Genomic DNA, 143,502 nt, shown 5'->3' with positions numbered 1-143,502 from the left:
AGGAAGGGTAGCAGGGCTGTCTCTCACATGGTCTCTGTTGCCTGCTTTTTTATTACTCCCCCTGGTGGGGCTGCCTTGCTAGGCCACAGAGGAAGAAGGTGCAGGCAGCCCTGATGCAATATGATGAGCAGGCACTACGCAATTGCTTACCATGTGTGAAATTGCTAAAAAATTAATATGTGAAAGATTTTAAGGGTAAATAGCAATAGAGGAAGACACCTCATGTGAGTTGTAGGCATTAAGTACATACACACACACACACACACACACACACACACTAACATGCACGCACATATATATACACATATAAACACATCTGCCATTAAAAATTATTTACTCCTTTGAGGCATGAATGCCCATGGATATGTTTTACTCATTTCCCAGGTGCCTTCCTATTTTTCATAAACTCCAACTCTGGCTCAAAAACAATAAAAAAATAACCTTGTAGAGAGGTCTGAGGAAATGTCTCAGGGAGCTAAGTGCTTGCTGCATAAACATGAAGATCTGAGTTGGGATCCAGTGCTTTCCTGTAAGGAGCTACCTTGGCACTGCGCAAATGCCTGCAATAGCAGAACTTGAAGGTGAATGTGAGGACCAAGGGGTGTTGTGGCCCAACCAGCCTAAGCATTGGGTACATTTCAGATTCAGTAAGCAACCTGCCTCAAGCAATAGGGTGGAGACTGACTAAGGAAGAGACCATAATGTGATCTCTGCTCCACACCCACATGTCTGTAATATATGCATGCATACAATAAACAACCATACCCTGCCCAGTCAAGCCTCCTGTGGGAAAATGCTCCAGAATCAACATCAACCTGCTCTTCTTTGATACATGACTACAGAAGACCTTGGGTGTAGATTAGCACTTAATTCTTCGGGAGAGATATTCTTTAAAATTAGCTTTGATCATCTCTGAGCATGGGTTATTTTTCAAATCAGATGAAAGCAAACATTTGAGAGTAAGCTACATATATATGCCCAGAAAATATACAATTACATTGGAAAGAGGAAAACCAAAAGAAAAACTTAAATGAGACTCATGAACTTAAATTTTGATGTTGCATTTAATATAAAATGCCAAAATAGTCTGATGTTAACAAGGAAGCAATATAAACCGTTGGCTAGTTACATTGACATTTTAGTAAGTTGTTAAAATTCTGTGCAATAACATGGCACAATATAAGCACCACGGAAAAATAGGAATGCCATTAATTCTCCATTCTTGCTTCCAAGTCTTTGAAATGCTATGTTGACAAATATATCAAAATTGTGCATCTTGTTTTTACTTGTACTTCTTCTTGACTTTGATCATCTTTTATCTCAAGAATGTAATCAACACAAACTTTAATTTTCTAGGAAAATTTTCAGGTTTGATATCTCAAAAATGTAGTTCAATTATCATCTTGACATATGACAACTATGAACAGAATTCTGGCTTGAGTCAGGAGCCTGTCTTGCTTGTCTTTATGTTCTTGCTGTCAAATGGATCCTTGGTAAATGAGTATGAAATAAAAATGAAGCCGCTCAATTGATAGTGGTTGTAGATTTTTTCCTCAATGTTAAATCCAGATAGTTTTCTATAAACAGCTAAAGAGAGTCATAAGTAGACAAGTTTAATACAACTTTAGGGAAAAAATGTTTGGCTTCAATAACCACCTGGCCTCCTAAGCCACGTGTAGGACAGGTTAGATTGTCGCGACTGGTGTTAAGTATCCTCACATAAAGCTCATTGAAGATGGAGCTGTGACATTTCATTCTGTAGTCTTTCCGAATTCTCTATGTAAAAGTTCATTGAGTAAGATGAAATACTATCAGGAACAATAGTCAAGAGACACACGGCTACTCTCAAAGTCCTCCATTTTCTTCTAAGTTATTAGCTATTTATATCGGTTACACACCTATACTTTTTAACTCTATTTTCCTACAACATAAGGATCGTTTATGTTAACTCTATGGGATCAACAAAAAAACTGTTCAGCACTTAGGAGAACATATCAAGTTGAAACTGTGTTGGACTATGCAATTTAACCAGTGTAAGTGATCCAACTCATGTCGTCCCTTTCAGCCTCATGCAGCATGATCTTCAATTGCTCATGCACATCAGCAAGTTTCTGTCGATCCAAACTGCCCTGAAAGTGCCATCTCCCATAGCAGTGCACAGGGATAGGATAAATCACGTATTTCAGCTGTGTCATGGGCGTTAAGTACTCAAGAATTCTCCTGAGCATAGGCATAGAAATGGGATTAGAAGAAAAGCTGAACAAACGGAGTTGGTAACAGCGGCTCAGGGCTGGGGCCAGAGCAGTGAGTGTAGCATCTGTTAAAAGGCAATGGTTAATTGCCAGATGCTGCAAGGTACAAGAGAGATTCTCCAGGAGACAATAAAAGGGTTCACAATCTTCCCAATACATTGAATTGTTGCTGATATCCAGCAGCTTTAAATGATTGACTTGAGGGCACTGAGACAGAAACTTGAAGTCGCTGTAAGAAAGTCCACAGAATGGCAGGTGTAAAAAATCCAAATGTGCTGGTAGTACTCTGCAGAGAGGAAACAAACAAATATTTCTGGAAAATGAGGACTAGATGAGTGGAATTATACTCAGGAATCTAGAGTAAACTATTTTGCACATATTTTTGCATTAGCAGCTAATGCTGTGGGCTTTCACATACTTAGTAAACTTGTGCATCTATGAAAGATACTTTATCACTTTAACAAAAGCTATTTTAATCATGATAATGCATACAAGATATTGCTATACAGGTGTGTGGAGAGCACAAATGCTATTTTAAGCTTATAATGTATACAATACATGGCTATAGAGGTCTGTGAAAAGCTCAGTGAAATATATTATGTACTTAGTAACCAGAATATAATTAAAGGTGGGACTAGTTCAGCTGCTTGGAAGAGATAGGGCAGAGTGTGCAAGCAAACGGAAACTCCCTGTGTCCTGCCCATGAATGACAGCCTCCACATTCCTGGCCTGAACCTTGGAGATAGCACATTAGGGAAATGGTCAGGCCCATAGTCTATGGGTATACATGGCTATAAGTATGTGCGCCTGTGCCACAACATAAACTTTCTCTCAATTCCTCCTCCTCATCTCCTGATGGCTAGAGAAGTACTGCACTGCTCTGTTCACCTTCACTGAGCGCACTGCCTGCATGCGCTTAGATCACCTGTTTTCTGCAACTCTGTTTTTCTCTTCAATCAGAAAAAGGTGCCCTTTCTAGGTTGTTTTTAAACCCACAGCATTGCCCATGCTGACATGGAAGGTGAAAGATAAATTCTTTTTCTCATCGTAAAAACAGGCTATTAACGGAAACCCAGTACCTATCCCAAGCTCTTACCTCAGGACATGTTCAAGATGATCAGTGAGGCAGAATGAGGAACAGCTGAGCTCCTTGAGGTGGTCCATACATCTCAGTTGGGAAAGGAAATTTCTAAAGGGTCTTCCATTGAAAGATCTACAGGTGATTTTAGAGAGGCTAAGTCTATCTAAGTTTACAGCCTGCTCCAGAAGGGACACGACACTGAAGAGAGAAGCCTCATCAACTGCCAGGTAAGAAACACATTTCAGATCAAGGTGGCTTAAGGCGCTTCTGCACTCACTCAACTTCTTAATGTGCAAGTCTCTGCAGCAAAGGTGCAAAGATCCCAAGCTCTGCTCAACTTTACTCAGAAGCAGAGCAAAAAATTCATTTTCCCTAAAGGCACTATCAAGAGAAAGGCTCACTAGTAATTCCATAGTCGTCTTGGGGGGCTGACCCTCAGAATCTGAGCTTGAACTACTACATTGGCTTTCGACTTTCATGAGAGAGCGCTCAGAGTTAGTGCAAGAATGCAAACAGGGTTTGCATGTAGTAGTGATCACAGGGCATTTGTTCTTGCAGCCAGGATGCTGAGTTAAATCTAGGATCCTCAGTTTGGGGCTCCTGTAGGTTAAAAAAAGATACAGCATCTAAGAACGAGAAAATGTTAATATAACCAAGCGGGATCAATAATAACATGTAGTGATAAAGTGATCTCTCTCTCTCTCTCTCTCTCTCTCTATCTATCTATCTATCTCTCTCTCTCTCTCTCTTTTTCGTTCCATATACCAGCAATCAGCAAGACTTTCCTATGCAAATACTATATCCTTTACTATCCTTCACAATTTTCTATATCAATTAATTCTCACAAGTCTTGCTGTTCCTGCCTCCGTTTTATGTTTATCTATCAATAGCAGACTCACTTACCTCTATTACCAAAGTAAAATCCTCTGTAAGACTTTAGGGTTTTTAAGATAACCTCACCTGACAGACCAAACACCTTACATCCATTTTTCAACATCTACCATAACAAACTGTGGAAGATAGAATACTATAGCTAGCTGGTGTTCTCTTGCCATAGGCTCCAGTATAAAGTTAGTGATCTTACCATGTATGTATTAAACACATTCTTACAGAAGAGCTGAATTCTTGGTTGTAACATCTGAAGACCATCAGCCATGGCTTTCAATTTACTATGTTTCTTGTGTGCCTAGTGCACTAACGCAGCATGAGAAAAAGGGTCAAACTTTACCACTGATGTCAGTGCATCTTACGCCCATCCACTGAGGCAGCATTGAACAACAGAACAAAGTTATCTTGGGATCTCCTCAAGTTCATGGATTACTGTGCACTCAGAAAAACCACTTTATTCTTGGTTGAAATTTCTTATTCTGACTTACTACCAATAAGTGTTTCCTATGAAAAGTAAACAGCACTGATGACTGTTTCCTTTAATTCTCCACCAATCCTCAACAGTCTTAACACTCAAGTCTTCCTTCAATGCAAACAGAAAAATCACAATACAAGTCCGTCAATAGTGTCCTCGATCCTTTACATTCCGTATCCAACATTGTGAGACACTTGTTTCAAAGTCACCTCAAGGTTTAGACTAACAGTCTCATCTTCTCTTTCACTACTAGCCTACACTACCTCTGAGAGAATAGCAGACAATGGCATAACCTCCTGTATATTACTACACCTCCGTTATACAGAGTCTTACCTAAAAGCTGGGGTCTCAGCAGAAAAAAGCTGAAGACTCTCAACCATGACCTTCCAGAGTTTGCCCTGGGCTTCCTGAATGCTTAATGGCTCAACATGGAGGCAGAAAAATGGCCAACTCTTCACCATTGCTGAAAGTATCTTCTTATGTCTACCCTTGAAGGCAGCAGTGAACAATGGAACAAAAAGCTCCCTTGGGATCTCCTGGAGAGCTTGAATTGCTAAAGGCTCATGGTGCAAAAGACATTGTATAGCAATATCCAACAGTGTGGGTGGTTCCTTGAAGTCCATCTTAATGAATCTGCATCAGAGTGAGAATCATTTAGAAAATTTGACAACATCCACAGTATCTTCTTTGCAAACAGTATTAACAACATGATAATTTTTTGTCGTCAAACAGCCACTTCTAGAGACCTCTACTTGTAGCCAATAGACATATGCCTGTGAGTATATTATGGCTATTTGTATATGAATATACATATAACAACTGCTTTACATATATACATATATATACCATATATACATATATATACACATAAACCTGTGAAAGTGATGAAATGCCAATAGAAATGAACACTGTTAGTAGAACACAACTTGGATCACATAGAGAAATGATATTTCATCTCAATAGTATACAAGCCATCAAAAAATTAAAGGGTAAATATATACAAAAGGGATAGCATCATCACTATCTTTAGAGAATTCTAAGACATCAAATTAACTGCAATTATAAAGAGAAAAAAAAGATTGTCATTCTAGTCCATAACTTGTCATCCTGGCATCCCCCTCATGGCATATAGAGGTACGCCAAGATTGCAAGAGATATAAATAAAAGAAAATGGTTAGGGGCTTCAAACTGACCTGAGCCTATACCCAGAAATACTAGTCACAATATAATCCTAAAATAAAAATAATGTATTCTAAAGGTAAAGGGAGAAATACAGTTTAATGAAACAACCCTCCCAAAGACGTCTAATTAAAATCCTTACGGTCTCTCCTATATGTGGTAACAGTCTTCCTGAAAATAGAACTTCTAAGCATCTAGTGAGGGTGCCACATACAGTGTCAAGGTGGGAAAAGAATTACAGGACATGTTAGTGTAGGGTAGAGGAAGGTATGGAAATACACAGTGACTTCCATTAAGATAAGTAAGTAATGTTTGTTAAAAAATGAAGGGATCCATGTGAAAGGGAGAAGAAAAATCCCTTGGCTGTCAATGGATAGGAGGGTTGGAAAGTGTGGAGAAGATTGAGTTGAAGGTGGGAATATGTTTGGACTACACTGTGTGCTATTTTCAATGAATAGATAAATTATTTTTAAAAATCAACAAATGAAACTTCCTTATTTGAAACGCAGTTTCTAAGAAAGTGTAAGGTCAAACAGGCCATGAAGATCATTCAAGGAAATATGGTATTTATGGGCAAAAAATAAAGGAGGAAATTAAGAGTCTGATAAAGCAAAAAGAAAAACAGATCCAAATATTCATAACTATTACCTTTAATATTAAATTAAAAAACTTACCATTAAAAATTGTACTCAGACATCCATAGAGATCTTTGACATGTACCCAACTGCACATAAACACCTAACATAAACACAAATGCAACAACTTGAAATGAATCAAAATTATAGAACCAAGCAAAACAGTAGTGTAGGTTAAGAAAAGATAAGCCTTAAATGTTTCAATAGCCTGCTCTCCTTTCAGATAGGATAACAATGCACTGAGATAAAATCCCTAACACATAACCATTGAGATGTAACAAGAATAAATTAATAAAGGAGGAAAAAAATCCTTAACACAAATCTCAAGGTGATTTCCAAGTCAAATCTTAAATCACACATGAGATACTCATCCCCTTGCATGGACAGCAGCAACCTCATAATTTACAAATGAGCGAGTCTCTGAAGAGAGGGAGAACCTCTCTCCCCTACAGTAAAAGACTTTAAATACATAGTGGGGCCTAGTAGAAAACACACATATACAGAGAGAGAGAGAGAGAGAGAGAGAGAGAGAGAGAGAGAGACAGAGACAGAGACAGAGACAGAGACACAGAGAGAGAGAGAGAAGAGAGACAGAGAGAGACAATGAGAGAGAGAGAGAGACAAACAGACAGACAGACAGACAGACACAGACACACACAGAGAGAGACAGAGAGCAGAAAGAGAGAGGAGAGAGAGACACACACAGACAGACAGACAGACAGACACAGACACACACAGAGAGAGACAGACAGCAGAGAGAGAGAGAGGAGAGAGAGAGACAGACAGACAGACAGACAGACAGACAGACACAGACACACACAGAGAGAGACAGACAGCAGAGAGAGAGAGAGAGAGAGAGAGAGAGAGAGAGAGAGAGAGAGAGAGAGAGAGAGAGAGAGAATCTGTCAGACTACTAACCTTTGACTCATCAGGGATCAGCACCAACCTATAAGTTAATAAAGATGAGAAAACCCAAAGTCAATTCTCAGTTCTCACACTCCAACACTGGGTCTACAAACAAGCACCTCCAAGATGTAGACATTAAATATAAATTGTATATCCCAATGTGTTTCTTCTTTTTTTCCCTGCTGGGCTTTTGTATCATTTAACCCTTACAGCACTTTAAAACTTCCAGCATTTATTCCTTTGGTTACATTTACCTAGTTTATTCGTGTAACCACAACTAACTAATGTGTTTCTATCCCTGTCCTTTCCCCTCCACTTCCTAACATGCTTCTATTTTTCCCTTCTCCACTTTCCTTTCTTTTATTAGGCATTGCATGTCCCTGGGTTCCTCCCACCCACCCAATTCATTTGCTCAGTTTACTGTTTCCACTTTGGTCCACATTCAGTTTTAACTCTATGGTTCACTGCACAGTATATTCCTGATTCCTGTTCTTTTCCCATTTGTGCTGTGGTAGTTGGATGCAAGCAACTTTGTGTTTCTTTACAGACATGGTCTATGATGGTGATCTAGTGCTTACTTTTGGTCCTCTCTAAACAGTACTGAAGATTTACCCCACTGGAGGAGGCTGCTCACTAACATCTCCAAATAAACCGTGAGGAGATACCAAGAGCAGGTGATGGAGACATCACAGCACAGATGCATAGGTCATATGAAAAGCATGGGAAAAGGTCATAACCTCTCAAATGTGTAAACTAAAAGACAATGAAGTGGTTGGAGGGCTCCACTGAGAATTCAAATGCCACACAAAATAGGACTCTCGGGGGGTTTCAAAGAAGATTCAAAGTAGCAGGTGAAGGAATTCAACTCAGGACCTGGAGATGCAAACCAGAAACATGCATGAGTCCATCAGCAAGAAATTGTGAGTTTGAAAACAAAACAAAAAAATAGAAATATTAGAACTAAACATCAAACAAACAAAAAGCAGTGGAGAAAGTTTCACCTGCAAACTGTATCAGTTAACCTAAAGAATATTAAGGCTGGAAGAAAGATTCAAGGAAAATCTCTACTTAAACATCAAGATCATAAAAGAAATAAATAACCAAGGTGAAACTCTTGCAAGACTTAACTCAGGTCCTGCAGCTTGCTCACCACCCGCAGCAAAGCATCATCTAGGTGGATTCTTATCAGGGACACCGGGTGGTTTCAGCGACACAAATCACTAAAGGTAATAGAGCTCAGAACATAGGATTAGAGCAGAGAGGATGGGACGATCCGAAAGAGAGACAGCAAAACGTGCTGGCTTAAAAAGGACACATCCTACCAACAGAAGGACACACAGAAAAGGCCTTGTGAAAAGATACAGATATGCTCACGACAAAAGCTCTGAAGGTTCTAAGAGCACACTGCTCAACATGAAACGCTTCTACACGGCCAACTTGTAGCTGACATTAATCTAAACAGTGAAAACCAGAGACTTCTTCATCTAAAGTCAGGGAATAAGACAATGGGGCCTGCTCTCTGAAACTATGTTCAATATGCTGCTGGAAGGTTTTGCCTACAACAATGATACAAAAGGAGGAAGTAAATGGGATACAAACAAGAAAGGATGGGGTTAAATAATCTCTCTCTCTGGGCAAGGGAAAAGCTCAAAGGGTTAAAAGAGTACAAACACTCAAACACAAGCACTAAGGTGTACCTAATACTTTCACTAATGAGGCCGGATTCACAGCAACATAAAAATCCAGTTCACACTCACCGAAAACACATGATGCTATGAAAGGAACCAGAAAAGCAATTGCATGTAAAGTTGTTTCCAATTTTAAAACACCTAGGAGTAAACCCGAGGGAGTGAAATACGTGAGCAAATGAAACTTTGAAACACTGAAGAAATGGAAAGAGACACTAGAAGAGAGAAAGGCTTCCCATTCACACAGATGAGGCAAGTGACCATGTTACTGAAAGTTACACACAGGTACAATGAAATGCCTTGCAAAACACCAATTATATTTAGCACGAACTAAAAGCATGGTCCAAAATACAGAGACAAGAACAAAAGACCACAGTTAGCCAAAGCAAAAGCTGCAGCACAGCAATGCTGGAGGAAGCACACACAATACATGTTCTCAGATGACACCCTGGAGCCACAGAAACAAAAATGAATGGCATTACAGGAAAAAGAGACATACGGAGACCACCAGATTGGAATAGATGGCTCAGACATTTAGCCAGGGACACTCATACTTTTTAAAATCATCTTTTTGTTTTTGGGGACACAGCCCTCCCTGTCTGACCTGGATGCCCTTTGTAGAGCAGGCTGGCCTCGAACTCTCAGCGATCTGCCTGCCTCTGCTTCCCTGAGTGCTGAGATGTCAGGCCCCTGTCCCTTACTCTTCACCAAATCTAAATCAACATAGATCAAAGTTCCTAATGTGTGATGGTACATACTGAAACCTCTCTCACAAAAACAGGCTGAAAATGCTTAAGATATAGGGACCCTGGAAACAGCTTAGGAAACAATAAGAACTGAGTGAAAGGATTGTATGAAGTAAACAAGCTTCTGCCAAGCAAAGAAAATAAGTAAGAGTGAAGAGACAAACATCAGCATGCCCACAATGCTTTCCCACTATCTGACATGATTAATATCTACAATCTATAAAGAAGTTAACATTTAATCACCAAATAAAGGAACCACCAAATCAACACATGCCAAATGCACTGAACAGTTCTCAAAGGAATACACATGGCCAATAAATGGATTTTATGATGTTAAACATCACAGTCATTACATAAATGTTCATCAAAAGCATTCTGAAAGTATATGGTTCCCAGTCTGACATCCTTTTCTGACCTCTAAGGGCATTGTGTTCATGTGCATATACCCACTCATAAGCATACACAAACACATGCAGTTTTAAAATATTAATATAATTTTTAAAAAGAAAACAGAGTTGGGCACAGTGGCACATGCCTGTATTCCCAGCACTCTGGTACATCTCTGTGAGGTCAAGGCCAGCCTGGTCTACAAAGAGATCTCAGGACAGCCAAGGCTATACAGAGAGACCCTGTCTCGAAAAAAAAAAGAAATTAAGAAAGAAAGAAAGAAAATAGCTGGGTTTGGCAGTGAATGCCTTTAATCTCAGCACTCCTGAGGCAGAGGCAAGCAGATCTCTTTTGAAATCTATGCCAGCGAGGTCTACAAAGCCAAGTCCAGGACAGCCATGACTACAAGAGAAAACCAGTCTTGATAAACAAAACAAAACAAAACAAAACAAAAAACAATTTTTTTTAAATAAAGAAGAAAACAAATAACAAATGCTGAGAAGGATGTAGGGAAAAGGAACACTTACACATTGATGTTGGCAATTTCAGGAAGACAAATGTAATATAGGTTCTCTCATATGCAGTATTTAGACTGAAAGATATATTTACACACATATATGTAATACATATGTACACATACATGATATTGTTCCCTACTTACATTGACCTGATAACATTTTTTTCTCCTTCTATCCTTTTCCTTTTCCTACTGTCCTTCTATTTCACACAATCAGTCCTTATTTTACTTTTATTAAATGTATATATACATTTTATAAGCAGTGTGTGGTGGCAAACGCTTTTAATCCCAGCACTAGGCAGGCAGAGACAGGAGAATTGTTCTGAGTTCAACACCAGCCTGGTCTACAAAGTGAGTCCAGGACAGCCAAGGCTACACAGAGAAACCCTATCTCAAATATATATATATTTGTGTATATATATATATATATATATTTGTGTGTATATGTATATTGCAATAAAATATGCATCTATGTTTGTAAATGTCACAACAAAACCCAGTATTGTTCTTATAATGGAATATTTTTAAGTGAGACAAATGCAAATTGACAGAAATTGAAAAAAAATTTTAAGTGTGCCTGACTAGGAATCTTCAGATATGTTGAGCTTATAAAGTTCAGTGATGATAGTGGAATTGTCCTTGTAGATGTGACTATGAAGAAACGATGACTAAATTCACTGAAGTATCCTAAATGAAATCCTGGACCACAATGACAACATTACGTGAATGAATCATCAAATACAAATGAAATATGTGGTTTACTTATTAGGGCTTGAACAATATTCATCTCCTTGTTTCTGGTAACTCTTTTAGTGCTGTAAGTTATGTATACTAGGGAAATACGAGGGCGGGAATACTATGTTATGTGCCTAAGTTTAATTTATAATCTAAAGGGGTTCTGAGATACACATCTGTAATGACATCACTAGAGACAGAAGCCGGGGAATCATAAAGGCCAGTGAGTAGTTGCATAGCAACAGTGTCTGGTCAAATTCCAAAGCATTTGAGAGCCTATTACACTAAACAAAATCACGTTCCTCTATGGCAAGTATGAAACAAGGTCCATGAGCATGTACTTGCTCTTAAGGTGTGAAAACCAAGCTAAAATAATTAATACTATAGAAAGAGAAATACATATCTACACAGTTCGGTCCTTGCTGTTTTAAAGAGCTGGCCCATAAAAGATGTTACGGCAGGTTGACGCAGCTGTAGAAATACCAAGTCTTTCTCAGGAATATAAATCTTTGAGAAGATAGTGATAGGCTGTATGTCGAAGCTTAAAGAGGAGGTAGGAAATGATTGGTCACATAACTGAAGTTAGTGCTCCCTCAGGAGAAACGCCTACCTCCAGAGACAGCACCACCTCAAAAGAAACGCACCAAAGGCAAGCCGATTCAGAACCACTGGGGAATCCGTCCCGGTCACAGATTAATCCCTCTCCCCTTGTCATTTAGCCCCAAACAAGTTTAACTTACTCGTAGTTTACCTAAGTAAGAAGGCTCATGTGTTCAGCAGCGGCAGCCACTCATTTTCTGAGAGGCTTTCCCCATCATAGCGGGGACGCCACGATTATGACGGCAGCTGCCCCCGCAACAGTCGGGCCTTCCACAGTTTAAACCAGTCACTGGAGAAATCTGATTGGCTCCTCAGCGTCACCAGTCTTGTCGTCGTCTGATACTTCCGCCATCCGTGTGCACCAAGCATGGACCCCACTGCAAGTTGGCTCGAGGTATGCGCACGTCCACTTCCCTAAATACTCTTAGCCTAAGAAAAAAGAAAGTTACCCATAAAAATTAAACCCATCTCTGAGTGAGACATAAACACTGCCTGGCCTCAGATTTTACTAGGCCAGGTCTCAAGCTCGGACACAGAGCCATCGCAATTAGTGGAACCAATACAGGAAGTGTTTCATTCAAACTCGAGGATCTCCTGGAACTCGCTCTGTAGATCAGGCTGGTCTCACTTCGAACTCAGAGAGATCTCTGCCTGCCTCTGCTTCTGGCTCCAGAGAGGATTTTTGTCTCAAAAAAAAAAGGCAAGAAAAAAAAAAGTAAATATAAAGCAGGGCATAGTGGCACACGCCTTTAATCCCAGCATAAGGGAGGCAGAGGCAGGCACATCTCTGTGGGTTCGAGGACAGCATGGTCTACAAAGAGAGTCCGTGACAGAAAGTCTACACAGAGAAACTCTGTCTGGAAAAAAAGTAAACAAAAACCAAAAAAATTTGAGGATCACTTATAGAAAAACATGGGTATACTTTAGCACTCTGCTTTCTCTTGAGAAGGATACTTGCGAGGTCCCAGCAGTCTCAAAATGTGGGGTGCTGCAGAAGATATTTTTGTTTAAGACAAAACTGAGGAGAAAAGAGACACAATTCTTTTTTTTTTGAAAGCCACCACCACCAACAACAACAAATTGCAGAAATAACCAATGATTTTTCAAAGGTGTTCTGAATACTCTGCAGAGAAACCACCATAATATTTTGTTGATATTTCAATGAGAAAAGGATACCTGCTCATCTTAGAATATTAACTGTCAATAAAGAGGGTAGCCCCTAATTATTTAATATCTCTTTTTTATCCTACAATACTGATCTTATTCCTCCTTACTTTTCTTTTCCACATTCTCATGCAATTGTATACAATACCGTTGCTCATGGCCTATTCTATCCTTTCCTGCCTACCATATCCTTTATTGCCTATGTCCCATGAAAGAAAGAAAAGGGTGGTGAGAGCATTATTATAGACTATGGAGGTTCAGCCCAAGAGGTTTCAGAGGGCAGTCAAATTAGCAACTGTGTAAAAGGCCATTCCTGTGAAATTTTGGCTGAGCACATGTGTTGCATTGTTGCTTATCTGTTTGCTTTCCCTGCCCCCTTTCTTGGAATCTGCCTGAGGCTAAATTGAGGAGTTTCCAAACTAATTGTATTGGCCAAGGAGATTTCAAGATAGCCTCATATTGACTGGTTATTAGTCATCACTCTTATGCAGATTTGCAATGTTTGAGACTCAAAGATGTTGCTGATTCCAAAGCAGTGAGATTTCTGCCAGGGGAAGGTACCCACAGGAAGGAGATGCATCCCAAGAGAGAACAAAGTGTGTAGCAGGTAGAAAAGCTGACAGGATGGAACCATCTGAGCACTTTCACCTCAAGCATAGAGCTACAGGCCTTGGAGCTTGTCTTGCTCGGTTTTGGTCTGGCTTTGGTCCAAAATGTTCTCAGAGTGGCCCTAGCCCTCCCCTTTGGAGTGATAATATATATGCTGTGCCCTCCTTGTATGTTGGATTTATGTAATTTGGTTTTTTGATTTTTTAATTTTTGAAGGTTCTTGTGAAGAAATTGCCTTATGTCAGAAGAAACTTTGGACTTTAGGCTTTCAAGCACTCTGAAGGTCATATTTTTGTTTAGGTTTGAGAACTTAACTTCTATGATTTTGCTGAAAATATTTTCTGTGCTTCATTTTTTTTCTCCTTTCTTTTTAACTATTATTCAGAGGTAGGGTCTTTTCATTGCATCCCAGATTTCCTTCTTGTTTTGTTCCTGTTTTTGTTACAGTTTGCTTTTTTTTTTGTAAAGATTTCTCTTTGATTTCATAATCCTTTTCTTTCTACCCTGCTATTGTCACCTTTACACTTCATTCAGTTTGATGATTAGACTTTCTGGTTTCCTTTTTCTTTTTCCTTTAATGCTTCTTTTTAGTTTACTTCAAGGTGGGTATTCTTCTATGTTTGTATCTCTTTATGAAAGTTTTCATGCCTTTAATTTTTCCTTATCTTTTTTAAGTGTTTGTTTCTTCATGGTCTTCATTCAGTAATTTTTCCGTTTCTTCTTTTAGCTCCTTGCATTTGTTAGCAAGTGCTAATTTGCAGTTCTCATAGATCAGCTATGTGGTTTTCATCTGATCAAATTAAAGTGGCTATTGCTAATTTCTTGAAAACAGGAATTGTCTTGGCTGCTCTTGCAGTTTGTGTTTTGCAATGGGATCTGGACATCTAGAGTTATGATGTTTGTGGCGTTTCTTGGTCTGTACAGCTATTCTCATCTTCCTTGAGTATATTAGGATGTTTGTTGTAACTCCACTTGTCAGGTTCAAACTCTGTGTTCAGACTCCAAGAAGTCCCAGACTGGCATAGTGGGTGGGGTGGTAGATAGTGAACATGGGACAAATTTCCATATCTTTCAACTTTCAAGAGGTAGACTCCAAGTGTGTGCAAAATGTTTAATGCAATTTCAAGTTATTATATCTAATTAGGAATCCGTAGCTCAGCGGGAGCCACAGTGAGTGGATCAGGGCCTAGCTCATAACAGAACCGTCTAGAATATTCTTATTACAACTGAGATTTCTGTATCCACTGACTCTGCAGTATTTGAGGTTAAATTTACCACATTATACTGACAAGGAATAGAATGGGAAATATCCCAGTGACCAACACTTATGATGTCCTGACGTATCTATGTGTGGCTTTCTGCTGGATTTTCTATCCTCACAAATCCCACAAGTCCGTTATGAATTCAGACCTCAATCCATACCCAAGACCCCAAGGAACATTAGACCAGGAATATCAATGTCTGTATCTCATTATTTGCAGGCTGATTCTACTGTGCATTGCCCTAAAATAAAATTCTTGTCTGCAGTCAGACAGGTTAAAAAGTACACAAAAAAGCAGGGAAGTTTATGCTTGTTGAAGAAAGTAGTTCATTGACTCCAGGTATCCAGGTAAGCTAACTGGCTATCGTTTCCTTCCCCAATGAAGATAATCTACATGGGGTTCCACTCATCTTTTTAAGACTCAGGAGAGTACGGCAGGCAGGAAAACTACTAAATCAGGAAAGCAAACGACCACTCAGATACGTAGTAGTACAAAACATTATTTGCTTGAGAACGGTTCACAGGAACATTGTTCAGAGTTTAGGACTCTGGCCTTAATTGCTTGCCATATAGGTCTCTCTAAGAGATATTTGGACATTCATAAGACATTATCAGCTAGGTCGGGAAGAGAAGATTGAAAGAAGCCATAATGCCTTCCTTGAGTCAACCATGCCTAGCAGTCCATGGCCAACTTTCAATAATCATTTTAGCTGGTTTCTTTGCCAATGCTCTATTGCTATGAATAGACACCATGATCATAGCAAGTCCAATAAAAGAGAGCATTTTACATGGGCCTCTCATATAGTTTCAGAGGCTTAGTCTATTAGTCTTTTGTCAATAAGGGGAGCATTGGTACATATAGGCAGACATGTTGCTGGAGGATATTCTGAGAGTTCTATGCCCACACCTGAAGTCAGTGGGAAGAAAGAGACACTGAGAGGAGCTTGGCCTTTGAAAGCTCAGAGTGCACCCCCAGGGACATTCTTCCTCCAACAAAGTCACACCTCCTAATCCTTCTCAAGTACTTCCACTCACTGATGACTAAGCATTCAAATATATCAGCCTATGGGGGCCATTCTTATTTAAACCACCACAATTATTGCAAGAGGGCCCCCCTCCACCTTACAAAGCCACCTGGTCTGTCACCCCTAGAGGGAAGTCTGGTTAAAGCACCTCTGTTTGGACACATAAGAAAGATATGATAAGGCTACTGACTCACTTACTAGGATCCATGTGAGAAGTCACCAGATTCCTCCTGTCTGTCTTAGGTATATGAATGTGTGGTGGCCACCCTGGTTTGTCTTTACTCTTGTATTTCTGTATGTGTCTCTCAGTCTGTTTTTCTGTGTATTTCTGTCAGTTCTGTTTCCTGTATTGACAAACAGTTTTCTCTGGTATGAGACAAAGCCATTTCTCCAGGCTTTACACTTATACTGCCCTTCATACTTGGACCTAATTACTTTGCCTCTGTCAGGTCCCTCAGAGAAAACAAAACCCAAACTGGAACCCATTTCTGCCTAACTCCAGGGCTCTAGCTTATTTCGTTGCCTGAGTCCCAATCATGGTCTAGGCCCCTGTGTGGAGTAAGAGAAGGGCTGGGCCTCTCCTTCAGGACTTTGCCATGTCTAAGCAAAATGCACACAGGGAGGGGAAGTAGTCCCTTAGGGTGCCAAGTTCTCTGGCTAATTCTAAGCAGCCACAGAGAAGGGGAAAAGTTCCCCTGGGTTGTCCCTGAGAAGAAAAGAAGTTTCACCCCTTCTTCTTTCATGATTTTATTCCAACTTTTCAACTGATGATCCATACAATTGAGAAACTCAAAACCCGACATTCTCTGAGTAAAAGTAGAAAAAACTGCCCCTGGGCTGCATGGGGTAATTAATGATAGACAACGCAGCCAGGATAAAAGTAATTTTGCCTCCTGTCCAACACTGACCAATGATACTGTAAACGTAATTTTCATTGCCCATTTTTAGACAATTTAAAGACATCTGCTAAATGACTTCCTTTCTTACCCATTTGCCATCCCACCGCGCACCCTGGTATTAGTGTTGGCATAAGGTTACTGTATAATTCAAATGCTGATTTCTGTATCTCCCATGTCTGCTTGCAACCCTATCCTGAAAGTCTTCTGTTTCAAATGTTGTGTAAACTCTGCTCCATTATTGTCCCCTGGTATGCCAACAAAGCAGACTGCAGCCAATCACTGAGCAGCGGAGACCATAAGGATGGAATTCCTGCCAATAGGATAGCTTGACTTAGAAGAGGAAGGAGGGATTTGGCCTGGGGATTGAGCCATGAGAGAGAGGTCCAAGAGACATCTGGAGGAAGCAGAAAAAAAAAGATGTAAAACACAAGTATCACTGGGATGTAAGCTTATAGGAAACCAAAGTACTTGAGAGAGTAAAGAATAGAGTTGTGAAGCTCATGATTAAACAAATATAAGAGAGTCTCAATTTTTTTGTGAAAGCCGGGATAAGAGAGATACTAAGAAACAAACACAGTTTCATAAAAGTAACCACAACACATACAGAAAAAATTAAAAAGTTTAAATGATATAGTATGAGTAGGTCTCAGTTGCTGGAGGTAGCTTAAAGGGGACTTAACAACAGAGAACTGATTGGGACAGACCTTTTATATGAGCAAAAGCCACTGTCACTTCTCAGGTGAGGAGACAATGTTAGACTTCCATCTACCCAGCAGAAGTGGGGAGTCTTACCCTCTGTGGGAAGAAGATCTCCTAGCTCAAAGTCCTCTCCTCAATCAAAAGATACAGTTGGACTATCTCTCAGATTGACAACGATGATTCTCAGGTGTATGAGCAGAAACCAACCCCCCAAGACTGGCCCAACACCAGGTTCCTACAATTCTTCAACTAACCGGCTCAGCTACCCCTCTGCAGATTAAACAATACCCACAGGCCCTGGAAACAAAAAGGGAAATTGCAGTCCATAGTGCCTGGCTTGGAGAGCCAGGGACGCTGCCTCCCTGCCGGTCACCCTGCCTGTGAAGAAACCTGGGACCTCACGTTCTCAAGAAGCTGATTCCTCCAGAGAAACAGGTGTCCACGGTCTTGAACCAGAAAGATGCATTCCTCAGCCTCCCAGTGACAGAGGTGAGTCAAGTCATCTAAGTTTTAAAACGGAGAGACCCATGGGGAGATTACAGTGGGCAACTGGACCAGATTGCCCTAAGGATTTAAAATCACTACCTGCTGATCCCCTGCCCTTCTGCCAAAGGTTTCCTGGGGCCATATTCTTCCAACACATACATTACCTACTCCTAGCCTCTACAATTCAATAGATTCTAAAAGGGCCCCTGAGGGACTGCAGCAAGAGTTACAGAGCCAGGACTACAGAAGGCCCACTAAGAAAGCTCAGCTTGGTACATCAGAGGCTCCCTATCTTGGCTGCCACCTGAGGGGAGGCAAAGGGAAGCTGCTTCAGAGTAGGGTTGCTGAAGTCCTTCAGATCCCAACTCCAAAGGCTAAGAGACAGGTTTGACAGCTCCTAGGTGCAGCTCAGAATTGCTGCCCCTGGACAGCAGAGTTTGTGGAAATAGTAAGGCCTCTATACAGGAGCACAACGAGGGAAGAGTTGAAAGAGTCAGAGCAGTCAAGGACACCACAAGAAACTCTGCAAAACTGTCAAAGACCAGCTTTGACACCACAGGGTAAACTGAGACGGGGCATAGATAGGCGGCTAGCTGATCACACAGCAGACTTCTCTGAGGGTAGAAAGCTTGATTCTCCAGGCTGTGACCAAAGGGAGCTGTCACTGACTGTAGCCACCATAGGGTGCTATTGATAGTAGCCAGCATCCAGTTTCCAGGCCAGAAGTCACTGTAACTAGTGGGGACTGCTGCTGATTGTAATCAGTGACTAGAGAAAAGGAAGGAGAAAGCATCACACACACACACACACACACACACACACACACACACACACACACACACACACTGGATGAAGCAAGAGAAGCTTCAAGGAGCAAGTTCCAAGAAATTCACCAGATTACTGAATGGATGGAGCAAACTTCAAAGAATTAGCTCCAAGAGTTTTATTATTTTCTCCCAGACCTTATATATCCCAGCAAAATCTTTCAAGTAGGACAAAATTCACAATGTGGTTTCATTCTATATTTTTTAAGTGAGTGATCATAAATACAATATTTTTTTTCAATACCTTTATATGAAATGCCTTCTACACATTACAGGTGAAGAAAGCAAATTATTCCCAAGGACCCACATACGTTTGTAACGAAGTCACTTGATATAGATTAACAAAGCGTGAGCAAGCAAGTTAATTTCTTAGCTAGTTCTGCTTTACTAGCAGGCTGCAGTATGTTGTTACAAAGAATGTATTAATATTCTTAAAAAGGAGTCTTATATAAATCTTAAAATAATCACAAATCCAAACTGTTACATAAAACAATCCATTTCTACTTTAAACCCTCAGGCTTCACATCTACTCATTAACAATTCTTATTAAAGCATAGCAGGAATCTGAGGGCAAAACTGGTTACAAGAAATTAAGCATCACCCTATGATCACCAGCCCAAGTTGAGAGAGAGGCATGTCAGCCAGTACTATCTTGGGCTAGCTCAACTATTAAGAGTGGATTTTTCTGAACTTCAAACTGCTCCCTGAGATTTTTTACATTGTAGCCATTGAGAAAAACATCTTAACCTACGAAACAATCTATTTTTCCAAATCCTTTCTAGGCTTAGGGGTCATTGCTAACTATCTACATCTCTAAGGACTTTCTAAGGGTGGTGCTTGAATCATTAATCTGCCCCAGCAGCAATTCCTGAAACAGAGCAAGCATTATTATTGTAAGTGCCAATGAGAGTGCCCAGTAAGGGGCTAGAAGCCCCCTTAGAGTTTCCATACAAGTCATGTAGTCTGTGGTGACCACAGGGGCAACAAGCAGATTGATGCTCTCTAACAGGATGAGTTGCTCAGAATACATCATCCTTGTGGCTCTGCCTCCCAAGGTACACCCATGGTGGTTGTGCTAACTGGTGGGTTGCATTCCATGAGTTCTAAAGCTGTTTTGCTGTTCCTCCTGAGTGGCCCCTGACACAAGATCGACTAACCTGGACCCACAAGGGCTCAAAGAGCCTGAACCACCAACCGAAGAGCATCCATGGGGTGAACCTAGGCTCCCCCGACGACACATATGTAACAGACCTACAGCTTGGTCCTCATGTGGGACCTCTAACTGCAGGAGCAGGGCCTGTCTCTGACTCAGTTGCCTGCCTTTGGATCCCTTTCCCCTAACAGGCAGCCCTGTCTAGCCTCAGTAGAAGATGTGCCCAGTCGTACTTGATATGCCAAGGGGTTGGTATATCCATAGGAGGCCTCCCCTTCTGTGGGAAGGAAGGGAAGCAGCTCAGGCACAGGAGGAGGGAAGGGGAGGTGAGAGGGAGGGACTGGGAGGAGACAAGGGAAGGGAAGTTCAGGTAAGGATGTAAAGGAAATAAATAAATGAATCAGGGGGGAAAGACAGCTTTGACTTTGCCTCCTTCCCAGCACTTCCAAATGTTGCAAAATCTTTTCGTCTGTTTGTCCACAAAACAACAAATCATTAAAAGCCAGGTGGGGATGGCACATGCCTTTAATCCTAGCACTCCTGTGAGGCAGAGACAGGTGGATTTTTGTGAGGTCCAGGCCAGCCTGGTCTACAAAGCAAGTGCAGGAAAGCCAGAGCTACACAGAGAATCCCTGTCTCAAAAAAAAAAAAAAAAGAAAAGAAAAAACCCAACAACAACAACAAAGCAAAACGACACAAGAAAAAAATATTGCGAAAGGGGTTTAACATAAACTGTAGGGCCATGGAGCATGGAAACACTCTGTGGCATACTGGTCCAAAAGGTTGGTCCCTCTTGCCACAGGATAGCCCCACCTGTCTAAGGGCTGTGCCAGCTACTGCCAGTTTAATGAAAAAAAGGAGCCAGGTTGACTCTGGATCAGAACCTTATACTCAAAGCACCCCCACAATGTGCTTGAGGCCTTCCTCCAAATCAAACCAGAATGCTGGCTGTCTAATAAGTGTGTGGCCTAGAATAAAGCCCGACTCCTGACCTGCCCTGCAGGCCAGGTTGAGAAACCCACTGCCTTCAATCATGCTGCCTCCAGCCCAATAATGACCTGCAGATGCTCATCTATGACTGTGACAAGATGAAAGATGAAACCAGGTATGTGGGAGCTGCAGTAGATACTTGTAAAAATACCTGCTGAGTAATGAAATAGCTGATTAATTTAATATTAAATTATTATTTTAGTAAGATCCGTGATTACCCCTTCATCAGCCTAATAACCAAATAAGCACACAGAAAGACCTGAATCTATTTAATTAGCCTATAACACAATGCTGCCCGATAATTATTCTATCCTAAACCTCCTTGCTAGCATAGTTTCTTCCCATTCAGATTTCCCACCTCGTACTTGCCTTTGAATCATCTTCTAGGCCTGGTTCATTTTTCCTGGTGCTTCCTGCTCTTCTCCTCACGTCTTCCTTTTTTTTCAATAACAAACTAATATACAACAATAATTCTGGAACATTTATGAAAGTTTTGAGGCAAGATCTACATTTGTAATGTCCAGTACATATGCATTTGGCAACTTAGGGGAAGTATTATCTATCCTATCTATGAGAGTCCAAAATCTTGTACCTAAAACAATCTCTATCATATCTCATCGCTATCACCAAATAACCATCTGTCTAGACCTAAAAATGGTTTATTTATTCTCTTTACATCCTGGTCCTAGCCCCATCTCTTCTCACCTCCCAGTACCACCCTCCCTCCCTCTCCCCATCCCTCTCACTATTTCTCAGAAAAAGGGAGCCCCACTTCTAATCCACCCCAGTGCATTAGGTCCCTGCAGGACTGAGCGCCTTCTCTTCCCCTGTGGCCTGGCAAGGCAGTGACATCAGGGGGAAGTGATCAAAGAATCCCTCTTAGACTCAGCCCCCATTCCCTTCACTACAGGACCCACATGAAGCCTGAGCAGCCCATCAGCTCCCTCTCTGTAGGGAGCCTAGGTGTAGTCCAGGCATGGTCCTTGGTTGGTGCTTCAGTCTCAGCAAGCCATTCTGGGCCCTGGTTAGTTGGCTCTGTTGGTCCTCTGATGGAGCTCCTGTCTCTTCCAGGTCCTTTTTTTCCTTCTCCCAGCTCCCCACTTTCTCATACCACTCCATTCGCAATGCCAATGTTTGGCTGCAAGTCTCTACATCTGTTAACCAGCACTGTTGCATGGAGCATCTCAGAGGACACCTCTGCTAGGCTCCTGTCTGCAAACATAACAGAGTACCATTAATAGTGTCAGGGGCTGGCTCTCTCCCAAGTGGCGGGTCTTGGCTTAGGCCAGGCATTGGTTAGACTATCTCTGCTCTATCTTTTCTATCTTTATCCCTGCACAGCTTGTAGTCAGGGTGAGGTTGTAGTTCTTATGGGTGAGTTAATGTTCCCCTCCCTCTACTAGGAGATTTGTCTAGTTCTAGGGTGTCCTCTTCAGTCTCTATGGCCCCTGATACCAGGAGTCTCTCCTAGAGTCCGTCTCATATCCTGCTAGGAGCCTACCCTGACTTAGGTGTGAAGCCTGCCACAGAGAAGCTCCTGCCCACCGTTTCTTTTACTTTTCTCCTTCTGCAAGCCTTCCAGCCTCCTCCTTCCCCCTGCTCCCTCCAGGTCTAATCTCCGCCATTATGTCTATTTGCACTCCCTAACCTATGCTGTTCCTTCTCTTCAACAACTACCTCTGTCTGTTCTGTGTCCTCCTCTGGGTGAAGTTTAAGCATCCTCCCCTGGATCCTCCTTGTTACTCATCTTCTTTGGGTCTGTGCATTGTAGTATGATTATCCTGACTATATGGCTCAAATCCACTTATAAGTGAGTACATAACACGTGTGTCTTTCTGGCTCCAGCTTACCTCGCTCAGGATGATCTTTTGCAGTCCTTACTTTCACGGAAAAGATTGGGGCCCAAGTCACCTACCTCAGAGCAGAGAACAGAACTGACCAATCTCACTCAGGCTTTCAGAGAGGGAAAAGGAAACTCCAGCACCTTATAGGAAGACAGTCGCTATGCTTTTTACTACTGTGTCCACTGCTGGCAGGGCTCTGGTAACTGACCTTCACCAGGCTACTCCTCTGCGGTACATAAAACTTTCTGATTGGCTCAGAGGAAGGTATGTTATACCTAGGCTAGACAGCATAGTGTGGGATGTCTCAGCGAGATGCCAGGTTTGCACTTAAGTAAATCCAAAACACTGACACTTTATGCAGAAAAGAGTTTGAATGACAGGCCTGCCAAGGGAGGATAAAAGTACTTCCAAGTGCTTATAGATGTCTTTCCAGATGGGTGAAAGCATTCTCCTTCTAGGATTGAAACTGCTTAAAAGCTTCTCAAGGAACTGGTCCCCTGATTTGGGCTCCTCCTAGCAATGGAGTCTTACACAGGCCTGGCTTACATATTGAAATTATCTCAACAGTTAATGTTTAGATATAGATTAAAGAGTTCACTGTGCACATATAGCACAGACCTCAGAGTTCTGAGCAGCTGGAAAGAATAAACAGGATCTTAAAACAAACAAACATAAAACCCAAACCAAACCTTGAACTAAACTCTCCTTACAGTCCTGAGAAGGATGGATAGACTTCCTACCTTTGCTTTGGGCTCGCTGTACCCTATAGAGGGAGGAATCCCTCCTTATGATATTATGTTTCAAAGACACCCCCCACTGCCCCCATGTCACAGACCTAGAAGGTGGAACTCTCTAAGCACTCCTTTCCCAAGTCACTACATGCTTTTTCGTTCTCCACACAGGCTACTAATTGGACTACCAGAGAGACCCCGCCAGCCTCTGACTCCACCACTACCTTCCCCTGGTTTGAATTCAGTGATTCCATCTAGGTCAAGCAGGTACCCAAAGGGGCTCTGGCACCAAACTGGAAAATACCCTACATAGTCATTCTCTCCACTGCTATGACTGTGAAGGTAGCTGGCATAGCATGGATCCAGCTTACCCATCTTAAGAAATTGGAAGCCACAAGCGATCATGGCAAACAGACTATCTCTAGACTATGGACCCATTAAGGTTTCATCAGGCCCCGAGGCCATCCTCTCCTGCCCCTCTACCTCTGCCTAAGTCTTAAGTTTGATATAAATAGAGGGTTATGGTCCAACCCCTCAGGCCTGGACCTGAGAACTGTTGAATACAGATTAAAAGGAAGGTATTAACTAGTGTGACTACATACCAGCAATCCATATTCTTCTTGACCTTTGCACACTGATGCTTGCTTAAAAGGTTGTGTTGGAAAAAGGGAAATAATAGGAGTTTATCTTTTAAGATACAGAGTTAACAAGTCTATGCATGCCCTGCAGCTGGGTCCCCAAGTTGCCAGGAACAACTGAAAACACACTGATGCATATTTAGAAAGAAAGCCCTCTCCCAAAGAAATGTACAATAGGAAAATATAATCCAATGACAATAATATTAATAATCTCTAAATTTCACAAGAAAGATTCTGGCCTTTGGAAATCTTGGGGATTCAGACTCTATCCCACAGTAAAGGATGCTGGGTACAGAGTTAGTTGTTGTCAGGGAGAAATCGGCCAGGATTGCTGGCTAGGCTTAGACCCCTGGCCCCTGTACTGCATAGGGAGAGGAACTATCCAGGCTGTCAGCCCATTGACTGACAAACTCACTGTGACTGGGAACAGCCCAAACTAACATTAGGGGACTTACAAGTGGCTGGCAAGTTTGTCCAATGTCCAGAACCTTTAACCTAGGCACTTCTGCCTAGTCTGATGCCTGCTATTCTGCCTTGTGAGTTGCCTCATCTGGGCAACAGCAGTATTGCTGGGCCCCTGAGACTACTTGGTGGCATGTACTAAGGGTTTGACTAAATCTGCCTCTTCTGATGTCTTCCAAACTAAGTAGACAGATAGATTAGGATGCAGATATATTCAGTTTCCTTTTCAGAATTAAAACAACAGTTAGAATTCCTTACAGAAATAGCCCTACAAAATTGGAGAGGCTTAGAATTACTTCTCATGTAATAAGGGACTAGGCATGGCTTGGAGGGGGGGAAAATCCCTGTTTTTTTCAAGATAATTAGTGAAAACCTTCCCAGTTGGGGAAAACTTCAAAAAGACAAAGAGACAAAGACATAAATCAGGTAATTGTTACCAGCCACTGTTTTCTTGGTTCCCTGTGGCTAGCAGCTCTTCTATCAGCACTGACTGGACCTTGCATTCTCAATCTGAATGGAGAAGTGGCTGGGCCCTGCATTTTAAACTATGTGGCCAATTATGTGTCAGCTCAGTCAAATTAACTGTCCTGAGTACCCACCACACCTCTTTAGAGCAGGATGAGTCCATGATTTGACTCAATCACTAAGACCTGTGGGGAATGTAACAGGGCCCCAGCCCTCAGCAGGCCTCCAGACCTTAGCACAAGTGACTCCATGATGGAAGTGTCACCCAGCCTGTAAAACTCAGCACACACAGACCGCACCACCTGCCAAAACTAAAACAAAGGCCCAATCCGTTAGTCCACAGTGCTGGGAAAAGTCTGTACATGTACTAACGTTGCCTTTTGGCTTCTGTGGTTCCACTTCTGGCTAACTGTTCTTAACTAAACTATGTGCACCCAGGGCATGGCTTCTGTGTTTAAAAGCTCACCCTGAGAAAGGACAGGGGCTACACCGGGATCCCAAACACCTAGTGTACTTGCCAGCCAGCTGGCTAATAAAGACTTCCTATAGTATACTTGCCAGCCAGCTGGCTAATAAAGACTTCCTATTGGCTTAACCCTGTGTCAGAGTGGTCTTCTCTCAGGGACACCCCACAACAAGCCTGGTTGGCACAGCTAGTTTCAGGACAGCCAGAGCTATTCACATGTATGAGACAATTGAGGCCGTTCTCATTCAAAGCACTGCAAGCATGAGTGTGCCTACTGCATCAGGAGGCCACAAGGGGGCATCAGAAACCCTGGAACTGGATGGAATTAGAGATAGTTATGAGCCACCACGTGGGTGCTGGGAAATGAGTGAGTGGTCAGTAAAAGTAGCAAGTGCTCTTAACCACTGAGATATCTCTCCCGCCCCTCTTAAACGGTCACATTTCCTATTTAAGTCCAGTAAAAAATCATTGCCCTGAAGAGTTTATTCGACACCCTGATGCTTGTAATCCCAATAGCTGAGAGGCTGGAGTAGAGAAAATTTGAGTTCTGGGATACCAGGGATACATAGTGAAGAGCTGCTTCAGTTAATTAATCAATTTGAAGTATGCATAATATTTTGTAGGCAAATATGTTCTTCATTCTGTCATTATAATATGAGTAAACATAAAAGAGCTGAATTGCAAGAACTGAGGAATATTATGTTGAGCTTTATTAATTGTGTATATTACTAACATATTACAATTATATAGATTGACATCAGAGCATGGTGGCACATGCCTTTAGTCCCAACACTTGGGAGGCAGAACCAGGTGACTCTTGGTAACTTGGAGGCCAGCTTGGTCTACAAAGTGAGTTATAGGACATCCAGAGCTGTGTAGAGAGACCCTATCCCAAAATATATATTATATTATATATTATATAATGTATTATAACATATAATAGTAAATATTATACATATGAAATATATTACATATATATACATGGGGCTGGAGAGACGCTACCTCCTGGCCTTCTGTGGACACCAATCAAGCATGTGGTAGAGACATACATTCAAACAAAAATGATTATACACATAAAATAAATAAATTTTAATTATGTTATTATTGTAACACAACAATAATAGCATAAGTTGAGCCAAGTATGGTGGCACACATCTATAATCCTAGCACTCAGGGAAGCAGAGGCAGGTGGATCTCTGTGAGTTCAAGGCCAGCCTGATCTACAAAGTGAGTTCAGGACAGCCAAGGCTACACAGATAAACCCTGTCTCGGAAAAACCTAAATAAATAAGTAAATGCATACATTTCTATTAATCAACTTGCTTGTGGGTTTATTTAATTATTTTTTTAACAAGCTGGCCTAGAATTTACTATCAGGCTGGTCTAGGACTGGAAATCCATCCACATGTGCTTCCTAAGTATTGGAAAAACTCATGTGTGTGATCATGCCCAGTAATAACTTAGAATTTAGGGACGGATCTGAAATCAAGACCATTGCTGTGGCCAAACAATCTTTCTAAGACCCTTATTTTTCATCTGTTAAGTTAGAGCAAGAACAGTTTGTTCTTAAGGTCCTACGAGAATTAAATGAGATTATATGTGTATCTAGCACAGTGCAAAAGAGATACTTTTGTAAATAGTGACTCACAATAGCTCTAGGATGGAGCTATTTACTATTGAGAAAATGGCATCAGAGCAAGAGTAAGCCACTTGCCCAATTCCATACATCTAGGAAGTGGTGATCTGGGTTTCAAACCAAATTTAATAGGAAATTGCAAACTCATAATCACACTAAACTGTACTCTGTTGTTTACACTTTTACTGCTGCTCCTGCTGAATATCATGAGGGGGAAAAAGCTTCTAATTAACATGAGGAGATAAGATAAAAGGAGGGAGTGGCACGGTGGTGCATGAGGCAGAAACAGGCAGATTGAGTTCGAGGCCAGCCTGGTCTACAAAGTGAGTCCAGGACAGCCAAGGCTACACAGAGAAACCCTGTCTCGAAAAATCAACAAAAGGAAGACATGGGACTATATATACAAAATTATTCTGCTTTTGCTTTGAAATTTTTGTACCATACACAAAATTAATAAGTAAATATACTTTTTAAAAAATGTATTGTCTTCTGGGCCACCGAGTTTGAATCCTAGAATCCAGAGTAGAAGGGAAGATCTGATTCCCAAACATCAATCTGTGACCTCCACACACAGACCATGGCATATACAACATGGCACACACAAATTACAACAACAACGATAATAACTATTTTTGAGTAATGACACATAGAAAATGCTAATTATTGTCATAATAATAATTTGGTTTGATGTTTTGAAGACTCATCAGATTGCCAAATATGAATTGGTTATATTTTCCATGCTCAGAATTCATACTTGGATTTGAACATTTTCATTGTGAATTCAATACTTCTGGGACACTCTCAGCCATCACTTCTTTATACATCCCTATTTTCTCTCATACTGTCCTCTCTCATTTGTGTCTTTATCTTTCCTTCATGTTTTTTCATTTCCCTGTCAATGCTGCATTCTGTATCTGATTAGCCATACTTGTTATGTGGCTTATTAAATCCATTTGGTTTGTAACAGATTTTTGTTTGTTGTTATGTTTCTTGTTTTTTTAAAAGTTCTCACAATGTAACCCTAGTTAGTCTGGAACTTGTTATATATAACTCAAGATGGCCTTGGATTTGCAGTCCTGCTGCCTCAACCTCAAGTTTGGTAGAGTTAAGGCATTGGCCACTATACCTCATTTTAATTTTGAAACTATTGTTTATTTTCTATAATTAGTTTTCAAAAACACATGGTCTTTCTCCTCCCCTCCAAGCCCCCTTTTTGAGACAGGATTTCATCTAACCCAGGCTGATAACAAACTCATCGTGTACCTAAAGATAGCTTTGAATGTTGGATCCTCCTGCCTCTACCTCCCCAAAATATAGTATGACAACTATATGTGCATCATGGATTTTAGTATCCACAGAGGATAAGAACTGATACTTCATGACATGAAGGATAACTGTGTATTGTATTTGAGATTGTTTTGCTAATTACATTAAAAGCATACTACATTTTTAGTAATATAACCATCATTTTGAATAATAATTGTTCCCCTCTGTTCATTTTAGTCTTTTGTGAAATTTTGCTGTCTTAAATTGATAATGGAGACTGAATAATGACTGTAACTTATTTCCTTTCTAGGAAATTAATAAACAGTGTAAAATAGAAAAGACCAATTTGTATGTGATGAATTTTCAGTGATTGGTCATCCTCATTTGTTTCTTCTTACTACTTACATTTAGCCTTGAGAACCTACTTTATGTATCTGGAAATTATATCTCTACCTTAAAATCACCTTAAAAATAAAATCTAGGGCCTAGGGTTTAGCTCAGTGGTAGAGTAACTACCAAGTATGAAGCCACAAGCTTCAACTGCTAGCATTGCAAAAAGAAGATGTCCAAACTCCTTAACATGCCATGGTTGAATGGTATATGTCTACATGCCTCTATTTGCTCTCTATGTTGTGTTATTGTTCAGACAGGGACTCTCACTAAACCCATTTCTGTTAGGTTGTCTAGCTGGATAGTGGTTAGTGAGCTCCTGGAACCTGCCTATCTCTGCCTACTCCACCCCCAAACTCATGATTCTCTAGATTTTGCTTGAGTTTTAGCTTGCACTAAAAATGTTCTAGGTGGGGGCTGGAGAGATGGCTCAGAGGTTAAGAGCACTGACTGCTCTTCCAGAGGTCCTGAGTTCAATTCCCAGCAACCACATGGTGGTACACAACCATCTATACTGGGATCTGATGCCCTCTTCTGACCTGCAAGTATATGTATGGGCAGAGCACTGTATACATAATAATAAATCTTTTTTAAAAATGTTCTAGGCTAATTGTGGTTGTACACACCTTTAACTCAACACCCCAGAGGCAGAGGACCACAGTGTCTTAGACTAGACTAGTCAGCATCATTTCTAAATCCTTTTGTCATTGGTGGGTTCAAATCGTAGCCTATTTGACTGAAGACCATGAGTGAGAAGGTAACATGTGTGACTGAAGATGAGGTGCGGGAAACCCCAGAAGCAAACACCTTCACAGCAGCAGAAAACAGGCAGGCATGGCAGGTCTTTTACAAGCAGCTGCAGATTTGAAATAAAGCTCTGTGCCTTTACTTCCAGACTCTAGTCCTTTTTCAGTGTTCAAGAGTTATTTATATTCCCATATGTTTAAACTGTTTCATCTGTTGTGGTTGATTGTATGTTGACTCAAGGTGGTTAAGGAGTACCCTGAGCATTTAGAAACATTATTTCTGGAAGTGCATGTTGAGGGTGTTTCCAGAAGAGATAACGGAAGAGCCAGTAGGTGGTGCCAAAAAGACTCCTATTTATCAGTGTGAGCAGAAGTCCTCTCAGTTTCTGACATCAGAATTTACTGGGAAAGTCTAATGAAAACCCATGCATAGAAAAAAATGAGAAATATCTGGGTTCCTGGTATTGATTTGCTTTGGTTTTTAAATTATTATTACTATTGTAAGGGGCCTCATGCCTCTGCGTGTACTTAGTGGTCAGAGGACAGATTTGTGGTGTCAGTTCTTTCTTTTCACCTTTAAGTAGGACCCAGGGATTGAACTCTGGTTGCCTTGCCTGGTATGGCAAGTGCCTTTGCCCATCAAGCCATCTAGCCTACCCTGCTTTTCATTTAGAGATAGGGTCTTGCTCTGTAGCCCAGGTTGACATCTGACCTGGCAGAGCAAGACAAAGTGTGGGAAATAGTACAATGGGAATAAGAACCTGAAAGTCTTGGCAGCTTTGAAGAAAAGCAAATGCCCTTAAAACCTGCTCGAGGGAAGGAAAAATCAGAAAGCACATGGAAATAGAAAGTAGTCTTTAAAGACATGGTGTGTCCTTCTGTTAGGATTCTACTTCAGTCAGCCTACCTGTGATGTCACTGTGTACCTGCCACGGGAGAGTGGCCCTGCCCAGGGCCATATAAAAGAACAGACACTCCACGTGGTCACGTGATTTCTCTCTCTAACTTTTCCCTCTACTCTCTCTCTCTCTCTGTCTCTCCCTCCCTCCCGCCCTCCACCCTGCCCCCCCCCGTCATCTCTCTCTCTCCCTCTCTCTCTCTCTCTCTCTCTCTCTCTCTCTCTCTCTCTCTCTCTCTCTCTCTCTCTCTCTTCCCCCCTCTCTCTGGGGTACCCCTTCTCCCATTTCTTCACCCATGCTCATTTAATAAACTCCTCTACAACATAATATCTGGCATCTCGTACCTTCTTATATCTTATTACCTTCTATCTATCATTACCTTAATAATTAAATATAAAACCTTCTACACAGGGATGGCAGAAGATAATTAGGGGAGTGTTGATAATATTTGCTTTGTAGTAACATTGTGTATCTAGCAATGCCAGACCATGTTAGATTAAACTAGAACAATACTGAATTAGCAAATCAGGCCAAGCACATTATGAAGCAAGTAATCTAAGCCTAAAATAAAATCACCACAGGGAAAAATTACAGCCTAACAAATAACTGCTGAGTCCCTAAGGCAAGACGCCTTGAATTCAGCCTTCTAATAACAGTGTGATACAGGTTGAAAGTATCTAATTTGAAATTTGAGAATCTAAGACACTCTGAAATTTTCTGTGTGTTGTAATGAGACCCAAACCCAGGGTTCCATGCATATTAAGAACTGTCTATTTTTCTTTTTATTCTTTCCTCCTTTCTTTAACAAAACAAAATGCTAAAAGACAAATGACCTGGGTGTAGTGATGCTGGCCTGTAATCTAAACACTTGAGCAGTCAAGGCAGGAGGATTAGAAAGTCAAGATTTCCTTGGCCAACCTGGGTCATAGGAGATCCCATCTCAAAACAAAACAAAAATCACCTTTTTTCTGTTCTTGGCTCATTTAGTAATTTTTCCTGTGAAAAGTTTATAGACTATTGTGAGTTACCCTTTAAGTATTTCCCAATTTAGGGGGCTGGAGAGATGGCTCAGTGGTTAAGAGAACTGTCTATTCTTCCAGAGGTCATGAGTTCAATTCCGGTCAACCACATGGTGGCTCACAACCATCTGTAATGTTATCTGACATGCAAATAGAGGGCTCAAATACATATAATAAATAAATATTTTAAAAGTATTTCTGAATTAAAGTGTTTTCATGTGTGTCTTAATTTGGAAGAGGCACTAAATAACTTTAGGGGTTATCCACTCTGTGGAACTGAGGAAAGCTGACTGAGAAACTCCGTGTGGCCCATTCAACTTGATTAGCTCTATTCTCTCCCTTTCCAGACATGTTTATTTCCACTCTGATTGGCACATTGTTCTCCAAATTATTCTCCACTTTATTTATTTATTTTTTTTTACAGTAGTAGGTATTGAACCCAGGGCTGTGTTCATGTAAGACATTTGGTTTGTTGTTGTTGTTTTGTTTCTTTTGTCTTGTTTTGTTTTTTACCACTGAGCTACATCCACAACCCCTTTTAAATTTGTTTTGAGACAGGCTTTTGGTGCATTGCTCATGCTGACCTTTAACATGAAACCTTCCTGCTTGAGCTTCCTGAGTGCCTGGGGTTACTTTCCAGCTCCTACTTCTTTTCTATGCGTCTCCCTTCATTCTACCTCACCCAGATTTCTCTCTCAGAACTTCTTTCTATTCCTAGTATTGTCCCTCTTCTTTATCCCCCCACTTCTACCTTAATCCTTTCCTGTAGTCTCTTCTCTCAACCACTGAAATGCCCATATTGCTATTTTCTTTTTCTTTTTTCCTCCACTCCACTCTCTGTATTGCTGCTAAAGTGATCTGTCTCAATGGCCTGTTAGGGTAGGTAGAGCTCTTTCATTTACTTCAAGTAATTTTACATAGCTCTTGAAAGCTTAAAGCTTTCATGGAACTAGGTACCTGTTGAGTGCTGGGATTGGAGACACTTGATACCACACCAGGTTTTGAAGTGATTTATCTTTCTCTTCTTCTCCCAAGCAATTATTTCACAAGCCTTATTTTTTATGTATTGAAATCATTTCTTTTATTTTTTTTATATTTTTAACGTGTTCACTTTGCATCCCAATTGTAGCCCCCCTCCCTCATCGCCTCCTGGTCCCACCTGCCTCTCTCATCCCCCCTCCCCACTCCCCTAGTCCTCAAAAAGAGGAAACCCTCCTCCCTATCATCTGACCATAGCCTATCAATTATTATTAAAGATGCTCAGTTCTGTGAAAATGCAACAATGGGCTTTCAATCAGATTTTTTCTTGAGCGAATGAGATGGCTGAACTTACTGCCAAACCTGACAATGTAAATTCAATCCCTGGGACCCACATGGTGGAAGAAGAGAAATGACTCTTGCATCCTCTGATCTATACAGGCACACACACACACACACACACACACACACACACACACACACACACACACACACACACACACCCTCCATGCATGTTTTTGTGAAATAGATTGAATGACTTGCCTAAGGTTTCACAAGTGTTGTATTGACTTGAATCCGGTTTTATGTTACACTAACATTTGTGTTTTTTCTGCCAGGTGGTGGTACAACATGCCTTTAATCCCAGCAAGCTGAAGGCAGAGACAGGCAGATCTCTGAGTTCTCTGTGTTCTAGGCCAGCCTGGTCTGTGGAGTGAGTTTCTGGACAGCCAAGGCTACACAGAGAAATCCTGTCTTGACAAATAAATAAATCTCAAATATGAAAATTTCTGAGTGCTAATATAAAACTCAAAATGTTTCAGATTATATATGCCTTTAATCCCAGCAGTTGGGAGGCAAAGGCAGGAGGATCTTTGTGAGTTCAAGGTGAGGCTGGATTATACAATGAGTTCCAAGACAGTCAAGTCCACATAGAGAGTCTCTGTCTCAAAAACACCAAAGGGAAATTTTTCCTATTAAGAGCTGAGCATAAAAGTGTAGGTTTGTAATCTGAGCACTTGGGGATTGAGGCAAGACGTCTGCCTTGAGTTCAAAGCTACACTGGGCTTTAGGGTGAACACAAGGCCAGATAGTATAAAAAAGTTTTTCAAATTAGGGATAGTAGAGTCTGGAGAGGTGGCTCAGAGGTTAAGAGCACTGGCTGCTCTTCCAGCAGTCCTGAGTTCAATTCCCAGCAACCAACTGTCTATAATGAGATTTGGTGCCCTCTTCTGGCTTCCAGGCACTCATGCAGGCAGAAACCTGTGTATATAATAAATAAATCTTCATTTTTTAAAATTAGGGATAGTAAATATTCATGAGGTCCTGGGTCTGATACAGCAACACACACACACACACACACACACACACACACACACACACACACACACAGACACACACACACACACACGATGATGTAGGCTGGTTGTTAGAATGCTTGCCTTGCACCCGGAAAGTTCTGGGCTCCATCACCAGGACTGCATGAGCAGCTTTCATTTGTGAGTTTTAAATTTTCATTATTAATAGTAGTAGTGATAGAAATAGGAGGATTTTTATTGTTATTGTGTGAGTATGTGAGAGAGGGGAGGGAGGGAGGGAGGGAGGGAGGGAGAGGAGAGAGAGAGAGAGAGAGAGAGAGAGAGAGAGAGAGAGAGAGAGAGAGAGAGAGAGAGAGAATATGTGTGCAGGTGCACATGTGCCATTGGTGTCTTAGTCAATGTTCTACCATTGTGAAGAGACACCATGAACATGGCAACTCTTGTTTTATTTTTTGTTTTGTTTTGTTTTGTTTTTGTTTTTTCAAGACAGGGTCTCTCTGTGTAGCCTTGGACTTGCTTTTTAGACCAGGCTGGCCTCAAACTCACATCAATCCACCTGCCTCTGCCTCCCGAGTGCTGGGATTAAAGGCATGCACCACCACGCCCGGTTGGCAACTCTTATAAAAATTGGGTCTATCTTACATTTCCAGAGGTTTAGTCCATTATCACCATGTTTGGAAGCATGGTGTCACACAAGCAGACATGGTGCTGGAGGATGATCTGCAGATAGCAGGAAGAAAAAGACCCTAGGCTTGGAATAGGCTTTTTGAAACCTCAAAGCTGACCCCCAGTGACACACTTCCTTCAACAATGCCACACCTCCTAATCTTTTCAAATAGTGCCACACCCTGGTGACTATTCAAAACTATAGCCTATGGGGGCCATTCACCTTTAAACCACCACACTGGTATGTGTGTTCAAGTCAGAGGACAGCTTTTAGGAATCTGTTCTGTCCTTCCACGGTGTAGGTCCTGGGGATCAAATTCAGGTCCCTAGGATTGGTGCCTGAGTCATGTTGCTAGCTCTTATTTGGGGTTCTTGATCAGTATTTCAGAACCTTGATCGGCTATATCCTACTGTGTCTTGTATAAATTTATGTACAGCCGAGACTGTCAGATTGTGCTGCATAAGCTTTACATTTGTGAGACTGATCTTTGTAAAACGTAGGTTTAGAAACACAAGAGGTTTTTGTTTTGTTTTTAAATCAGCTTATATATGCCAGGCACGGTGGTTCACACCTGTAACCCCAGCACTCACGAAGGCAGAGGCAGATCGCTGTAAGTTTGAGGCCAGCCTGATCTACAATGCAAGTCCAAGACATCCAGGACTACACAGAGAAAGCCTGTCTCGAAAAACAAACAAAAAAATCAGTTCGTAGTGAATTGTCTAGGTGTTCAAGGATGCTCTTAGGTTAAGGTGCTAAGAATGTACAAAATTGGTTTAGCTTTCTTATTTAAGAAGTAAAAGAGGAGCTGGAAAGATGGCTCAGTGGTTAAGAGCACTGTCTGCTCTTCCAGAGGTCCTCAGTTCAATTCCCAGCAACTACATGGTGGCTCACAAACATCTATAATGTGATCTGACGCCCTCTTCTGGTGTGCTGGTGTACATGCATATCAAACACTCATATACATAAAATAAATAAATAAAATCTTTTTTAAAAAAGAAGTAAAAGAGTAATTGGATTCCTTTATCACAGGAGTCATCTTTTGGGTCCTAAGTGTAGTAGTCAGTTCTGCTTTACATGTCCTTAGGGGAACCTTCCTATGGCTAGAGTAACTAACCTAACCCCTTTGAATATCTTTTTTTTTTTTAACTTTTTATTGGATCTTTGTGAATTTCACATCATGGACCCTACTCATCTCTCCCTCCCCCTAACCTTCCTTCGTCCTTACAACCATCCCCCAAAAAGAAGAAAAGAACTCTTTGTGGAAACTGTTGTGTGTCAGAGCATGTCCCACAGTATACCTTATTGTCCACACATTTTTGCTTGCGAATGCTCATTGCAATGACTCATTGGTCTGGTACTTTATCAGTCCTGGCACCTCACTGGAACATCTCCCAGATGCCCTGTCATGGAAATCCTGTAGATTTGTATCCAAAAGACCAGCCATTTCATGTACTCCAGTGGGGTAGATGTTGGGATAGGGCAATTCAACACTCTGGATCTCTGGGCTTGAGAGGTATCTGAGCTGGTCAACCTGTTGGTTCCTCCATTCTCAAATCCCCAGAGCCAGCTCATCAACACCCCCAGAAATAGGGCCAGATCTACTGTGCTGGCCAGGCAAGGTGCAGGGTCCTCTGACCTGAGTGTTACAGCTGGTGAGGAACAGGGCCAGTTATCCCATTTGTGTGACCCCAGGACCAGCTCGCCATCCTGCCATAAGTGGTGAGGGATGAGGGAGGGGAAGAGGGCATCTCTCACTTTTCTGCACCACTGCCCAGCAGACAAGTGGCCAGGCCATCTCTTCTGTGTTCATGCCCTTGGGCCAGCTCATCAGCACGCCCACACACACACACACACACACATGCAACGTGAGCTCTACTGTGCTGCCTAGGTGAGGTGCAGGGCCTGTTCTCCTGAGTACTGCAGCAGGTGAGGGGCAGGGACAGCTTTCGTGCTCTCATGACGCCGGGACCAAGTCTCTCACTTGCTGTAGATGGCAAGAGGCGAGGGTAGGGGAGGGCATCGCTTCCTTGCCCACACCACTGCAAGGCAGAAAATTTACGAGTTCAGCTCTCCCACATCCACACCCTCCGGCCAGCTCACCCGAGTCCCCCACATGCAGAGCCAGCTCTTACTGGGCTGTCCAGATGACGTCCAAGGCCTGCTGTCCTGCTTTCATGACCCCACCAAGGCCAACTTTCCTGCCCACTGCCTGTGCCAAGGACAAGCCACCACACAGCAAACAAAAGGCAGGGACTGCTCTCCCACACTCACATCCTTGGGGCCCGCTTACCCACAGCCCCCACATCCAGGGCCACCTCTACTGTGCTGCCCAGGTGAGGGACAGTGCCAGCTCTCCTACTCTCATAACCCCGTTGGGCCAGCTCTCCTACCCACCACTGGTGGCAAAGACAAAAGGGAGGGGCAGGGAATCTCTCTCTTGTTGACACCACCTCACCCCAGAGAGGCAGCAAGCGCTGTCTCTCCTACACTCATACTCTCGGGCTGGCTCACCTGCAACCCTCACATCCAGGACCAGCTCTACTTTGCTGCCCAGGTGAGGTGCAGGGCCTGCTCTCCTGCTCTGTGAACCTCAGGGCCAGCTCTCCTGCCTGCTGTAGGTGGCAAGGGGTGAATGTAGGGGGCATCTCTCCCTTGGCCATGTCACCTCAGGGCAGACAAGTGGCAGAGCCAGCTCTCCCATGCTCATGCCCTCGGGTCAGTTGGCCCACCACACCCCTGCCACAAGGGTCAGCTCTACTGTGCTGCCAACCCGAGGTGCAGGGCAGGGCCTGCTCTCCCGAGTGCTGTAGCTGGTAAAAGACAGGGCCAGCTCTCCTGCTTTCATGACCCCATGGGCCAGATCCCCCACCTGCCACAGGTGGTGAGGTGAAAGGAGGAGGAGGGTATCTCTCCCTTGTCTGTGCCATAACACAGGTAGGGCCAGCTCTCCCAAACCCCTGGAGGCTGATTCACCCACAACTCCAGCAATGTGTGGGGCTGGCTCTCCCAAGCACTACAGCTGGCTAAGGGCAAGGTCAGTTCTCTTGCTCTCATGGCCTCCAGGGTCAGCTCTCCCATGAAGCATCAGGCAGAAGGTGGGGCCAGTTTTGCACAGCCTTCAGACATCAACCTGACTCAGGGAGGGAGCACAGACCAGGGAAGTCTGCCTGGCCTTTGGTGGTAACAGACCCCTGCTGCTGCAGAGCCATAGCAGCACAGGCCAAGACCCCACCCTTCACACCAGGCTGTTCTGCAGTCTCCAGCTCTGCCTCTCTTCGTTGTGTGCACATCCTTCTGTTTCTTTCTCTTCCATTTCTCTACCACTTGCTTGCTCTCTTCTTTATGGCACCATAGTTTCTGAGTGTTTGGGGCCATCTCAGGAGTGCTATGCCCTGCTTGTGCATTATGACACCGGACAGGGGTCGTCTTGGGCATGGTCTTCTCCCCAGGCCTGCAAGGCACCAGACTGGTGGTCATCTCAGGTAGCTCTGTCTAGCTTCCATGGCACTTGTCTGGTGCTCATCTTGGCCTTGCTCCTCTCCCAAGCCACCTGAGCGGCCCCTTGTGAGGGTTGTCTATCTTGGGCTAACTCTCAGGGTCTCAGGGCCCAGTTGGGGTACATCTAACCTCCAGCTTGCTCCTCCTCCTCCTGGGAGCCTAGTTGGCACCAGAATGGTAACTCTGCCACCTACTGATCCACAGGAGACACAGCGACTTCACCTGCAAGCCTCTAGGGGCAGGCCTATGAACATTATTTGCTCTTTAGAGGGCCCACTTTGTTAGCTGTCAAAAAGCACCTTGAGTGCACCTGCTATGTAGGAAAGCTAATTATGAGTGTTCGTATGCTGTTCTTTTCCTACCTCAAGCAATAGCAACCTATGATCTTAGGCATTTTATTGGCACTATCTATGGTTTCCTTTTCTTATTTTTAGCTTCCCTTTTTTTCCCCCTATGCCTTTGGAGACATTCCTTTTAGTTCCTATCTGCTACCTTTTGATAATATAGCAATGTTTATTACTCTAATAAAATACCTGAAACACACTAACTTTGTAAAGAATTGAGATGTATCTGGAGATTTGAAATCTGAGTGTTCAAAAAATACAACACTGGCTATGGCAAGGGCACCCCTTTAAAACTGTCACTTCATGGCAGGTGGCAAAAGTGGGAGCATGGGTCCGGTGAAGATAATTGCTTTACCAAACAAGAAGGCAAAGACTCTACTCAGTGGCCTGGCGAAAGTACCTTAACTTCACCAATGACTAATGACCTGCCCTCAGGTCCCATCTCTTTTTTTGTATGAGTGTCTTGTCTCCATGTATGTCTATGCACATGTGTGCCTAGTGCCCGGAGGGAGTGGGATCCCCTGGAACTGGAGTTATAAACAATTGTAAACCACCATGTGGATTCTGGGAACTGAGCCTCTGCCAGAGCAGCAAACGCTCTTAACCACTAAACCATCTCTCCAGCCTTATTTATTTATGTATTTTGGGGTTTATTTTTCAACACAGGGTTTCTGTGTAGCCCTGGCTGTCCTAGAATCACTCTGTGATTCTCGAACTCAGACATCTACCTGCCTCTGCCTTCCAGAATGCTGGGATTAAAAGCATGTGCCACCTTTTTTTTAAAAAAAATGAGAGGATGTTACCAGAAAGAAGTCCCTGTCTCTTAAAATGGCTTCCCTTTAACGCTTCGCTGGGGCAAGTTTTCAGTACATCAACCCACAGGGAACACATTCAACCATATCCAAACCATCCATTAAAGACAGGTGAATCTTATTAAAACCCATATGCCTACATAGACTGAAGCTGTACAACATAAGCCATTCCACCATTAGCCTTTGGTTCTATTATGTAACGACAAATATAAACTTGAAGTTTTAAGAGAACTGTGCCGGTGGATAACCCTTGGAATAACACCTCCTTCATCCAAGATTTGTCTGTGTGTGTGTGTGCTTGTGTGTGTGTTTCCATGGTGGTAAATGCCTTTAATTCCAGCACTTGGGAGGTAGAGGCCGCATCTCTTCATCTATGTAGCAAGTTCCAGGACAGCCAGGACAGAAACTGACTCACAATACAAAACTAGAAAAAAGGACTAAAACTAAAGAACGCCCTGTGCCGCTTAACGTTTTACCTTGACACATCAAAGGTATATGCCAGTTACTTACCTACCCTAAGTACTATTACACCAGGCAGCAAGCTATATGACATCACACATCTGCAAAAATCAAATGGCTTCCTATTAAGTCAGGTAAAAGCTGATAAGCTTTATATGGTCCTACACTCTTTAGTCATTTCTGTTCATCCTACAAGATCTTACTTTTCTAATCCCATGGAACCACCGTAGCTTCTACCACGAGGCATTCGGACCATTTCCTCTGCCAAACAATTCTTGACTCTCTTAAGTCTTGGCCACGAGGGTGCTTTCAAGTCTCAGCTATTTTTAGAAAGTAACAAAGCTCCACAAACATTTCCTAACACCGTTACTGAATTTTTTTCCAGATTCTTTTTCGATTTACTTTCATGTCCATGAAGACTTGCCTACACACACATATGTGTGTGACATGTGTGCCTATGGAAGACAGATGGTATTGGATCCCCTAGAACTAGAGCTAACCAAGATGGTTGTGAGCCGCCATACAAATGCTGGGAAATTAACCTGGGTTCTCTACAATAGCCAACTGAGCAATCTCTTTTGTCCCCTGTGCTGTTTCTTAATGGAATTTACTACATGGATATCTTTATGGCCTTCTTCCTGCCTCTCTTGGCTAGAACTAACCTCTTAGCCTTAGGGCTGGTTCTATTGAATCCCTGAGTCTAGGTTGGAAAAGGCACTTGTTTGCTGACATATATACTCATCACAATTTGCAAAACTATCCTTGTAGTGCCTATATAAAGAAACAGCAGAAGTGTGGATTTGTCCACTTTTATTTTTTTTAAAAGACTTACTTATTTATAATGTATATAGTGCTCTGCCTGCATGTGCACCTGCAGGCCAGAAAAGGGGATCAGATCACATTATAGATGGTTGTGAGCCACCATGTGATTGCTGGGAATTGAACTCAGGACCTCTGGAAGAACAGTCAGCACTCTTAACCACTGAGCCATCTTCAGCCTGCACTGTTCTTTTAAATCTACACTGTAGTGGGAGAATTTACAAATGAGAGGAATTCAACAAAAGCTCTTCTATCAGGGACCTAAAGTGTTAGCACAGAACAGTTTTTCCCTTCTCACCTCAAAGTATTTTCTTCCCACAAAAACTTCAGGGCTGTCTAGGACAGAAAGCACAGTTGCCTTGGAATGAGCCTACATAAAACCTGAGAAGCAGATAAAATTCCAAATAGAAAGCCTCACAGAGCTGAACTTGCGAGCTTTTATTTCAGAGACCAAAAGAATGCAGTTGCTGGAATTTATGAGTAACAGCAGGCATGCACCTCCACCTGAAACTGCTGTTAGTTTTTGACTGGCTTAAATCGTTAGCATTTCAGCACATCTGTGAATGTTTTCTATCCTGATATACAAAGTGAGTTAGCTTCTTCCTGTGGTTGTCTGGGAGTGTGACTAAAGCTCGTGATCTAGATTCCTGTATAAGGAAAGCCCTCTGGATTCTCAGGCTGCCTGCTCTACCTTGAGTCCATATTTTCTACTTGATATTTAAGTAAATCACAGTATAAGGGAGAGAGACAGCCTAACATGCTAGATTGCATGAACACACCGTAGAATTCAGCTCCGAAAGGCGAACTTGAACAAAAGCTCACAATAAAACAGTGCCAGGATAGTTCTCCACTGTTGCTTTTTCGGACACAAAGAACTCCCTAAAAAGTCAGAAATGAATCTATAATACAAATAGAGATTTACCGTATGTGGTCCCACTATCAAGTTATAGAAAGCATTTCCACTATCCAAATTATAGAAAGCAGTTAAGGGACCTTGAGAAAGCATAGTCCCGTGTACAGTAATACGCATCTCATAATCTGTTAATTATTTTCACAGGCTTAGCTTTACGAACACAACCAAATATGCATGACTCTCAACTTCCATACATTAAAAATTGGTCTTTGTTCATTCTCAGGTGACAAGATGTCCCAAGATGATAAAACAAACTGGGAGTCAATCCCACCCACAGCCATTTCTTCAACCATCCCATCAGCAGCTCTTCATTTCTTGAACTACTTTTCCAGAGAGGTAATGCTGAGATCAGTCAGAAAGGCTTTCTGAGAAGACAGGTTTGGACTTCTGGGTCTGCTCCAGTCGGTTCAAGATGAATTGGCTCGTATCAATGAAGCGCTCAACGCAGTTCACAAAACAGGCCTCAGCCCGACTGTCCAACTTTGGCCCAGGCTTATCCATGCACTTCTCCTGTTCAGAACAAGAACCAGAATCACAAAGGGAACTTTCAAATAAAGGTCTTTTGCTTATAGAAATAGTCCCACCTAAACTGTGTGATTTGTTAATACATTTAGACCAGTTTTCTCTTACCTCTGGCACCTAGTTTAAGATTGTGTTTCTATGTGTATGATGTAACTAGAAGACCACGAGGAAAGAAAGGAATTGAAGGAAGGCAAGAAATAAACGTGTTAAAAGAACACATTTTGGGCTGGAGAGGTGGCTCAGAGGATAAGAGCACTGGCTGCTCTTCCAGAGGTCCTGAGTTCAATTCCCAGCAACCACATGGTGGCTCACAACTATAATGAGATGTGGTGCCCCCTTCCGGCCTGCAGGCATTACATGCAAGCATAATAAATACATCTTTAGAAAAAAAGAGAGCAAAGCATAATAATTTAAAAAAGACCTTGTACATGATAAAGCCCATGACTTTTATGCTGATCTAAAAAAATTAATATAAAAATGTTCACATTTGGCATCTTACCAATCGTTAAGCAATAGGACACAGGCTTCCATTTTGCAACAAGGCAATGACACAGACACCATTATCAGTCCTCACTTTACAAGTGGAAAACCTGGCAGAGTTTGCTCAAAGTCAGGGAACCAGAAAATGGCACACACTGATATAACACAGTGAGAAAAGTAGCAAAAATTCAAGTGAAATAACCTTTTGGTGAGAGGTAGCACACACCTTTAATCCCAGCAGAGGCAGGTGGATCTGAGTTCAAGGCCAATCAGAGCTACACGGGGAAACCCTGTCTCAACTCCCACCACCAAAGGAAAACAAAAAACAAAACACCCAAAAACTTTTTTCTAGATTGGATTGTATCACTACATACAATGGTGCTGACATTAAACGCCTTTAAATGAACTGTGAAAGAAAATTATTAAAGGACAAAATCAGTTAGGTATCCTAAATAAAACCAATAAAATAAATCTATAAACCAACATTCTATAATCCTGTTTATTTATGATAGTTATCTGTCTGTCTTTTGAGACAAGACTTGGGCTGGATGACCTGAAAATTGCGATCCTTTTGTCTCTGTTTCCAAGTTCTGGGACTGTACCATCCTTACCAACACACGAAAGGCTCATGCGTCCCCTCAGGAGCGCTGAAAATTTGATGTTTTCTTTTAAAAGGTCCTGTAGTTCAGATTTTTACAAATTGCTTTGACAATTTCACACCTGTATATAATATAATTCGATCATATTTGCCATTACTGTCTCACCCCCTCTACTTCCCAACAATTCCTCACCCTACTGTATATCCTTTATTATCCACTGAATTCTAATCTGAGTTGCTTGCATGAGCATAGGTATAGGGGTCTTTTACTGGAGCATGCACAACTTACTAGTGGCTATAGCATTGAGAAAACTAAATCCCTCTCTTAGCTCATTCTTTTCTTGTTTGTAGCCCTGGCTGTCCTGGAACCCACTCTGCAAACCAGGCTGGCCTCGAACTGCCTCCCTTTCTCTGCTAGGACAAAAAGTGTATGGCACCACTCAATAAGTCTTTAACAGTCCCTAACCACACCCACTTCCCAAGTGCATAAAATGAATCAAAGACTTTTTTAAGTAGCAGGATCTATCTTATCTTGGTGGTAAAACAAGATCCCACGAGTCAGGAGGCAGAGGCAGGAGGAGCTCGAAGTTCCAGGCCAGCCAGAACGTACAGAGAGTACTTGAAAGGTGGAGGAGGCCGGAAAACCAGGAGTTCAAGGTCACTTTTTGCTATTGTCAGTTGTCCATTCAGAGTAAGGCCAGCCTGGAATACAGGAAACCTTGCTTTAAAAAAAAAAAAAACTCTGATCCAAGGCAAACCAGAATTAATGGAACATTTTTAAAGAGCACAGCTCAGTAACATAAGTTTACAGGAAAAGGACCAGGTAAATCAATGCCTGCACACAGTCTGAAGCTTTTAGAATGCATTTCTTTCAAACCTCTCTGCTTTATACACGAGTTTTAAAGTCTCTGCTATTCCAAAGACTATTATCCTTGGCCTCTGAAGTTTTTGTCACAGGAGGGCACTGTGCTGCCCTTGGCAACCACAACACCTTGATCTCAGCTACAAACGCCTTCTGCCCCTCTGCCAAAGTCCCCTCATTGAGCAGACTCAATTTCTCAACCTTCAAACCTTAATGGCTTGGTATTACACAACTCACCGTGACAGCAAATACATGTGCATGTTAGGAGAGATTATGCCACTTTTATACTTAATGAAAAAGCCGCTTGTCAGGAGGGTTCTAACTGAGCAAAGTAAGTCCCGAGGAGTCCAGAAATTAACAGTCATGGACTCCCTAGGATTCCAGTTCTCTAAAATCCCAGGACTGCGGATTCCAGGCAGTCTTACTGTTGAACACTAAGCAGTGTCCAGCACTAAGCAGCTTCAACCTCAGGTACCTCTGGGTGCTGGGTGGGACAGCGGTGTAAGCCTGTGGCTCCAAATCCTTTGCACCTCCGGTCTCCCTGAGAAGTCACCGTGGTCCCTCCCGGCTCGGCCTAAGGAATCCAAGAACCCAGAGTGCGGGCAAGACCACTCACTCTGGAATCCCTGACATCCTAGCAAGTCCCGTGGGGGCAAGGACACGGGCAAAGTAGCCACTGTGTCCTGTTCCGAGCTCCTCACCCAGCAAAGTTCCGTCATCTGATGCACCAGCTGCTGAAAGCGCTGTTTCTGCGTCTCCACCTCGATGAAATGCTGCAGCTGAGGGTCCACGGCGCCCAAACCCGTGCCCGAAGAGGCGGCGGAGGAATCCATCCCGGCGCGACCACGCGGGCCGAAGGGTGCACACAACCTACTCGCCGACCTTCACGTGTCTGGGTGACGGAACCGGAACTACAACCTCCCCCCCCCCGCCCGCCTCCCCGCCCCCGCCTCGGGGAACGCCCCCTGTGAGCTCACTGCGACTGCGCGAGGTAAGCGTCCGGCCGGCACCGCGAGCCCCTCCCTTCAAGCGACAGCGTTCCACTGTCCGTACTGGCAGGAGCAGTCACAACCCCGCGGTAGCGCCCTGCCAGTTGTTTGAAATGCCCTCACGCTGCCGGAGCGAAAATACAAAAAGAAAAGAGTAGCGGAAAGGAAAAGAGGAAGTTACTTCACATCACATGATCCAGTGAAAGGCGGGCCCTTCCACTCCGCCCCGCCCACTTCCAAATTGGCCCGCGCTTTTTTAGCTGGGGCTTTACACCAAGGCAGAATTCTTCTGAGAGGTAGCCAGCTTTCCTGGGCCCTGGGATCCACTCAGTTCTTTGAATTTTCCTTGAGATGTAGTTTAATGAGGCTCTGGCTGAGTTTATTTCTAATTTTTAGATTTATTCAAATGATAGTATATGTCTACTGTGTGCCAAGCACTGTGGAAGATTTGTTGAATTCGTGTAGAATTCGAAGACACACTTTATGTTTTAAAATGTATTTACTTATTTATTGGTTTTTCGAGACAGGCTTTCTCTGTGTAGCCTTAGCTGTCCTGGACTCACTTGGTAGACCAGGGTGGCCTCGAACTCCCAGAGATCCACCTGCCTGTGCCTCCCGAGTGCTGGGATTAAAGGCGGAAGGCACACTTTACACAAGAGAAAGATTAGTGAAATGTGAGTTCTGTAGAGTTTCAGATTAGCAATACGCCAAACAATGACACAAGCTTTTCTGCAATTCTCAGACAGAATATAAAAAAATCTTGAGTTGCTAAGGTGAAAAACACAGAAGGACTTTACAGAGCTTCAGGCGGCTGCATGATTTTAAATTAAAACAGGAGATACCTTTACTCTTTCCAGTAATTTTATTGTATTAAAACAACCCCTCCCATTTTATTGGCACCATTCCAGGCTGTCCTGCCTCCCCTCCCGCCCAAAAAAACCTCTTAACACTTAACCAATAACTTGAAATATGAAAAATATGGGGCAGTATGCTTAACACAACTAGTGGGGCTATTTACATCTTTCCCTTCCCCCAAATGTTTCCATCCCAAATTCAGTCTGTTACCAGTCTTGAAGTTATGGGTAATACAGGGCACAGAAAGCCCTTGGCCTTTTTTTTTTCCGGAAGCATTATGCCGGGGAATGAAAGAAGAAAGGCATGCCTAGATGTGCAGAAGCATTCCTAGATGCACCAGGGGCCTTTATGTATTCTGTAGGAGCCTGGAAGGCTGCAGAGCCTGGGAGCCTGGGAGCTCCTCAGGAAAAGTGGAATTAGGGCTTGTAGGAGAGAGGAAGGAGTAAATCCACGAAGCTTCTCAGCCAGCTCAGGATTCTTCATCCATGACATCTAGAATGTTACTCAAGAGAATTTTGAAACTAGGGCGTTCATCTGCCTTCTAAAACCAAAGAAAATGGACAGTGTTACAATGTAGAATCCAGAAGCCACAGGGAACCCAGTAGTAGATCACAAAGTATTAATGCTTATTAAGTGTATACTAAGTGCCTAGCAGTCTATCTTCATCATAACACACACACACACACACACACACACACACACACACACACACACACAGAAGAGAAATGAAATAGCAGGTCTCCGTAAAGTCCTTCTGTGTTTTTCACCTTAGCAACTCAAGATTTTTTTTTTTATTCTGCCTGCACATTGGTCTGTGTGAAGGTGTCACATCCCCTGGAACTGGAGTTACGGACAGTTGTGAACTGCCATGAGGGTGAACCCAGGACTTCTGGAAGCACAGCCAGTTCTCTTAACCACTGAGCCATTGCCCCAGTCCATAACGCTAACAACTTTTGCCTTTACTTCTCCCTTGCATCTCTTTCCAGAAACCGAGCAAGGACTTTTTAATCTCCATTTTCACCTGGCTATTCTACAAATGATTCTAGGCTTACTCTTTTGTAGACCAGACTGCCCTTGAACTCTGAGAGATCCTCTTGCCTCTTCTGGGAGTAAAAGCATGGGCCCCCAACTGCCCAGCACAGCTCAAATTATTTGTGTGATAAGAACAAATTTCAAATTAAGCTGATGGGCTGATTAAAGCTGAAGATAAGTTCATTGCAAATGTATACACATGCCGGGCGGTAGTGACGCAGGCCTTTAATCCCAGCACTTGAGAGGCAGAGGCAGGCGGATCATTGTGGGTTCGAGGCCAGCCTGGTCTACAAAGTGAGTCTAGGATAGTCAAGGCTACACAGAGAAACCCTGTCTCAAAAAACAAAACAAACAAGCAAATGTATACACACTATCTCATTATTTCAGACCTTGAAATGAGGATGACTATCAAGTGTGATTAACTGGTTGGCAGAACAGACCTGTAAGCAGGGATAATGTTTAGCTAGGTTCCAAATGCACTTTCTGCCTTTACAAAGCTAAATGAACTAAGGACTTTGCAAAGCCACAGACTGTTAGCCTAGACTGGACCCCTCAGCAGCCAGGGCTTTTGTTAGTCTAACTTTAAGATTATGACTCTTTTGGAGATCCAGTCAGATTAAGGCTCTTTTGGCGAGCTCTTGAACTAAGTCATTTTTGGTTTGTTCTTTTTGTTTTGAGACAGGGTCTCTCTATATAGCCCTGGCTGTCCTGGCTGTCCTAGACTCGCTTTGTAGACCAGGCTGGCCTCGAGCCCACAGAGAAATGCATGCTTCTGCCTTGCAAGTAGTGAGATTAAAGGCATGTGTTACCATGCCTGGCTGAGATTTGGTATTTTTTATAAAGAAAATTTGTTTCAGTTTTTTTGTTGTTTGTTTTGAGATAGGATGTCACTCTATATCCCAGGTTACCCTGGAATACAATATGTAGCCCAGGCTAGCCTAAAACTCATGACAAACCCTCTGGCCCCAGATTCCGGAGTGTTGGGACTACATAGGCCAAGTTATCTCTGATGCATTTGATAGTTCAGGAACTATTCATGACAGAATGACCTCAATCTGTCAGAACTGAGGGGTCATCAATTTCACAGTATTCAATTGGTTTTCAAAACTAGACACATATCAGGAGCTCTTGGGAACTTGAAAGGATTTCTGTGTTCCATAGATGTACGTATCCAGACTCTCTGGGAAAGAAGCCCAGTAATTTATATTTTTTGTAATTCCTTCCCGGCACTTGGGAGGCAGAGGCAGGTGGATCACTGTGAGTTCAAAGCCTGGTCTACAAACAGTCTAGGACAGCCAGGGCTATGTTGAGAGATTCTGTTTCAATGCAAAACCTAAAAATTATCCTTAGGAGGACATGTAATGCATGCCTGTGACTCCAGCCAGAAAAACCCTGTCTCAAAAAAAAATTTAATTTAAAAATTAAAATTCCTTAGGAGGCTGAGCATGGTGGCACAAGCCTTTAATCCTCACACTTGGGAGGCAGAGACTGGTAGTTCAATGTTGACCTGGTCTATAAAGTATGTTCCAGGACTGCCGGGGCTATGCTGAAAGGCTCTGTTTTGTTTTGTTTTGTTTTTAAAGCTAAAATATGTTCTTAGGAATAGGACATGTAATGCATGCCTGTGACTCCAGCCAGCACTTGGGAGATAAGATCCAGAAGTTGAAAGTCAACGTTAGCTACATAATGAGTTTGAGGCCAGCCTGACAATTGGAGACCAAGCCTCAAACATCTGTAACCACACATCTGGCTTATGTAGTCCTGGGGACCAAAGCATGGCTTCATTTGTACTTAGGTAAGTACTCTACCAATTGAGCCACATTCCGCAGCCCCAGCAAAGCAGTTTTAGAATAGTGAAACATGATCATTATCTTCAAAATAGTACAACTGCACCTCCTCAAAATCTATAATAAAAATAAAAAATTTTAAAACCCGCAACAAGCTAGAGAGATGACACAGGTATTTAGAGCACTGATTGCTCTTCCAGCAGACCCAGGTTTGATTCCCAGCACCCACATGGTGTCTCACAACTGTCTGTAACTCCAGTTCCAGGGGATCTGATGCCTTCTTCTGGCCTCCATGGGCATCAGGCATGAGTGCCCTGCACAGATATACATACAAGCAAAACACTCATACACAAAATAATAAAATAATTTTAAAATATTTGAGAAGAAAATCCAAAAACCAAAGCAGACAAACAAAGACTATTTTAGGTCCCTTTTAGGTTACATGTTTTTTGTTTTTTGTTTTTTACATCTCGTTTAGCAACCTCAACGAGAAAAGGTTGGCAGCTAGTGAAATAAAAGAAGGGTCAAACACTCCTAGGTGAGTCCCAGACTTTTTTGTTTGTTGGTTTGCATTGGGTTTTGTTTGTTTGCTTGCTTGCTTGCTTGTTTGCTCGCTTGGTTGTTTTGGGATCAAAGGTGTGTGTCACCACCTCTTAACTTTGTAACATCCGTTCCCTTAAATGAGTAACTTTGGTCCCATAAACTCCCCTACTATTAAAGCTGAAACCAGTATTAGGATCTGCTAATGATACTCTATTGAGGATTAGGGTGGGCATAGAAAGGCCATCAGAGGACTGGGGTGCAAGCTAGAGTGAGAAAGCATGTGCAGCTCTAAGTCTATGCCCAGCTGACATGTGACCGTGGAGCCTGGGGACTGGCCAGCTAAGTGTGAAATTAAGTTCAAGGGAATAATTTAAGAGGGTCCACTACAGCACTTACCTCATGCCAGCAGCTGTACATGATGGTATATACCCTCTCTGATGCCAGATGAGGCCTGTATAGACGTAAGCCTTGAGCAATGTGTTCTGCTGTCTCACTGTTAGTAAATCTCTCATATGGCATTTTCCCCAGGGAGTAAATTTCCCACATTAAAACCCCTAGAAGGTAAAAAAAAAAAAAGAAAGAAAGAAAAAAGAGAAGTGTATTCAGTCTTTTTCCAAAACTTGGAGCCATATCCTTTTGGATGAACCTCCAAGATTAGAATAAGCTGAGTTCTCCCTCTGTGAATTTTGCATTTTGTCCAGAATTCGGCCATAGCCCTGGCTGCGCTGCTGACTATCAGGGTTGCCCTATGCTAGACCATTAGTCACTCTAGAAGAGAAACTGTGTCTTGTTCGCTTTGGTAGCTTCAGGGTCTGGCAGAATGCCTAGTACATAATCAGTATGCAGAAGCTGTTGAATAATGAGCAGTTTGTTTCCCAGGATATATTGGAATTCTAGGAAGACAGAGCTACTGTCCAGCTAGCTGCGTTTGTCCTTGGATACGCTTGTGGTTCTGGGCACAGAAACACGCAAGGATCAAATGGATGATAACAGGAATGCAAGTTTAAACTCTCCCACTATGTTCTTCTTTCAGCTCTTTAATCTATATTCTCTCTTCACCTTTACCTCCATCCATCCCCACACTGTGTGTGTGTGTGTGTGTGTGTGTGTGTGTGTGTGTGTGTGTGTACACACACTCGAGCACTTGCAGCATACCATACCGTGAAGGTCAGACACCAACCCCGGGGATTGATCCTTATCTTCTAACCTCATTTGAGACGAGGTCCCCCTTGCTGTTTCTTCTTGTACATTCTACATGCTAGCTGGCCCATGAGCTACTTGGGCTTCTCCAGTCTCTGCCTCCTATCTGCATAGGGTAGGGGCATAGTGGGATTACAAGTGCCTGTATTCTCTACTGCTTCCTGCGTTTAGGTGGGTGCTGAGGATTGAACTCAGGTTGTCAAGCTTGCATGAGAAGCAGTTTACCCACAGAGCCATCTCTCTACCCTAATCTGTATGTTCTTATCTACTTACCAAAAGCCCAAATGTCAGATTTGCTGCTGAACTTGCTATACATTAGCACTTCTGGTGGAGACCACCGGACTGGAAATTTGGAGCCTACAGAACTGGTATATTCATCATCCAGGACATACCTGCAAGGGATTCAAGACTTGTTGCCATTAAGATTTAGACAGCTTGATATGTGCCTGGGACTTCTCAACACACCCGTGGAGGCCGCACAGATTCATAGTTACATTCTTTCTCAAAAGTCTCTGCTGGCCAGCCAATGCCTTTTGCAAATGTTACTTTTAACAAAAACTCTGTTGTCCTTTCTTTCTCTTTATAAAAGTATTTATTTGCCTTCTGTGTTGCTGAGCCAAGATCTTTGCACATGCTAGACTAGCACACTACTAGTGATATACACCTTCTAGTCCTTTTTTTGTACTTTAATAAACACTGTAGACAGTGTCTCAGTAAACTGCATAAATTGGCCTTGAGTTGTCAATCATGAGACTTCTTGAGCCTCCCGAGTAGCTGGGATTACAAGCCTGTGCCAACAGGCTCAGTTCCCATCTGGACTTCTAATTTAGCTTTCCTGATTGATAATATGATTACAACGATAATAAACAGGGGGGAAGCCTAATAAGGACTCCTTTTCTCTTCTCTACTCTACGTTTTCCTTTCCCTGAATTTTTTTCTTCCCCTTTTCTTTCATTCTGAAGTAGCCAGTAAGGGTTAGAGCAAGAAAAGAGCAATGAAGGAAAGTCAGCAGCTTAAGAAAGCTAAGGTATTGGGGAAATAGGATAAAGATGAGAAAGGGAAGGAAGGGTGCAGAGGGAAAAAAAAGGAAAGGAGAACAGGGATACAACAATAAAGGAAAGGATGAAGCTGGGGTGGTGGCTCATGCCTGGAGTCCCAGGACTCCAGCGCTTGAGTCAAGAACCTAAGGCAAGATAATGGTGGAGGATTGCTGTGAGTTTCAGACCGGCCTGGGCTACACAGTGAATTCCGGACCAGCCTAGGCTACCAAGTGAGTTCCAGACTGGGCTAAAGGGAGGCTTTGTCTAAAAAAATAAAAAGATAAGAAATATAAGGAAAAATGAAAGGAGTGACCTAAATAATTCAGAATAAGAGACAAAGCATTCAGATGTTAGAAGACACTATACTGAGAACAGAAAGGCCAGGCACTGTTCTACATAGTGAACTCCAGGATAGCCAGGGCTACATAAAGAGACCCTGTCTGAAAAAACAAAAAACAAAAACAAAAACAAAAACAAAACAAAACAAAACACAAAGAACAGAAAAAAAAAGAAAACAAAGAGATTAACAATTATAGTGTGCCCTTGTTTAATCTGTGCTGTTTTCACATTTAAATTGGATGATAAAAATCAGATGCAGTGACCATGCCTGTAATCCCAACAGTGGAGAGGCTTAAGCAAGGCAGAAGACTCATGAGTTTAGCACCAACATGGCCCACATACCATAACCCCTTTGCCAAAATAAATAACAAATAGAAAGATGAAAAAGGTACACTCACCTAGACAAGCCAAAGTCAGATACTTTCACAACTCCTTGATCATTTACCAAACAGTTTCGAGCTGCCTACAACACAACAGATACCTTGAGACTGTATCCTTGGCCTTAGATTAGAAATGTAAAGCTTCTGCTACTGGGAAGATGCATGGTCTTCAGCTAAAAGCATCTTCCACCTAATAACTATTATTTGATGCTACTGAAGACCGTGTGTGTGTGTGTGTGTGTGTGTGTGTGTGTGTGTGTGTAAGCCAGAAGTTGATGTCAAGTGTCTTCCTTAATTATTCTCTACTTTATTCCTTGAGACAGAGTCACTGAGCCTAGAGCTAGGCTGGGCAATGAGCTCTAGGGATCTGCCTGTCTCTCTCCCCAGTGCCCTAGTGCTGGGATTACAGATGCATGCTGCTATTCCTGGCTTTTGTATGGGTGCTGGGCATTTGAACTTGGGTTTGTTTGGCTTTTTCTCTTCTGTAGGCATGTTACCAGCAAAGCCATCTCCCTTGCTCTTAGTTATTTTGTAAGGGGCAGGGGCTTATTCTGTACTCCAGGCTGACGGAGAACTCTCTATGTAGCTCAGGCTGTCCTCAAACTCGTGGGAATCTTCCTGTTTCAGTCTCAAAAGGGCTGAGATTATGAGGCATACTTATGATTCTGAGAAACTTTGCCACATTCCCTTCACATGGAGAGCAATCTGCTAAGCGGTCCTAAGATAAAGCACGCAGAGCAATTTCATTCCTGTGGAGAACTCCAGTCCACTGAACTGCTAAGAGAATTCAGAAGAAACGCTGGGCAAGTGTGTGTTGTTTTCTGCCTGTTGGGCAGGGAGAATAGGGCAATTTGAGTCTTCCTCTGGCTGAAAGAAACAGAAGCGCAAACTGAGGCCTCCAGGAGCTGAGCAGGCAAGGAAACAGTGAAGTGGGGGTGGGTGGAGACTGCAGAAAGTGGGCCACACAAACCCAGCATGAAGCGGAGAGCTGCGCCCCAGCTCCAGGAGACTATTAGCATGGGCAGTGGGATTTGGGGTCTTGTCTTCTCAGCTAGTTTAGACTTTTCAGAGAATCTGGAAAGTAAAGTTGTTTTTTTTTTAAATATAAAATATTCCTCTTTATGGATTTGTTAACTAGGGAGAGGTACTGGTAGTGCACGCCTTTAATCCCAGCCCTTAGAAGGCAAAGGCAGGAATATCTCTGTAGGTTCAAGGCCAGCCTTGCATACAAAGCAAGTTCCAGGACAGCCAGGACTTTACACAAGGATTTGTTAACCATACTAAAACACTTTTTAAGTCACAAGAGGACTGGAGATGTGGTCAGTCGGTAGAACGCTTGACTAGCATGTACAAAGCTCTAGGTTCAGTTCCCAGCACTGCTTAAACAAGAGGTGGGGGTGTACTCCTATAATCCTAGCACTTGGGAGTGGAGAGAGAGGGATCAGAAGTCCAAAGCCAACCTAGGCTACATGAAACCCTGTCTCAAAATGAAATAAAATAGAGAAAAAAAAAAGAACGAAAAAGTAGATCAAAATGTATCCATGAGTCGTGTTTGTGAATCTGATGTAACCAAATAGTGGCCTTGTACCAGGAACAGTCCCACTGGGAAACAAAGGAGTTTTCTTCTGCTCAAGATATAGAATGGGCCTTTAATTCTAGCATTTGAGAGGTAGAGCCAGGTATATCTCTGTGAGTTCCAGGCCAGCCTGGTCTACAGAGTGAGCTACAGACAGCCAGGGCCATTACACAGAGAAACCCTGTTTCAGGGAAAAAATGATTTAGAATGGGTACTGTTCCCTTATAGGTGGGAAGGACTCGGGGCAAGTGGCAAGCTTGCTGGAATTGAGTCTGGAGACAACTACTGGCCTCAACACTGGGGCAGATACATACTTTGTTTTGCTTTTTGAGACAGGGTTTCTCTGTGTAGTCTTGGCTGTTCTGGACTTGCTTTATAGACCAGGGTGACCTCGAACTCACAAAGATCTGCCTGCCCCTGCCTCCTGAGTGCTGGGATTACAGGTGTGTACCACCACACCAGGCCAGCGGACACATGCTTAATCTGTACTGTTTTCTAGAGAAAAGCTCAATGCTGGCACTTGCAAGCCTCCTCAACAGCATATGCTGTATCTTCCAATGCTCATCCCACCCCTTGGATCCTTCTGAGAGCTCACCAGGTCTCGGTGAAGGAACTGCTTCGACTCCAAGTACTCCATCGCTTCACAGACATCTTTGCACATCTCCAGCAGCTGCTGAGTCTGGAAGCGGTGCCGCATCTCCCTCAAGTAGTTCAAGAGGCAGCCATTAGCCATGTATTCAGTGATGATGAAGATGGGGCGCTGTTTGGTGCAGACTCCATACAACTGCACAAGCTTCTCGTGGGAAAGATTCCTACAAGAGAGAGAAGGAGGTAGTCCTCCTATCTTGCCCCTGCAGACTAGTCATAAAGGGGCAGGGGAGGGAAGGGACTGGCCTAGCATGGACTATCCAATAAGATACCATAATAGCAAGGTCATTTTTTCCTTCCCATCAGAAACCCCAAAAGCACCTCAGATGTGGGGGCAGGCAGGGATTTGGAGCCTACTCAAATGACCAAGGAACAAGCCCAAGCTTAGGGGAACGAAAAGTAGAACTAGAATCATCTTTTCTTTTACGAGTCTAATATTGTACATATACCCCTCAACGCTGCTAAGAGGGGCCATATACATGCCAAACACTATTCTCTACCAGTATTGAAGTCAGAGAAATGATTACCTTAGCAGTTCTGTAAGGTGACCCACCAAAGGCTAACCCTCAGACCCCATCCCATGTTCCTCTCACTGTAAGTCACCTTAGACCACAGTGTGCTGTCCTTGAAGCTCCTAGACTCCTTCTACAACTGGAGTGAGAGTTGAATTGAGGCTGTAACTCACATCATGACTTTGGCTTCTTCAATGAATTCATCCTCCGACATGGAGCCTTCTCTGATCATCTTGATGGCCACGTCATATTGGCCCCTCCATTTCCCATATTTCACTACCCCGAATTGTCCAGTTCCCAGCTCCTTCAAGAAGGTCAGGTCCTTTGGATCAATTTCCCATGATCCTACCAACAAAGTCTTGTTGTGATTCTTTGATGGGGCATACACATAGAATGACTACAATAAATAAGAGTCCCCGCTAGGGAGTAAGTAGGAAGCACAGGAAAGGGGATAGTCTCAGGAGTACTGATCCACCTTTCTTTGCTCAGGTAAATCTCAGGAGGAAAGGATGACTGGTAGGAGAAATCTGAAAATTTTAGGTACAAAGCTGGCCAAAAGGCAAGGAGACAGACCAAACAAGCTTCCGAAATCCAGTTATGATTTGGTTAATAATGGCAGTTAATAAACTCATAAATGATGTTAAAATTTTTTTTTCATTTTTCAAGACAGGATTTCTCTGTGTAGCCTTGGCTGTCCTGGATTCGCTTTGTAGACCAGGCCAGCCTTAGCCTCCCGAGTGCTGGGATTACAGGCATGCGCCACCACACTGATAATGTTGAAACACTTTAACATGATATACAGGGCTTGTGAGATGGCTCTGTAGGTAAAGGTGCTTGCCACTAAGTTTGAAGACCAGCATTAGAACCCCTGAACCCACACATTGGAAGGAGATGGAAGGAGAGAATCAACTGGCTATCATTTGGCCTACACGTGTGTGCTAATGCATGTGTGTGCACAGGCACAAATAAATAAATGTAAACATTTAAACCATCAACGATAACTCCTTTTAAGAATCTGTTTTTGCAGTCCCAGAAAGAACCACTAGAGGGAGACAGTTGTTAAATATCTTGGTTCCCTCTACCCCTTCCTAAAGACAGCTGGCACAGAACAGTATAATTTAAGACCATCCTATAAGGTAAGGTCTACTGAGGCAATTCTTATAACTGCTAGTCCACCCAATTCCAAGGAAATAAGCAGTTACCATAGCCCAGGCCTGCAGTAGAAGGTGCGTTTTTGTTTTGTTTAGACACAGGATATTTCAGCCTGGATATGAGTCCTGAAACAGAGAAGTCACCGTGTCAGCATCAGCGATGGGATTCCATGCAGATCCGTATCATCAGAAAGTCTCACAGTTGTAGTATGAGTTTGTCTTTCTGGCTTTTCGAGACAGGGTCCCTCTGTGTAGCCTTGGCTGTCCTGGAACTCTCTCTGTAGGCCAAGCTGGCCTCGAACTCGCAGAGATCCACCTGCCTCTGCCTCCAGAGTGTTGGGATTAAAGGCATGCGCCACCACGCCCAGTTTTGTATGAATCTTTCTAATTCATCTTGAATGCCAAAAAAACAACAACAACAACAAAAAAAAAAAAAAACTCCACCAACCCACAGAGTTTTCCGTAGGTTTCTCCCCTCACCAAAATTTTTGAGGAAAAAAGAAGGTAAGTGTAGACCTTTGTCTGTAGGTGGAGGACACGCCCTCTCCCAGTAAACTTAGAGCTCAGAAACAGACTTCAGGCCAAAAGGTGTCCAAAACTGGCTCTTTAAAGAAACACATATTAAGGTTGCCCTGGATCGATCTCAGAGGCAAGCTCTAGGAGATGGTCTGACTCCTGCATACCCTTGGCTTAAAACCCAGGGGTCCCAGGATAGGGCACTCTGTGTCTCTCTTTTGTTCTAGCTCTCTGTCTTTGTCTCTCTTTTATCTTTAAGTTGGTTAGAACTTTAGTGAATTAAAAACCTAGCTCTTCAAAACTCTCTTGGCTGTTTTTATTTTGCCCAAGCGAGCTTGGTTCTCTGGTCTTTTCTTAAGTCTGAGGCTCCCTTTCCCCATCCCCCATTCCCATCCCCCACCTCACCCCACCCCCTGCTGTAAGGGACAAGGACTCCCTGCTAAGTGTGCCTCCATTCTGTGCTCCCTCAAGCTAGGAGATCTGACTGGAAAGCTCCCTCCCTCCTTCCATGTGACAGGTTCTGGAGACGGAGCCTTCCTCAGCTAGCCTCCTGAAGGCTGAGGGAAACTCTGTCTAGGCTGAAGAAAACTCTGCAACCAGATTCTCAGCCCAGCCTCCTCAAGAAAGAACCCACAGGAAGGAAGGAAGGAAGGAAGGAAGGAAGGAAGGAAGGAAGGGAGGGAGGGAGGGAGGGAGGGAGGAAGATTATAATTGAAATATATTCCCTATTGTTGGATACGATGGTGGTTCACACCCATAATTTCCTCAGTCTGGAGACTGAGGCAGGAGCATTGCTGTGATTTTGAGGCCAGCCTGGGCTACAAAGAAAAATAGCAAGATCTTATTCCAAAAGAAAATAAAATCAGAAACAAAATGTGAAAATGAAGAAAAATAGAAAGTAGTATCCCCTTAGTGAGTATATCCACATGTCCCAGCCTGGGCTTCCGTCACATCCTCCTTTCTCAGCGAAGCATTCCCAAGTGTTCATGCCTCACTAATCTCCTGGCTTTCACGTCTTAGTCTGTGGACACTTACAACTCTGTTCTGCTGTTGTCTAAAGTGTTCTTTCAGGCCAAGGATCGTGACTCAGATATTTGTTCTCTTTGAGAACTGAACGAATTGCAAGAATACATGGTGGGAACATGAATAGTTGCTAGGGAACACTATCTGATTCATTAGTCACTCATCCCTTCATTATCTTCCCTTAGCACCAAGTAAGTAATCCGTCCTGGAGCTGGAGGACTGGCTCAGTGATTAAGAGCACATGTTGTTCCTGTAGAGGACCTGAGTTCAGTTCCCAGCCACACACATAACTACAGTTCCAGGGACTCCAATGTCTCTGGCCTCCACAGGCTCCTCCCCCCAAATACACCCAATTTAAAATAATAAAAACATATGTGAAGAAGAAGGAGAAAGAGTCTTGCCAGTCCTGTAATCCTAACTCAGGAAGCTGAAGCAGGAGAGTCATGAGTTCAAGGGTAGCCTGGGCTACAGAGTAAGTTCAGTGCCAGCCTGAATAACGTAGTGAGAGCCTATGCACTTACAAAAAGTAAACTGAGCCCTACCTCACCTGGACAGCACAGTAGAGCTGGCCATGGTGGTGGGGGTGGGGGAGATCCAGCCCCTAGGGAATGAAAGCAGGAGAGCTGGCCCTTCCCTTGTCTGCCTGCATGAAGTGGGAGAGCTGGCCCTAGTGGTGCAGGCCCAGGAGAGCGGGTGGGCTGACAAACTCAGCTTCCACATAGGCCCATATCCAGGGCTCTGAATTGGCCCACTCCAACAACCACCCCATCTATGAACTGCTGGAGCTTGTGAAGAGGCCGGTCCTGTAGTTCCAAAACTGCAGGATCTCCATTACACAGGGTAACAACAGGATATGTGAGAGGAGTCCTGGTGAGAATCCAGTGTTGATAGTGTAGCAGAAGCCAGAGGCCTCGAACCAGACCAATGACTCACTGCAATGAACATATGCAAGTAAAGATGTGGGGACAAAAGGGTGTGCTGGGGGACACACTGCGTGCAGCTTCCATGGTGACATTTTTTTGTTTGTTTATTTTTTATTTTGTTTTATTTTTATTTCTATTTTTGTTTTTGTTTTCTTTTGGGAACAAGGTTGCAAGGGTGGAAGGTGGATGTGAAGGCATCGGGAGATGAGTGGGATTGTAGTACATGAGGTGAAATTCACAAATAATCAATTAAAAAGTTTTTTGTTTTTTTGAGACAGGGTTTCTCTGTGTAGCCTTGGATGTCCTCCACTCACTCTGTAGACCAAGCTGGTGTCAAACAAACAGTGATCCTCCTGCCTCTGCCTCCCGAGTGCTGGGATCAAAGGCCTGAACCACCATACCTGGCAATAATTTTTTTTTATTAAGAAAGAAAAAGTAAAGCCAGATGTCAGAGTTCAAGACCAACCAGCCTGATCTACAAAGCAAATTTCAGGATAGCCAGGGCTCCACAGAGAAGCTATTTTTTTGCTTGCTTCGTTTTGATTTTTCGAGACAGGGTTTCTCTATATAACCTTGGCTGTCCTGGAACTCACTCTGTAGACAAGGCTCTGTCACTGCCTCCCAAGGGCTGGGTTTAAAGGCGTATGCCACCACTGCCCTGGCTGGAGAACCTTTGTTTAAAAAAAAAAAACACACACACACACACACAAAACAAAACAAAACCCCAAAACAAACAAACAAAAAACCCAAAAGTAAAACCAAACAGGGTTGAGAAAATTGCTTTGGGGTAGGACAGTTGCCTACAAATGCTGGGTTTGAATCCCTAGCATTACATATTTTTTAAGTCAATTCCTATTGGATGTGAGGTGTGATTACATCGTGACTTGAATCCTATCCCAGCATCACTAGTTAGTTATTCACTTCACGAGTAACCTCCACTGCCCTGTGTAGTCACACACTAACTATACTTGCTCTCAGCACTTTGCCTTGAATTGCTTCTCTGCACCTTTGTAGGCCTTCCTTCTCCCCCGGCTTGGGTACTCACCTGCAGAGTTATGTTGGTGGTAGTTGATGAGCTCAGGGATGGTGCTGAAAAGGTGTTTCTCAGCCAGGTAGTACTGGCTCTGTGGTGTGGAACACACAACATAATGGCGGATCACCCCTTGAGGGTCCCTGAGGAAATGGTATTCAGTCAGTAACTTGAGAACAAGAAACCGGAGGACCCGGAGAGTGAGGTAGGATGAGGTTTAAGTTGAAGGCTGAGGAAGTGAGAGAGACAAACCACAAGGGAGTGTTGGGAGGCCACCCTTGGCCTTTGTCCCCATGGCATTGGAACAGCAACACTTACCCTGAAGATTTGGCAAACACAGACACAGTGTATTTTCCAGCTTTGCTGGAGTCTCTGACAATGAAACCTCCTTCTTTTCCCTGAGACAACAACAACAACAACAACAACAAAAATAGTTTGCTGTAAGAGAAAATGGTATTTGTATTTGCATCCTACCTGGACAGACACGGGAGAGAGGAAATAGAATACCCCTGATTTTCCTCTAGAGGTCTATGTTGAAGATGCCACCATTTTACTTTTAGTGCATCTAAAGGTTGAACTGGGAGCCAGTTTGGGCTTTTGCTTACTATACACAAAAAATGCCTTTTGCTTGTGGCCTCTACTCACCTCTTGCTTTAGCAGTTGTTCAGCTTGACTTCGAGTCATGTGCTTGGAGTACCACCTATGAAGAGAGTGCACTTGATTGGCTTCTAGGCTACGCCCAAGGATATTAGAAGTTAGAGCCTCCTCCAGGGCTCACTGGTACTATGATCCCATCATTTCATTCAAACTGCTATCAAGGATCTATCAATCATCCATGCAGCGCACTCTAGTCCTTTCAAAGCCCAAGTTGGCATGGATACAGAAAGTAGAGGACCGACAAGGAGGAGGATTTATTTAGGGACTGGCTCACTCAAGGACAATCTACTTCAATGATGAGTGAAGAAAGGACACTGGTTCAATTTTGGTGGGTTTTTGCTTTTAAATGTCTCCTGTGAGAGTTTCAGTTCTTTGAGCATGATGCTTTTGAATTTGGGAATCAGAAAACCTCTCCAGCACTCATAAGTATAGGGATTTGGAAGTGGGCATGCTAACAAGACACTAACTTGGCATGGTGGCATCATTTGACTGAATTGCTACTAATTTTGATATCTATCTTGAAATAAACAAAGCTTATTTTTAATTAATTATTTATTTATTATTTATTATTATTATTTTATTATTTTTTGGTTTTTCGAGACAGGGTTTCTCTGTGTAACAGCCCTGGCTGTCCTAGACTCCCTTTGTAGACCAGGCTGGCCTTGAACTCACAGCAATCCATTTGCCTCTGCCTCATAAGCATTGGGATTAAAGGCATGCACTACCATGCCCGGCTAACAAAGCTTGTTAAAAAAAAAATATATATATATATATATATATATATATATATATATTTTTTTAAAGGCAGGCTATTGTGGCATATGCCTTTAATCCCAACACTCAGAAAGCACAAGCAGTCAGATTGCTGTGAGTTCTTCACCATTCTGGCCTACAGAGCAAGTTCCAGGCCAGCCAAGACTACACAGAGAAACCCTGTCTCAAAACACAAACCAAAAAAGGGGGGGGGATTTTTAAAAAAGTATATACTGTACTTTGTTTCCCCTGGAAGTTTGTGTACTTAGAACATAAACATACTCACTCATACATCTCTATGGAGTCCTCTGCTTCAGTGACATAGTTACTAGGGATGTAGCCCTCCTGCCTGTAGAGGAGACAATATGATTATGCAGTGCGTCCTTGCCCTCAGGTTGACAGACTCCTGTACCCACTTCCCTGAGCTCAAATAGACATATAAATACATCCCTTAAAGAAGACTGTTTCTGATGCATAATTAAGCCCGAAAAGTGGAGTTTCTCAACTTTGGCGTTGCATGCGTGTGCATCACCACAGATGTTCTTAGAGGTGACAGATGGATAGAGACCTGTACACTGGGAAATACTTAAAGGGAGAGTGTTCTCATTGTGTCCTGAGGAGAACAATCCCCGATCCAGACACAGAGCAGGAGACTCGTGTGGCAGCAGGTTGTGGGCAGGTGGAGTGGGCAGGCAATGGCTCAGAAGGGGCTCTACGCACTCACCCATTTTTATCTCGTGCTCGCCACCATGGTAGGTTGCTCTCCTCCAGGATAAAATACTCCTCGCCCTTTCGCAATTGTAAGTCGTTTGCATTCATTGGCATATAGTCATAAAGGGCCACAACCTTTTTCAGCTCACTTGTAGAGACCGGCGCTGCTGTGGGCTCAGGGGGGAGTGGTTTTTTCAAGATCTGTGTAGTTAGGAGAAAAAAGCAGAAAGGGGCCAGTCATCAAGCATTCTCCTCTCTTCTTTCTTTCTTTCTTCCAGCTCTGTGGTTTGCCGAAGAAAGAAACCATTCTAACTCACATCAGGCATATTAAACATTTTAGTCAATGTTCATTCCACAACCACTTAAGCTTCATGAAGGTGCGCCCAACTTGGTACACATGAAGACCACCTGGGGAGTGTTTCGACACTCTTATCTTCAGAAAGATAAGTTATTTTATCTTATAAATATGGTTAAATGTCCTGCTCTCAGGTTGACATATTCCCGTATCCACTTCCCTGAGCTCAAATAGAGATATAACTATATCTCTTAAAGAAGACTGTGTCTCTGGTGCATAATTAAGCCAAAGAGTTTCTCAACTTTGGCGTTTCATGCATGCACATCAGCACAGATGTTCTGAGAGGTGACAGATGCTGCATGGAGGGCTGGACACTGGGAAATGCTTGAAGGGACCCTGTCTCAAAAGTAAGTGATTACATTAAATAGTTGCCAAGAGCTACCTGATAGGAAGTCTAAGTAGATTTTTGCTGTTGTTGTTTGACTCAGGGTTTTTCAAGGTTTTTCTGTGTAGCTATGGTTATCCTGAAACTTGCTTTATAGATTAAACCAGGCTGGCCTCAAACTCAGAGATGGCTTGTCTCTGCCTCCCAAAGGTGTGCACCACCACCCATTTACTTGTTTGAGACAAGGTCTCTGGCTGTCCTGGAATTCACTCTGTAGACCAGGCTGGCCTCAAACTCACAGAGATCCACCTGCCTCTGCCTCTGCCTCATAAGTGCTGTGATTAAAGGCATGTGCCACCATGCCCAGTGACAACAAATTTTTATTTAATCCACAGCTGTATGTAATTTTCCTTTATACCTGATCTTCCTCCGGGGTAGGAGGAAGGGGCTTTTTCGTTTTTCGATGAGAACTCCCAGGTTTTAAGCCTGTAAAACAAGAAGCCAGTGATACTATGAGATGCATTTTAGGAGAAGGCCCAAGGACAGGGTCCTGTGCTGTGTTGTTGTATACGCTGCCTTTAGGCAAGTCACAAGGAGATTCAGGGTGCCTAGTCACACCAGCTGGATTTCAGCCCCATTAACTAGTCCCTCCCCCTAGCAGTAGAAAATGTGAAAATTTGTGCTGTGTCCTTACATTTGACAGACCCTTGAGATTGTGATGGAAATAATGTCTTGTTTTGTTTTTTGTTTTTTGAGACAGGATTTCTCTGTGTAGCCTTGGCTGTCCTGGACTCGCTTTGTAGACCAGGCTGGCCATGAACTCACAGAGATCCGCCTGCCTCTGCCTCCCAAGTGCTGGGATTACAGGTGTGCACTATCACTGCCCGGTGTGATGGAAATAATGTCAAAAGAAGAAGAAATAAGGGTAGGGACTGAGTTGTATGGCACACACACACACACACACACACACACACACACACACACACACACACACACACACGGTGAAAGGGTTTGTTTTGATTAGATATCTTACTTCCATTCCTGTTCTCCAAAATTTGGCAGCCCATAGCATTCTTAGCAGTCTGAGAACAGCAGAGGTACTGTCCATCGATCCAGAAGCAAGGGTGGTATTTCTGAACCAGGTCACTATTGTACCGGATTACTGTTGCAAGAGAGAAGAGATATCATCACAGGACATGCCATATGCCTGCTTTTCTCTTTGCCAGAAGGAAGTTGGGGAGGGGGGCAGGGACAATGCCTACTCTCTCCCCTTAAGCACCAGAAGGGCACAGTCAGCAAGCAGCCCGGCTGGTTCACAGGAGTAGCCTTGCCTGCCTGTCTGCACTGCCCCAAAGCATTTCCTTCATAGTTGTCATAATGTATATACTCCAATCAAGATAAGACTAGCTGATGGCCGCAGAACCCAATGGCAAAGATCTTATTATCTATGTTTTACCAGTAGTCATTACCCTGCAAGGCAGTTGTGAATTACAGTGTTTGATTTTCAGATGAGGGAAATAAATGTGCCCAAGTTTAACTCGTTCCATATTTTAGCATACCAATTTCCTGGTTCCCACTTCCTGAGTCATCTTTTTTATTTGTTTGTTGAGATCGAGTCTCACTCACTTTGTAGCCCAGGATGGCCTAGAATTCACAATGTAGCCTGGGGTGGCCTTATATTCAAAATTAGTGACCCCTGCCTCCTCAGGTTCCTGTCTTGAGATTCCAGGTATGAGCTACTCTGCTTGGATTCTGAGTAATATTTTAGTGACACCTGCCTTAGGGGTAACTTGCAGCATTAGGCTTCCTGTGTATATAGGATAGTCAGCAGAGCTGAGAGAAATTGTAAGCGAGTCTGCATTTAGTAAAAAAGCAAACACACGTGGGCTGGAGAGATGGCTCAGAGGTTAAGAACATTGTTCTTCCAAAGGTCCTGAGTTCAATTCCCAGAAATCATATGGTGCCTCACGACCACCTATAGTGAGATTTGGTGCCCTCTTCTGGCCTGCGGGCACAAATGCAGGCAGAATACTTACTGTACAGATAATAAATAAATAATAATAATTAAAAAAAGGCAAACACACATGCAAACCAAAAAACACCTAGTTCCAATCTTCCTTGCCCACGGACTAAGATAGGCACATATATCTATCTATATGCAGCCGAGATACTATCCATCAATCCAGAAGCAAGAGTGGTATTTCTGTATCAAGTCACTAGTGTGTGTGTGTGTGTGTGTGTGTGTGTGTGTGTGTGTGTGTGTATGAAATGAAGGAGAAATAAGATGAGATATATATACATCGTCTTATTGCCAAAATACAAATGCAGTTCATTTCCCTCACAGGGCTAGTAGGCAGGCTCAAAAAAATCTTCTGGAAATCAAAGTAATTGACAAAAAGTGGTTTGCATATAGGTGTAATTACTGTTCATAAATTCAGTGGCATTTTGAGAACCTTGCAATGTAGTCAATTTCAAAAGGATGTTTCGCCTTATTGGTTTTGGTTGTTTTGTTCTGACTTTTTTTTTAGAGAGGGAGAGAGTATGTAAAGTTGGGTGGGTAGGGAGATGAGGATTATACTAGATTCTAGGAGGAGTTGGGGAAAGGGGCAAACATAATCAAAATATATTGTATAAAAACCAATTTAGGGGCTGGAGAGATGGCTCAGAGGTTAAGAGCACTGGCTACTCTTCCAAAGATCCTGAGTTCAATTCCCAGCAACCACATGGTGTCTCACAGCCATCTGGTGCCCTCTTCTTGTAGGCAGGCACATATGCAGGCAGGACATTGTATACATAATAAATAAATAAATAAATAAATCTTTTAAAAAGCCAATTTAGTTTAAAAAATATATCTAGAGCAGGGCAGATGGACAGATGGTAGAAGTAAAGACAGAAGTCTGGTGGCCTGAATTGGATTCCCAGACCCCTTACTAAAAAAGCTAAATGTGGTAATGCAAACCTGTAACTCCAGCATTCCTACTGAGACGGATGTTAAAGAGAAGAGAATCAAGGTGGGAGGTAGAGCCAAGAGAATTGCCTAGAAGCTTAAATAGGTAATACAGTGGCCGAAAGGAAAGATTCTGCCTCAAAAATAAGATGTAAGATGAGAAACAACTCATCAGATCACAGATGACTGTGGCACGCAGATGCCCACACTCACATACATAAACACACAGAATAAATAAATACTTTAAAAGGAATCTAGGCATCGTGGTATCTGATAATGGAGAGAAATAAAATCAGTGGAAACAACTGACAACAGTAAACACTGAGGCAAAGACCCAGGTTGCCCCAAGCACATAGAAATTACTGCTAAGAAGAATCTTTTATAAGACCAGAACAAAACCAATGTTTTGTTTCAAAACCAACTTAAAGATTGTTTTTGAAAAAGATTTATTTATTATTATGTATAGTGTTCTGCCTGCATGTATGCCTGCAGGCCAGAAGAGGGCAGCAGATCACATTATAGATGGTTGTGAGCCACCATGTGGTTGCTGAGAATTGAATTCAGACCTCTGGAAGTGCAGCCAGTGCTCTTAACCTCTGAGCCATCTATCTGGCCCTAAAAGTTCTTTCTGTTGCTGTTGTTATTTGCTTGGTTTGGTTTGATTTTGGTTTTTTGAGAGATAATTTCCCTGTGCAGACTAAAGTGGTACTTGGGAGGCTGAGGCAGGAAGATCAAATGTTCAAGGTTTATCCTGAAGCTGAGGATGGAGCTCAGTTGATAGAGTACTTGCTTAGCATGCACAAACACCTTGGGTTCGATCTTTGGTGTCTCATAAAAGAGGTGTAGTGGTGGGCTGGAGAGATGGCTCAGCAGTTAAAGGCACTGACTGCTCTTCCAGAGGTCCAGAGTTCAATTCCCAGCAACCACATGGTGACTCACAGCCACCTATAATGTGATCTGATGGCCTCTTCTGGCCTGCAGGTGTATATGCAGGCAGAGCACTGTATACATAATAATAATAAATAAATAAAACTTATTTTAAAAATGAGGTTTAGTGGCATGCACTGGTAATCCCAGGACTCAGGAAGTAGACACAGAAATTCAAGACTATCCATCCATAACTACAGAGCAAGTTTGAGGCCAGGCAGGATTACATAAAACCCTCTCAAAAAAACAAAAACAAAAACAAAAAACAAAACAACAACAACAAAAAAAAAACCAGTTGGGCTTCGAGGCACACACCTTTAATCCCAGCACTCAGGAGGCAGAAGCAGGCGGATCACTGTGAGTTCGAGGCCAGCCTGGCCTACAAAGCAAGTTTAGGACAGTCAAGGCTACACAGAGAAACCTTGTCTCGAAAAACAAAAACAAAACAAAACAAAAAAAAACAAACCAAAGGAAAAAAAAAGCAGAAAAACAACAAAAAGGTGGCCTTTTGATGCTTTTCAAAACATAGGTATTGGGACATCTGGGTGTGGTGGCGCACGCCTTTATTATCCATTCTCCCTCCATTATGAAGTGCAGGGTGGTGGTAGTTGCATCACCTACTGATACTTTAAAAACAGTAATGTAATACAAGTGGCCAAATTATTAGCAGGCAGTAGTCTTTCTAAAAAGGCCACTGAAACTCCACCCTGCCAAGGCTAATTGCTTTGACCACAACCACCCTCTACTTATCCCCACCATGCTATTCCCTTCAAGGAATTTCATGGCCTCCAGTTCCTCTGTGTCTTCTGAAGGACAGGGCACCCCTAGGCACTGCTAGAATACTCAACAACTGCCCACTCTGACAAATAAATTGATGTTTATTTGTTAACGAGGGGAAAGAATGCTTCCTGCTTTCTCCATTAGCAGTATACTTATTAAAGAATTCTCTCAGCACTGGGTTGTAGTGTGCCACACCTTTAATCCCAGCACTCAGAAGGCTGAGGTAGGCGGATCTCTGTGAGTTCCAGGTCATCCATATATATATATATATTTTAAAGAATTATAGGTCCATTTCTGTAATCCCAGTACTTGGGAGTCTTGGGCAGGAGGATCAGTAATAATTCAAGGCCGGCCAACCTGAGTTTCAAAACAAGTTCCAGGCCAGCCTGGGATCTGTAGTGAGATTCTAACCCCAAAATAACACCAACAAACAAGAACTATTTGCATTCCTAAACAGTGTCTGTTTCTTATAAAGTCTCTCAGGGAAGGAATGCTGGAGAGCTGGCTCAGCTGCTAAGAGCACTTGTTGCTCTTGCAAAGGACTTGCTTTTGATCGCCAGCCCCGACATGGTAGTCACAGCCATATGCAATTCCAGTTCCAAATGCACTGATGCTCCCTTATGACCTCTGCAGCTACCAAGCATGCATGAGGTGCACATACATATATGTAGGCAAAACCTGCCACATTATATAAAATAAAATAATAACAAAGGAAGTCTCTTGAGGGTTGGTAGCTCAATGGGAGAATGATTGCCTAATCTGTGGCCAGGCACGCTGCAGTATGCCTTGCAATTTCAGCACTTGGAAGTCTAAGTAGGGGGCTCACCATGAGTTTGAGACTTGCTTAGGGTGCACAATGAGTTTTAAGCCAGCCTGGTCTATGTAGAAGGACCCTGACTCAAAACAAGACAAAGCAAAACAGCACAACAACAACATTTCCTGAAGACGGCATCCCTATTTTGGATATCTAGAGCTCGTATTTCCAGCTACTTAGAAGAGAATTGTAAAAGCAGGGTGCTCCATCAGGAGAGCTTAGGGGAGACTGCTTGCTTCAGCTATGCACAGGTGGCCCATCAGGGATGCACAATGGTTGGTGCTCACTCTGAGTACTTGAAAGCCTGGTCTATGGCATTCACGTTACAAGGAAACTGTCTGAAATTCTGTTTCAGACACACATGATTCACTGCCCATATTCGTTGTTGAAGCTTTGTCTGTGCCATTGTTCCATTCATTTTGGTGAGGTCAAATTGAAGGTCAATTAGGATAGGCTTTATTGAGCTTGACCAAATAGACTCAGGAACAAATATGAGGCTGAGGTATATAGTTCAGCAACAGAGCATGTGCTTAGCATAAACAAAGCCCTGGTTTTACACATTAGCACTAAAGAGGAAAAGGAGGAGAAGGGACAGGAGAGACGTAAGTATTGTGGGTTCTGTTTGTTTGCTTGGTTGGTTTTCAGATAGGGTTTCTTTGTGTAGCCCTGGCTGTTCTGGAACTCACTCTATAGACTAGGTTGGTCTCAAACTCAGGAATTCATCTAACTCTGTCTCTTGAGTGCTGAGTTTAAAGGCCTGTGCCACCACCACCTGGATTGTTATATTTTACTGTAGAAGTATCCGTTATCGTGCTCAAGAAACTGGAATGAAAGAGATCATGGCTAAATTCTAGGGATATAGCCATTTTATGGAAGGCGTCATTGAGAAAATTGCTACAAAGCAGGTGTTATGATGACTCACACTTATAATCTGAGCACTGGTAAGATTGAAGCAGAAGGATGACCCTAAGTTCAATACCAGCCTAGGTTGCAATGTGAGATATTGCCACAAAACAAATAAAACAAACATAGAAGGGGGGGACTAGTGATATGGCTGCAGGTAAAGGTGCCTGCCACCAAATCCGATGACCTGACTCAATGCCCAGGATCCATATGGCAGAGAGAGAGCCGAATCCCTCAAGGCAAGTTGCCCTCCGACGTCCAGACTTGTACCATGGCACACATGCCTGCACATACATGCACTCAAACTAAATCCATAAAGAAGAAAGGTGAGGGTAAGGAGGAGGAGGAAAGGAAGGGGAACAAGGAGGAGAGGAAGGAGAAGGAGGTGGAGAAGAAGCAGGAGGAGGAACAGGAAACAGAAAATATAGCAGCTGTATAGTATTAGGTCCTACTTTAAAAATTAAGGTGTTATTTACTTAGGATAAATTACACAGACCTATGGGGTATAGCAAGCCACTTTCGTCACTCATTGCTTAACCTCACTTGGACCTAGTATTTTGGAAGGCTGCTCTGTGCCTCTTTATGATTAATACTCCCCCAGCCGTAATCTACACTCAGATAAAGTCTGCTCTTCTGCATGTGGGTGGCTTCCACTTGATGCTTTTTAACCCCTGAGAGGGGGTAGTATCACTACAATAAGAACTGACGATTCCTTCTACAGATTTTTTGGTGGCTTTGTTTGTCTGTTTGTTTGTTTGTTTGTTTGTTTATTGAGTCAGGGTCTTGCTTTCTAGCCATGGCTGGCCTATAACTCTCTAGGCTAGCCTGGAATTCACAGAGATCCTCCTGCCTCTGCCTCCTGAGTGCTGGGATTAAAGGTGTGCACCACTACAACAAGCAAGGTAGCTCTTTTTTTTTTTTTTAAGCACCTAGGACTAACCTGAGATTACTAAGACTTTTCATCTAAAGTGCTCAGCAACAATACTGCTTGTTAGAATAGAAAGTTCCTGCTTTGTTTTCTGTAGTATGCGCAAACAGGCTTGACAAGGTATACCAGAGGTGTCTTCAGCAACAGAGAAGAGAATGCAAAACTGTACCTAGCTACACTGTCTACTAACCATGAAGAAACTAGCTAAAGTGATGCTGTTTCTGCTGTCTTAGCTTTGTTTAGCCTATTGGAACTTTGGTTAATGATCTTGGTTTGGAAATTAGTGCTTGAAGTGTAAAAGAATTGCTAACTCATACATTTCTCCCTTGCTTCTCCTCAGATAGTCTGCCCATGGTTTCCTGTTTCCTAACTAACTTGCTTCCAGCCATTGATGCAGAGCCTGAGTTGGTGGTATGTACTTACTCTCCTAGAAAATTCAATTTGTGCATCTGTTTTTATCGATTGTTTTCTGTGTACAGGACATTGAATGCAACACTGTCAATGGAACCAAAGAGGTACAAATATAGATAGATGCCCTCTGTAGTTCTTATGTCAGTCTTTAGGAACAGTTCTCCAGCTTGGAAAGAGTATATTTATTTTGAGAATAGAGTCTTAAGCCTGTATCCAGGCTTTGCCATCGATTAGCTGTATGCTCATGAGTGATTATGTCACTTCTTTGAGCCTCAATTCTTTCAGCTGGAAATAGGAGAATTGTAAATCCTAAAATGTGAGGATTAAACGAGCCAATACATGTAAAGCACTCATCACAGATCCTGGTGCATAGAAAGTACCTGTAAGGTGCCAGCTATTAGTCCTAGATTATTGTGAGAACAAAACACAATAATGCACAAAAGGTGCTTAGCTCAGTGTCTGGCACTCAGTAAGAATTCAATCAATAAATGGTCCCTTTTTTCCTTTCCTCTTTCATTGTGAAAGAGTTGATGATTATAATTTGTACTAATTATATTTCGATGGGAGTGAACAAGGCCAACCACTGAGTATTGGGATCTAAATGTTTGTGAAGACAAAGAGCTGTCATGCAATAACCCAACTGTGCCCTTATCAGGCCGCCCTCCTTCCTGTTTCTCTAGGCAGCCTTTCCTGATGTCAACTCAACCAGTTAATCTCTCAGTCACTTGACACGGAGCTATATATACACACACGAGAATATGTGCATGCATCCTGTGCTGCAAGCATTTACAGTGAAGCTTATCTTTATCGCTGTGTGGTGAAACACAGAGGAAATGTTCAAGTTTAGGTCTTCACAAAGCAACGACTATGAAGTAGCTCCTTGGGAGATAGTTACCTACATTGAGAAGATGGCCACCCCTGTCTTATCTAGTGCCTTATGGCTTTTCTCATACTTTCACATATGTTCTTATTTATTTATTTGATTCTTAGGCAACTCTGGAAGTGGGTATGGTATGCATCATCATCATCATTGCCATTTGGGAGAAAAACCTAGACCGTAAACAAGCCCATGGCTTACTTGGCAAAAGTCAATGGTAGAAAGTGGGTTGTAACTAAGCTTTTTGACCCCTGACTTCAAGCACTCTCACACATCTAATTAATTTTTACAGTTAGGCATCTCATACCCAGGACTTTAAATATTGTATAATCATTGAACATTATACTACATTTGAAAATGGTGCAGAATTTACATCATGTTGTTATATAAATGTATATATAAACAAGCAAACGAAGGTGTCCACAATTACAAAACTGAATTGGAGAGGGCTGGTGAGATGGCTTCCTGGGTAAAGGAACTTTCCATGCAAGCCTAATGACACAGTTCCATTCTTTGAACCCACAATGGAAGGAAACAACCAACTACTGAAAGCTGTCCATTATTGCCACACACATGCTGTGATATGAGGACACTCTCGAGCGCAGGCGTGTACACGTACGTACACACACACACACACACACACACACACACACACACACACACTAATATGTTCTCTTTTATTTATATGATGGGTTATTAATCAGTTGAGGCAAAATGCTCTTTCACTCTTTTTCTTCTCCCTCTCTTTGCCTTTCATAAATTCATTTTTTCTCTCTCTATACCTCATTTCACCTTTTCTCTTTTCCTCTCTCTTTCCTCTCCTCTCTTTCTTATGATTTCTTTCTTTCCATTTTAAATCTAGTTCACTTTCAAAGTAATTCTCACCATTTTTGAGCTGGTGAATCCAACGTTTTCTCAGCTCTTCAGTTGGGGAGAAAACATAGAGAGGTCCTTCATCATATACAACCTGTAGTGATGAACACACCACATTCCAAGGTTAGGGTTCAGGAAAAAAATGAAGAAATATATTAGAGAAAAGAGTGAGTCTTAAGGTACAGTATTGTATATCTGTTGTGCAAAAGAAAGGAAGAAAAAAAAAACCAAACATGGTCTTTAGTCAGCAGTGCGGTTTAGAGGTTAGGTAAATCCATTGAAGAATTCCTGAACTGTTCATGTCCAGGGATGGAAGACCTCAGAGGTATTAGCTTTTGAATACTCTTAAAACATACTCTTGGTGTTTTAAACACCATGTTCATTGTGTAAGGTATTACAGGAATGGATAAAACACAAAAGATTTGGTTCAGAACGCAAGCATGGCGACACATACCTGTAATTCTATCCCTTAAGAGGCCGAGGCAGGAGAATAGTGAACTCTAGGCTAGCCTTGGGTGCATAGTGAAACAAAGTCTCAAAAAAAAAAGTTTTGTATCTAACCCTCATGGAATTAGTTAATAGACACCACACAATGAATTCTAATGTCAAATGCAGTTTTTCAATTATGAACTATTTTTAATTATATAATGCTCTTCTTCATTATCTGCTCGTGCAGCCAAACAAGATCATCACGTTTAAAGACAGTGGCAATGAAAACTATGTCACAAACACACTTCCTTCACGAGTTTTCTAACAGCAACGTGAAAGAAATCATTTTACATTTTTCTTTTTGCTTGTTGGTCTTGCTGTGCTCATAAATCCATGACAGAAAGCCTCCTCCCCTGAGACTTTCCACTTCCTTTTCTGGCTTTCACTGCTGCAGAGGCTGCTACATTCACCACATGCAACCCACACGGTTCTCAGGATACAAACAAGCCACTTGGAAGCCCAAATCATAGTCTCTTCTATGGCTTAAGTTGCATCTATGGAGAAGATGCTCCTCATCTGTTTCAGATTAGACCAAAATGTAGTTTGCCATCTATTAAGCCTTCTCCATACTGAACTTCCTAATACTACCCCTTCCCTTCCCTCTTCTGTCTTTTCAACCCACATGACCGCCATTAAATAGACATGCATAACCAGAAGGAAGTGAAATCATCAGTCAACATGCAGAGTGTCTTTCTCAATTCAGCCATCATAAACAAGACAGAACATAATAGGACTGGTGCTGATTTATAATCTTTTTGAGGCATAGAGATGGGAAGAAACTACATTAGATGGGATAAATACAAAGGCAAATATGCTTGTCAAGCTCATATATTGCACGTAAAAATTTTAAATGCAAGTAAACAAATAAACAAGCCTTTGCTGGGTGGCCAAGAGGCCTCTGATGCATATTTACTAAATGAAGGGCTTAAAATAGTAAATATATCTCATTTGAAGCTCAGAAACATCCTGTAAGGACTTGAGAGCCATTCTCATAAATGTTAGCATTCAAAGAATAAGACTTCTGTGTCTAAGACTCTATGGAAGGACAGAATCCCAACTTACATCATTATTAGCCAACAAACACAGCTGGCCTAATCTCATTGACTCTAACCTACCCTTTGTTTGCTTTTATGTGGCTTCAAAAAACATTAATCCTGCAAGGAACACAGCTGAGGTACTTATTAGCCAGCCCCTGCTTTGCTGTCGATAAAGACCTCTGGCATAGGGTTAATTATAATAATTCTCGCCTGGGTTACATTTCAAGGACATCCAAGGTCTCTTACCAACCAGTGTCACCAGTTCTAACTGGGTGTGGCAACAGTTGGTAATAAGCCCATAAGCCCAGCAATTGGGAGTTTATGCATGATAAGAGGGTTGTAAGTTTGTGACCTGCCTTACACTTTGTGCCTTACACTTTTTTAAAAAATGGATAAAGGAGAGAAGGAGGAGGAGGAGGAGGAGGAGGAGGAGCTTAGAACAGAGAGGGGGAGGACTAAAGGGAGGGATGGAGTTAGGAGGGAAAGGAAGAGGGCTAAGACAGGGATGGGAAGGTTAGGAGAGAGGAGGGACTGAGAGTGGGTTGAGAGAGAGAAAATTAGAAGGAGGTAGGATAGAAAGATGGGGAATTAGGAGAAACCATTAGCTCATTCCTTGTATTGCAGATTCTCAAAAATTAGTCTAGTAGAGCTGAAAACTCCACCTTCAGATTATACCATTTTCTAAACACCTGTCCTATGAAGAACCATGACAATTGATTCTGCATTTGCTGTCCACTGGTTACCTTTAACCGCCTCCCTCCATACCTTAAATTGCCCTGCTTATTTTTTTTTTCAATAAATGTTCTCTAACCCTCTTCCTGTCTTGGAAACTCATAGCAGTGACTGCCATACTGTGCAGTAGGCCAAACAGACCTGGTTCCCTATCATGTCTTCCTTGACTACTTTAGTTTCCGCTCACTGGGACCTAGTATCGTTCACTTCATTCTCAATGACTTCATTACGGAGGCTTTTCCGAGGTGGGGTAGATAAAATAACTCACCTGGAATGGATATGGGAACCTTTCAATGATTGAGATCTGCTCCATTTCACTGGACTCCTCACCCCTCCTCTGTAAGAAAAAAGGAATTAGGATTACCTATAGATGTTTCCGGCTTACCTATGGATATTTTAGGGTTACCTATGGATGTTTTAGAGTTACCTAAGGATGCTTTAGGGCTACCTATGGATGTTGTGGTGGTTTGAATGAGAATGGCCCCTATTGGCTCATGTAGTTGAATTCTTGGTCCATGGTTGGTGGAACTTTTGGGTAAGGATTAGAAAGTCTGGTCTTGTTGGAGGAGGTGTGGCACTAGGAGTAAGCTTTGGAATTTCTTTTTTTACTTTTAATATTTATTTATTATTATGTATACAGTACTCTGCTCATATGTACACCTGCAGTCCAGAAGAGGGCATCAGATCACATTATAGATGGTCGTGAGCCACCATGTGGTTGCTGGGAGTTGAACTCAAGACCTCAAGAAGAACAGCCAGTGCTCTAAACCTCTGAGTCATCTCTCCAGACCAGGCTTTGGGACTTCAAAAGACTCATTTCCAGCTTCTTAGCTTTGAAACTGTGGATCAAGATGGAAGCTCTCAGCTGTTCCTGTGGACACGCCTTTGCTCCACCATCACAGACTCTAACATTCTGAAACCATAAGCCCCAAATTAAACATTTTCTTTTCTTTTTCTTCTTTTTAAAAGATTTGTTTGTATATATTTATGGGTGCTTTATCTGCATGTATACTTGCATGTCAGAAGAGGGCATCAAATCCCATTATAGAGGGTTGTGAGCCACCACGTGGTTGCTGGGAATTGAACTCATGACCTCTAGAAAAGCAGCCAGTGCTCTTGACCACTGAGCAATTTCTTCAGCTCCTGAATATTTTCTATTATACACTGTTTTGGCCATGGTGTTTTATCACAGTAATAGAATAGTAACTAAGACATAAATGCTACTCTTTTCCAGGTTTCTCTACATATTGGGATATTTAAAAAGGATTTATTTATTTATTATTATGTATAAAGTGCTCTGCCTGCATGTACACCTGCAGGCCAGAAGAGGGCATCAGATCACATTATAGATGGTTGTGGTTGCTGGGAACCTCTGGACCTCTGGGACAGCATTCAGTGCTCTTAACCTCTGAGCCATCTCTCTAGCGCCTGTATTGGGAATCTTCTACCATGGCTTCAGAAAGCTCTTGCAAATTCAATTCCTTTTAAAAAATATTTATTTTATATTTATTCATATGTAGCTATAAATGTCCATAGATGTCAGAAAAGGGTATGGTATGTCCTGGGGCTGGTGTTATGGTGATTGTGAGCCATCCACTGTGGCTGCTGGGAACTGTACTTATAATATCTGCAAAACAGCAATTGCTTTTAACTACTAAGCCATCTCTCCAGGCCCCAAAATAATGTCTTTCTCTCTTTTTTTCCAAGACAGGGTTTCTCTGTGTAACCTTGGTTGTCCTGGACTCACTTTGTAGATCAGGCTGGCCTCACACTCACAGAGATCTGCCTCTGCTTCTGGGATTAAAGGTGTGCGCCACCACGCCTGGCCCAAAATAATTTCTTAGTGATTACTTCCACTCCAATAGAACCACAGACATTTTGAATCGTTAGCTAAAATATACTTTCTCAATAATTGGCGCTAGGAATTAGGTAGCTATATATCATGTCACACCCCAATGTAAAGTTCAGATGGCTTTAAGCACATAAGATGAAATTATAACTATGATGGGATGGGGCTGTAGCTCAGTGCTAATGTGCCTGCCCTATATGCATGAAGTTCTGGGCTCAATTACCAGCACTGCAAAAATATTATAAAGAAATTAGGATGTGGGAGTGATGGTACACACTGGTAATTTCAGTGCTTGGGAGCTACAGAGGGAGTTCAAGTCAACCTGGCTACCTATACTCCAGAGGAAGATGGTCAAAAATACAAAGAGAAAAAGAAAGCAACAACAACAAAGAAATAGAGTTGCTTGGGGAGGGAGCATATGCATTAAATCTTATCACCTGGTCGGGGGTGGGGGCAGGGGATGCTTCTAAGTTCAAGGCCAGCCTGGCTAGCCAGAAATACATTGTATTTCTCAATACATTTCTCAAAGAAGAAGAGGAAGAAAGAGGAGGAGGAGGAGGAGAACAACAAGAGAGAGGGGTGGGGTGGGGAGGGACAGAGGAAAGAGACTGCTGTGCAGGTAGAATGAAATAAACCAAAACCAAACTTAAAGAATAAAAACTAGAAGAATATTTTCAATACACTAATATTAACAAAAGACTGATATTCTTATATCAAGATGTCTTTGAAAGTGTTAGAAACACAATAAATTTCTTCATAAAAGTGGGCCAAAAGATGAACAGTAGACACATTATTGTTCAATCTTTTTTGTTTGTTTGTTTTTGTTTTTCGAGACAGGGTCTCTCTATGTAGCCTTGGCTGTCCTGGACTCACTTTGTAGACCAGGCTGGCCTCAAACTCACAGCGATCTGCCTGCCTCTGCCTCTTGAGTGCTGGGATTAAAGACATGAGCCACCACTGCCTGGCTTTATTGTTCAATCCTATAGGTAAAAATAAGTCAACAATGAAATACTATTTTTCTTCTCTGAAATGTTAAAGAGTATTTAACATATCTCATGTTATAAAGAATAGAGAGAAATACCATACTACATAGTTTGCAAGGCTATATGATGTCTCAATTCTACATCTAGAGAATGAAATGAAATAGAAACAAAAATAATAACAGCATTATTGGGGCTGGAGAGATGGCTCAGCAGTTAAGAGATCTGGTTGCTCTTGCATAGGACTAAGTTTAATTCAGGTCCAGTGAATCTGACACCATCTTCCAACCTCCATTTGAATCAGATACACGCACACTGTATTTTTATATACATGCATCAAAGCACTCAAACCTTTAAAAATGTTTGGGGTTGAAGATGGCTCTGTAGTTAAGAGCGCTTGCTAAGCTGGGTAGTGATAGTGCACATCTGTGATCTCAGTACTTGGGAGGCTGAGACAGGCAGATCTCTGAGTTAGAGGCCAGCCTCTTCTACAAAGGAAGTTCCAGGACATCCAAGGCTACACAGAGAAACCAAGCTTGGAAAAACCAGGGGGAAAAAAAAAGAGCACTTGCTAATCTTGTAAAAGACCCAGGTTTAGTCCAAGTCCCTAGATGGAGACTCACAGCTGCCTGTAACTTCATTTCCAGGGTTCCAACAGTAGATCTGATGCAGTGCTCTGGCTTCACTGGCACCAGTTACCAGGCATGCATATGGTGCACATACATGCATGCAAACATTCACAGAATGATAAGCCTTAAAAAGAAATAAGGGGGGGAATGGTTCCTGAAGAAACAGCTCAACAGTTTGGCCACTTTTGCAGAGGGCCTGACTTTGATTCCCACTGACTTGGCTGCTTACAGATGTTTATAACTCTAGTTTCAGGGGATCTGACTCCCCCTTCTGGCCTCCTCAGGCACTGCACACACATGGTACACAGTCAAAACATACCATACACATAAAATAATAAAATTATTTCAAAAGATAAGGTGAAAAGGGCCAAAAAAAAAAAATGGCTCAGAGAGTAAAGGCACTTGTCGCCAAGCCTGCTGACCCCAGTTCAGTCTCCAGGAACTGCATAGTGGAAGTCAACAATTTGATTTCCACAAATTATCCTCTAGCTTCCATAGTCATGCTGTGGCAAATTCACACCCACCTGCTTACATGCACCAAGCAAGCAAGCAAACAAACAAGTGTAGTTGTGCATGCTGGTACATGACTTTAATCCTAGCACTCAGGAAGCAGAAGCAGGTAGATCTGAGTTCGAGTTCAGCCTATTTTACCTAATGAATTCCTGCCCAGCCAGGGCTACATGGTAAGACTCTGTCTCAAATAAATAATAAATGAATAGACAGGCAGGCAGACAGATAAATATAATAAGAATTTTACAGGGAAATGAAGGAGGAGAGTGACAAAAAAAAAGACACCTGGATTCCACATGCACACAAACAGGTGCACTTGCATTTGCATACACTTAATGCCATACACACTCAGGAAAATAATAAATTTTAAATACCAATTCTCATCTAAGGAAAACAAAGCAAGGTACATAGTAGTGTTGTATTCTAATTGTATAATATATATGAAAGCATGTATATGTATTCCTAGAGGAGAAAACCACATATAAACCTATATATACCACTATGATAATTACTATTTTAAAGTGGATAATGGGGTCATACATAGTTTTATCTTTGATTTCTAACTCCTTTATTTTTCCAATTTCTTTCTTTCTTTCTTTCTTTCTTTCTTTCTTTCTTTCTTTACAGTTTCTATACTATATATGCATACTCTTGTAACCAGGAAAAATAAAATGACAAAAAATATCAACTCAATAACCAGTATGTGCTATTCCCTGGAAAGAAGCCAGGAAGTCGGGGAGAATAAACAATGAGATATTTAAAAATCTAATCTGGGAGCTGGAGAGGAGGCTCGGCAGCTAAGAGTACTGGCTGCTGTTCTAGAAGACCCTGGTTTAATTTCTAGCACCCGTATGATGGCTAACAGCCATCTATTACTCTAGCTCCAGGGAATCCGATGTCTCTTCTGGCCTCTGCAGGTACCAAGCAAGAATGTAGTGCACAAACACACATACAGATTAAACACCCATACACATATAATAATGATTGTGGTGTTTTAAAAATAGAATCTAGAGCAGAGCATGGTGGCACACGCCTTTAATCCCAGCACTCAGGAGGCAGAGGCAGGCAGATTTCTATGAGTTCAAAGCTAGCCTGGTCTACGAAGTGAGTTCCAGTACAGCCAAGACTACACAGAGAAACCCTGTCTCTAAAAACCAGAAGAAGAAAGAAGAAAGAAGAAAGAAGAGGAGGAGGGGGGGAGGAGGAGGAGGAGGAAGACAAAGAAGAAGAAGAAAAAGAAGAAGAAGAAGAAGAAGAAGAAGAAGAAGAAGAAGAAGAAGAAGAAGAAGAAGAAGAAGAAGAAGAAGAAGAAGTAGTTTCTAATTTCATGCCTGTAACATCAGCTCTTGGAGGACTGAGGAGTGAGCTACATGGTGAGTTCCGGACCATCCTACCTTACAAAATGAGACTCTCTCTCTCTCTCTCTCTCTCTCTCTCTCTCTCTCTCTCTCTCTCTCTCTCTCACACACACACACACACACACACACACACACACACACACACACACACACACACACACCTCTTTTAAAAATCTCTCATGTCTCAACCTTGACATGTAAGCTTACTTACTCAAGTCATAAACTCTGACCCTGGCAGCTGAGGGAAGAAAAGGAGGGAACATCCCTGCCCATTGTGAGCAGTCAGTATCACATTATTTTAAGGTGAGTGTTATGAAGTGTTCCGGGTTAAGTATGTATCTTCCTAAGAAGGAAATATGCTGAAGATTGAAGACTTTTCAGGCTAGAAGGATGGCTCAGTGGTTAGGAGCATATAACTGCTCTCCCAGAGAACCCAAGTTTGGTCCCAAGAAGCCACATCACCTCAAAACTGCCTGAAATTCTAACTGCAAAATCAGATACATCTGGCCTCTCTGGGTATACACACAAATGCACACATGTGCGCGCACACACACACACACACACACACATGCACACACATAAACACACATACACATATTTAAAAATAAAATATTCAAAAAAGGAAAACAAATTGGTTTGGGCAATTTTTTTAACCTCTTCTTCTCTATGTATGTATTTGCAGGAGCATGCCTGTGGAGGTCAGAGGATGGCCTTGGGTGTCAGTCTCCCCTTCCGCCTTTCTTTGACTGGTGGTCACATCTTCAGCTGTTGCATATGCCAGATTAGCTGGGCCTTGAACTTCCAGGAATTCTCCTGTCTCCATCACCCATCTTACCATAGGACTGCTGAGACTGCAGATGCACAGGCACTATTGGGCCTGGCCTTAGGTGAGTTCGGGGATTTTTAAGTCCTCCGACTTGCCTTGGCAAGCACTTTTCCATCTCCCAGCCTGAATGAAAACAATTCTTTTTCTTTCCCTCTTGCAGTCTTGCTTTCTTTCCGATGTGTGTGTGTGTGCGTGCGTGCATATGTGCATGTATATGCATACCTGTGTGTGTGTGTTTGTGTATCTGTGTGTGTCCACATGTGTGACACTGATCTTATGTGGAGATGAGAAACAATTTTCAGGAGCTGGCTCTCTAATTCCACTATGTGAGGTTCAGGGATAGAACTCAAGTCATCAGGCTTAGCAGCAAGAACCCTTACACATTTGGCAATCTCAGTGGAAACAAAACTGCGTTCTACAATGCACTACAACACCACCATTCTACTTGGGGTATTTGAACGTTCCAATTTGTAGCTTCCCCCTCTTTGGCACTGGCCTCATCTTACCGGAATCTGTCTTTCTGGTGGAGGATTTTTTTCAGGAACTACTGTTTCAACACAGGTGATCTTCTCAACATCTATTGAACCTTTCTTACTGCCTCTTCTCTGAAAGAAAGAATGAGGAAGAAAATCGAGAAAGATTAAGAGTGATGAAGCAACCAGACATTTGCATACTGTTATCTAATCATTCTCCATGGTGGAATGGCACATGCAACCTTAACAGAACTTGGTTTTCGTTTGTTTTTTGAGATGGAATTTAACCGTGTAGCCCTGGCTGGCCTGGAACTCACTGTGTATACCGGAGTGCTGAGATTAAAAGTATATGCCACTATGCCTGGCAGAAACTGTTACATTTTGGTTTTTGGTTTTTTTGAGACAGGGGTTCTCTGTGTAGACCAAGCTGGCCTTGAAATCACAGTGACCCACCTGCCTCTGCCTCCTAACTGCTGGGATTAAAGACGTGTGCTAGCACTCCCAGCCAGAACTTGTTACTTTTAAAATAAGAAAGAACCCAACATTCATCTATCCTTTAAATGCCAAATCGAAGGCAGATAACATGGAAAGATAAATGATTATATGCATTTTTGTTGCAAGACATAAAGGAGCAATGTTGAATTCTTGAATTTTATTCTCACAGGTATATAATGAGTTCTTACCAACAACAAGATTCCATGACATCCTGAACAGCTTCTTGGGTTCTGTTTGTTTGGTTGGTTGGTTGGTTTGGTTTGTTTAAGACAGGGTTTCTCTGTGTAGACCTGGCTGTCCTGGACTCTCTTTGTGGACCAGGCTGGCCTTGAACTTAGAGAGATCCACCTGCCTCTGCCTCCCACAGTGCTGGGATTAAAGGTGTGTGCCCTGCCTCTGAACAACTTAACACCCTTGAATTTTTCCCCCTGGCATGACTGTGCCTACTTCTAGGCTAAGTGATATTTTTCCAGTTTGATGTACTTAGGTCTATTTAATTTCTATCCCTCAGCCCCTTTCTACTATGGGAGACCTATCTCACATCTCACAGAAGATCCAAGACTAAGCCTTTGAAATGGTGAAATTCAGACTTCACATTTGAGAAACTTACCCCACGTTCAAAGTCATACTCATAGTAGGAAAGTTTGTGCACAGTCAAGAGAAATAGGCGCTTCTTAAAGTTTAATGGCGACGTTTTCTTCTTCTGTTGGGAGCGCTTCAGGAAGATGCTCTCCAGTATCACTGCAGCCATAGCTCCCCCTCTCCGAAACTTGCTTGTGTGCTGTGGATAATGAAGAGGCTTAGGATTCTAGCACAGTCATCTTTAGCCTATCTGCTTCCCCCTCAGCCCTGCTACCTGTTTTAAATTAAACGCCACATGCCACACCAGCAAGGAGCCTTATTTCTGCCTGACCTCCTTCTTCTGCCATCCCCAACTTGGTCAGCTTTCAGGTCCAGTGAATGTACACTATTCAAGGAGGGAGTTGATTCTAGATGGCAAGTTGACAAAACCTGGCTTCTTTGGTAAAAGAATGGAATACTTTCGATGTCCAACAGCATGCACCTGGGTGTGCTGTAATGTCTAGAGATCACTTTACACTATTTGCCTCTTTATGACACATGACAAAGTTTTCTGCGAAGCTGTTGACCCTGACATTTTCAGAAGGGACTATTTAAGTAGGAGAACTCACTAAGGCAGATACTGAACTTTCAGTTCCCAATATTTTAAGCAAGGAATGCAATTGTTCAAAAGTTGACCCACTTCCCAGCACTCAGGGAAGAAGAGGCAGGCGGATCTCTGTGAGTTCAAGGCTAGCCCCGTCTACAGATAGAGTCCAGGACGGGCAAGGCTACACAGAGAAACCCTGTCTCAAAAAACCCAAAAGCCAAAAACAAAAGCAAACAAACAAACAAACAAACAAAAAGGTTGACCCACTCAGGTCTATAGCCAAAAAGACAACGAGGTTTCACCTGTACTTACTACAAAGACACAATAACTGCCACCCAACTGATTTAGCTCATGCCCTGCTAACTAGGTTACAAAGGAGAGAAGCTTTGTTTTCCAGTTGAGAACATGTTTACAGCAGTAGTTTAGCACTTTGGCCCTTCCTCTCCTATCCTTAGATGGTTTCTTTTAGATGACTCTAGATAGAAGTGATAGAAATATAGAGCCGTGGTTAAGAGCACTTGTTGCTCTTGCAGACAAGCAGGGTTCCAGCACCCATACGATGGCTCACAGCCATTTGCAACTCCAGTTCCAGGAGATTTGGTGCCATCTTCTGAATCCCTTGGGCACCAGGCATGCAAGTGGTCCATATATGTTAATACAGGCAAAACTCCTAACCATACAATAAAATCAAATCTATTTTTTAAAGTGATGTCACTATGTTGCCATTAAGGATGCCAGCTGTGCTCATTTAGGAAGAACAATATGCTTAGAATACTCCAGAAAATTCCACAAAGCCATCAAAGGCTTTTCTGTGATGCTGAGGATTGAACTCCCTGTGTAGCTCATGCTGACCTTCAACTCATTTGGTAGCTGAGGCAGGCCTGGAAATCATGCCAATTCGGCTACCTCAGCATCTACAATGATATCTAGATTATAGGCCTGGAGCACCAGGCCCAGCTCACCAATGGCTTCTTCAGACAGAGACAGACACCCACGCATACACACACACACACACACACACACACACACACACACACACACAAACACACACACACTTTACTCAATCCATGTAAAGTTTATGTGCAATTTTACCAATACTAAACTTTCATTAGAAATATAAATGAAGCCAGGTGTCGTGGTGCAGCCCTTTAATCCCAGCACTCGGGAAGCAGAGGTAGGCAGATCACTGTGAGTTCGAGGCCATCCTGGTCTACAAAGCGAGTCCAGGACACCCAAGGCTACACAAAGAAACTCTGTCTCAAAAGAGAAAAAACAAATATAAATGAAAAGATGATAGTCATAAAAATGGACCACAGAGTAACAAAAATTGTCAAATCTCCTTGGAGTTTTGTTTAGAATCAGGGGCTTTTTTTTCCTACAAGGAGTGTGGAATTTTATTTTCATGAAATTCCTTTTGCTATTGGTGGTACTATGGAAGCCATATAAGTAAAGTCAGCACTTTACTTTTTTCTCTGAAAAGCTGATTTTTTTTCAGCAGGAAGATCAAGGGAAGCTTTAGTGTTGGTTCGCTTTTTTTGTTTGTTTGTTTTATCAAAGCCTGGTGCTATCCACAATTCTTTTGCTCTTTCCTGTGGTATAGACACTTCTTTCATCATGCTGAGAAGGCAAAAATGGAGTCAAAGCCTGTCAGAATGAGCATTGCCTTCTGTCGGCTGCACAGCCGCTGCTGCTGCTGTCTCCTGGCAGTGGATTGGGGCAATGCTTTGTTAGTGATCATTAGAGAAACACGATGCAGAAGGTGCAAACCTTTCCCTGCACCTGGCTACGTAAACCTCCTTTCCCGCCCTCTGCGTAAGATGGACTCTCACCAGAGTGACAAGCTGATGAGATTACAAGCAATCCGTCCTAGGGTCAGTTTCAGCTCAAACTCCCAAGTTCCTCTTCAGAGCACAGTTCTCCATTTACTCACAAACAGTGGCAATGGAGTGACCATATGCTAGGCTTATTAACTGCTAAGTCAGGCAGACCTTTGTAATAATATCACCTTTGCTTCGTGGTGAATTACAATCGGGTACCTCTTCAGAGACAAAGACCTAAATTACAGAAGGCAAAAGAAAACCTCAAGGGAATTGCGGAGCATAAGCAATAAAGAGGATGAGAAGCATCCCAGCAAACCATGCCCATTAGTGTGTGTGTGTGTGTGTGTGTGTGTGTGTGTGTGTGTGTGTGTGTGTGTGTGTTAGCGAGTAAAGCACTCATGAGGCCCTTTGCCTTCAGTTATGCTGTGAGATCTTCATGGACACACGCCCTGCTTAGACCCAGCATTGATTTCAGTCCTGCCCTCTGTTCGTATGTCCTATAAGAAGTGCTGCTCTCGCCTCATCTATCCATCCATCCTTCCTTCCTTCCTTCCTTCCTTCCTTCCTTCCTTCCTTCCTTGAACAAATCCAGTGTATACAAGAGGAAGCCTTCTGTCTCTCTCAAATGCTTATGTTAATGTAAGGTTTAGTGCTGGTCTAACTTCGAGGAATTAATTAACTGGCACCCCTCTGAGTAAGGAGTGAAATGGCCTCTACCCCTAGACCATTGAGCTGCACGGCTACTGGAATTTCCATGGTTCGTTATCCCTTTGACTGTTTCTCTCCTGTTCCCTAGAATGCAATTCAGACTCACATGACCTAAAAATATGGTGGTTCATTTTTAGGTGCCTCTGGTCAAGTAGCCATTACCATAAAAGAAGAAACATCTATCTCTGTGTCTTCTGGAAGGCAGATACAGTGCAGCGGATGGCTATGTGTTAGCATGTAGAGCCTTTTAGCTATTGATTGGGGGGAAGCTCTAATTTTGTCTCTAACAATTTCATTGGCTGATGGAGGCAATCCGAGTGCTGACTTTGCCCAGGTTAATCAAGGGGCGGGAGACAGGGTGGAAATGAAAGTAACAGAAATGTCACACATACTGAGAGAAGTTCATAGGGATGGTGGGAAAGAGGAGGGAGAGAAATAATAGGAAATCTGAGTTGTTTGAGTGACATATAGCTTCAGTGTTATAACATTACTAAAATCCAAATTCAAGGAATACACAAAGGCACTTTTTGCAGCCTCTCAGCTCTATATGCAGCAGTAGAATTCACAAACAGGAAGCCTATTAGCAAGAGTTCGGCCATCATACACATTGCACTATGCTGAGGAATTAATACAAATAGCACTTGAAGAGTCAATAAATGAAAGCATTACTGGCAATTATCTTTGCCTGTGAGAAGATAAAACACTACTAGAGAGAACACTTGAGCAATATTCAGTAATCAATACACAGCTTGCCTATGATTGCATAGAGTTAATGAGACAGATGTGAGTCAATAGTACTCCAAAAAAAAAAAAAAAAAAAAACCCCTTAACCAGAATATCAAAGAAATATTGTTTTCTCCTTATTTCACCTTTAAAGTTCTCAGTAATTGGCCACCAAGTATCTGGACATTTTGATTCTTTCTGTAGGGATATGGAAGAGAACTTCTGTTCCACTGTCATCTACTTGTCAGGCACTTTATAGTTTTATTATTTATACTTGTGGTGCTGGGAAGGGAACTCAGGACCTTGTACATGCTAGGCTAGAGCTCTACCACTGAGACACACAGCCCATTTTCTAAATAACATCTTACATGTGTTATTTCATCTATTCTTCACAACAAACATTATGAAACTAAAATATGTAGACTGTATGACCTGTCCATCTTTATCCACCTATAGTTCCTGCTGTATAGTTCCTGCGGTTTCCATAGCATGCCATTGTTTCCCAGATTGATTTAGGTTGATTTTCTCCCCCTACTCCCAAGATTCCATGTAACCCAGGTTGTTGTCAAACTTTCTATGTAGTCAAGGATGACATCAGCCTTCTGATCTTCTCCTGCCTCCATCCCCTGAATGTGGGATTATAGGCCTGCATCACCATACCCAGTTTATGTGGCGATATCACACCCAGTGGCCTTCCCCCCCCTCCCCCGCCCCTCTCTCTCTCAGTTTTTTCAAGACAAGGTTTCTCTGTGTGTAGCCTTGGCTGTCCTGGAACTCACTTTGTAGCCCAGGCTAACCTCTAGCCTCGAACTCACAGAGATCTGCCTGCCTCTGCCTCCCAAGTACTGGGATCAAAGGCCGGTGCCACCACTGCCTGTCTTTTTCTTCTCTTCTCTTCTCTTCTCTTCTCTTCTCTTCTCTTCTCTTTTCTCTTTTCTTCTTCTTCCTTCTCTCTCTCTCTCTCTCTCTCTCTCTCTCTCTCTCTCTCTCTCTCAGACAGGGTCTCACTGTGTAGTGCGGGCTATCCTTAAAACTCACAGGATTCCCCCTGACTCTACCTCCCAAGTGCTGGAATGCATGTACGCATATCTGGCTTAGTTTTCAATTGAGTTTTTGTTTCCCTTTGGTTAAACATTTATTTTTCCCTGTCATGTCAAAATAACACAAATCCATTGTAGAAAATGTTTCACACATTTAGAGATATGTTTTTTAAAAAATCAGCTGAGTGTGATGGTGCGTGCCTGTAATCCCAGCATTCGGGGAGGCAGAGGCAGGCGGATCTCTGTGACTTCAAAGACAGCTTGGTCTACAAAGTGGGTCCAGGACAGCCAAAGCTACACAGAGAAACCCTGTCTCAAAAGCAAAACAAGCAAGCAAACAAACAAACAAAAAGCCAGGCAGGGTGGCCTTAATTCCAGCTCTCAGGAGGCAGAGGCAGGCAGATATTTGTGGACCTCTAGGCCAGCCTGGTCTACAAAGTGAGTCCAGGACAGGCAGGGCTACACAGAGAAATCCTGTCTCATACCTCCCCCAAAACCCATCCCCCCCAAAAAAGAGAGAAAAAAGAACCCCCTCAAATCAATTAGAGACCTTATATATAGATTATTAGTATTTTGGCATCTTTTTTATTTTTTCGGTACACTTTTCTTATTATACTTTGAATCATATTGTCCATATCATGTGTAGTTTGCTTGTGTTTAAAATTCCTATATCCATTCATCCATCCCTGCAACATACCTTTTGCCAAAAAAGACGTTCTAAGAGTCTTGTTTATCATTATTCCTAGCCAAGGCATGTGATATATGTACTCAGAAGGCTGAGAAAGGAGGATCACATAGTGAGTTTAAGGCCAGCCTTAAACTACTCACTGAAACCCTGTCTCAAAATCTAAATAGCAAGAGCATCCACAACAACAGTCACGGTGAGGAGGAAGAGGAGGAGGAATTGGAGCGATGGCTCAGCAGTTAAGAAGGGTGCTTGCTGCTATTCCAGAGGATCCAAGTTTAGTTCCCAGCATCCATCTCAAGACACTTGCAGCAGCCTATAACTCTAGTACAAGGGAATCTGAGGTGTCAGCACAAAATTGTGCATATATACACACTACACAAACAAACAGAGAGATAACACACAGACACAAACTCACACACAAACACGAGAGAGAGAGAGAGAGAGAGAGAGAGAGAGAGAGAGAGAGAGAGAGAGAGAGAGAGGGAGGGAGGTTTCACATACATACCTCAAATACAGACACACACACCATATACACACTGACATACAAACTCAGATACTTATTCATGGACATCATGCACACATACAGACATACACACACAGAGACAGACAGACAGACACATACACACACACACACACACATACTCCATGTACCATGCACACATAGACATACACACAGATACAAACAGACACACACATACCACCCACAATGCATAAAGAAATGTGAAGAATTGTGTGGGCATTTTGCGTTTCGATACATATTGCTAAAATACTCTCCAGAAATAGTGTACTAGTTTCTGCTCCTCTACATCTTCATTTTCACTTCACTTAGAGTCATTTTTCCCCTCTGGTTTTATTCTACACTTTTTCATAAAGGCACTTTATTTTAACCCCACTTGTCTAAAGGTCAATTCCTCATAACGCTCTAAAATTTCTTTAGAAGTGTGAGGCTTTATTTTTATTTTGGTGAGGGTTGGTAGTGAGAAAAGCTGAGGTTCAAATAACCGGTATAACCCAAAGTTTGGGCATGTTGTGGCTTATTTGAAGAGGGCTTTCAAAGAGTAGGGAGTGGCGAGAAATGCCTGTTATTATTAAACATTCCGGGTTTATAACGTTCTCAGATCATGGTCAGTTACTGCATATGAACCTCCATAACAAACTGAAAGTTACACGTGGCCCAATGTTGCAGGCTCCTCAGACGCGTGTTCCCCTCCCCCTCCCCGATGGCTTCATGCGTAACCAAGCAGGTTTGGAGTACAAAAAGTCTAAGTCTCCTCGATAACAACAACTACTTCCTCCTCCCCCTCCTCCTTCACCCCTCTCCACCCACTCCTCCTCCTTCTTGAAACAAGGTCTTGCTCCGTAGTTCAAGTTGGTCTGAAACTCTGGGCGACTGTCCTGCCTCAGCCTCCTGATGCTGGGATTACAAGTATGTGCCACCACATGCAGCTCTTCTTTAACTGTTGCTTGTGCTTGCTCTATTACGCTCCAAATTCTAGCCATCCCTTATGTTCAGGGGTTAGCAGTGAGGCCTCAGCATTGCTGAGGGGAAAGTAGAGACACCAATACAGATGACTTTGGGTTTCAGAAGGCATGCCTTCCCCCCTTACATCTAAGTGACTTCCTGCCATGGCTCCAGATCGCTGAGAAGAAACTCCATAGGGAATTTATTCAGATGGAAACAACAAATCATAGTGACTATTTAAATTGCACCAAAACCCTACAAGTAAATGGACTGTTACACTAGTTCTCCCCCAAAAGTCCTTTGCAAAGACTCTAAACAGAGTATCAACACTCACATAAGTAACAGGAATCTGTTTTGTTGTTGTTGTTGTTGTTGGTTTTGTTGGTTTGGTTTTTTTTTTTTCCACAATCAAATAGATTAAAAGGCCTGAATAAAAAAGAAGGCAGGCCCAGTGTGGCAATGTCCCCATGTAATCCCAGCATGCAGGTGAGTAAGGTAGAGGGATCACAAGTATGAGAAAAGTCTGGGCTATATAGCCTTTGGCTAGGTAGGCAAGACCTTATTTCTAAATAAAAAGATAAATAAATAAATAAATAAATAAATAAACAAACAAACAAACTAGAACAGAATGGATAAGGCAAGCCTTAAAGGATACTGTGTAGATGTAATACTTTACTTAGGTTTCTATGCGAATTTGCATTTTGTGGTTTATTTCAAATAATGGAGAAAGACAATATAGTACACTTGCTTCAGAAGTGTGGCACACAAAATGAGGGAAGGAGCAGAACTAAACGTATAGCCAACAGCGAAAAAGACAACCTCTGAGCTGCGCGGGGGTGTCCCCCACCCCCATGCCGCATTCCCTGTCCCCACATCCCCCACCCTACCCTCAGCCTCAGGACGGCTGCTGCTCCGCCTCTGGAAATGCATGGCATGGGATCACCCTTCCAGCCTCGAGAGCCAGATACAATTCCATTTGGAGGCCTGGTGGCTCCTTCCAGAAGAGCAGCTGGACCTGAGCAAAAAGTCTAAATTTCACACTATTTGCCCTTAGGCCAACCGTATAGGGCAATGGCAGGGCTCGAGTGGAACAAAACATGAAGTCCTGGCAATAACCTTCCAGAGCAAAGTAAAGAGCAGGTGGGGAGAGGGTAAGAAAAAAAGAGCCTGAGGAGAAAGTGGCAAGACAAATTTGACCAATTCAAAGGCTATTAAGTGCTGATTCTGGATCTGAGGATGCTGACCAGGAAAGACAGAGCAAGGGGAGGGAGGGGAAAGGAAATGAGAGGAGAAATAACAAAGCCAAGAAAAAAGAAAAAGGGAGCCATGCACATGGTAGGCAATGGTAAGAGGGAAAAACCTTCCCGAGACCTCAGGCGTTGGCCACACTGTCTTGGCTGAGGTGGAGGCTGCTTTCCGCTGGCTCTGTCTCTTACCCACTATTACCACGAGGCTGCTACAGTCTCTACACAATCCCTTCCCATAAGCCAGCTCTCATCCTGGGAATATTCAGCCTGTTGCAGGCCAAGACCAGTTGCTTCCAGTGGTCTCCTGTTCCCTCTGTAGCCCAGACCTTTCCTCAGTGAACACCGCCTTTTAAGACACATGAGCTATTTTAGTTTTTGGATTAAGAGGCCCCTTAGAAATCCTTCTTCTAAGGGTCTCAGTGACACAAGCATACATTTTGTGTCTTCCAACAGTATTTGGGGAAAATGGCTTGTTTGTGCTGTACTGCTGCCGCAGTGTTTCTTTCCCACCGAGAGCTACAAAGCTCCCTTTCTGAGGTTTGCTACCTTCAGATGGTCACCTCAGACCACTCTTTCCTGTTCCTATAGCCACCCCACCCCACTCACCATAATCAGAAGACCTTTATATTCCTCTCCATCATTGGAAGGGAATGCCAGGACTTTCTGATAGCGGCACTCCCACTCTCCACCAGCCTCCTCCACCAGCAGATATTTGGAAGCAGCCATGTTTCCTGTCTGGCCTTTAAGGGTTCCAAGAGAAGGAGCTATGGCTGCTGCCCAGCCTCTGCTTCACCCGAGACCCACCTCAGTTAGGACTTAATGCAGGCCACTTCCCAGATGTAATGAGATGCCAGGACTTGGAAGGTGAGACTGGATCTCTGAAGACACTGGCCCTGGAGACATATTCTTACAGTCCAGAGAGGAAGGACAGTCTGAGCAAACCCCACCCTTTCACAGCCACTCAGTTCCCTTTTTTTGTTTCCTGACTTAAACCAATGCCTTTTTTTTTCTTCTTCTTAGCAATATGGTATCTGGTTCCGTGCTGCTGTCCCTATTCCACTCCCCCCCCCAACTCTCTCCACCCCTCATTTGCCTGGGACCTCTTACACTAATAGAGTCTATTCTTACCATTAGAATCGCTCTTACCATTATTGGGGTGGCTGAGTGGCCCTAAGATGATGGGGCTGTCATGAACAAACAGGTCATCAGACTGCCCTTCATGGGGGTAAAGGAATGACATACCTAAAAGACTGTGGGGGATGATCAGCACGAGAAGAAGAGAGATGCCCAAGCTGGCAAGACACAGAGCAAAGTGGGTGTCTTTGTGGTCTCCTGTTCCCTCAGGAGGGAGACCCAGAATCACACAGTTCAACTTGAAAGATGAAGAAGACTCACTCAGAGACCCTGAAATACACAGCCTGCCAGAGGTAGAGACAAGACTTCCCCTGCTGAGTCATTTTCTAAGAAAGCATTTTTTTTTCTACAGATAAATATGCCTGAATGTAAGCCCACACAAAGACTTGTGCCCTTCCCCATTTTGTCTGTCTCTCTCTCTCTCTCATTCTCTCTCTCTCTCTCTCTCTCTCTCTCTCTCTCTCTCTCTCTCTCTGTGTGTGTGTGTGTGTGTGTGTGTGTGTGTTCTTTTATGGATATTCTTTCTTCAAGATTCAGCCTTATGAGCTGAGCCTGATGGAACACTCACAATCCCATCTACCTGGGTGATGGGGGCAGGATGATCACACGTTCTTCTATGGACAACATAGAAGATTCTGTCTTTTTTTTTCTCAAAGATAAACAAGTTACAATGTTTTCTTTGATCCTTTTATGCAGTAAACAAGACTAGCTGTGTTCTTTGAAGTCTCAATGTCCCATCAGCAGGTCCCTAGTTTATGTCCCAGCTTCCATCTTCTCCCCAAGGATTCTCTAAAGAAATGTAGACAATATCTGCCACATGATGGTGACAGAGCCCCTGGTGACTGATTTCCTTGTCCATCTTCTCTCACAGGGCAGTTTCATATTGCCTTACAGAGATATTATACCCTAATACAGAAACATATCACTGATGTCAAAAATTGGTCAGAATTTTGAAAGCAGCAGGACTTTTAAAAATATTTCTTTATTTTTAACATATACATTTATATTGTTACACATAAATAAGATAAACTATATACAACAGGAAGAACTACAAAACAATCAGGAATTATATAAAAGTTACATTCATAATGATTTGGCTATTTGTATTTGGCAAAATTGAAGTAAACATCTTTCCTATCTTGGTGTGTCTAAAATTCTGAATGAAAATCAGTATCTATCATATCTCATCTCTATCAACTTAAAGCATCTATCTTGATCTATAAACATCTTAACCCCTCACCAAATAAGCTTAATTGTAAGACTAAACTATCTTCAACCCCATCAGGGACTTGAGAAGGAGTAAAATTAATTACCTAAGTAGACAGGAAGTGCAGGTTAGCATCTTCCAAGTGAAAAAATGACAAAGACAGTTTACTGCCTGAATGGTTACCCAAAACTCTCTATAACATTGAAGCATCTTCTTCAGCCTTCTGGCCCAATATATCCGACAGACATATTTGTGAGGCAGGAACTATTGAGGACTTGCCTACCCTGTCTTGTCAGAGTTTGGCTGTCAAGTCTGCCTGCATCCAAGCTAGCAGCAGGACTTTTTAAAAGCACTTGTAGAATGGCAGATTGGTAAACCCTTATGTTGATATAGATGGATGAACACCAAGAGTTGTGTGGCTCTCCCCACTTTATTGACGAATTATGTCCTTTCCTTAGTCATGCGCAGTAGTTGTTCCAGTCACCAATGGAGTGACCACAGACATTCATTATCTTCTCCCCTTTTCTTCAATCAGATGCTCCATCATTTCTAAAGGTCCATTGAGCTGGGAATTAGGAGATAATATGAGCCCTGTGGGACATTAGACAGGGAGGCAAAGGGGAAAGGCAGAATAAAGCTAGGAACTTCTTCACCCCTTGCCCACAGCCACTCACTGAGCACACCCATTCATACCATCAGACCTATCCCCAAATATTTCAAACAAATAAGTTAGTGTAAACTCAAATTATTGCTGGTGGACGGACCCTGGAAATGGGTCAGCAGGAAAAAACGCTTGCTGTCAAGCCTGATGACTTGTGTTCAATACCCATGAAAGGAGAGAAGTAACTCCCATTGGTGTTTCTTCTGACCTCCACACTCATGTTGTGGGATGCACACATGCATACACTTAAATACAGTGTAATATAGGGTTCTGTTCTTGGTGCTGTGCGTAGTAAACAGTTTTGAGGAAGATGAGAAAGTAGCCCTGTTAATGTGTGAATAGTGAATGGTTGTGTCCTCTAGATCATAAAATCAGGGCAATTAATATTCAAAACAGCCTTCATCATTTGGCTTAAGAAGTCAAACAGCACTGGAGAGATGGCTCAGAGGTTAAGAGCACTGACTGCTCTTCCAGAGATCCCAAGTTCAATTCCCAGCAACCACATAGTCGCTCACAACTACCTATAAAGTGATTTGCTGCTCTCTTCTGGCCTGTAGGCATACATTCAGGCAGAGCACTGTATACATAATAAAAATAAACAAATCATTTTTTAAAATGTCAAACTCAGCAATGTATTTTCAGGGTGAAGAGTGATGTTTCACAATTGGGCTTCAACTTTGAAGTTCAAATATCTCCAGGAGGAAGTAGGGTGGGTGGCTATAAAAAACAAACAAAACAAAAACAAAAAGAAAAAGAAAAGAAATGACAAGTCAGAAACATACATGGCTGAGGGAAAAGTCAATATGACATTGGGCTTTTTCCTAGAGGTAAAAATTCTGGGGGAAAGTGAATGTCTTATACACTGTGCAAAGCCAAACTATACCCTGAGTCCTGTCTTAAGTTATGAGTGTTTCATTTTAGGGGAAATTACTGAGCACAGACATGTAGAAAACAGAAAAATATTGCTAAACAAATTTTAAACTATAAAATGAATAACTTCTGGGGATCTAAAATGCAACATGGAGACTGTGTTAATATTCTATTACTTACTTGAAATTGGATAAGAGAGAAGACTTAAGTGCCTTTACCCCTACACACACACACACACACACACACACACACACACACACACCACAACCATGGATGGTGGTGATATGTTGTTAATTTGACTGTGGCAATTATTACACAAGATGAATATATATCATATTATATACCTTAAACCTGCAATTTTATCAATTAAACATTATAAAATAAAAACTATCTCCCAAACTACATCACATGGGAAATGATAAGAAGAATCAAATTTGACTAGATGAAGGGGACTAATTATCTTCATATCTCCAGATTACTTACATGTAAAACAAAAATAAACACTTTAGAAACCCCCTAAAGAGTCAGGCGTGGTAGCAAATCCCAGCACTAGGGAGGCAAAGGCAGGGGGATCACTGTGAGTTCGAGGCCAGCCTGGTCTACAAAGCGAGTCTAGGACAGCCAAGGCTACACAGAGAAACCCTGTCTCGAAAAACAAGCAAAAAAAGAAAAAAAGAAAAAAGAAAAAAGAAAGAAAGAAAGAAAGAAAGAAAGAAAGAAAAAACCCTCCCAAGCTGGGCATGGTGGCACACGCCTGTGATCCCAGCACTCAGGGAGGCAGAGGCAAGCGGATCTCTGAGTTCGAGGCCAGCCATGTCTACAAAGTGAGTCCAAGACAGCCAGGACTATAAGAGAAACCGGCTCTCAAAACAAAACAAAACAAGCAAAACAAAACAAACTAAAACCTCCCTAATGGCCAGTGAGACTTTTTTTTGGGAAGATTTATTTATGTGAGGGCTATATCTGCACATACACCTACATGCCAGAAGAGGGCATCAGATCACATTACAGATGGCTGTGAGCCACCATGTGGTTTCTGGGAATTGAACTCAGGACCTCTAGAAGAGCAGCCAGTGCTCTTAACCACTGAGCCATCTCTCCAGCCCCACCTCCCACCCCCCCCCACCCCCCCACCCCCCCCACCCCCCCCCCACCCCCGGGAGACCTTTTTAAGGGACTAGAGAGAGGAAAATCCTGCTGGACTTCAGCAGACAATGGTGTTATCCTTTTTGTTTGTTTGTTTGTTTGTTTTAAAGATTTATTTATTATGTATACAATTCTCTGCCTGGTACACCTGCAGGCCAGAAGAGGGCACCAGATCTCATTACAGATGGTTGTGAGCCACCATGTGGTTGCGGGGAATTGAACTCAGGACCTCTGGAAGAGCAGACCATGCTCTTAACCACTGAGCCATCTCTCCAGCCCCAATGGTGTTATCCTTATCTTAATGCCAGGAGACCATCCAACAAAACTGTGGGTGAACAAAGTCAGCATGTTTCTGGAGCATCACACAAGCGGGATACTCTAAGGTCTCCCAACATTAGCTCCGAGGCCACGGCTGCCTCCTCCTGTATGCTAGCCCAGTTGTCTATCCTGCAGGCCCCTCTCTTTCCCCGTGTAATGTACTGAATAAGGGTAGACCTACGTAGTACAAAAGGGCATAAGATCAAACTCCAACTTCAAAAATAGCCAGGCCTGTGACTTTGGATAAGGGAATTTACTGCCTCATGTGCCTCACCTCCTCATTTGGTGAGTACGAGCAACAGCAAACAGCTTCTAAGGCTGACAGGATTCAAAGAAGGAGGCATAAGCCAGGCGTGGTGGCACCCACCACTCAAGAGGAGGATCAGAAATTCACAGCCAGATTCAGCTGCATAGCTGAGTTTAAGGCTAACCTGGCATTAGTGAGGCCCTCTTTGCTACAAAGACAGGCCATAATAGTATTATGTTATGGTAAAAGGAAACTGGGTTCCAGAGTCATGATACCTAGGGTGTGCATTTGAATATACTAGTATTGACACAGGACAGATTGTTTCACATGCCCCTGGAATATGGGATGGGGGTTCTGAATACACTACTATCGGCACTGGACAAACAGCTTTACATGTTAGTGGAAAATCCCACTCGTTTCCTCGCCTGGAAAATGGCAGTAGCATTACCGGCTTATTCCTACAATTACTCTGAGGATCTATTTTAAAACTCAGGCCCCTTTCTTTGCTGGACTCTCTTGAAATTCATACATGCCTGCTGCCTTGTATTCGGGGAAGTGAATTCCTAAAATATATTTTCTTTGTTGGCCCACCTATTTCCGAAGCAGGATAAATTCATTGCCAGTTTTTAAGAACCAAATCAGCCAATTTGCCTCCTCAGCTAAATGGTGCTGCTTTTCTCAGGGAGGCAGAGGCAGGAGGATCGCTGTGAGTTTGAGGCCAGCCTGGTCTACAAAGTGAGTCCAGGACAGCCAAGGCTACACAGAGAAGAAACCTTGTCTCAAAAAACAAACAATCAATCAAACAAACAAAAAACAAAACAAAACCCACGCCCCCCCAAAAAAATCCTCAAAACGACAAAACAAAACAAAACAAAACAAGAAAGTGCTGCTTTTATACTGTGTCCTGCTCCTACAACACATGTCTGAAACAGAATAGACACAAACAAGCATGTGGGCCCAGTGATCACATGAGAAACGAACTGAAACAATTGACTCCATTTCAGGGCTTCCTTATGCCACACTTGGCTGTGAAAAGATGGTCCCAGTTTCCTTGAAGTGGAACAAGAGTGTTATGCTGAGAAAGAGGACCCTTTCACTTGATCCTAGTTCCTGTTCTGCTCCAACACCGGAGATTAGATTCTGGGAAGAGAATTGCTTTCTTCACGTGAACTATTAAATTGAAAGTCCTCCAAAAGCGATGAAGTACTAGGAAGCGGAGGAGAGAGCTGCCGGACCTTAGGCGGAGCCGCTGAGACAAACCAGCCAGCCAGCTGAGGGCGCTGCAGGGTCCTTAGACTCTATGGTCGCTGTTTCCCATGCCTCTGAGGAAGTCCACACAGGCACCTCCTATAAACTTCCGTTGCTGGCCTGCCTTCTTTCTTTCTGAGCCGATAACGCTCCCGCCAACATGGTATGATTTGGGGGGTTTGATAGGATCCACCTTAATCCTTGCACCTGAAGTGGACCGTCCCGTCCCAGCATGCATCCAGGCCCCGGCATGATCTTGATGTACACAAAAAAAACCAGTATAGCCGAGAGCGACACTGAGGAAACCGAGTTATGGGTGGAGGAATTGGAGTGATGAGGTGACTTAGCTTTGGGTTTGATGGCGCGGGTAACTGCAACATCTTTTAGAGAAAGTGGTCATTGCATGTTAGTGAGTGCTTGTAGAATTAATCAGCTTTACTTGGATCCGGCAAGGACGCCGGGCCATTGTGGTCTGGTAACTGCACAGTCTAACAACTTTATTTTTACCAGGTGAATGTTCCTAAGACCCGCCGGACATTTTGCAAGAAATGTGGCAAGCACCAGCCCCACAAAGTGACACAGTACAAGAAGGGCAAGGATTCTTTATATGCTCAGGGTAAGCTGCTGGGATGTAATTCGGATGTGGTTGTGTGGCGGGATAGGGAGTTGGTGGGACAAAGACTAGAGCCTCTTAAGTAAGGCTGGCCGGCCTGGAATACACAGTCCTGGTGCCTCAGCCTCTCAAGGGTTGGGTTTCTACAAACTATTCCTTGCCACGCCAGACTCAATACTTTGTTTTTGAGGTGATGTGAAATGTACTACATGTCCAGGTCCCCGCCTCCAATTTCTTAATGCAGGGTGGCTCGAGTTTTAAACGTACAAATTTTCCTTGTGGCTATTTTGACTGTAAGATCTGTATCGTACCATAACGAATAACTTTGTTTTCCAGGAAAGCGGCGTTATGACAGGAAACAGAGTGGCTATGGTGGGCAGACTAAGCCGATTTTCCGCAAAAAGGTTAGTGTCTGGTAATTGATAGTTTCTTGCTTATTGTAGTAGTATGTCTTCCCTTACCTACAAGCACTGTTCCTCCTCTGCCAGCCTGGTTGTAGAAACTACTAAATGACATCATCTGGGGCCTGGAAAAGGCTTGGGTCTAGGGTGAATGGGAAGCTTGTTTAGAAATACAGACATCTTGTTTGGAAGATAGATACGTTTCAGCTTGCAAACTGCAAAATAGCAACGAAACTCTGGCTAAAATAGTGGGTTTAACTTGATAGTGGGGAGTGAGTAATCACTCGAGACAGGGTTTCTCTGTGTAGACCTGCCTGTCCTGGTCTCACTCTGTAGACCAGGCTGGCCTTGAACTCAGAGATCTACCTGCCTCTGCCTCCCAAGGACTGGGATTAATGGTGTGTACCACCATGGCCCGCCTAATTAAAGCTTTATGAATTTTTTAAAATCCCAGCACTCATCTCTGAGTTCGAGGTCATCCTGGTCTACAGAATGAGTTCCAAGGCTAAGCAGAAACCTTGTCTCAAAAAGAAAGAAAGAAAAAAACATTGATTAGTGGTGGTAGGTCTTGCAATCTTAAGCTAATTTAATGAGCTCCAAAAGTTGTATTTCCTAGTTGCATGAATTTTGCTGGCTTTTATTTGAATAACCCACTAAAATAGCCTAAAAGGAATTTAAAGTAGCTTTCTCTTTTTTTTTTTTTTTTTGACAATTATAAGCCCAATCTGGCCTCATACAGGTGTGTTGCACAACGTACAGCTTCAGTTTTGTTACTGTTGAGTTTTGTTATAAGATTATTGACTTTTTTTTCTTACTTAGGTAAAGATCATGGCAAAATGGGTACTTTTGTAAAGGATTTGATTCATTTCTTTTCTAGGCTAAAACTACAAAGAAGATTGTGCTGAGACTGGAGTGTGTGGAGCCCAACTGCAGATCTAAGAGGATGCTGGCTATTAAGAGATGCAAGCATTTTGAACTGGGAGGCGATAAGAAGAGAAAGGTACCCTCCGTGGTTTTTTGAGGCAGAGTTTTTCTGTGTTGCCCTGGCTGTCCTCAGACTCTGAGATCTGGCTGCCTCTGGAGTGCTGGGTACCCTCCTTTCTAATGTATACAGCTTTATAGAGGTAACTATTTCAGGATTGCTCGCTGTGCCACAGGGCACCCTCAAAGATAATTGTCCACAGCTGAAGATACAAATTACGTATCCCTATCTGAAGTGCTTGGGACCAGTAGTGGTTTTTGTTTTGTTTTGTTTTTAGGTTTTGTTGGGGGTCTTGTCAGATTTGAATTTTGCATGTGCTTTATTAGTTGGGAAATGCAAAAATTTGAACAGCAGTATATCTAAAGAAATGGCTTCAACATTTCAGTGTATAGATTTTGTTGTAATTAGGCAAGGAAGAGATAGCATGGTATTCTTCCAAAATGTGTGGACCGCAGGGCCACGGAAGGTACCAAACTACTAAGCGGAGGCATGCCCAGCCGCTTATGTAAAGGTTCCTTAAGAACTACAAAAGCACTCCCAGCCAGCGTTGAGGCAGAGGCAGGTGGACCACTGTGAGTTGGAGGCCAGCCTGGTCAACAAAGCAAATCCAGGCAGCCAGGGCTATTATTTACACAGAGAAGCCCTGTCTTGAGGAGGGGGGAAAACCCAGCAAAACACTTTGTTTTTCTCTTCTGTTTTCAGGGCCAAGTGATCCAGTTCTAAGGTGATGTTGTTATGAAGACAATAAGTCATGAGCTTTGACTCACTTCATTTCATTGCAGTTGGTCTTTGGGGAAGGAATAAAGAAATCGTTCAAGAAATTCACTGAAAGTTTGTGGTTGATGACTGAGTACTACTTTGGATTGAACCCTGTTGAATGATTTGAAATGTGACTTGTCCTTGGGATCCTACTTGGTGTTTTAAATCCATGGGTTACTAGTTATCATTAAATCCTAAGGTCAGGAACACATCTGAAGTTTACACGCCTTTGTTAGTAAGGAGATTTGGCTTTGTTCTTTGGACAGCCACTCCATTCGATACACATTACTGGTTTTAGATTTATGACCTTTTAAACATACATCTTGACTTAGCCACACAGCTTTTAGGTGAGATTTTTACTGTGAAGCGCCCTCCCAGTAAATTGACCACCGTCCAGGGTTTCCGTAGAAACCTGCACCAAGCTGGCCTCTAAGTGACAGCCATCTTCCTTCCAGATGCTGGGATTAAAGTGCCTGTTCCAAGTCACACCTTTCCCCTCTTACACTTGAGCTGGTGCTTCACCTTTGTATATCAGCAGTAAAGCTAGTGTCTACAAATAATTGTCTCAATAGGGTGAAGCAATAAGCCCCCTCCCCCAATACCCATAAAGGACTAGATCCCCTAGGACTAGAATTAGCAGTTGTCACCGTCCATGTGGGTGCTGGGAATTAACCTGGGTCCTCAGGAAGAACAGGCACTGCCCTTAAGTTCTCAATTATCTATCTAGTCCATGCCTAGGTTTAGCTGTTTTTGAGGTTGGGGCGGGGGGTGTTTAACACATATGCAAAACAGGTCAGAAAGAAAGGTTTCAGTGTCAAATCCAGGTCATAGGCTTTTCCTGAGAACTCTGCCCCCTTTAGTAGTTCAGGCGGGTGTTTTTGCACTATTTTGTGCACATTCAGAATGTCAGGCACATAATTTTGCTTGTGGATTTGGGGTTTGGCTTTTGGGAGATTTCTGTTACATAGCCTGGGCTGGTCTCCTTGGCAGTCCTGCTTCAGCTTTTTGCCAGCTGTGATTATGGATATGCACAACCTCCTTGGTGAGAAGAATAGTTAAAAATGGAATGGCAAAGGGACAGTTTTGAAACCTTGCCTACAAGTTTGTCTTTATAGGTTAGAATGTACAAATGGGCTTGAAATAAGCCCATCACCCTTTATAAAAGTAAAGGCATCTGCCTTAGCTCTGGGTGGCAACCCAGGCATCGGAATTCAAGTTCTTCCCTTCCAGCCTTTTTGTTTGCTTTAGGCAGGCTCTCACTTTGTAGTTCTGGGATGGAAGCCCTGCCACCACATCCGAACCCACCACCTGAGGGAAATGATTTCATTTTCCTTTGCACTAGATTAAGCAATGAGGTGCTCCAGGTGCTAGAGAGCTGTCTCTGATTAGAGCAGTTTTTTTTTTTTTTTGTAGAGGTCTCAGGGTCAGGTCCAGAGGGTCCTGTGACCTCTTCCGACTTCCTGGGCACCAGACATGCATGGGGAACACACACAGATTTAGATTTATGTGTTTTGAATGTTTTGCCTAGATACGCAAGACATAAGTCTAAAGGTTTTTTGTTTTTGTTATTTAATTGTGACTCTATAGAGTCTAATGGGTAAACGCCTGGCTCAGGGTTATGAGGTGAAAATGAACCTGAGGCATCTGTTACAGTGCTTGGCACAGGAGTACCCACTTACTCTCAAAAGCCTTTCCAAAAACCTGAGAAATAACTTTAAAGGGCTATGACTTCTGAATACTTTATTTAAAAGAACAAGAAAAGGGAAGGAAGGAGTTCCGGTCCTTAGCAAAACTGGGCACTTGCAGATCTCTGCCTTTAGATATAGTGTAGTTTATCTTTCTAGCCGAAGCAAAACAGTGCTTGAGGGATTTATTCGCATTTTTAAGGTCAAAGTCCATTCGTAGAAGCCTAGCTGTGTTTTCACTGGGAGGAGCTGTGTGATGATGCAGCCAGGGTTGCAGGCTACTCCTTGACCCAGGGAGGAAACCTGGATGGTGTAGAAACGAGGCCCACCAATTTCCTGCAGGTTTCTCACAGCCACAGCCCAGGCTAAGTTTGAGAGTGGTCGTTCCCAAACCTCAATGTAGTTTTCCTGAAAAGTCAAGAAAAGAAGTTAGAGCATGTGGTAACCTCATTACTGGCTGTATTTTCAGAACTAGCATGCACTCGGAGAAAGAACTTAAAACGCCAGTCGTATATTTTAGAAATTAAAAAGTAATGTCTAGCTGGATGTGGTGGCACACGCCTTTAATCCCAGTACTCAGATGCAGAGGCTGCTCTGAGTTCTAGGCCAGCATGGTCTAGGGGAGGGAGTTCCAGGATAGTCAGGGCTAAACAAGAAACCCTGTCTTGAAAAACAAAAAGATTTCATCCACCAACGTTCATACAGTTCCAGGAAAGTCTCTAAATGTCGTAACATTGCCTTTTGGCTTCTGCAGTTACTCTTCTGGCTAACTTCTTGTTAACTAAACTATGTCCACCCAGAAAGGCTCAGGGCCACACTGGGATCCTGAACAACCAGCGTAGTGACCTGCCAGCTAATACTGAGATTAAAGGCGTGTACCACCACACCCATAAAAGAATTTCTATGTAGTCACACCTTAAGCTTTATTGTGGTGGCTTAACTCTGTGTCAGAGTGGTCTTCTCTGTTGGACACCCCATAACCACCCTAGTTTACAGAGCTAGTTCCAGGACAGCCAGGACTACAGCAGAGAAATCCTGTCTTGAAAAAAAAAATAAGCTGGTGTGGTGACAAAGAACCCTTAATCTCAGCACTCAGGAGGCAGAGGCAGGTGGATTGCTGAGTTTGAGGACAGCCAGGGCTATTACACAGAGAAACCCTCTCTCGAAAAACAAAAAACAAACAAACAAAAAATCCCAAAATAGCACAAACCATAAACGTTAATATTGTTACCTTTCTAAAACAGTAGCCCTGCTTGCCCAAGGGGTCCTGGTTGATGGCAATTACATCCTTGTTTTGAAGGAGGGCTTTGGCTTGAGAGCTGATTTGTCGGAGATCATTGGACATGAGTAGAGGAGCTGCCATGACAGCCCAGAGGGCCATCTGTGTTACCTGCTGGTCCCAACTGAGGCCAAAGTTGCCAATCACTAACTAGGATAAAGAGTGAAATAAATCAGATGAAAGAGTGGGTTGCTGTTGTTTGTTGGGGGCACATAGGTCCTTGTACTCATTGAGAAGCATTAAGGAAATTAAAATATGGAATGTAAAACACAGGGGCCTCTTTTCAGTGGAAGAGAGAAAATACCAGGGTTCCTGCCACAAAGGCTGGATCTGGATTTTGTTGACACCTTGGCGACCGTTTTGTTAGCTTTAGAGGCAGACCTCACCCAAATTCCCCAGAATGATTAGCCCAGACTTCCCTCTCTAGACCATTAACCATCCCTGGGGGAGAGGTCACATGCACTATATGGCCTACTGACCTCTATGCTATTGGTCAGAGTCCACATTGGTTCTAGACCTTTTAGCTGTGGAACCCACTCTCATGGTCACATGTACTGTGTAAAACAGGTTTTTTTCTCTTGTAGTCCTGGCTGTTCTGAACTCACTTTGTAGACCTGGCTGGCCTCAAACTCAGAGATCTGCCTGCCTCTGCCTCCCAACACTGAGATTAAAGGCGTGTGCCACCACACGCATAAAAGAATTTCTATGTAATCACACCTTAAGCTTTATTGTGCACCTGGAATTGGCCTTTTCCCAAATCTTACTGTGCTTTAAACATGCTGACATTGAACCACCTGGCATTAGACTCCCCAAACTCTCATCCAGGTTGACAAAATCAATCTATACTGGGTTTTCATTCTTACCTCTTTGTGGGGTTCACTTCCCTGCCTGGATACCTGCAGAAGTTTTTCTCTTCTTTAAAGATACCTGTAGAAGTTTTTCTCTTCTTTAAAGAGATAAGGTTTCACTGTGTAGTCCAGGCTAAACTTTTGCCCTTGAATATAGAGCAACTTTCTTGTCTCAGCCTCTGGAATGCTGAGACTCCAAGCAGCTGTACAGTGAGCAAAACCATTTTCTACAGCACACTATGATCTAAGTACTAAAGGAAGGGCTGGGTGTATAGCTCCATGCTAGAAACTTTTTTTCGAGAGAGAGGGTTTCTCTGAGTAGCCTTGGCTGTCCTAGACTCACTTTGTAGACCAGGTTGGCCTTGAACTCAGAGATCTCTCTGCCTCTGCCTCCCATGTGCTATGATTAAATACATGTGTCACCATGCCCAGTGGTGCTATAAACCTTGCTTAGCTTGTACTAGGCCCTGGTTGCAGATCTAGACACCAACATACAAAAAGGGACCAGCTCTTCTATGTGGAAGGCTCAAGTCCTTACCATGTCTGGGTCATTCCAACCCCCGGGTCCAGCGACTTCAACCAGCTCCTTCTGGTTAGCTGTTGTCCAGGCCAAGATACTCTTTATGCTTTCCCAGGAATCATAAACATCATCAAAATTTCGCCAGTGATTGCAGTAATACTGGATATCTGTGTAATTGGGCTATAAAAAGATAGAATTCTTTAGTCTTAATTTTCCTACAGGCTAGGTAAAGTAGGCACTGAGAGCCTCTATAGTCTACAGCTCCAAAGTCTCCCATAACAAAGCCTGATCATCTTTTAGAGTTCTAGATGTAAAGGCATTTCATTGGAAGAAGCTCATTTTATAAGTAGGCCATATAATTTAAGTACCTGTGTAAAGAGACTTTAATACTATTTATGCAGAGCTGGAGAGATGGCTCAGAAGCTAAGAGCAGTGTTTGCTCTTCTGGAGGTCAATTCCCAGCAACCACATGGTAGCTCACAGCCATCTATAATGAAATCTGGTGCCCTCTTCTGGCAGGTAGGCACACATGCAGGCAGATATTGTATACATAATATAAATAAATCTTTAAAAAAATACTGTTTATGCTGGACATGGACTGAGCTGTGGTATCTAAGTACTGGCTTTATGAAAGATCTTTGGTTTTACTGTAACCTGTAGATTTTCTTAAAGTGGGTATATTGCTGTTTTTGCAATAAAATAATTACAAGAATCAAAATGGTAAAAATAAGGTACATGATAAAATCTGAATATGAAACATGTAATTTGTGGAATGACTCAGTTTGTAGAGATGTAGGTGTGACACCCAAGGTCTAAAATGCTGAGGAAAAAGATTAAAGATTTCAGCAAAACAATATGGATTAAAGACCTATCCTTCTGGGTTTCCATTCTAGTGGGAAGATAGACACACGAATGGAGAAACAAAACAGTTCATGATGAGAGACTGGCTGCGCAGAAGGCTATTTTATTATTATTTTATTTTATTTTTGTATTTTGAGACAGAGTCTCTCTGTGTAAACTTGGCTGTCCTGGACTCGCTTTGTAGACCAAGATGGCTTCTAACTCACAGTGATCCGCCTGCCTCTGCCTCCCTGTGACCCAGTACTATCCATGCACAATGAATATAAGCCAGTGGGGGTGAATATGGGATTTGATGGACAGAAAGGAAAAAAAGTGCGGTGAGGAAAAGAGGTGTTGGAGGATAGAGGAAGGCAAGAGTCAGGTTGATGGAGTTCGATTTTATTCCAACTGCAATGGAGAGCCAATTACAATCTAAGAAAGGGATGAATGGGATGCCCCTGACATTTCTCAGACAGTCCTGCTGCTGCTTGGAAAAGGGTGGGGGTAGGCAAGGGAGCCTCTAGAGGTAGAGGGAGCAGGCTGGGTGAGATAAGAGTGGCCTGGGAGGCCAGTGTGGGTGTGGTGATGACAGGAAGTTAGTGAATTCAAGATAGGTTTTGGGGCGAATGCTGGCAGGGTTGTTGGTGAACAGGATATGAACAGTGAAAGAAAAGGAACAATCAAAGGTGGTATCCTAGGCGGTGGAAGCCTCTACTGTAGTTACAAGCAGTGGGGATGGCAAGAAGTGCTTCGTTGTACTCAAGTCCTGAAATTGAGAGCCTGGGCTCACTAGCTCACCTTATGAAAGGGTCTCAAATAAAGAGGCCACTCACAGGAGTACACAATGCTTCTGCCCGTCCTGTTCAAGGCCAAGGACATGTACTTATAACCTGCGAGAGGAAAACAACAGGTAAAATAAGGGAAAGAAAGGAATTTTCAGCTAGTACTGTATATGTGAAGAGGCCACTTAGAAAGCCTGTGCTTATATTTTAAACTAGTCACAGGGACAGGTTGCTCTCTGCTTAAATTGTGACTGCTGGATTGCTCTGAACAGGTGGTACAGAGATGATGCATATATGGAGGAAAGGCAGAGTAAGATGCTTTTTTTAATCTATGGTATTCTGGACTCTCACAAACTATGTCAGATCTAGTTATAACTACTAATTATCGTCTATTCTGAGTCCTTGAATCAAAAGTGCACAGTATATGCCATGTGCCACAGTAGACATGTATGAATTCCACAGAGCTGAATAGATGATTGAGATCGTTCTTTGCCTGGGCAGTGGTGTTTAATCCCAGCATTCAGAAGGCAGAGGCAGGCAGAGCTCTCTGAGTTCAAGGCCAGCCTGGGCTAGAGATCAAGTTCCAGGACAGCTCAGGCTACATAGAAAAAGAAAGGAAAAAGAGAGAGAAGAGATTAGGTCTTTGGAGCCTCAGCTTCCCTATGGCCTCAAGTTCTTGTCTCTGGCTGGATCTTTCAGTTGATGTTAACCAAAAGACTGAGAAGTTATTATGGTTAAATCTCTTGGGCTGTTTGAGATGGCTCAGCCATTAAAGGTGCTTGCTGCCAAGCCTGAGGACCTGAGTTTGATTCCTGGAACTAATATGGTTAGAAAAGGAGAGCCAATTTCTGCAAGTTGTCTTCGGAATTTTTGTTTGTTTGTTTGTTTGTTTGTTTGAAACAGGGTTTTTCTGTGTAGCCTTGGCTGTCCTGGATTCCCTTTATAGACCAGGCTGGCCTTGAACTCACAGACTGCCTGTCTCTGCCTCCCTGGGATTAAGGACATGCACTACCACTCCTAGCGGTCTTCTGACTTCTTAACAGGCAGGACAGCACATACACCCCTACACATACACAGCAATACACATACACATATTTTGTTGTTGCTTTTTCGAGACAGGGCTTCTCTGTGTAGACTTAGCTATCCCAGACTCACTTTGTAGACCAGGATGGTCTTGAACTCACAGGGAGTTCATGAACTACTGCCTCCCTGAGTACTGGGATTACAGGCATGCACCACCGAGCCTGGCTCATAAATCATTTTTAATTTGTTGATTTTAATGTAATATTTAAAACATAATTTAAAAAAAACAGAAACATACCATCTGCCAAGGATGTCACACTGTCACAGTTACAACCATCAAATTTTAGCAGATCTACACCCCAGTCAGCAAATGTCTGGGCATCAGTGTCATAGTGTCCAAAACTCCCAGGGAAACCTGCACAGGTTTTATTCCCAACATCTGCATAAATCCCTAGCTTCAGTCCTTTGCTGTGGACCTGAAATGAGAAGAAAGGTGGGCCAAACAGAAGGTTAATCAGGAAGCAATAAAAGTGGGGAGACACTAAGGCTACGAGCTCGTTGACATGTGCTTCTCAGGGTCTTGGGCCTTCGTTCCTTAAAGCACTGTAATTATCTAGCTGAGTTTGTTGGAAGCAGAAAACAAATCATCCAATCTGCTCAAACAGTTCTAACTATACATGTGAACTGTAGCACAGAAGTGATGAAAAAGCTATGGGGACTTTGATATTCCTCATGGGATGCTAAACAGTTTCTCTATGGTGATAGCTTTATCTTGAGAAAGGCTGAGTACAGTTCAGTTAAGCCTCTCTGACTCTCCTCCTGTTTCTGCCTTCCTGGTTGCCATCTGGATGAGCTTACAGCAAAGAACTGTGCTAAACTATACCATCCTCTGACCTTGATGTCTCCTTTCAGCAGCTTGCCATCTACTGAACTGCCAGGATTTGCTCATTGGTTGTAGATTCTTACTTGTTCATCTGATTTGGAACTTTACATTTCTCCCTACAGTACTGGATAAAATCTGCTTAGTTGCCTTTAGCCTCATTTATTTTCAGTAGTCTCCAGAATATTTGCTTTCATCTTTTACAGTTAAGTACAATAGTATAATGATTAAGTATATAGTATAACTTACAGTCGTTATACTATAAATAAACTATATACTTAATTGTATAACTATATACATACTATATATACACATAGTATATAGTGTGTGTATATATAACTATATACTTAATAGTATAGTACAACTGTGATAGCCTTTCCTGCTGATATGGAGATAGAAGCATATACAACATAACCACATTTCTCCTTTTCTCTTAGAGGATTCAGTGGTTTCAGGAAAAAAAAAAAAAGAAGTTTCAAGGTAGGCCCCAAGAGCTATTGCAAAATGTGTACAACCTGGTGTGATAGTTCATTCCACGTGGAAAGCATCATAATTTATTTTTCAGATAACAGAAACCATTCCATTTTCAAAGTATCATGTGGCCTGTTTCTCAATAAGCCTTCCTAAAGCCATAAAAACAATCAGCTCTAAACTCACATAATTAGCTAGGTGTTGGATCCCACTAGGAAAGCGCTGGGGATCTGCCTGAAGTCGGCCCTTTGAATCCCTTTCGGGAGCCATCCAACAGTCATCTATGCAGAGGTATTCATAACCTGCATCCTTCCAGCCATCAGAGACCATGAGCTCTGCCATCTGCATGAACAGCTGCTCACTGAAAAAGAATTTTGAATGGGGTCATTAGATGATGCTACTCATATAAGGTAAAATTAAGTTATCATTCCTCCCCTTTCCCTCCCCTCCCACTACCTCTGACCCAGAACTCACAGAAGGAGTAGGGCCCTCAGTTCCAACTCTAACCACAGAACAAAAACTCCAAATAACTAAAAGGGAAAAGTTATTGCAACTAAGAAGCCGTGATGACACAAGCTTATAATCCCAACTATTAGCGATCTGAAACAGAGTCTGCAGGTCCAAGGGCCGTCTGGCCTACACACAACCAGGGAAATCTCAACAGGGTAAGAATTGGTATAATAAACAGCTTCTTCTGGTGTCAGCTTAACCTATGTAGAGAAAATAATCTCATTCACCATAGTAACAGAAAAAAAAAAAAACAGAAAAGGCCAGGATACCTAGAGACGAATACATTTATCAACCATAAGTTAGAACTGCCATGCTCCAGCCAGGCGTAGTGGTGAACGCCTTTAATCCCAGCACTTGGGAGGCAGAGGCAGGCAGATCGCTGTGAGTTCGAGACCAGCCTGGTCTACAAAGTGAGTGCAGGACAGCCAAGGCAACACAGAGAGAGACTCTGTCTCAAAAAACCAATCCCCCAAAACAAACAAAAACAACAACAACAACAAAAATCAAATTACCATGCTCCTCAATGACTTGGATTAGGAAACTTTGAATAAATTCCCAAAAGACTTTTGAAGGAATTTGGCAAAAGACTTGAAGAGCTTATCTAAAAGATGAAATGCTTGAGATCTGTCAGCCTGTGCCTATAGAATTAAAGGAGGCAGACACCAGGCCTGGCTCACAATCACCTTATAAAAACCCAAGCTGCACTTAGGAGACAGAGGCAGGTGATCTTGAGGCCAGCCTGGTCTACAAAGTGAGTCCAGGACAGAGAAGGCTACACAGAGAAACCCTGTCTCAAAAAACCAAATAAATAAATAAATAAATAAATAAATAAATAAATAACCCAAGTTCACCTTACCCCTGAATGTTATTTCAGTCAAATCAACTCTTTGTTTCCTATTTTCAAATTTACTCTGCACCAAAATAAAATGTTATTTGACTTTTGTCTTAACTTTATAATTTCTTGGCATAAGACTCCAAAGCTACAAACAATGAAAAAAAAATGATATGTCACATTATATGTATTTTAAAACAATTCATAGTCAAGAACTACCTGTATTTGCAATAGATGCTAGACCCTAACCAAATGGAATAAAAGAAAAACAGATGATGCAGTTAAAAGAGTAATTGTGTAAAAGGCAATCCATGGAAGAAACAGTACAAGGAGCTGGTTTAAAATAGAGAAGACCTGTAGCTCAGGGGTGGAGTATTTCCGAACAGGTTAAATCCTGGGTTGAAGCCCACAGTGGCAGAATAATACTTCATAACACAAAGCAGATTGGCAAAAGTTTTTTTAAAATGACAAAATTGGGGCTGGAGAGATGGCTCAGCAGTTAAGAGCACTGGCTGCTCTTCCAGAGGATCTGAGTTCAATTCCCAGCAACCACATGGTGGCTCACAGCCATCTGTACTGGGATCTGATACTGGGACGCCCTCTTCTGACCTGCAGGTGTACAGGCAAACAGTGCTCCCATCTACATAAATAATCTTTTTAAATAAATAAATAATAATAAACGAATGAATAAATCTTTTTTAAAAAAAGACTGACAAAGGCTGGAGAGATGGCTCAGAGGTTAAGAGCACTGACTGCTCTTCCAGAGGTCCTGAGTTCAATTCCCAGCAACCATAGGGTGGCTCACAGCCATCTATAATGTGATCTGGTGCCCTCTTCTGGAGTGCAGGTGTACATGCAGGCAGAGCACTGTGTACATAATAAACAAACAAACAAATTTTTTAAAAATATGAATGACAAAATTCAGGGTTGGCAACTTTGTTGGGAAGTAAGCAAGATTACGCACTGTTGTTGTGCACATATATCTGACAACTCTTGGTAAATGGCAGTTTGATATATCAACATGAGCATACTTTTGCACCCTAAGATTAATGTTCTAAGAATGAAGCCTTGCCTGATGTGGCGGTTCATGATAGTGATCTCAGCATGTGGGATCTGAGGCACTAGACTAGCCAGGCCTATAGAGGGACACCTTTCTCATTAAAAACAGGCTAGGGCCGGGCGTGGTGGCGCATGCCTATAATCCCAGCACTGGGGAGGCAGAGGCAGGTGGATCGCTGTGAGTTTGAGGCCAGCCTGGTCTACAAAGCAGGTCCAGGACAGCCAAGGCTACACAGAGAAACCCTGTCTCGAAAAACCAAAAAATAATAATAATAATAATAATAATAAAAGGCTAGGGATGGTGGCACAGGCCTTCAAACCCAGCACTCAGGAGGTAGAGGCAGGTGGTCTACAAAGTGAGTCCAAGACAGTCAGGGCTGTTACCCAGAGAAACGATGTCTTGAAGAACAAAACAAACAAATACAAATTAAAGAAAAAAAAAAAAGAAATCAGGCAAGAACAGGATGTACATAAATTGAAGAATCCTATTAGCTATTAATGGAGTACTGTGTTTTTGTTTTGAACCTGTAGACTTTTTTTTTTATCTTTTTTGTTTGTTGTCTTTTTTTAGTCCATAAAGGTGGGTCTTCTCTCAGGAATTTTTTTTAAATTGATGTTTCATTAGAAACACAATCGTTAGCTGGAGTTTTTTTGGTCTGTTTTTTGAATTTTGGACCCTGGATTTTTTTTTAAAGTCTTTAACAATGTTTATTTTAGCGGGGTATTGGTGGTGGTTTTAAGCAGCACAGCTGGAGGCAAGACACGCCCAAATTGTCTTTACCTGGGATGTTTACAATCCTTTCACACACCATCCCCCAACAGAGTACTGCACAAATGATAGCATATACAGATATTTTCTTTTCTTTTTCTTTTTTTTTCTTTAGTTTTTCTAGATAGGGTTTCTCTGTAGCCCTGGCTGTCCTGGACTCTCTTTGTAGACCAGGCTGACCTTGAAATCACCGAGCTCCACCTGCCTCTGCCTCCCTGAGTGCTGGGATTAAAGGTGTGCACCACCACGCCCAACAGTACTTTGTTCTTAATATTTTCTAGATCATAGATTCGTTTAAGAATTTTAAGAGGCTGGGTATGGTGACCCACGCCTTTAATTCTGGCGGTGATTTCTAGGACAGCCAAGGCATAGAGAAACTTTGTCTCAAAAAACAAAAACAAACAAGAAACAAAAAACCAACTAAACAAACAAGAAAACAAAACAAAAACTAAGAAAACATCTTTAGAAAAATGCCCATAAATCTGTAAACATTTGATTCATTTTCCTATCCATGCCAGGAAAGAGACATCTGTTTTATTTGCTGAATTGAGGGGATCAGGGCATGAATGGTTGGGTTTTTTTGTTTTTTGTTTTTGTTTTTCAAGACAGAGTTTCTCTGTGTTAGCCTTGGCTGTCCTGGACTCGCTTTGTAGACCAGGCTGGCCTCGAACTGCCAGCAATCCGCGTGCCTTTGCCTCCGGCGCCACCACGCCCGCTTTGGTTGGGTTTTTTAAAAAATGGATTTGTTTAACTGAAAGTTCATTTGTGAGAATGAACACATTTTGTAGCTCTTTTTGAGACAGGGTCTCAAAGCTGTCCTTGAACTCAAGGGATCTGCTTGTCTCTGCTTCTGGAGTGCTGGGATTAAAGTCCGATACCACCATGCCCAGCAGTTTTACAGATTTTTCTGTGTCAGCTCCCTGAATTAAAAAGGACATTTCTCCTAGTTTGCATACCAGGATTGTGAGCTTCAACCTGGTCTCAACTCTCACTTTTGATGTTAAAGTTCCTTCAGGTCAGCCTTTCCAGCCTGATGCCACACTCAAGGGAAAGGGGTTGAGGGATACCTCAGTTATCCCATGTTTCCCCTAACTCTCCCTTCAATACAGCCAAAGAATCAGTGATCCAAAAAGAAAAAAAAATGGCATTGATCTTAGTCATCCTCCTACCCATTCCTACTGTACATATGGCCTGCTCAAGGCCAGCACTAAACAAGGGCACAGTACAGACACGCCATATGATAAATGAAAAACTCTCAGTTCGGAGAGATGGAGTGGGAATGAAACACTGGCTACTAGCTATCTCCCATCTCAGCATAGTTCACATTGATAGAGTTCAGGGGCAGTCCTCATACCGGAAGGGTTATAAAAAATTTTAATTAATATAATTAATTATATAATTAATTATATAAAAACCACAAAATTGCTGGGGATTTTTTAAAAAGCAGCAATAGTAGGGGAACTACACCTCCAGCTCAACCGCTCCCATTCCATCTACCAAATACACCCACACAAACACAAGGAAAGAGTAAGGACCACACAGTGTCTCTACCTGATGCAGGCATCGGGCTCTTCTTGGCAGTCAAGGTTGCACATGAAACGTTCCCAGTGCAGCCAGCCCATAGTAGGAGTCCGCGCCAAGCCATTGTCCAATGCTCTGGCCCCAAGAATGCTCCAGAAAACAAACGGCAGGGAGCGAAGCACAAGTTCACAGAGCAGCACCAGATCTCCGCTCAGATGCTTCATGTCACATCAATTCTTTGGCTCCCTTTCCTGTAGTTAACCTTAGCTGTTACTTTTACTCTTACAGCGAACCAATCCAGGATGGACTATTCAATACTGACATCATCGTTTCTCTGGCAACTGGACAGTTGTCACCAGAGGTGGACCAATGAGAAATCGCGTAAGATATACATCAACCAATCATAGTGACGCTCTCTTTACCTTGGCCCACCCCATTTCCAAAGGAGTGCAGTACCTCAGTGATCCCGAGTTTAAGCCGAGAGTTGCTCACGTGACCGAGATCTCACATGACGTAGGCGCTCACGTGATCAATCGCTTACGTGAGCAGAAGTAGTTCTGGTCGTCGTCTATCGTCTCGCTATATCCGTTTGAGGGAAGAAGGAGGAAAATCCCCCGGTCTCCTTGGAGGTTGGTGTGTGGGTGGGAACTGGGGGCCTCGGGTGGTACATAGGAAGAGCAGAGCGGGGTCTTGGGTCGCCTCCGCCTTTTTCGTGGTCGGCTCCCCCCACCCCCCGCGTCCTCCTCCCCCCTCCCCCTCCCGGAGTGCCGGGAAGCGGCCTGCGCTGCGCTTGGTGGGGAAATGGTGGACGGTCGTGACTGTGTGCGTGTTTCCGTAAATCAATCCCTTTGGCCAGATCTCAGGGGACCTTTCCCCCTCTGCCTACAAGAGGGACCCGTAAGATGAAAAGCGTTTCAAACATGGCCCGGAGTTAGGGGGTAAAACATACTGAGACCCGCGGTCGGAGTACCGCTCCATCCATTCAGGCGCTCAACTATTCAAACTGCCCTATGGTCCTCAGGGGTCCCGAGTGAATTTCTCCCCCTAGAGTAGGAGCTGGGAAAGTGATGCGTGCTCGAGAGGTGCCCAATAAATGCTTTTGCTTAATTATTTGAACGTTTGTTATTTCTGCTCATAGCGATTTACGAGTTGAATTTTGGGCATTCGAAAAGTAATATAATCCTTTAAAAGGGACACAGTTCAGCACCACCCAACTCTTATTGCAGTTTCAAAAAGTGTGCTGTAGCTCAGGTATTAAGTACACAGATTCTTAACTCACAAATCCTGGTTACTACGTTAGGTAACAGAGTCCTGGTGGCCTTCTCAGGAAATGTAAGGAAGCAAAACCTCCCAGCCACTAGGGAGGACCTAGTGATGCAGAATGCTGTAGAAATCATCGTCCTTAGGATGGCTTGTCTATCTTTCAGCAGAACGCTAAGCCTGCACACACACATTTCAAAACAACCCTCAAACTCAATAGCTACTGTTAATATTTGGTATCTAGTCCCCATCACTGCACACAAAAAGTTTAAAAAATGTTGTGTCATATTTCCCATGCTTATGTCTGTTTCTAAGATTATATTTGTTTCAATACAGTGAATTTAAAGAATGGAAAGTATGAAAGTGCATCGTCTTAGGAAATGAAAGGCTGCCTTCATTCGCTTGGCCTCCACTTGTTCTTAAAGTTTATGTTGCAGGAAGTTTTATCTTTCAAATCATCACACAATTATGTACTTTTTTCATTCTTGAATATTTGGTAGAAGTAGGATTATGCTATATATGTTCACTCATTCAATGTATTTTGAAAATTTCTAGATAAGAGTACATTTCTTAGGAAGTGATTGCATAGAACTGCATGTTTTAAGGTAGAACTAGAATGCATCCATCTCTGTTGATGGCCATTTAGTTTTCTGATTTTTTGCCATTTACAGTGCTACAACAAACATTAAAAAAAAATTCTGTCGACCAGATTCCTGGAAGAAACTCTAGCAGGGTCAAAGGGTATGTGAATTTTTATTTTTTACATAATTGAGATTAGTGAAATGGGTTTGGTCTTGAATCATTTAAGATTTTATAACTATATTAAGTGTATAATGTTCTACTTTTCTTCATAAAATGACTTTCAAATAATACATAGTTCAATAAGTCCTGCTCTTAATTTCAGATAATTCCTTAAGGCACATACCTGAAGTGGATTTTCTGTCAGAAGGTGTGGTAAATATTACCAAAATATTTTTCTAGAATAGTGCATCAGTTTTTCACTCTTCTAGTGAACGCTCAATAATGTTGACTTATTGTCCCCTTTTTAATTTCCACTATTTTTGATGGGTCTTAAAATGTTTATTTTACTTTAAATTTCATTTCAAATGATTGAAGTTAGAACATTTCCCAGACTTTTCCTATATACTCCTTCCCCCCCATATTTAAATTTATTTTTGAAGTTATAATTGCATCATTTTTCCCTTCCCTTTTCCTCTCTCCAAACCCTTCCATGTTTAAGCACCTCCCCACCTTGTTCTCTTTCAGATTCTTTGCCTCTTTTTCTTAGTTACATATGTGTGCATACTCCTAAGTACATCTTGCTCTGTATATGTTCTGTGCATGTTTTCAGGGCTGGCCATTTGGTATTAGATAACCAATTGGTATGCTTTTCAGTGGGGAAAGACTACCATTCCCACTATCAATATTCCTTAGTTGCCTGCAGTCCTATATCCCCTTTTGTTGTTTGTTTGTGGCATAGGATCTCACCATGTGTTCCTGGCTGTCCTAGTCTCTCTTTATAGACTAGGCTAGCCTTGAACCCGCAGAGATCTGCCTGCCTCTGCTTCTCAGTGCTGGGATTAAAGGCGTGTGCCACCACCACACTTGGCTGAAGAGGTAATTTTAAGTTTGCTCTTTTCACCAAGCCCCCCTTCCTTCTGTTTGAATGGTACAGTTGCCTGGGTGATAAATTTGAAAGGGCTGAAATGAGATCACTCCTATTTAAAATCCATGAAATGTGGTAGACACATACATATATCTCTATCCCTCTCCACAGCCAGCATCAAAGCTATAATGCACCAATGTCTTAAGGTTTTGGGGGATGCACATGTCACACGTTGGTGTGAATACTGAATCCTCACGCTTGTGAAACAAACAAGAGTTTAAGTCTCCTTACTATTAAAAGAACCCTCAGGGCTGGGTGTGGTGGTGCACACCTTTAATCCCAGCACTGAGGGAGGCAGAGGCAGGGGGATCGCTGTGAGTTTGAGGCCAGCCTGGTGTACAAAGGGAGTCCAGGATAGCCAAGGCTACACAGAGAAACCCTGTCTCCAAAAACAAAAACAAAAAGAAAGAAAGAAAAGAAAAGAACCTTCAGGGTCTGATCTCTTTCTTGATAGCTTTGTCTTTTGATTTTTGTCCCCTTCTGGTTTGTGCTCCATTACAATTTTTTTTATAGTTTCTTTATCCCAGAATGGGATCAGGATAGTTCTCAATTGACCCTTCTGCCTCCAATTGATATACTTCATCAACCAATCCTTCCTTTACTCTATGTATTTACACTTACCTTTTGTGAAGATACGCAGTTCTGTAGAACTGCAAGCCCTTTCTGGCTTTTAATTCTTCCATGTGAGAACTGAGTACTGGACCTAGCATCTAAACATGTTTGGATATGTAAATTCCATTAATAGCTCTTCCATTTATTTCTTAGGCATTAATAGTTCTGTATTTTATTGATTTGCATCCATTTTTTTATATTTTTAGGATATTAATGGATTTGTTGTATCTTCTCATGAAGTTTGTCTTGATTTAAAGAAATTTTTCATTTTTATATGATGAAATATAGTTATACTTTATTTGTTATATTTAATTTTAAGTTTGTTTGTACCATTAATACATTGGGTCAGTGCAGAAAATTTAGAATATTCAAAAATATCTAAAAGAGAACAATATCTATGGAAACATAAAAGCTCTATAGAACTGCTACCCAGAAATAAATACCATTAATTATATCTGATAAATAATAGAAATGGAATAAGTAATTGTTAGTGAATGAATTAAAAGTTTATGCACCGGGCGTGGTGGCACAGGTCTTTCATCCCAGCACTCGAGAGGCAGAGGCAGGCAGATCGCTGTGAGTTTGAGGCCAGCCTGGTTTACAAAAGCAAGTTCAGGACAGCCAAGACTGTTACACAGAGAAACCCTGTCTCAAAAAAAAAAAAAAAAAAAGTTTATGCAGTCTTTTGTTCATGTGGGTATCTTTTTTAAAAAGTTACTGATGTGAATGAACTTCTATAATAATTGCTTTAATTGTTTTTCTTACTATATTATATATAATTTTTCATGACAGTAGTTTTCTAATTTTTTTAAAGCCACATTGAAATTGCATTGAGCCAAGCTTGCCACCAAGAGCCCACCAGTCACCATGATGCTGAGCACAGAGGGCAGGGAGGGGTTCGTGGTGAAGGTCAGGGGCCTACCCTGGTCCTGCTCAGCTGAGGAAGTGATGCGCTTCTTCTCTGATTGCAAAATCCAAAATGGCACATCAGGTGTTCGTTTCATCTACACCAGAGAAGGCAGACCAAGTGGTGAAGCATTTGTCGAACTTGAATCTGAAGATGAAGTAAAACTGGCTTTAAAGAAAGACAGAGAAACCATGGGACACAGATATGTTGAAGTATTCAAGTCCAACAGTGTTGAAATGGATTGGGTGTTAAAGCATACAGGTCCAAATAGTCCTGATACTGCCAATGATGGCTTTGTACGTCTTAGAGGACTCCCATTTGGCTGTAGCAAGGAAGAAATTGTTCAGTTCTTTTCAGGGTTGGAAATTGTGCCAAATGGGATGACACTGCCGGTGGACTTTCAGGGGCGGAGCACAGGGGAAGCTTTTGTGCAGTTTGCTTCACAGGAGATAGCTGAAAAGGCCTTAAAGAAACATAAGGAAAGAATAGGGCACAGGTACATTGAAATCTTCAAGAGTAGCAGAGCTGAAGTCCGAACCCACTATGATCCCCCACGAAAGCTTATGACTATGCAGCGCCCGGGTCCTTATGACAGGCCAGGGGCTGGAAGAGGGTATAATAGCATTGGCAGAGGAGCTGGGTTTGAAAGAATGAGGCGGGGCGCCTATGGCGGAGGGTATGGAGGCTACGATGACTATGGAGGTTATAATGACGGGTACGGTTTTGGGTCTGATAGATTTGGAAGAGACCTAAACTACTGTTTCTCAGGAATGTCTGATCATAGATATGGAGACGGTGGGTCCAGTTTCCAGAGCACCACAGGGCACTGTGTACACATGAGGGGGTTACCATACAGAGCCACTGAGAATGATATTTACAATTTTTTCTCGCCTCTTAATCCCATGAGAGTACACATTGAAATAGGACCCGATGGCAGAGTTACGGGTGAGGCCGATGTCGAATTCGCCACTCATGAAGATGCGGTTGCAGCTATGGCAAAAGATAAAGCAAATATGCAGCACAGATACGTGGAGCTCTTCTTGAACTCTACTGCAGGGACAAGCGGAGGAGCTTATGATCACAGCTACGTAGAGCTCTTTTTGAATTCTACAGCAGGGGCAAGCGGTGGTGCCTACGGTGGCCAGATGATGGGAGGGATGGGCTTATCCAACCAGTCTAGTTATGGAGGGCCCGCCAGCCAGCAGCTGAGTGGTGGTTACGGGGGTGGTTATGGGGGTCAGAGCAGTATGAGCGGATATGACCAAGTTCTTCAGGAAAACTCAAGCGACTACCAGTCAAACCTTGCTTAGGGGGAGAGGGAGGGAGCACCAAACAGCTTCTATAGGAGTAAAAGCTGCATTTATAGGAACTGGATAGAGTAGGAGGGATGTCCAACATATCCAGTATGATTGGTAAATGGGAAATACAATTGCTTCTGATCACTATTGGTCAGCTTCTTTTCTTTCTTCTTTCTCCTTTTTTTTTTAAAGAGAAAAAAATTTAAGTTTAACAGTTTTGCATTACAAGCTTGTGATTCATGCTTACTGTAAAGTGAAAGTTAAGATTGTTTTCAAACTTTAAGCTCAGCAATTTCGAACACTGAAAATATTCATCTAGGATGTAATAACAAGTTCAGTATTGACCATGACTGTTGAATCCACTTTCAGCTTTCCTCAAGTTAGTGATGTTGTAGGAGTGTACTTAAGCAGTAAGCATATTTAGGTTTAAAGCAGTTTCACTTACGTTAAATGTTGCTCTTATACCACAGTACATCTGAAACTTCAGATGCATGTTGAGAAACATGCTTTTCTGTAAAAATCAAATATAGGAGCTGTGTCTATGATTCAAAGTGACAACATTTGGCATGTTTGTTAATTCTAGCTTTTTGGTTTTAATACCTTGTAAGGCACGTGAGTGTACACTTTCACTTTTTATTTGTAAAGATCTGGGACAATTTTGAGATGCGACACCAATACTTTAGGAGTTGGGTCATGTTGTTTGTATGGAATTCTGAGGCTTTGATTTAAATCTTACCTTGTATCGTGAATTCCACTTAGATGTATTGTACTAAGTGAAACTTGTTAAATAAATCTTCCTTTTAAAAACTGGAAAAGTCTTGTATGGTTTTTTTTAAAAATTATGTTCTATTATATGGGCACATAGTATGACTTTTAAGTTCTCTGCTGTTTTGTTTTTGGAGGGGATCTCAAATATTCCAGGCTATGAATGACTTGATTTTGATCCTCCTGCCTCTACTTCGTAAGTATTGGAACTGTAGTCATGTGTGACTGTCCAGTTTATGCAGTGCTAGCACGGAAACCCAGGGCTGCTTGCATACCGGACAAGTGCTATACCAACGGGGCTGTATCCATAGCCTCAATTTTGATTATGTGTGTGGCATGTTGGTAGAGGCCAGCGTAAAACATTGAGTATCCTGTTCTTTCGCTCTCTGCCTTATTCTTTTTGTTGTGTGTGTGTGTGTGTGTGTGTGTGTGTGTGTGTGTGTGGTTTTTGTTTCAGTCTTTCAAGACAAGGTTTCTCTATGTAGCCTTGGCTGTCCCGGACTCACTCTATAGACCAGGCTGGCCTTGAACTCACAAAGATCCACCTGCCTCTGGATCCAGAGTGCTGGGATTACAGGCATGTGCCACCACCATCTGGCCATGACTGGCTTTTTTTAATGGGTGCTGGAGATGTGACTCAGGTCTTCAAGTTTCCACAACAAGCACTCTTTTTGTTGCTTTTTTGCATTTATTTATGTATTTGGTTGGTTGGTTGGTTGGTTGGTTGGTTGGTTTTTCGAGACAGGGTGTATGTAGCCTTGACTGTCCTGGAACTGGGTCTGTAGACCATGCTGGCCTCGAACTCAGACCCACCTGCCTTTGCCTCCTGAGTGCTGGGATTAAAAGCGTGCGCCACCACGCCCTGCTGTTTTGTTTTTAAAGACACTTTCTCTCTTTTTAAAAATTAATTATTTACTTTATATCCTGGTCATAACCTACCTCCTCTCATCCTGGCCCCACCCTCCCTCCCTGTTTCCTGTATCCCTCTCCCCTACTCAAAGAAGGGGAACATTCCCATCCACCTACCCCAGCAAATCAAGTTGCATCAGGACTGAATGCATCCTTTTCCCTGGTGGCCTTCCAGGCAGCCCCATCAGGGGAAAGTGATGGAAAAGCTGGCAACAGAGTCCATGGCAAGCGTTTCTCTATGTAGTCCTTCCTGGCTGTCTTAGAACTCGTCTTGAGACCAGGCTGCCCTTCAACTCAGAGAGCCACCTGCCTCAGCCTCAGATAAAAGGTGTGCATCACCATCAATGCTCCCTTACCTCCACACTCGCTGGTCTCAAACTCACAGAGAGCCATTTGCCCCTGTCTCCTGAGTGCTGGGATTAAAGGCTGGTGACACCACTACCCAGTCACAGCAAGCACTCTTACTGTGAAGATGTTTCTCCAGCCCTGCAAATTTTTTTATTTATTTCTACTTTTTGAGACAAAGTTTCTCGGTGTAGCCCTAGCAGTCCTGGACTCTACAGACCAGACTGACCTCAAATTAAAAGATCTACCTGCCTCTGCCTCCCGAGTGCTGGGATTAAAGGTATGTACCACCACCGACTGACCAGCTCTGTTTTCTTTTTCTTTTTCTTTTCTTTTTTTTTTTTTTTTTTTTGGGTTTTTGAGACAGGGTTTCTCTGTGTAGCCTTGGATGTCCTGGACTCGCTTTATAGACCAGGCTGGCCTCAAACTCACAGAGATCCACCTGCTTCTGCCTTCTTAAAGGTTTGTTTTTAAATTTACTGTCTTTACAGGAGTCTTGGAGAGTTTGCGCTTTATCAAGGCAATATTCCCCCAAATCCAAAGAAACAGAAAACAAATAATTGCTTTCATTCCCCCATACCCACCTTGGCTAGGCATATAGGAGAAAAATCCATCATACACAAGACTGATAAAACCTCTAAGTACCCTTTATTTTTAGGGTTTTCAGAGCATCTAAAGCTTGTGAGTCACGTGTTTTAGTATCATTAGAACATATTTAAAGACTGACTGCTGGGCACCATCCTGGGAAGGTTCTGAGATGATGCCAAATAATGTGCTTGAGATTACTTAAGACCACATTCTGAAACAGCTCACAGTATTAGTTTTCTCACTGCTAAAGAGATAACCCTAAAATGAGCTGTTAAGAAATAGCTTTATATATGGGGCACCAGAGTTCCTGTGAAAGTCAGACCCCACTCTACACTCTCCACTCAGAGGAAGGATAGCAGGCTACCAAGAAGAGACTTGATACCCTATGAGCATATACAGGGGGAGGTAATCCCCCTCAGGAACAGTCATAGAGGAGGGGAGTAAGGGGAAAGCAGGAGGGAGGGAGGATACAAGGGATGGGGTAATCACTGAGATGCAATATGAATAAATTAATAAAAAAGCACTAAAAAAAGGAAATAGCTTCATTTATGATCACCAATTCTCTCCCCTTATTCATAGCAAGTAGTTCAACATTTGAAGTGCAAGCCACAGTTGGTTGTTTACCAGACCTTGGCCCTCCCATGAGTATTCTGAGCACCTGTGGCACTTCTCTCTTCTGGTACCTTACATCTCTGTATCTCTGTGGTTAGCAGTTTCTCCTCTCATTGACTTTCAGTCCTGGACACCCTCAGATCTGTAAAAGCTGCATACTGACTACACATTTCTGGATATTTTACTGTTCAAGAACTAGATAGTTAACCTTTGAGCTGTCGATAATTTACCATCTGTAGAAATACCCTGTGGTGTAGGATGCAGATACCAAATTCAAGTTAATTGATCCTTAGGAATTAATTGTACTTAGGAATACTTTATTAAGCATTGTTTGTGGAAATAAGAAAAATGGCAGTGAGATTTGAGAATCATTGATGGTTTCGAATTTATATTTTTGATTGGTTGATTTTTAAATTATTTCTAACTTCTATTACAGGTGACAGGAAAGTAGGAAGTTTATTCTGACTCATGTCATTGTGCCAGGCTTTACTCTTTTCTCCTAAGCATATTTTGGAACCCTTTGTCAGTGAAGTAAATAAATTCAGGGTGGTTTTGCTTTCCACAGTGCTGAGTAATTTTTTCCAGAAGTTTCTGAAAGGATGAGGGGAAACGCTCCAGTTGACCACTAGATGTCACCAAGTCCCAGAAAAAGGAGAGCTGAATCCTGAGATGCTAGAAATGCCCTTTTGCTGGGTTAAAATGGGGCCAGCAAGATGGCTCAGCAGGTAAAAGTGCTTCCGGCCATGGCTCATCAGAGGTTGATCCCTGAGGATCCACACCAAGAGAACAGAGCCCAGCAAGCTGTCCTCTGGCAAATTTTCCCTCATGTGGTGTGTCTCCCACCCCAATAAAACAATAAGCTCATGAGAACAGTCAAAAGAAAGAACCTGGGAGACATCAGTAGTCAGTACTTGAGGTGGCAAAGGACAACAGTGGCTATCATGGCATCAGCCCTGATCGATCCCTGTGTGCTGCACATGTCCCCAGGCATGCCCCATCACCACTAGTGACCCCGCATAACTTATCCATAGGAAGAAAAGTGCATGTTCCACTCCATGGAGTCAAGCTACTTGGCAGGAGCAGCAAGAAGTCAGCTACAATAGTCATGGCCTAAAATTGCTCCCACAGTAGCTTGTGTCTGGCCTCCAGTGTGGCTTGTGGAGCAGCAGAAGGAACCTTAGGCTTCTTTAGGAATGTGGCTTTTCAGCCCAGATGGATTGGAATGATCGAAAACCTCAAGGGGTGGCTCCCTGCCTCCCAACAAGCTGTGTTTTTAACCAGTATGTAATGTATTCAGTTAATGTGCTTTTTTATGTGTGGATTCTGTAAGGCACTCATTCCAGAATTAAATCATCTGACCCTAAAATGGGTAACCAAATGTCATATATGTAACCATAGATGCCTGTTGACTCATTCCCCAGCAAAATAGTAAGAAAATGTGATGCCAAATTTATTTGTAAGTCAAACACCTTTTCCAATAAGAGGAATGTCTAGTGCTATCAGTAAAAATGGTATTTTCTTTCCAAGATGGGCCTTGAGGGCTATTGCCACACAAACTGGTGATAGCATAAAGTTCCATTTGCTTACCCAGTACCAGGCTGAGTGTCATGAGAGCCCGTTTACAACCTGCTCCCACACTGACTGCAGTCTGCAGTTCTGTCTTGTGAATGGTATCTTCTTGCTTTTTGTTGTTGTTGTTGTTTGGGGGATTGTTTTGTTTTTCTAGACAGGGTTTCTCTGTGTAATAGTCCTTGCTTTCCTAGAACTCATCCGGTAGATCATTGTGGCCTCGAACTCACAGAAATCAATTTGCTTCTCCCTCCTGAGTGCTGGGATCAAAGGTGTATACCACCATGCCTGGCTAGTGGTAAGTGTCTTCCCTCTCTTTCTTTTCTGCACATTAATTTTTTAAATTTTATGTATTTGGGTGGGGGCTTATGCTTGTATGATTATCTGTGTACCACTTGTATACATGGGACCAGTGGATGTCAGAGGAGGGGGAAATGGAATGTACCACGCTCTGGGTGCTAGGAAGAGAACATGGGTCCTCTGCAAGAGAAGCCAGCGCTCTTTAACCTACAGCCTGCTTTCTCCACCCCCACCCCCAAGCTTGAGGACAGTTTTAATAGAGTCTGAAAGAAAACTCCCAGGGCAGCAAGCTGTAAATCTTGGTAGCTGGCAGGAGCAGGAAGATGGAGAAAAAAAAAAGAGCAAGAGAAAGTCTTGTTATTTGGGTTAGAGAAAGAGTGAAGGCCAGACCGTTAGGGAAGGCCTGCTTAGAAAGGAGATAGAAAGCCAGGTGGTGCTGGGACATGCACGCCTTCCTTTAATCCCAGCGCTCTGGAGGCAGAGGCAGGAGGATCTCTGTGAGTTCGAGGCCAGCCTGCTCTACAAAGTGAATCCAGCACAGCCAAGGCTACACAAAGAAACCCTGTCTCAAACCCCGCACCCCCCTCAAGAAAAAAGAAAGAAAAAGAAAGAAGATAGAAGAAATGGGAAATATACACTTTTCTGAAAAGCTAGACAACTAACTGGTGTTCCATTTATCTATTTCTAATGCTCTGTTTGACTAACTTGCTAAAACATCTAGCTGTTATTCCTATTTTTTTCTTTCATTTGTTTGTTTGTTTGGAGGTTGAGGGAAGCTGGGGCTTGAACTTGGGACCTTACCTCTGTAGAACATTACTGCTGAGCTATATACCAAACCCTTTTTTAGAAGTCTAATTGGACATTGCCGGGACGTTTTCTTCCCCAAGATCCTTTTTGCTTTTCTTCCTCTTCCTGCTACCCTTTGTACTTGATCTCTTTCTCCTATATGCATGCAATGCCTTTAGAGATAAGGAAAATGGCTTGCAGAGAGTCAGCTATCTTGGGGAAAGAAACTCATGCTGGAGCGAAGCAGGAAATCATGGGGGTGGGGGAGTGAAGGACATGTCTGGGATCCATGTCGGATTGTGTAGCCGGTCCTGGGAATTTGTGGGTGAGGATGAGCAGCGCTGTAACCATTCTCAGGCATCTCTCTGCTTCTCACTCGTGAGCTTGCAGTAAGGGGGAGGGGGGCGAGGACTGGGGCTGGGCTCAGGCGGGTGGAGAGAATTTGGCAGGAATCCATCTCTTCCTCTCTTTCCAGAGAGGGCTAGAGGCCCTTAAACAACCCGCTCGCCCCCCCCCCCCCCGCCCGCCCGCCCAGCACATTCCACTTCAGGGACAGGAGCTGGGAAGAGGCTGCCAGGAAATGGCGGCTAAAGCCTGGTGGGGGCTGGCACTGGGTCGCTGAAGCAAATGGAGGCGTGGTCAAGAGTGATGAATGGCAGATGGTGGTGAGGGAAAAAAAGGGGAAAAAAGATTCGGAAGGTGTCTGCAGAGCTAAGGAGAGGGATAAATACCACCTTTGTTACTTTGTTAGCCATTGCTAGGCATCCGGAAAGCTCTGGCTGTCTCTCCCGCCCTCTCAGACCTCGCCTGATCTCTCTCTCTCTCTCTCTCTCTCTCTCTCTCTCTCTCTCTCTCTCTCTCTCTCTCTCTCTCTCTCTCTTTCTCTCTCTCTCTCTCTCCCTTCCTTCCTCCCTCCTTTCTCCCTCTCTTCCTCTCCTTCCGCCTTCTCTCTCCCTCTTCTCTCCCTCTCTCCCCTCACCCCCTCCTTTCTCTCCTTTTTGCAATGCAGGAAGACAGGCAGAAATGTAGCTTAAGCAAAGACTGGGAAGTCTGGACAGCCACCCTCCCCACTAACTGCCAACACGTGATCATCTCCCCTTAGGGTTATCCTAGGCTTGTCCATTCTCCCACCCTCACCCCAGTCGGGGGCTCTACTCACTAAGGGCAGCTTTAGGGTGGGGTGTGGGTGGGAGGGGGCATCTCCTTTAGAAGGTGTCACATTACCCTGCACAGTGCTCCTGTCTTGGCCTACAGGAAGCTGCGGAATACAAGTTTATTTTCAGTGGAGTGTTGATCCAACTTTTATGGTTTATGATTAATCTTTTTCCTTCTGTTTTTGAATCTCCTGTCGATGCTGGGATCAAGGACAAACAGCTCACCAACTGTCACAACACCATATTGGAACTTTGAAGAGTTCTGAAAACAATGCTGGTTGTTTTAGTTTTCTGCCCATAGTACTTTCCTTTTCTTCTCTTGGATTTTTTTTTAATGTAGCAAAGTCTTTAAAAAAAAAATATTTTACCTGCCAGGTGTGGTGTTGCACCCCTGTGCTCCCAGCACTCAGTGAGGCAGATGCAGGTGAATCCTGAGTCCAAGGCCAGCCTGGTCTACCAAGTAAGTCCAGGATAGCCAGGGCTACACAGAGAAACTTTGTCTCAAAAAGCCAAAAAGGAAAAAAAAAAGACATTTTATCACTTTGTAAATTTTACCACTACTTCTTTAGTTCACGCTTTTCTCTTGCTTTGTTTTGCTTGAGCTGTGTAGCTCAACATGACCGCAAAACATACCATCTCCTGCCTCCTGCTTCCAAATGCTGAGATTTCAGGCCATGTGCTACCATGCAGAGGTAGTTCATGCTGATTTCTGTTCTCTAAGTCTTTTGGAGCAAATAAACTGAGTACATAGTATTTATCATTTTCACATTATTATACATGTTTTTAATTTTTTTCTGTTATGCTGTACCTCCCTGCCCCTTGGTGGTGTGGGGACTGGCAGGCACCTAGGGCTTTGCACAATCTAGGCATGTCGGGTTATTGGTTTTTTATTTATTATTTTTTGGTTGACCTACCACGGGCCATTCATTTTAAGCACTTAATGTGATGATTTCCCAAAACTGTCTGTCAGATGGAGACTGAGGGATGGCTGTAGGGTTAAAGGCATATGATGCCAGACATTTCTCTGGATCCTGCAATTGATTTAAAAAAAAAACTCATGCTTGTTGTCAGGCACTGTGCTGGGTGCTGAGGATAAGTGAGCAAATGAGGCCACAGTCAAAGGGGACACCAAACAACAAGCAAGCACTGTCCAAGTGTGTAATGGAAATGCCACTAAGTATGTAGTAGAAGAGGATACATAGTGATAGAAGACCCATAAGGAAGAGGTATGTGAGAGATGGCTCAGTGATTCAGAGCACCTGCTTCTCTTGCAGAAGCCTTGTGTTCCTTCCCTAGGACCTTCATAGTGGTAAATAGACAACCATAAACGTCAGTTTCAGGGGACTGAATACCCTCTGCTAGCCTCAATAGGCACCAGGCATGCATGTGACGCACATACACACGTGTAGGCAAAACAATTACATGCATAAAATAAACCAATCTTTAAAAAAAAAAATTAACAGCCAGGTGGTAGTGCTGGCGGTGGCGCACACCTTTAATCCCAGCACTCAGGAGGCAGAGGCAGGTGGATCGCTGTGAGTTCAAGGTCTGTTAAGGGAGTCTAGGGACAGCCAAGGCTACACAGAGAAACCCTGTCTTGAAAAGGGCAGACTTGATTAGTCAAGACAGTCAGGAATAGAATGTTAACTTAACAACCATAGGAAGAGTGGAGGAGGCTCATTAGCTTGGGAAACAGATTTCAGGTTATATGTTTGGAGATAGAATGGAGAATAAAAGAGATCAAAATAATGTATAGGGACTTTACGATGCAGTTGGGAGAGCCTTAGGCTGGGAATTGTGGCTGTGCCAGTGTTGAGGGTCAGGACAGACAGGGCTTTAGAAAGTAGCTGAAGTTGTTTTGTGCATATCCTAAGAGCTATTGGAAACCTTGTGGTCTGGGGGCAATGAGTCAGATATGATCTTTGAAAATAATACCTCTGGCTACAATGTGCGCAAAGGACTGGGAAGGGATTGCAGTGTATTGGAGGGTGCTGCCAGGGATTTTTGTTTGTTTGCAGGGTTTTACTGTGTAGCCCTGATTGGCCTGGAACTCACTATGTAGATCAGGCTGACCTCAAACTGCCAGAAATCCTCCTGCCTCCGATTCTAGAGTGGTGGGATTAAAGAGATATAGCATCATTTTTGGCCCTTATTAGGGGTTACAGACAGGGCACTACTGCATTGGGCTTTTACATGGACTATGGGGGTTCAAACTCAGGTCTGCACGCAAGTGCAGCAAGCTCTTTGACCCACTGAACTATATTTCCAACCCATGACCTCTTTTAAAAAAATGAATTAACTATTACTATTATTATTATTATTTTAGTTCTACATATATATGATTATGGGCTATATTATGGCTTTTTGATATTTGTATATAATGTGCATATGAACATAATCAATGTTCCTTATTTATGTTTGGCATTTGCAAACTCCATTTCTCCAGGTTTTTTGTTTTTGTTTTTTTTACAAACCCTGTGATAGGTTATTGGAGACTATTCTCACCACATTGTGCTATGGAATCCCAGAACCCATCACTTTCTCCCGTCCCTTTTATTGAAAATAGATTTTTCCACTCATATATCTTCATTATAACTTAGCATCCTTCTACTCCTTCCAGTTCCTGTCCACCTCTCCTCCCATCTGGATCCATCCTGTTTCTGTCTTTCATTAGGAAAAAAAATAACAGGCTTCTAAAGGACAATAATAAAATAGAATAACAAACACTAACACATCATAATAAGACAAAACAAACAAAAGGTCAAAGAACCCAAGAAAAAGATACATGAAACAGATATAGACACAGAGACCCACTTGTTTGTGTACTCAGAAACCCTATAAAAACACTAAACTGGGAGATATTATATATAACACACACACACAGGACCGGTGGCGGGGTGAGAGCACCATGACACACCATTATGAGGCAAGTAACCTGTAAAGATGCCATTGAGTTCATTTTCTGCTGGCCATCTACTGCTGGGCCTGTAGCCTACCCTTAAGAGTAGCTTTTTGCTAGGCACAGTGGCGCACAGCTGTAATCCCAGCCCTCAGGAGGCAGAGGCAGGTGGAACTCTGTGAGTTTGAGGCCAGCCTAGTCTACAAAGTGAGTCTATGACAGCCAGGGCTACACAGAGAAACCCTGCCTCAAAAAACAAAAACAAAAAGAGTAGTTTCTTTCCCCATGAGACTCTCTTGGAGAAAACTAAATTTTCATTTGTAAGTGGTTATCAACTTATAGGTTAAGGATGGGGGCATGTGTCCACTCCTCCTTTCAGCTCTAGGACCCCATCTGGTGCAGACCTGTGTAGGCCCTGCGCTTGCTGCCTCAGTCTCTGTGAGTTCACAGGATATGTGTTGATCCTGTTGGCTTAAAGGGCCTTGTTTCCTTGGTAACCCCCATTGCCTCTGGCTCCTACACTCTATCTCCTTTCCCCCAGGAATCCCTGAACCCTGCGGGGAGGGACTTGATGGAGACATCCCATTTAAGGCTGAGTGTTCCAAGTACCAGGAATGGATTACATCTAATTCAGTTGTCTGCCAAATGGGTCCCATGGGACTCTCCCCAAACAACCCAGGCTGTTGTCGAGAGTATAGGTTGCTCTCCACAAACTGATGGCAAAATCATATCCTGACCTAAAAACTCATTGACCACGGAGAAGTTGAGCCGATACATACATAGAGCTTCACCCTGCGTGCTAGCATCTGTGCTACAAGAAGGTATTCTGTACACTACCAAAGGAGCAATGTAAACACCAACCCAACCAAAGCTGGCATCTACAGTGATATTGTGCCTGGAGATATGCTAGTGCAATGGGGGTACAAAGCTTGTGGGAGTAAACCAACTAATACGTAATTTGACTTAAGGCCCACCCCATACTGGAAATACTCCATAGGTAACCAAGAACCTGAGACTGCATAGCCCAAGGACCTAGAGTAAAACCAAATACTACTGTTCTATTTTTTTTAAACATAGCAATAAAATGACTCCTAATGATATTCTGCTGTACTCACAGATCAGTGCCTTGCTCAGTCATCATCAGAGAAGTTTGCTGACACTTTGGTTTCTTCTCCCTATAAGTTATATGGAGAGCAAGGGGGTGAGGAGTCAAGGGGACTCTCTCAGCCTCCAAGGTGCTGCAGGACTCTAATCCTGTTACTTGGTAGGCAGAAACAGGAGGATCAGGAACTCAAGGCTGTCCGTGGACATGCAGTGAGTTTGAGGTCAGCCTGAACTACATGAGACCCTGCCTCCTCCAAATGGGGAGGGGAAAGAAACCCCAAAGGCAGGATAATTTCTTAGTTTCTTGTTTGTACATCTGGATATTTGATCTGAGGTACTGGTCAGAGAAAGCGATTCCAAAATCAGGAATGAAGGGTGAGATGAGTCTTGGACAAGTTGTTTTGCAGGTGCCTTTGAATATACCTAAGGGAAGCCATATAGATACTTGCATGGACAGATCTAGAGCTTAGGAGGCTGGAGGTATAAATTGTGAGCTATTTGTATTCAAGTGGTGGAAACTGAAATCACAGGCAAGGCTTAAGTCAGATGGTGTCAGAGTGAGACTGCACAAGATAGGATTAAACTGCCTGAAGAACTACTAGCAAACATTTCATGTAGAATAGAGGAGGACCAGTATGCAAGGGAGACAGGGAAAGACCGCCTAGAAACTTCTTTTTAAAAAAACACAACTTCTGCAGATAAAGCACTCATATGCAATAAAAATAAATAAATAAATAAATAAATAAATAAATAAATCTTTTTTAGAAAGAAGAAGAAGTAGGAGCTGGTAAATATGGAGGCCTTAATATGGTCTGGTTGGTTTCCTTCCTTCCTCTTCTTTCTTTGAGAAAGAATTTTTTTAAAGATTTATTTATTTTATTATGTGAGTGCTCTATCTGCATGTATACCTGCAGGCCAGAAGAGAGCATCAGATCTCATTCCAGGTGGTTGTGAGCCACCATGGGGTTGCTGGGAATTGAACTCAGGACCTCTGGAAGAGCAGCCAGTGCTCTTAACCTCTGAGCCATCTCTCCAGCCTGAGAAACCATCTTACTCTGCAGTCCAAGCTGCATTATGTACTCCAGGTTTGCCTGTACTTATGCCAGTCCTCCTCAAGTTATATGTATGAAGTACCATGCAGAGTGCCAGATCTATTCTTATGGAATGATGCGTAGAAGTCTAGGTTGGAGTGAATTGGGGTATGGCTAGCTGATAGGAGTATCCAACAAAATAGAAAAAATGGTTCTAGACAATTATTTGTCTATGAGCTCACACTCAGAAAGAGAATGTTAATAGTGTAACAGGAATGAGATTAGGACTCAAAAGATATTATTATTGTTATTGTTATTATTAATATGCTACTGCTGGTAATGACAGAATTTCATATATGTCAGGCTAGCCTCAAACATATTATGTAGCCAGAGATGAGATGACCTGGAGCTCCTGATTGTCCTTCTTCACCTCCCAAGTGCTAGAGAGAAGCCCTTTTTAATAGGGAGAAATTGTATGGCTGTGTAAAGATTACAATTAAGCATCTGTTTGGAGTGAGTAGTTGAGCAGAGAAAAGGATTACACTAAAGTGTACATCTACTAAGAAAGAGGAGGATCTGGGACCTAAAATACAGGTGATGTATAGGAGGCAGGGACATTCAATGTCTTAATTGAGAGTGTTCAAAAGGCTGCTTGAGCAGCTGTACTGTAGATGCTTGTTTTGGGGAAGATGAGAGGGAGCACTTTTCTGACATTGCACAATCATTCTTTGTCATGCAAATAAGCGTGGTCACATGCACATAGAGACAGCAGGAAGGCCAGTGGTTGGAAGTTTGAAGACAAAGGAAAAGGTTCAGTGAGTTGAAGGGCGAGAGCAGATTGTGGGATAAATAGAGAAGTGGAGGACTGATTGGGTAATTTGGATGGCCCGGTTCAGGTTGTCAATGGTAAATTTACTCTGAACCACATTTTACTTTTCCTAAGGGCTTTTCTAAGTGTTATGGTGTGTTATTTAATCTTCAAAGTAGCCTAATAAGCAGGACACTATTTTTAATCTCCTTTCGACATAATAAAATGGAGGTATAGCAAAGCAGTCTCATCTATTTAAGGTTAGAAAGCTAGGTTTGCAGCCTAGCATCATATCCAGATTATCTTGTTCCAACATCTACTATCTTGCCCATTAAATTCACCCATATCCTAAAATTAGGTCCTGATCATACTTTACTATTGTAAAATATAGGTCTACATAATCATATTTAATGACTGCACTGCAGCACACATTATAATGTGATTTACACATTTTTCATCTTCCACTAGGTACACACTGAGTAGCCAGAGAAGAATAAATGCAGCAAGCATTATATTGGGATCTAAGCCTTTTTCTCATAATAGGCACAAGCTGGGTTGCCAGTGCAGAATAACCTGTTGTATTCCTTTGTCTCCTGTGCTGTGTAGGAAGAAAGCTCAGAAAGGCAGTTGTTTGCCTTTCTGGGCCTGATTAGAGGCTCTGCGTGAATTGAGGCTCAAAGTATACTGAGCTCTGATTCTTCCATAGAGAGCATCTCCATGGATTTGCAAATTGATTTTATGCTTGACAGGCTGCTCAGTTAATTTCCCAGAAAATCTCTAGCTAGAATTCTGCACTCTTAAGACAGCCAGTAATCAACAGTTTCCCAGAAACAAAAGAGAATTTTTGAGCCCTGTTATAGGAGTATTAATATTCTTCTTTTTAAATTTTTCTTTGAATGTTTCCCTTAGATTTTCTTTTCTGTTTTTGTTTGTTTGTTTGTTTGTTTGTTTGTTTGTTTTGAGACAGGGTCTCGTGTAGTCTCAGCTGGCTTCAAACAAGAGGTTCAGTGGTTGGTACTGATCTTCCTGCTTCTAATTCTCAAGAGCTAGAATTATAGGTGTATAATTCTAGCCCAACTTTATTTATTTTTTGTTTGTTTATTTAGAGATAGAATCTCACTATGTATCCCTGACTGTCCTAGAACGCAGTACATAGACCAGTCTTACCTCAAACTCATAGATATACACTTGCCTCAGCCTCCCGAGTTCTGGGATTAGAAACTAACATTTTGTTATGTGAACTTCTATCTATCTATCTATCTATGGGACCATACATGGGGGTCAGAAGACAAGTTGCAGGAATCTGTTCACTCCTTCTGTCTACCATGTGGTTTTCAAGCAGAAAACCAATAAAACCAAGGATATCAAGCTTGAAGGTAAGTACCTTTGCCCACTAACCCTGTCAAGCCTCTTCCCTGCTCCTTGTTTTTGAGGCAGGGTTTCATATGTAGCTCCAGTTGGCCTGGAACTCTGTAGCCTTGGCAGTACTCAAACTCATGACTTTCTCTGTGGCAGCCACTTGTGTGCTAGAAATACAGGCCTGTATTACCATATTTGCTTTGTATTTTCCAGTGAGAAAGATTGTGTATAGTTTCCATTTTGTGGAGAAAATTAATTTACCTAAAATCCAGGCAAGGCAGGAGACTGAAGGCTAAGACTCAATTATTATTGTCTTTTGAAACAGGGTCTCTCTATGGATCAGGCTGTCCTGGAAAGATCCACCTACTTGTCCTTCCTTAATGTTGCAGTGAAAGGTGTGAGCCACTATACCTCAGCTGAAGACTTAATTCTTCAAAATTAACTCTAGCTAAACATGTTTGTTCTATGACCCAGCAATTCCACCTTTAGGGAAGATAAATGATTGTCATTCATAATTGTCCCAAACTGAAAATAACCAAAATGTGCATTAATAGGTGAGGACATAAACAAACTGGCATATCCACTGGCATATGCACTTGAACTTAGTAAGAAAATACTGATTTTTACATAACTCATCTTTGGCCTCTTAGCGGTTATGTGACTTACAAAACCTTTGAGAAAGGTTCAGCTTGATGATCAGTAAAGTTAGAATTCTGACTCTAACTTCACAATGCTGTAGTATAAGTTGAGTGGGAAATCCTGGTGAATGCAACACTTGACATAGTGTCAAACACCAGTTTCCCTTGTACTCTATCAGCATGCAAATGCTTTTTTTTTGTTGTTTTTTGTTTGTTTTTGAGACAGGGTTTTTGTGTGTAGTCCTGGCTATCCTAGAACTCACTCTGTAAACCAGGCTGGCCTTGAACTCATAAAGATCAGCCTGCCTTGTTTCCTGAGTGCTGAGATTAAAGGTATGCCCCACCACAGCCAGACTTAATGAAAATACTTTTTTCTTTTTGGTTTTCTTTTCTTTCCTTCCCTTCTTCCTTCCTTCTGTTTTCTTTCTTTCTTTCAACAGAGTTTCTCTGTGTAGCCCTTGCTGGCCAGGAATTCATTATGAAGACCAGGTTACCCTCAAACCCAGAGATCTGCCTGTCTCTGCCTCCTGAGTGCTGAGATTAAAGGCATGTGCCAACTCTGCCCCTCTGATACTTTTAAACAATAACTTCAACTTGTTTGCCTGTCATATCTGATCACCAGTATGTCAATAAACAGACAAACCAACTAATAAAACAATGTGGCATTCCCATGTAGCTTAGTGATAGTGTAGAGACCAAACCAACGCCATTTTGTGTTCAGGGCCTGAGAACTTGACCTCCTCCCCCAAGATTCCAGGGAGAGCCACAAACATACAGCTTGTACCCAAGGCCAACTATCTAGAGCTACAGGCCACAGTGGCCAGTACAAATGAAAACTTCCCCCCTGTGTCTGGCCCTGGTCCTCCAGCTTAGCCCTGGTCCCTCAGCCAGTCAGCTTAAAGGGCAACATTTCTGTACCCCTCTGACTTACCATGTAATAGCAAGGCTTGGAAACAGCTTAGAACCGCCCTCCTGCAGTTTTTCCTTTAAAAACTCTGTTCCCCTAGCAGTAGGGTTCACCATCTTCCCTCCTCACCAGGGGGCTGATAAACGAGACCCTGTGTGATTTACATTTGAATGATTCTTGGTAGTCTTTGGGGGTCTCAGGACTTGGGCATTACAGTAGAATGCATGTTAGCGGTAGAGTGCACACTTAGCATATATGAGCATATGTTGGTTCAAGCCTCAGCACCAAATAAAAAATCAGAATGTAATGAGAAATATTTTCTGAGTTGGAGTCAAGCTTAATTTGGTATTTGCCCCTGTAGTCCAAAGTACATAAAACAAGTGGGTTCCGCAGTCCAATTGTTTCAGCATTTCTAGCTTTTGTCCTGGTTTACCTATTCAATCCGTATTCTTCTCCACTCAGGTCATTTCTCAGGCAGTCGTGGGACTTGTAGAGCGCATTCCGCATGTCAGTCACTGGGATGGGTTTATTGGAATTTTCTCATACTTTATAGATCCGTGTAATACAACCCGAGGAAACTAGGGCTTAGAGAAATTAAATACCTTTCCTCAAAGTGCTTTTAAAGACTGTCTCATTGCACAGGAAACCATTATGAAGAACTAGCTAGGGAGCCCCTATTTGGCTCAGTCTGTTCTAGAGGCAGGGAATAGAGGGCAGGGATGGTCAGAATGGGGTTCCTGGCTAAAGTAATATTGACTGAACCTGCTTGTGGCAAAACACGAGTGGCAAAACACGCAAATTTAAAAGCAAATGTTCATGAGATGTTTAACTGAAACAGGAACACTGTCTTACTTAGGGTTACCATTGCTGTGTAGGTTCAGTTTTCTTATCCAATATATTTTATTACGAACTTATTAACCGAGCGTATATCCCTTACAACCTAACTAACCAAAACAATAGAAAAAGAGGATTAAAGAATAACAAAACCGTAAGGATATCACTTCTGAGGAATGATTCTCCTGGCATAATCAGCAGGATTTCTTCTGCTGGAACCTGGAGTAACCAGAACCTGGAACCTCAGCAGGAGCCGGAGCCCTGAAGCCTTCCCCAAAGCGGTTCTCTCTAGGAGCGATGAACAGCCAAAACTACCCCAAGTCTCCAAAAGCCCCCCTCCAGTTCTGGGCTCATTTATATATCTCCTCCCAGAGTCTGTTCAGGGATCTTTTTCAGCTGGCAACAATCGAGCTCCTGCACGAGGTGGTTTGTCTTCTAGTGGATTAACCTCACCTGTTCTCACACTTGGGATCATATAAAAAACAAGTTTAGCCGGGTGTGGTGGCGCACGCCTTTAATCCCAGCACTCGGGAGGAAGAGGCAGGCAGATCGCTGTGAGTTCGAGGCCAGCCTGGTCTACAAAGTGAGTCCAGGACAGCCAAGGCTACACAGAGAAACCCTGTCTCGAAAAATAAAAAAAAAAAAACCAACAACAACAACAACAACAAAAAAACCAAGTTTATCCCTCCTTCATCGCTGTGATATCGTGACCAAAGCGAAGTTGAGGAAAGCATTTATTTGGGTTCCACTTCCACAGCAATGTTCATCATTGCAGTAAGTCAGGAGAGGAACTCAAGCAGGGCACAAGCTGATGTAGAGGCCATGCAAGGGTGCTGCTTGCTGGCTGACTCCCTGTGGCTTGCTCAGTCAGCTTTTTTGTTTTGTTTTGTTTTTTACGAGACAGGGTTTCTCTGTCCTGGACTCTCTTTGTAGACCAGGCTGGTCTCAGACTTACAGAGATCCACCTGCCTCTGCCTCCCGAGCGCTGGGATTAAAGGCTGCTCAGTTTTCTTATAGAACCCAGGACCACATGCCCAGGGATGGCACTATGCACAATGGGCTGGGCTCACCCATATCAATCACCAATTAAGAAAATGTCCTACAGGTTTGCCTACACCCCAATCTTATGGAGGCATTTTGCAGTAGCTGTTGTTGCTTTATCAAGACAGGATCTTACTATGTAGCTTTGGCTGTCCTGGAACTCACTACTTAGACTAGGCTGGTTTCAAATTCACATATATCTTCCTGCCTCTGCCTCCTGAGTAATGGGATTAAAGTCTGTCGATATTATGCCCAGATGGGGCATTTCTTTAACTGATTCCCTCCTCACTAGTGGCTTGAGCTTGTGCCAAGGTGACATAAAACTAGCCAGTACAAAAGCACATGTGTTATAATGCCAATTTTTGAGAGAGAGTTAAGATTGTGTAGTCAAGATTTGTTTTTTGTTTCTCTTTACAAACTAGAGAAAAATATGCCCAAAATATGTCCAGATGTCAACAGCAATTTCCTCTAGTTCATTTTTATGTTTTTATAGTCCTGTGTTTTCAAAATCACTATAGAGCACAGTGCTACTAAAAGATCAGAACAATACAACCTCTAACAAAGCCAGGAAAAATGGCTATCTCTCTATCTGCCTTAAAGGAATTTGCTATGTAAACTTTTCAAAGACCAGATATGGGCAGTTCCTCCACTGTTTATCAGTGGCTTGGGAAACACTTTGAACTTCTGGGAAGTATTGTATGTAAAGGAGAGAAAATATGATGGCCAAGACTCAATGCAGAAAACATATTTTGAGAGACAAGTGTATACAAAATATGTGTTTAACCCTTGGTTATAATGATTTATTTTTGCCTGCTTCACTATGCTTTCCTTATGCTAGGAAGGGACGCCCAACCCTTTCATTCTCCCAGATATACTTTGTAGCCTGATAGCACCTCTGGAGTGGCAAGAAATTCAATTCTGAACATCCTAAAAGAACAAGATATCCCTACAGCACAGCACGGGAAAGAATAAACATACCCTGACTAGCACCTTTGCCTAGATACCATCCTCACCATCTGAGGTACACAGAGGATGAGATGAAGGGGGCAAAGCTGGGCCAAAGTCCCTCAGAGTCCCACCTCTAGGGAAGTCACTAAGATGCTGCTGCCTGCGGCTGAGCCAGCAATCCTTTTGGCAATTAATGTTTCCCGGGATCACATGAATAGGATATAACCCATGATCAATAAATATTGTTCTTCCTTCCGAAACTATCCTCACTTTATACCCCCAATTAGAAGACTGTTCTCTTATGAGAGGTCCCTAGAGGAAGATAAAACCTGTTTCACTTTGAGGTCCCCACACTTCACCCCACATGATGCCTATCACCTGGCCCAGGAGCTTTGTGAAATGAAGGAACAAATGAATGTGTAGGTAGGTGGCTATTGGATCAAAGGGTCCTTTAGAGATTATGACTCTTTGGTGATTGATTATTTGTATGGTTAAGCTGAGTGGGTTTTAGCTTCAGGAAAACACCTACGTTGTTGACTTCAATGGAATGGAGACAGGAGAAGGGCTGCACTATTGATATATCTTTATTAAATAGGCAGAGAAACCAAACCAAAGCAATGAATGGAGATAGAAAATACTGTTTTGTTACACAACCAACTAAATGTCTGCCTAGAAATTATTTCCTTCTTTTAAAAACAAGTTTTCTTGATTCTGTTTTGTTGACCAAAAGAGTGAGCTTTACTTTACAGAATGCTCTCCAGCCTCTCTATATGAAAACAAGCTCTAGACCTGAGCCTGACACAGAGCAGCCGGCTCTCTTTCCACCGAACCTCCTCTGAAGGAGACAACTCTGAGGTCAACTAAATAGCCCAGCATAAAATACCCTCAAAAATGGGTCAGCAAGGAAGGAAGCAAACAGGTGTTGTGTTCTGGTTGACTCTGCCATTTCTATGGGGGTAGAAATGAGTCATCTGGTAAAGTCTGGAGGAGAAAGAAAATCACAAAACATTTTATTTGCCAAGATTTCTGCAATGTCTTATTGTGTCTGTACAAGGTAAGATAGACAGGCTAGGCCTGTCACTAAGTCTAAGAGCTTCATGAAGGCAAACCCCTGCCTCCTGTCTTCAATTTTGTAGTAGAATAGCAATGAATAATTGTCTCAAACTGACTTCCCATGACTGCTTATTTAGTAAGAAATTGGCTGGGCATCAGACATGGTTGTGCCTGCCTGTAATCTCTGTACTAGAGAGGTAAAGGTAGGAGGTAGGACAATCAAGAATTTGAGGTAAGTCATCTTTGGCTATATGGTAAGTTCCAGGCCAGCCTGAGATACATCAAACTCTATTTCAAAAAAAAAAAAAAAAGAAAAAGAAAAAAGAAAAAAAAAAAGAAAGAAAAGAAAAAAAGGAGGGAAGGAAGGAGAGGCCTTCAGTCTGGGAGATTGTCTTTAGTTCAGTCCCCTTAGTGGAATCTACCAGACTCCAATCAATAATTCCAAAGTCATAGTCACACAGATGTGCTAGTTAAACTCAGAGGGTCATAAAACAAAGCAAAAAGTCATGAAGATAAGAAAGGGATTTGGGGGCTGGAGAGATGGCTCAGCAGTTGGGAACATTAGCTGCTCTTCCAGGGGTCCTGAGGTCAGTTCCTGGCACCCACATGAGCTCACAACTGTCTGTAACTCTAGTTCCAGAGGATCCAACACCCTCTCCCAGACATGCATGCAGGCAAAAAAACAAAAACAAAAACAAAACAGAACAAAACCCAAAACCAAACCAAACCAAAACTAATGCAAATAAAATAAATAAAGTTTTTGTTATGTTTTTTGTTTTTGTTTTTTTTTTTTAAGAAAAGCACTTGTAGGGAAGGAGGAGTTGACAGGGGTGAGAGGGAAATCAGAGAGGGTCAGGATGATAATAATCAGAATGTATTATCTGATTTTCTTTTCACATAGCATAATGAGTTTGAGATTTCCCGTGTTGGTGTATAAGAATATATACCTTTCAGCTAGGTATGGGGATATACTCCTGTAATCATAGCATGTATGTATCATTGACTATGTTCCTCATAATTGTGACAAAATATCTGATAGAAAGTGATTAAAGGAGGAACAGATATATCTTGGCTCATAGTTTCAAAGTGCTCAGTCCAAGGTTACTTCTCTGTCTTTCTAGACCCCAGGTGAAACAGAATGCCATGGCAGCAAAAGCATGCTGAGTAGACTGTTCACCTCATGACAGACAAGAAGCAGAATGTGAGACCAGTTATAACTTTCAAAAACAAGCACCTCCAGTGACCTAAAAAAATCCCATGATTCTCTCATCACACCATGGTGGTGAAGTTGTTGAATGGCACAGAGAAATAAGCAACCAATCATTTCTTTCATTTTCATCCATCCCTGATTTCAAGAAAACAAACGGGAGAGAACCTAGAAAAGACCAGTGGTCAACATTAGAGATGAGGAAGGGGTCAATAGTCCCCACTAGTGCAATAGCACAAATGTACACACAATCTCTCTCATCAGAGACCTGACGCTATCAAATTTAATGCCACCTAGGAAAGTTTGGTGGGAGATGCAGTAGGCACCCTACACACACATTCCTAGCTAATGAGTTTTGGATTGATTTTAATTTTTGTGTAGTGTTGAAGATTGAACACAGGGCTTTACACATGCTAGGTAAGCACCCTATCATTGATATATGCCTTGAGCCCAGGATTAGAGTCAAGATCAGATAGTGTTGGAAGGAACAATAATCATCCTATGTCTTTAGCTAGTTGTGGTATCCACTTGTAATCGCAGCAGTCTACTGAATCCCAAGTTCCAGGTCAGCCTGGGCTACATAGAGAGACTCGGTTTCAAAAAGCCAAAAACAATAAAAAACAAACAAACAAACAAACAAAAAACCCAAGGCCTACAGCAGTCTTCATCAATGGCTTGTATCACTGGGTCTAAGTGTGGTTTGTAGACCATTATCATCAACAGTAGCAGCAGCAGCTACTACTGTTGTAGCATGTGACCTAGGGCTTCCTTAGGAATGTGAATTTTCACTTCAGACAAATTGATTCAGAAACCCTGAAAGATGGGTCAGCAAATTCTGTTTTGACACGTGTCTAGGCATACTTCTGCTACAGGTTTATTCACGGTTTCTACAAGTTGCTCATTCCTTCAAGTGGTGTTTTGACAGGTGTCTAGGCATACTTCTTCTACAGGTTTATTCATGGCTTCTACCATGTGCTCATTCCTTGATTTTGGAATTCATTCATCCTACCCTCAAGTAACTAAAACAAGGAGCAGCCTGTATGAAAGCTTAACATGTCCTTGACTCACTTACCCCAGCAAATTGTTGTGACCATGTATGGCAAGTTTGGCTATAAATTATTAAACCAAAAAACCTCAGGAGACCAAGGGCTTTCTGGAATAAAGGGGGCAGTTATAAAATCTAGCTAGTCATCCCAAGCAATCAGAGGCAACAGTTAGCACTGGGAAGCTCTTTTACATTCTAGAGCTAGGAGTGTTTTTGGTGCACCTTGGTGAGTTTGCTGGCTAATTTTTGTCAACTCAACACACACCTAGATGTATCTGAGAAGAGGGAACCCCAATTTAGAAGATGCTTCCATTGGCCTGTAGACCACCTTGTGGGACATTTTCTCAATTAGTGACTGATGTGGGAGGTTCCAAGCCATTGTGTATAAGAAAGCAGCCTGAACAAGGTATGAAGAGTAAGCCAGCAAGCCATACTCTTCCATGGACTCTGCTTCAGTTCCTGCCTCCAGGTTCCAGCTTTGAGTTCTTGCCCTGACTTCCCTTCAAGACGGACTATAAAGATAAGCAGAGCTGCTTTTGTTCATTGTGTTCATCACAACAATAGAAACATACAAATATTTACCTTAGCTAAAGCAGGAAGCAGTGGAATAGGAGGTCAGGCCATACAGAGAACTATTGTTGCTTTCGGCTGCTATGCTTTTGAGGCACAGCAGCTTCAAAAGTTTCTGCATGCAATGGCCTTGATGTGCAGCTGTGATTGAATGTAGGTCAACTATTCCATACGAAGTCTTTATGTTGATTTCACCTGTATCTATTAGATTAGTGACGTCTCTCATCCCTTCTCTATCCATCTTCAGGCCCTTGTGGTGAAATTTAAAAGACATCTTTGGAACTTTTTTTTTCCTTAAACCCAAACTCCTTTATTTTTCGACAGAGATTATTCTTACCTAAAGGAAGATTTCTCTGAGATGAGATGAGGGTGATACTGTAAAACAGACAGTCGTTGATGGAATGAAATTCTGTCTGGCATCCAGCTGAGAGTATTATGAGAGCATTTCATAACCTGCCCCAACTCTCATTATATGGACTTCAGTCTTGTGAACGCAAAGCAGGCATATTCGTGGGGTCACCAGGTTAATGGGTGTGTCAGCACTTTGCTAGCAGCCTGAGGGGTTCCCCTACTTGGGATTTCCTCCACTCCACCACCTCAGAGAATGAGTCAGAGTGAAGGAGCACTGCTGCATTTATGAAGGAGAGATAAGGGATCATACATACTTCATCTTAAAATTTGGTTGTTTAGAGATAAGGATGCCTTTAGCAGTCTTTAGAATGGTTCCTATGAGATTCTGTGGCTTTTCCAGACCATAGCAGTGACTGTCCTGGGCTCACTTTGTAGACCAGGCTGGCCTCAGACTCACAGAAATCCACCTGCCCCTACCTCCCAAGTGCTGGGATCAAAGGCATGTGCAACCTCTGCCCAATGAGATATATTTTTCAAAGGTTTTAACTTATGAAGTTTTTGGGGTTTTTTTGTTGTTTTGTTTTGTTTTGGGGGGGTTGTTTGTTTGTTTTTGGTTTTTCGAGACAGGGTTTCTGTGTGTAGCCTTGGCTATCCTAGACTTGCTTTGTAGAGCAGGCTGGCCTCCAACTCACAGCGATCTGCCTGCCTCTGCCTCACGAGTGCTGCGATTAAAGGCGTGGGCCACCATGCCCGGCCTATTTAACTTACAAAGTTTAAAGACCAAGCACAATTTAAAAATTAAGTCAAGTTTTAAAACAAAAAGCCAGTTGAGGTGGCACACACCTTTCATCCCCACCTCAGGAGGCAGAGGCAGGCAGACCTCCGAGTTACAGGCCAGCCTGCTTTACTTAAAGCAAGTTCAAGGCCAGCCAGGGCTACATATACATATCCTGTCTTTTTTTTTTTTTAAAAGGAGGGGGGTAAAAAAAACTATAAAAACGAGTTTGTTTACTATTTTTTTTAATCTTCCTTTTTTTAACCGTAGGGAATTTCCCTTTATAAATTGTGAGGCGATCTTGAGATGCTGTGTTTAGATTTAGGGATGAGAAGAGATCTGACACAATTAAGGCTGTTAGCATTCTGGTAAGTCCAGCTTGTCATTTTGAACATCTTTATTTGAAAAGTCTTTAGGAAAACAAGCACACATCTTTGGGCAATTTTCATTTTCTCAGTCATGTTGAAGTTTCTGGCTCCAGGTTCTGTAGTGAGGGATTTCTTGCCCCTCTGTCTTTCTAGCCTGCTTCTCAAGCAAGACTCCACTGAGGAGGTGCTGGGCTAGGCTCTGCCTGTTCTGGAATTTGTGTCTGGACCCCACCTCCCCAGCAGTGCTCAGCACACACATGCACTGAATACACATGGCTGCAGCCCACTGACAGAAGGTAGGCCTCTGAGAGCAGAAACGGGTACTGAGAGACAACACCCAAGAGAGCCTACGATTTTGGAGCCATTTACGTATATGCTCTACCCAGTGCTGCTTTTAGCATAGTTCTACCTCCCTAAAGACAAGGCTTTAAGTCTGAGCTGAGTTCCTTGGGCTTCTGTTTTCCTTTCAGCTGGACTCCCTTATACTGGATGCTTCCCTACCTACATGACCACAAGAAAGTCAGGTCTCCAAACAAGGTCTCTACATGTTGCTTGGACCAAGCAAGCATCAGACACAGCCTGAGTCCTTTCCTGGAGGACCCTTTCCTTCCAATCTCTACTTGCAAATATACTTTTCATAGGTCCAGAGGTGTCTGTCACCATCACATTCCTCAGCTCATCTTACGGATAGGACTTAGGAGCATCTTCCAGAAGACTCCCCAGCAAACTCACAGATGGACTTGTTCAAGTCTTCCCTCACGGTCTTTTAAACTTGCCCAGTCTTAGTAGTTTCCTAATAGACACATCAGTCCGCCACCAAAGAGTCTCAGATCCATGTGATCAAAGCAAGTTCCCACCCCCAACTGTGCTGTAGTATTAACTGGAATTGCTATGGTCAAAGCCTTGCTCCTTGAAGGCTCAACAGCTAGGCTCTGCTACATGTCCTCAGTACACCAATGAAAAAGACAGGAAGCTCAGCACCCAGGAGGCCCAGGCAAGCAGATCTCTCATCTAAGTAGTGGATTCCAGGCCAACCAGGTAAACGGAAAATTATATGTATGGGAATTTTGTCTGCATGTATGTCTGTGTACTTTGTTCATGTCTAGGGCCCACAGACACCA

The 143,502-nt window shown here is 42.7% G+C and overlaps 6 protein-coding genes and 1 long non-coding RNA gene across 9 annotated transcripts; 3 read left to right on the top strand and 4 right to left on the bottom strand.

Annotated features, from left to right (window-relative positions):
• Positions 1–1,097: 1,097 nt before the first annotated feature.
• LOC311601166 (melanoma antigen preferentially expressed in tumors-like) lies at positions 1,098–5,319 on the bottom strand (the record flags this gene model as incomplete). The annotated part of the gene is made up of 3 exons (XM_084788583.1): positions 1,098–2,538; positions 3,349–3,933; positions 5,030–5,319. The coding sequence occupies 3 exons, from the start codon at positions 5,317–5,319 to the stop codon at positions 2,025–2,027; spliced, it is 1,389 nt and encodes a 462-aa protein (XP_084644709.1). The 3' UTR covers positions 1,098–2,024.
• Positions 5,320–41,070: 35,751 nt separating this feature from the next.
• TIMM8A (translocase of inner mitochondrial membrane 8A) lies at positions 41,071–44,953 on the bottom strand. The gene is made up of 2 exons (XM_084788476.1): positions 44,730–44,953; positions 41,071–42,076 (listed from the first exon to the last, which is right to left on the bottom strand). The coding sequence occupies exons 1-2, from the start codon at positions 44,859–44,861 to the stop codon at positions 41,915–41,917; spliced, it is 294 nt and encodes a 97-aa protein (XP_084644602.1). The 5' UTR covers positions 44,862–44,953; the 3' UTR covers positions 41,071–41,914.
• A 6-nt stretch (positions 44,954–44,959) lies between these two features.
• Positions 44,960–62,785, top strand: LOC311601102. Its single transcript, XR_014780461.1, has 4 exons — positions 44,960–45,019; positions 48,505–48,699; positions 49,170–49,229; positions 61,972–62,785. It is a non-coding gene; the product is annotated as an uncharacterized lncRNA (long non-coding RNA).
• Positions 45,820–91,006, bottom strand: BTK (Bruton tyrosine kinase). The gene is made up of 19 exons (XM_084788458.1): positions 90,872–91,006; positions 81,822–81,992; positions 80,750–80,848; positions 74,360–74,428; positions 71,846–71,927; positions 63,407–63,535; positions 62,792–62,859; positions 61,707–61,894; positions 61,269–61,331; positions 60,218–60,272; positions 59,891–59,970; positions 59,588–59,715; positions 56,132–56,206; positions 55,103–55,274; positions 54,365–54,581; positions 52,212–52,276; positions 50,708–50,826; positions 49,631–49,788; positions 45,820–46,413 (listed from the first exon to the last, which is right to left on the bottom strand). The coding sequence occupies exons 2-19, from the start codon at positions 81,960–81,962 to the stop codon at positions 46,342–46,344; spliced, it is 1,980 nt and encodes a 659-aa protein (XP_084644584.1). The 5' UTR covers positions 81,963–81,992; positions 90,872–91,006; the 3' UTR covers positions 45,820–46,341.
• Positions 91,007–96,946: 5,940 nt separating this feature from the next.
• On the top strand, positions 96,947–99,719 carry RPL36A (ribosomal protein L36a). The gene is made up of 5 exons (XM_084788475.1): positions 96,947–97,061; positions 97,409–97,514; positions 97,848–97,915; positions 98,790–98,912; positions 99,597–99,719. Exons 1-5 carry the CDS (start codon positions 97,059–97,061, stop codon positions 99,615–99,617), a joined length of 321 nt encoding a protein of 106 aa, XP_084644601.1. The 5' UTR covers positions 96,947–97,058; the 3' UTR covers positions 99,618–99,719.
• Positions 99,720–101,376: 1,657 nt separating this feature from the next.
• Positions 101,377–113,061, bottom strand: GLA (galactosidase alpha). 2 transcript variants are annotated; one of them, XM_084788464.1, is made up of 7 exons: positions 112,703–113,061; positions 108,168–108,342; positions 106,929–107,106; positions 105,624–105,715; positions 104,004–104,165; positions 102,570–102,767; positions 101,377–101,746 (listed from the first exon to the last, which is right to left on the bottom strand). In XM_084788464.1, the coding sequence occupies exons 1-7, from the start codon at positions 112,894–112,896 to the stop codon at positions 101,486–101,488; spliced, it is 1,260 nt and encodes a 419-aa protein (XP_084644590.1). In that variant the 5' UTR covers positions 112,897–113,061; the 3' UTR covers positions 101,377–101,485. The 2 variants fall into 2 exon arrangements, with proteins under 2 accessions (XP_084644590.1, XP_084644591.1); XM_084788465.1 differs by lacking the exon at positions 102,570–102,767.
• A 97-nt stretch (positions 113,062–113,158) lies between these two features.
• On the top strand, positions 113,159–119,230 carry HNRNPH2 (heterogeneous nuclear ribonucleoprotein H2). Of its 2 annotated transcripts, XM_084788462.1 has the most exons (4): positions 113,159–113,301; positions 114,604–114,673; positions 114,837–114,881; positions 117,025–119,230. In XM_084788462.1, exon 4 carries the CDS (start codon positions 117,078–117,080, stop codon positions 118,425–118,427), a length of 1,350 nt encoding a protein of 449 aa, XP_084644588.1. In that variant the 5' UTR covers positions 113,159–113,301; positions 114,604–114,673; positions 114,837–114,881; positions 117,025–117,077; the 3' UTR covers positions 118,428–119,230. The 2 variants fall into 2 exon arrangements, with proteins under 2 accessions (XP_084644588.1, XP_084644589.1); XM_084788463.1 differs by lacking the exon at positions 114,837–114,881.
• Positions 119,231–143,502: the final 24,272 nt, after the last annotated feature.

Source organism: Acomys minous (genome assembly GCF_964271855.1).
Source record: "Acomys minous genome assembly, chromosome: 7".
In the NCBI taxonomy this organism is placed as follows: domain Eukaryota; kingdom Metazoa; phylum Chordata; class Mammalia; order Rodentia; family Muridae; genus Acomys; species Acomys minous.
Note: the sequence above shows the minus strand (reverse complement) of the source record. Positions and strands in the feature narration are given on the sequence as shown.

Coding starts and splice junctions, on each gene's coding strand:
- BTK (XM_084788458.1), bottom strand. CDS start 81,962: ATGGCTGCAGTGATACTGGAGAGCATCTTCCTGAAGCGCTCCCAACAG. Junction 60,273..61,268: donor GACTCCATAGAGATGTATGA/GTGAGTATGTTT, acceptor CTCTCTTCATAG/GTGGTACTCCAAGCACATGA. Junction 56,207..59,587: donor CCACCAACATAACTCTGCAG/GTGAGTACCCAA, acceptor TCTCTGTTTCAG/GACTCATATCCAGGCTGAAA.
- GLA (XM_084788464.1), bottom strand. CDS start 112,896: ATGAAGCATCTGAGCGGAGATCTGGTGCTGCTCTGTGAACTTGTGCTT. Junction 107,107..108,167: donor TCCAACACCTAGCTAATTAT/GTGAGTTTAGAG, acceptor TTCTCATTTCAG/GTCCACAGCAAAGGACTGAA. Junction 102,768..104,003: donor GTTGGAATGACCCAGACATG/GTAAGGACTTGA, acceptor TCTTTATCCTAG/TTAGTGATTGGCAACTTTGG.
- RPL36A (XM_084788475.1), top strand. Junction 97,515..97,847: donor GGATTCTTTATATGCTCAGG/GTAAGCTGCTGG, acceptor TTTGTTTTCCAG/GAAAGCGGCGTTATGACAGG. Junction 98,913..99,596: donor GAGGCGATAAGAAGAGAAAG/GTACCCTCCGTG, acceptor TTCTGTTTTCAG/GGCCAAGTGATCCAGTTCTA.
- TIMM8A (XM_084788476.1), bottom strand. CDS start 44,861: ATGGATTCCTCCGCCGCCTCTTCGGGCACGGGTTTGGGCGCCGTGGAC. Junction 42,077..44,729: donor AGATGACGGAACTTTGCTGG/GTGAGGAGCTCG, acceptor TGTTCTGAACAG/GAGAAGTGCATGGATAAGCC.
- HNRNPH2 (XM_084788463.1), top strand. CDS start 117,078: ATGATGCTGAGCACAGAGGGCAGGGAGGGGTTCGTGGTGAAGGTCAGG.